Source organism: Haemaphysalis longicornis, unplaced genomic scaffold (assembly GCF_048455015.1).
Source record: "Haemaphysalis longicornis isolate Haplotype H1 unplaced genomic scaffold, Haemaphysalis longicornis Haplotype H1 scaffold_4, whole genome shotgun sequence".
NCBI lineage: Eukaryota > Metazoa > Arthropoda > Arachnida > Ixodida > Ixodidae > Haemaphysalis > Haemaphysalis longicornis.
In genome coordinates this window covers 7,151,876-7,296,054 of record NW_027526361.1, presented here as the reverse complement: position 1 = coordinate 7,296,054, position 144,179 = coordinate 7,151,876, and the positions used below count along the sequence as shown (strand labels likewise).

Here is a 144,179-nt window from a genome sequence, read left to right as displayed (position 1 = left end):
AGATTTGTTGTGTATTCCTCGCACATTCTTTAATGTTACTTATTTTGCCTCTCGTTGCCAAAGATTACACCATTTTGGAGCCATTTCCCAAAGTTCGGTGCCCATCTACTGCGATGTATACGTCGTGGGAGGCGTGGAGTCATGGCAGCCGTTATTGGGTGTTACCTTGTTGAGAATTATCGGATTATACTAGACAAGTCAGGACACCTAAGTTTTTTTGCTGCTAACCGTATGCTGTTTGTATGTTTCTGCCACAGAGCAATGCTTGTTCACCTAAATCGTGTATTGAAGGTTATCGCACCAAGCATTAGGTGTGGTCACCCTCAGGCTTCGTCGACGGTTACTACGGTACTTGTCTTACGTGTTTTGCCAGCCTCTGCGTCGTAACGGAGACATTGACTCGATGGCAGTGCATTGTGGGCTGTTTATTAACTCAAGAATATTCCTTTGCGTGCGTGTCTTTCAGATCCGCTTTCACGGAAAAAATGTACGAGGTCTTCACGCGGATGTTCCTGCAAACACCATCCCCGAAGGGTACGGAGGAACAGCGTCACGCATGGAGGTGGACGTATCGTGGACGAACATTTGCCAGGGACATACGGCGGACAGCAGCTAGTTTTCAAGGCTAGAAAACTGCTGCGCCCGACACTTGCTTCCACCAAAGGATGTTTGCATGGGCATCAGGACACGAAGTTTTACCCGGGAAACGATTTTAGCTGCGAAGAGCAGTTTTTGAGCTCTACGCAGAAGTACACCGGTCAACCTCCTAGAGATAAAACAAGGCATGTTATGAATGGGTGTGACACATCTCAAGCTGGCGGAATAACTTGGTGACGTCTAGGTAGCACGGAGGAAGATTAAGTTTCATCGTCTGAAGTCGTGGCAATTTCTGGTTCTGTAGAGGAGAGAAGGATGTAGAAAAAGTAGGAACATGGAAAGGAAAAGAACAACTAAGAGATAGAAAGAGGGAGGGTAATGGGAACTGAAGCGAAATAAAAAAATGAGATCTTTGGACCCACATGCTTCTGTTTGTAAGAACTCGCCAGTTTCGCGAAATACAGCATGATGCTTGATTGATTTCGTTGAACATGGAGCTGCTTTAGTTGTACCAAGCTCATTTTAAACTTTTGGTCGTGTGCTCTTGGGTACGTGTGCGTGCTTGTCTCCATGAAAGACAAAAAAGATCGCCGCAGGTGTTGTGTGTACAGGGAATCGAGCCTGACCCCACTGTTTTCAAGACGGGCATCTGTGCCGCGATTACGTTAAACAGCAATAAGAATAAAAACTTGTTAGCTATGCACATCGTATCAGCTGCAACGACCACTTTAGTTTAGGAGGCACGACTGCGGGATTCTATATGCAAGTTTGAAGATTGCTAAATAAGTTACGGACAATTACATAGACGCGACGTTATAAATAAGCTTGGGAAAACGTTGAACGTTCCCCCTTTCCCGCCATCAGTAGCCGTAAATTTTCATCCTAATTATCTCATATTACCATTAATTGGGTATCCAGCCAACGCTGTAACAGTTTTCCTCCCTGGTGACCTTGTGTTGCTAACTTGGGGGCATCGTAACTGTACTTACTGCAGGGCGTGCTTTAAAATCAAACCTCGTGCTCGTTGCCCGAGCAAGAGGAATATGCCTGCATTTTCCATAAAGCAGGTCATGATGGGAAAGTCCAGAAGGAGATAATTAATTTATCTTGAATTTTTCGCCACCCTTTAACATGACTTCTCTGTCTATTAGAACAGAAAGTCGGCCGTGTATAGATAGACCTAACGGATACCGGGTGCTGAGAAAAGAAAACTTCTCTAGACAATAAGCATACCTACTAGCAGATACCAACGAGGGGGATTGGCTAAAAATCGATAGAACAGCGCTCCGTGGGCAAAGAATGCAGGCTGTGGAAGGACCTGCATGACTGCGTCCGCAGCAGGAGTTTTTCTGTGACAACTATCTTTATAAAAGACAATTACAGACTGGGTCAAGCCCTTTTCACCACTTTCATTAAAAACAACAACGATTACTAAAATTGATTTTGAACCCATGAAAGGGCTTTTGTCTAAAAAAAAAAAACACATTGACGGGTCAGTTTCAGCGTGTCTATTCAGTGTGGGAGAAAGTTTGAGCGCAGAATAGCGTAAACAATGATTTAGTGAAGACTCCTTTCACAATGACCTACTAAACGCGCTGCTAGGTTCGCGCTCGAGGGGTTTTCGACGCTATCAGCAGTGCCTCTGGCCTGGCCTCGCCCGGCACTTCGCCTGCGTGCGGACTTCTGCGGAGTACCCGTCTGAGCGTATTCCCGGCCATCCAGAACCTCTTTTTTCGGCAGCCCGGACATGGGCCGCTCCAAATAAGTTTGATATCTCTCTCTCTCTCTCTCTCTCTCTCTCTCTCTCTCTCTCTCTCTCTCTCTCGCTCTCTGTCAAAGCTCGGGGAATGAAGCGGCAGTGGGATGCAGCTGCACTTTCGGCCTTGGACCTTTTGGAGCGAAGCCAGTCCGATAAGGGCTTGAAGCGTCGTGCACAATCTGTAAGGGCCTCAACAAAACCCCCAATCGTCTCGTTGCTTTTGTATCTTGCAAGCAAGAGAAAAATAGAAGGCTGGCTCCACGCCATATCTAGCATTGGCTACTCAGCGCATATGTATGGGCAGACACCTGGGGTGCCGTGGAATAGCACATCACAAGCAACGTTGCTACAGGTAAGTATTCTTGTTTATGAGTCCTGTGACGTTCCGGTCGTTGCCACCGTCGTTTGTGTATTATCCAAAGGGAGCACGATCAAAGAAAAAGATGTAGACGCGCCCAGTTTTCCGTTCCTTGTATTACTTTCTCTTACTTTTCTTTTGTATTAGTTTTAGTTCAAGTTCAATGAATTAATTTTGCAGAAAATGCTGGTTTAAAGGATAGGGTGCGCAAGGAGGAAATATGTCTTGAAATATTTAATCTGAGCATTATGTAGGTCATTATCCTGACTGGATAAGTATTAAAAAAAGCGACATCAAGCCCATGAAATTCTGAACAAACGCACTGTTCCTGGCAAAAATCGTGACGCCATGTTCAGAAAATTCTTTATATACATGTGGAACACGCTTACTTGACGTGACTTTAAAAGTTGCCTAAATTTCTGCAACCTTTTAGTGGTAGTATTTCCAGCGATACTTGCTCGGCTTGTAAGAGACAAACTTGTACCTCAGCCACTAGTTTTTACGGCTCTATGTATAGCTTCCGGCGTGTAATTTATACCAGCCTGCAGGAAAATACAGGGTGTCCCAGCTATCATGCACTAATATCTAAAAAAACAAGCACTGACGTTACCCGAACAAAACCTTGGACATATGTTTCCAGTACAGTGGAGTAGCGGCCAGTAATATCTGGGTAAGGAGGTTTAATTAATTACAACTAATTAACTAACTTTAAAATTGCTGCTATAATTATTAAAGTACTAATTAGGCACTTGTAGGTACCCACGAGAGGCATCTAACTGAGGTGTTTTCAGCTATGAGCTAATTGCGTACTTCTTTATTCTGACTGGTGAAAAAAAAAAAAAAAAACATGAATTATGAAAAATACCGCGTGACGGCTCTCCCGCCCGTATCATAAAGCAGTGCCCTCAAACGGGCTCCCTCTGAGTGAGCCAGAATGAAATAGAAAAAAAAAAAAAGAAATCGCGACCGAGTTAGCGCCTTATCTGCCCCACGCGCCCGGCGAAACTTGTTGCTGTTCCCTTTATGCCTGCCATTATCAAGGTGATCCGCTGCCTCTTCGGGCATGTGGCACGCAAAGCAGTTGCTTCCAATCAGCTTATTTGAGGGCGGCGGTGGGGGGGGGGGGGGGGGGCAGCGTCACGTGGTATTTTTCCTAATTCACCAGATTTCTTTATCAGTCAGAATAAATGAGACGCAATTAGTTCGTCGCTGAAAATACCGCAATTATATGCCTCTAGTGGGTACTAACAAGTGCCTCATTGACAATTTAGTAATTAGGAGTCTACTTCTCGAGTTTGCTCATTATTCACATTTAATTAATTGAATCTCATCAACTAAAAAAATTATGGCCGTTACTCCACTGTACTGGAAACATTATGCACTAGGATTTCTTCGAGTAATCCATTGCTCTTCTTCAAAATCTTGGTGCGTGATAGCTGGGACACCCTGTAGATGCCTGCTGCATATATTCTGTGTTCTGCACATGTCGTACATGTCGTGTCGTGCAAGTACCGGTGCATGCTGTAAGTGGGTATTTCATTCTGTTATCTTTATACCATTGTACGCTAATCAGGGTTTTTCGTGGTACAACAAAGAGGAGCTGCCGTTTGCTATGCATTGCTGTGCATATTTCAAGCTTTGTACAATGTAAAGCTGAAGGACAGAGTCACTGTCCCATTCTAGTGCCTTTTGTCTCCGCAACAATGAAAAATAAAATAAGCAGTTCACTTGGGAGCAGTAACGCATCTGAGTATTCCCTCGCAAGCAACGGAAATACCTCACCGTGTTGGTTTCGGAAAGAAAACGCTTATTGAGAGGCAAATAGCTTCGCGTTATTAGCATTACACTCACGAGAACTAGCACAACCCAATGGTTTTTGCAGGTGCCTAATTCTTTAGAAAAATATTTTAAAAAATGAACAAAAATAAAATTCAGAAAAAGAGTAATAGGATCTGATTATATGATCAATGCGGCTATTGCATTTCACTTCATCTATAGGGCGTTCTAAAACTATTCTACTAACAGCGTGTTCGTTGCTCCGAGCTGTTCGTTAAGTCGTTTCCGCGCCATTGACGACCAGTGTTACGGTAGGTGTAGTTGAGAGTGATTGTCGCTAAGGAGGTAGTCTGGAGTCGGAGTCGCCAGATATGACGAAATGTTCGTTCAATTGCTGTGGTTTTGAGGAAGTTGTTTATATTTATTCTGTTGGCCATTGCGACGATTCTAGTAGATGGTAATTTTAGTGAGAAAGCGCTAGTTAACTGTGTTGGTATTAACTATGTTAACTATGGAACAAAAAATATAGCCGCCGATTCTTACACAAAACATGGCCAACGGCAAACAAAAGATGACCGACTGCCCAAAGGCCCGGTGCTGCTTTTTTCTTTTCACATTTTTAAAAGATTATTATTCTTCGTATCCTTCATTACCTTTCCCAATCATTTAAAGGCTGAATTTTTTATGCCTGTCATGAAGACTTGCGAGCATTTCGTTCCCATGTTTCGGTAAAACGTTCATCTTGCAGCACGCCAAGATGTCTCTTGTGAGCGGAGAAAGCCGTGACGCCGATTCAGGCGATGAACTTTCAGACATGTCAAGCATGAACGAGAAAAATGAAGCCCTGTCAAGACTGCGACTCCTCCTTGAAGGCAAACATTTTATTCACTCATTCTCCCCGCTTTTTTACGTTAAGTTACCCTGATTATGATTAAGACAATAAAAACAACCAAAAAGGTTGCTGGTGTTCTATTGCAGTTGTTATTAATATTTGTATGTTCTTGTACGTACTAAAGCTATTATAGTTAAATAAATTCGAATGCAAGTCGACAGGAGAATTCCCTTACTACCGGAGCTCGCAGCGACCTCGTATCATATTGGGCGTTGCACTGAAAATCACAGACTGGCCCTTCTCACATGCTGGTGATCATTTCGTAGTGACAAAGCGTAAAAACAAGAAAAACAAGAACATAGTGCCTTACAATAAAGGTAGGAAAGAAGCAATGCCATTTTTGAATACTGCGAAGGTGTGAGACTACTTTTAAGGGTTCCCTTTGCCAAAAGCATGACAACATGTGTTGCGCAAAATTCTGGAATCAAGTGCGCTCGCCCCACATGCTGGTTCAGAGCGTGATGGCTGGGCATCGTTCCTCACTTTTGCACTTTTACTACAGGGGACAAGAGGCTGCATCCCAGAACTGATGAAGAATTCCTCCTCCGCTTCCTTCATGTGCGCAAGTACGACGTCGAGGCATCAATGAAAACCATTCAGAAATATTACAGGAACCGCGCTAGTTGTCCGGAGGTGTACTCCAATTTTGTTCCGTCAAGTGTAGACTCAGCAGGGAGGAGGCTTCTCATGGTGCTGCCTGCAAAAGACGTGCATGGTCGTCCTGTGCTATATTCTAAACCAGGTGGGTTTGCACTCACTCTCTCACTCACTCACTCACTCACTCACTCACTCACTCACTCACTCACTCACTCACTCACTCACTCACTCACTCACTCACTCACTCACTCACTAATGTCCATAGGTTGGCAGGCTCACTCACGAGTGCACTCATACAAACCCCCCTCCGCACTCATGGGTGAGTGGTGAGTGAGTAGAGTTCCTCTATATAGCTCCCGCAGGAAGCTGCGGGAGCTATATAGAGGAACTCTAGTGAGTGAGTCTCGCCACCGTTTTGGACTGGCGAGTGTGAATGCGAGGGAGTGCAAGCCCCACGCGCAGTGAGCTCCACTCACCACTCGCGAGTGCGAGCGCCACTCGCGGAGAGCCGCACTCACCATTCGCGAGTGCGAGAGCAACTCGCGAGGTACCCCGCTCACCACTCGCAAGTGCGAGTGCCACTCGCCGTGAGTTCCGCTCACCACTAGCGAGTGCACTCACGCTACTCGAGCAATTTGCGGGGCTTACCGCGGTGCGCTTGTACTGTTGCGCTATTGCGCTTCTACTAGCTGTTGACTATTCGTCGTAGGAGCCGCTCGCTGTGATGGTTGTTAATGGAGGGATTGCTTTTAGCTTCGCGAATATGCCGTCACTGAGATCCTGCTATGTGGCACCCTATAATTAATTTTCTGGTGGCGTGTTCATTTAGGATGATTTGAATGGACTTCTGACACTGTACTGTACTGATACTGTTCCGTGTCATGACTCATGGAGGGTCTGCTGCACACACCTGCGTGCACAAGTGAGCGCAAGTGAGTGGTGATGGCGAGGGGTGAGCGGGAGCGAAAGTGAGTGCGAGTAGTGACGGCGAGTGTTGAGCGTGAGCGCGAGTGGGTGCGAGTGGTGAGGGCGCGTAGTGAGCGTGAGTGTGAGCGAGTGGGAGTGGTTAGGGCGACTGGTGAGTATGAGTGTGAGTGAGTACGTGAGGAAAAACATTTTTCTGTGTGAGTGTATGTGAGTCGTGCCCAGCTTTGCCGAGGCGCCCAGTTTTGCCATATACACCACTGATTTCGCCTTATGTATGGCTTGAATTTCCACCCTAACAAGCACGTGTTCACTAGGTTCGCCTGGAGCCAGCGCTCACTGCGCTTCATTCTCCTGCTCTCGCTCCCTTGTCGCGTGAGGGAGACGAGGTGAACAATAAATTGGATAGATTGGTAGCGGTTCATGGTGTTTCAAACACCACCTTCGGACAAAAGACAAGAACAGAAGACAGGAGGCGCACTGACACCCAATTTTCTTCTGGTTCGTCTGGGTGCATGCGTGGAGACAGCCAGGCATTGTGCCGCTTGATTCAGTGCTGGTGCTCAAAGGGGAAGCGAGGTAAAGCTAGTGTTGTAGGCAGGAAGACATACGTGCCCGCCATGCAAGAACTGACACACTTTAAACACCCGAATATCTTTTCCCGTGACACAAGTGCGACACCTGTGCAATAACAATTTCTTCTTTCACAACCAGCACGGGTTCCGCCGGGGTTTTTCATGTGAAATCCAGCTCACTACAGACCTCAACCTCAATCTAGATTCTTCTTTTCAAACAGATATGTCATCTTTATTGACTTTTCCAAAGCTTTCGACCGTGTCCCTCACCAAAAACTCATTAGTAAACTCTCTTGCCTTTGCCTGCACCCGCTGATATTATCGTGGATTAGATGCTTTTTAACAGATCGCTCCCAGTTCCCCATCGTCGCCGGACGTCAGTCGCGCACAACCACGGTAACGTCTGGGGTACCGCAAGGCTCAGTCCTCGGCCCCCTTTTATTTTTAATCTACATTATTGATTTACCGTCAGGCATCTCCTCCTCCATCCGGCTTTTCGCAGACGACTGTGTTCTGTACAGGAAAATTTCTAGTAAAAATGATCAGCTCCTTCTCCAAAACGACCTAATCCACTTAGAAAACTGGTGCTCGCTATGGATGATGCAACTAAACGTTTCGAAGTGTAAATTCATGCACGTCACCCGCAAACACTCTCCCGATCGCTTTACATACTTGGCTACCTCAACTGACTTATCACGGGTGGAGACCTACCGGTACCTCGGTGTCCTTTTAAACAGCAAACTAACCTGGTCTGACCACATCCAAAAACTTGCAGCCGATGCCTCTAAGATCCTCGGGTACATCCGGAGATCGCTATCATGCTCACCTGCTCGAGTCCGCCAATTGGCATACACTACCTTTGTACGGGCAAAGCTTGATTATGCTTCAGCAATTTGGAACCCCCATCAAACTTATTTGATAAATTCTGTTGAGTCTATTCAAAATCGTGCAGCCCGTTTTATTTATTCTACGTACGGCTTTCCTTCGAGCATCTCAGTTATAAAGTCGCCCCTCGGTCTCGCCACACTTGTTTCTCGGCGGAAAATAGCAAGGCTCTGTCTTTTTCATAAACTATATTATATATTTCCCGACATGTACACTTCATTATTGCTACCCCCACTGCGCACCTCACGCCGCCTACATAACTCACTGAGCAAGCAGCACCTGTATGGCTCCACAAATGCGTTCAACAAATCTTTTCTTCTTGCTGAGCACGAGGTCGCGGGTTCGATTCCCGGCTACGGCGGCCGCTTTTCTGATGGATGCGAAAAGCAAAAACGCCCGTGTGTACGAGATTTCGGCGCACGTTAAAGATCCCCAGGTGGTCAAAATTAATCTGGAGCCCTCCACTACGGCGCGCCTCATCGCCTGCGTTGCGTCGGCGCGTTAAACCCTACAATCAATCAAATCTTTTCTTCCTATCACCATAGAAGAGTGGAATAACCTGCCTGAATCTATAGCAACTGAACGCGACCCTAACAAATTCAAGATGTCATTAACAGTACACGTATACAACTAGACCCCATGTCCGAACAGAATGTAGTACGACCACACCCAGATGTTAGTGTATAGTTTCCATGTATGGTGTTCTCCTTGCTCTTTTTTTTCGCTGTTACCACATGTGCTAATCTGATTCTTGTTGACACATCCCCCTCCTATTGGCGCCTCACGTGTCGTGTCCTCCTTATTTCCTCTTGTGACTACATGTGCTCAAACTACTGAAGGGATCACTACAAGCCTGTTGTGCGCCAACTTTGCTTGTGTGCCCTCCATACTTCTGACTCATCCTTTCATGAATGATGTTAAATCTGTAGTATTTTCTCCCTCGTTTATTTTTCTTAAGCCATTGTTACCCCATTGTTACTTCGTTTTATTTTTCTTAAGCCATTGTTACCCCATGCAGTCAAACGGCTGCTGGGATGAGTCCCTTATTGTTTCTCCCCCCAAACGGCTTCCCTGCTTTACATGTTGCCCGATCTTTCTCTTTGGTGTTCCATTTGTTTTTCCTCCTGTCTTGTTTTTTCTTTGTTTTTCCGAATATGTATATGCTTTCATGTTTTTCGCTTCCCCCCATTTGTGCAATCCTCCTGTTATTGCTTTTGTCATGTTTATGTAGTCTTATTGTTCTTGCTGTTGTCGTGTTTACGGGGCTTTGATATTGCCCCTGTGTTTTCCCCTTGTTTTATCATGACCATTGGAAGCTCTCGTTTCGGCCCCCTCTTTTATGTAATGCCCAAGACAGGGCCTTTAAGGGTAATTAAATGATGATGATGATCTCAGGCAAAAAGAGACATGGCTTTCAGCGTGGCCAAAGCAGAAACACCGACCCCATGGTTGCACAAGTTGTTGTTGTTGGTCCAAAAAAAAATGGCTCGTACCCACTCAGGGGGATTGGCCAGGAAATGGGCGCTAACTGAGAGAAGAGAAAAAACTAATTTGGATTAAAAGAAGAAAAGTGAATAATTACAGAAAAAGGTGAGTATGAGCGGGAGTAAACAGATAATAAGTAAACTGCCAGATAATAAGGTGCGGTAGCAGATAGAGCTCACCAACTACAAAATCAGCACAAATGAATAAGGAAAGGATTGGCCGAAGGACATTCGTGGAAATTATGTAAGAAAATTAAAGAAAGAAGATTCGGCAACGAAGGGGAGGCAGAGAGCGGGAAGGCAAAGGATACAGGCGCAGACATGTTTTTAAGAGCAGCCCGCCATCTTGAATTAGCTGCTAGCACGGCAGACGGCGTGATTCAAAGATGAATGAGTGTACAGCGCGGCAAAGATCCCCGCGGCAAAAACCCAGTACTGTCGCCCCGAATGATAATATTAGAGGAAGAGTGAGTGGGTGGGCCAATTGATTAAAAGGGTTTTCCAAATATCTTTTTCGTAGGGAGGCAAACCGTCGGCAGTGGAGGAGAAAATGTTCTATAGTCTCTAATTCATTGCAAAATACACAAAGGGGTGAAGGGGCCAGATCACAGCGGTACAAATAATAATTTAAATTTGGTACGCCACAGCGAAAGTTAGTTAGGCTAACTTCGCATTCGCGTGATTGGCTAATCCGGCACTTCCAGGAGAACCGGAGGTGCTCGAGCTCATAACCTACGCACGCAGTTTCAGCCATGCTTTTTAGGAGGCCTAATCTGCGAAAACGTGCCGAGGTGAGGAACTGTATGTGCGGCATGATTTCCACCACTGGGCCGTCCAGTGCAAGTCCCGCCAACGTATCTGCCGATTCGTTAATCCAGATGCCAGCGTGTCCAGGCACCCACACCAATCGCAGCTCTCGTAGAGATGTAGGCAATAAATAATTGAGGGCTCTACGTAGAGGAGAGCTATTTGGGGACGAAAGAGCAGTGCAAACTGAGAGAGAGTCGGTGATTACTATTACATGTTGTTTAGTAGAATCTAACTTTCGAAGGGCTAAGATAATTGCTAAGTATTCTGCATGAAAAGAGCTAGTGTAATCAGGTAGGCGGAGTGAAAAAGACCAATCTAAACAGGGAGAAACAATCCCTACGCCTGCCTTCTCATTACGGACGGAGGCGTCAGTGCCGATAATGACGTGACCTGGAAAACCTGTAAGGTGATCCTGCAAAATGCCGGATAAGAGATTTGACGGGAGCAATTTAGCATTCCTGGGGAAAATTTCATCGAAAGCTACATCTAAGGATGAGACATGACGATTAGGTGCGGTAACAGATAATAGGGCCACGCGTAACGGGTCTAGTAGGGATTGTGCCAATATCACTTGTGGGCGTTTGAACCTGGGCCATGTGCTGCTGAAAAACAACGACGGCCATGTTACAAAGGCAGTCTGCGGTCTGGATATGGGCGACGCCATTATTCTTAGGAATGCATCAACAGTGAGGGCGTGCAGGCGGGAGACTAGTGTGGGAATTCGAGCTTCCATGTATAAAACGTTTATTGGCACGTAACGTGGGAGACCCAGACATAGTCTGAGAGCTTGCCGTTCTAGCATTACCAGCGGCCGAAGTTTGTAATGTGCGCTTCCTGAGAACAGCACACATCCAAATTCAAGCATTGGTCGTACATACATTCGGTAAATCATTAATAAGGTGTCACGGCGCATACCAAATTTCTTGTGGCTAAGGCTTCTCAATAGCGAAACAGACCGCGCACCCTTAGAAGCAATATATTCAATGTGCGGACGCCAATTTAAAGTGTATTCGTATATTATTCCTAGGTATTTCAGAGAATTGACCTGGGGAATGGTTTGCTGGCGGTAATTAAGAGAAATGGAGACTGGGCCACCCACCGGAAAGACAAGGAGAGCACATTTGTTCACATTTAGGTTCAAGTATAGACCATCTAGCCAAGCCTCTAGAGCGCATAGATAGGTCTGAAGGCATTGGTACAATATGTGAATGTCTTTGGCTGACGCAAAGAAAGCAATGTCATCAGCGTAAACGTACAGCTGAACGTCAGGGTGTATTGGAATGGAGCTCATCAGAACGTTAAAAAGCACTGGAGACAAAACAGAGCCCTGAGGAACACCGCGGGTTTGACTGAATACTGGGGAGGACAGACCTTGCTGTGAACAAAAAAAATTTCTATTGGTCAGAAAACTGATAATCCATGAGATGATGTATTTCGGGAAAGGATGACGCTTAAGCGAATTGGAAAGAATTTGGTACTCAACGCTGTCGTAAGCCTTGGCAACATCCAGGGTGACCAGGACGGCCACTTCTCTTCGTGAGCGGGCCAAATGAATGCGGCTCTCCAAATCAATGTGGGCAGACCAAATTGAACAGCCCGGCCTGAAACCTATCTGTTTGGGGCTTAAGATGTTGTGGGATTCCAGGATATTTTCTATACGAGTGAGTAAAATTCTTTCAATCAGTTTTACTAAGTTCGACGTGAGAGCGATGGGTCTAATATTATCAATTGTAGAACCCAAACCTTGTTTTTTAAGGAGGGGAACAATCTGAGCCACCCGCCACTCAGGTGGAACCCACGAATGCCGTAAAGAGTGGTTAACCACGTGTAGTAGGCAGGCGGGGGATTCACTGAAGAGAAGCTTCAGCATGCGAACTGTGATGTTATCAGGTCCTGGAGCCGCGTCAGGGGCTAGACGCAATGCCTTCTCGAGATCTTCCATAGTGACTTCCTCGAAGTCATCCTGACCACATCCTGTGAGGATTGGTGGCACCACTGATGTAAAACGCGTATGCAATCCTAGAGCGATCCGGTTCAGGAAATCTTGAGTTTCATCCGGGGAATTGATAACGGAATCAGCATTCTGATCGGGAGGAGCCACTTTCCAACTGCGTAATAATTTGAACAGGGTGCTTTTTCTCCGCGGGTCTGATAGAAGAGAAAACCGGTCTAACTTATATTGTTCTTTAGCCTTAGCAATAGTGCGTTTAAAAATTGCGCGAATAAATTTGAAATTGCTCCAATTAGCAGGGCACTGATTGCGAAGCAACCTTTTCCACGCGGCATTTCTGCGCCTGTACTCTCGTGTGCACTCATCATTCCACCAAAAAGTGCAAGGACCATCTCTAACTGACGAGACTGTGAATTTTGATCGCACTGCTGTTTCGGTAATCAAATTTAAGACCTCCGTCGCCACACGGTCTTCGTTAACGTGGGTTAGTGAAGGAAGAGCAGTGCGTAATTCTTTTCCAAACCGTGTCATGTTTACGAAAGATTGTACTCGGCGGTTTGGAGTTCGGTCAGAGCATACAACTTCAAATAAAACGGGGACATGATCACTGTTGGTTGCATCGGGGACCGTATCCCAGTCCGTTACCAGACCCGGCGTAGACAGAGTCAAGTCAACAGCCGAGCGGGACTGACCCCTGACACAGGTTGTCGCTCCAGAGTTGTGGCATGACAGGTTATTGTCCCCAATCCACTCCCATAAACGTCGGCCGCAAGCGTCTGTGCGGGAGCCCCAAGATATGTGGTGGGAGTTAAAGTCACCTGCTAAGACACAGTGGGGTTTGCATGATGCCAAAGCAGCGTCCAATGGTCTAATAGATGTTACACCAGATGGAAAGTATGCGTTAATCACCGAAAAGGGAGCAGCATTCGGGAGAAAAAGGTCGACTCCAAGGATTTCGCACTCACTGGACAATGACGTGAAAGAAACAGATGCCCTGTGGCAGAATGCGGCCGAAATTAATATAAGCAAACCTCCGCCCCTACCTTGGCGATCCAATCGAAATGAGCGGAAGTTACGCACAGCAAATGATTTTGAGGGAGAGAGCCAAGTTTCCTGAAGTAGAATGATATCCGGAGAGAGCTTAGAAATTTGGTAGGAAAGATCGGGAGACGCCGAGAACGCAGAGCGACAATTCCACTGCAGTACTCGGATCCGCCCTATGGTGACTCGAGCTCTGCCGAAGCGATTGCCTGTTTCAAGATGTCTCCTGACTTTAGGGTCCGAGTGATGCCTTTTTTAGATTTCGATTTAGGTCCCTTGACTGTTTTAGCATCAGCGGGAGAAAGTGTCCTTTTGCTTTTGTGTGCGGAAGTGGCGGGGGCAAGATCCATGTCGGAGCAGCTATCGTCGGAGGAAAGTGGAACCTCAGGCACGTGCGCGAGGGCAGAAGATGTACCCGGGTGATTACTGTCGGCCTCAAGAGGCACTCCCGCGTTCAAGGAAGCACTTGCTCTTGATGATTCCATTTCCTGACGACCGTGCACTGAAGGAGAAGTGACTTTAGTGGGAGGAATAACTGAATTCACCTCCGGAATGTGGGTTTTGGGAGAAGCAGGGGAAAGAGGGAAAGTCTGTATAAACTCAGAAAGCTTAGCGGTCAATATCTGCATTTGGGCCAAACACTGAGACAAAGTTAGCACCAGCGGCTCCACATGCTTCGCTACTGCCTTCTCCGCAGCCACGTGTCGTTATTCACGTGCCACTAGCCGCACTACACAAACATCATCGACTATTCGAAACGTTTCCTATGCTAGCCATGACTTAACAGCTAAGTAGGATTAGAAAAAAGGCGGGCAACAAGAATTGGCATTGCCAGAGAGCTCTGTGTGCGGCAGGCCATTAAGGTCTGTGTGACTGCCACTCGCGACCGAGCTCGCGGGTCGGCAGCGTATCCTTCACTGTCAACTTTCCAGTGTGCAATGCAACATTTCCCCGTGTGCACATCAGATGATTACTGCGGGACAAAAGGTAAGGAAAAACAGACAAAAGCGCTTTTCGCTGACCTCGTCTTTATTCCAAAATTTTCGCGTTGAGGTAACTCAAGCACAACTATCGTCCTTAAATAATTGAAAACATTGAAAACAGGAAGTTCACAATTGGACTGTTTTTAGACCCTAAAAAAGCATTTGATTCGATCGACCATAATATTTTGCTAAATATATTGGAGAGATATGACATAGGTGCCGCGGCAGGTAACGTCTTAAAAAGTTATTTGGCTCACAGAAAGCAGTTTGTTCAACTAAACTCTATTGCATCACATATATTAGAGCTAAAACAAGGTGTCCCTCAAGGCTCCAAGTTAGGTCCGTTACTCTTTATAGTTTATGTAAATGACATCATAAATATAGAAGGCCCGCAAGAACTCGTAATGTATGCGGATGACACAAACGTATTCTTCACATCTCATAATATAATTAAACTTCCCTCAATGGTACATGTTTACTTGGAACAATTACCAAATGGGTTATTAGATAACAAATTGAAACTTAACCCTACAAAGACCACTTACATGATATTTAGGCCGTACAATAGAAATGTCGAGAAAGAAATTCCGACTAAATTCAACGAAACGAAGCTCAACCGAGTGACAGAACAGAAGTTCTAAGGTGTGTGGTTTCAAGAACAACTTTCGTGGAATACACATATTGCTCACCTGTCCACCGAACTCTCTAACAGTATAGGTCTCATATAAAGAATCGGCCACTTGATACCACTATGGTTGAAACAAAACTTATACAATGCTCTCATTTATTCTAAACTATGCTACGGGATTTTAGTGTGGGGGACCACAACTAAAACGAATTATAGCAGGCTCATTGTATTGCAAAAATAATTTTGCGCATATATTTATATTATCATGGCTGTTACGCAGATTTGAGGAGAATTCCTTTATTTAATGAATATTCAATGCTTCGAGCTGACCAAATCTATTACATGAAGGTTCTGCACACCATGTATAAGCAAAACCCCCCAATCAAGTTAACAATAAATCTTCTGGCTACCATCTCAGGCATACAATACGGCACACTCCAAAAGTAAGAATGAGCTATGGTGAGCAATCTTTCTTGTACCAGTCAACTGAAATATTAAATAAATTTGGAGAAAAATTAAACTCCGACGCCAGTGAACCCACGTTTAAAAAACAGGTCAAAGAAAGCGTTTAGCAAAACTCTTGCAATACTGATATATAATTAAGTGTTTGAAGTACATGTCGATATTTCCCCTAAAGGTAGAAATTAATACCAATTAGAAACTAAAATGCACTAATACGTAATTGTGACGTAATAGTGTAATGGATGAAAGTTAATGCGTATGAATGACTGCGTTTATGTGTACACTGTGATGCTTCTGTGATTCTAAGACCTATGCTTTGTATAATACATAGGAAATGTAGTAATGACTTTGCTTTGTGCTATTTTTCTATTACGATTATGCTATTATGCTTAAATTTGTGAACAGCCCTGTTATTAAGTACACTGCAAACGGGTGGCTGAGGCCTTCGTCAGGCCACCTCCGCCTTTAGTCTCAGCCTCCGCTTGTTTTGCCAAGAAGTAAAAATGAAATACTCAAATACTCAAAATGAAAGCAACGCCATGCTATTACACCGTCTCCTCCTGCTCCCGCGGTTTGTTGTTGTTCCTTCATCCAGGGCACAAGTCCGTCGCGGCGGATTGGCCAAGAAGCGGAGTTGCATTTTAGGGCTCATGGACCCACTTCATAGCTCTATAAAACTAATCTGCAGAAACTGAAGTGGAGAAATGACCAATCAGTCTTACGAGTTGTCGGGCGCTGCAGCGTGCAGTTAGCTGTTCTCTTCTGATCACCACCACCCTCGAATTAGACTGCCCTCAAAGGTGAACAGCTCGTAGAGCAGTTGAAGCGGTGGTTTCTGGCACTTTAGATTCTAGTAAAACAAGCGCTCTGGCAAAGCGTGTACCTGTTCAGTAACAGCAAAACGACCTAATTCTCGCCTATTCTTCTTCCCACACACACAGGTTTATGGATTCCCAGAGAGGTGTCATACGTTACGCTGCAAAAATCCGTACTTCTGTGTTTGGAACACATGGCAACGGACCCCGCGTCTCAGGCAGCCGGCGTCAGCATCCTATGTGATTCGGCTGGATTCACCCTGGACAAATTGTTTTCGTGCAACATTGGCCTGCTGCGACGTTTCCTGGAATATGTACAGGTATGATTATTTTTCCACGGTACTTTACAGTTCAGCAAAATTACGTAGAAAAGGACTGCTTTGACCATGTTCTTTAGATGTAGAAGGTAGCAATGAAATTGCAGTCCCGCACTGTACATCCGGCGCGAGGTCAGTGATGTATCTTTGCCGGTTAGAGATCTTTGCTCGGACGTAGCGGAAGTGGATGCGGTGAGCATTCAACTGGGCGTGCGCAGGCTTAGCGTTGCATCAGTTTATGTGTCTCCACGAAGACAAATAGATTACACAGTTCTCTTGGAACAGTGCAGTAATCGCTGTCCCGCTTCTAGGATCGTCTGTGGGGACTTCAATGCCCATCATTGTCTGTGGGGCGACAAAAAGACGGATGCAAGAGGCAAACATCTTGCCAACGTCATTGACTGTTTCAACCGGTGTGTTGCGAATGATGGGGCTCCCACACTTTCCCGATCGGTGTGTCGGCAAACACTATTGATCTCTCTCCATACCGGTGATATACAGATTCAGTGTTGCGCAGCGCCCGACCGTATGGGCAGCGACCACTTTCCTATCTACATAACGCCGCTGGCTTCCCCCACAGCTAAGTGGAGATTGCCTGTGTTGCCAACTGGGACCGGTACAGAGAGGAGCTGGGTGTCGTACCAAACGACCTGTTGAAAGATATATCAGAGCCTAAAGAGAAGGCAACAGCAATTTGTAAGCGACCGTGTCACTTCGAAGAGGCACATTTGAAACTGAAGGACCTGTGTAACGCCAGGCGGCGAGCCGACCGGCAGCTTAAGCGAAGAAAGGGGGATCCAAAACTGAAGATCACCTTCAACAGACTAAACTCCGCTATCCGGCGCTATACGATCATATTAGGGCGCTACCAATGGGCTGCGTTTTGCTCTTCATTAAGCGTATTCACACCAGCGCCTCGAATTTGGAGCATCGTAAACTCGTTGTCTGGAAGGTCACGTCCGATAAAGCAGCCTTGACATTACGGAAGGGTGTGATGATCTCCCAATTGGCTGAGGAATTTGCGGGCGCATACACTTCGACAATGTATAGGGAACTCTCTTCACCGTTAGCCTCCTTGCCTTCCTCAGCGTTGGATGCCGCATTCACGCTTTGGGAGTTACAGAGCGCGCTAAGTACCTTACGGTGACGGTGTGCACCAGGCCCTGACGAAATCAACGATCAAATGCCGCTTAATTTGCCGGCAGAACGCAAAAACGATCTCCTTGGTACTTCCCGTATTTGGAAGACGGGTGCCATTCCTTCTTCGTGGATGCTCGCCTGGGTTGTGCCGGTTATTAGGCTTGGAAAGGACCGAACGGCGGTGTCTTCATACCGGCCTGTTTCCCTCACATCCTGTATGACGAAGTTGACGGAGAAATTGGTTTTTGCGAGGGTAACCTGGTGGCTAGATCATTATAAACAACTACCATCTTGCATGACTGGTTTTAGGCGGTGCCTACATGCCCAGAATAGTGTTGTGGACTTTATCAGCCATGTCGAACATAACCGAGCGCAGGGACTCTCAACTATAGCTCTGTTTTAAAGCAAAGCTTTTTACCTCTACCCCCCACGGGTTCTTTCGCGACCGTTGGTGTCAACAGAAAACTCCCGCGAACAAATAAAAGACGTTAGTGGCACCGCCAGGATTCGAATCTGGAACTAATATAGTAATGGAGCGTGAACCCGTTGTCTTACCGATTGAGCTACGAGCCCACGTGAAAACGGAGAAGACAGGTGGTGCACTCACCAAACACATCTGCGGGTTTACCGCCTGCGCTCTCGCTGAATGCCACCTGATAGCGACGCGCAACCTCTCGCGCCGCTGTAAGCTCCGCCTACGGCACGTGTAGCGACCATGTGCGCACCTTCAGCATGCGCCAGGACTTACAAAAATTAAAGGAAGCTCACGCCCACGCATGCAATTTCATTTCCAGTACGCCAGTATGCTGAAGCCTGTGGCCTCCAGTGTTCACCTCAAAAATCACAGCTTCTTGTCGTCCGCCCTCACGCCAAACGACGCACCAAGGAAGACACTCAAATACTTCTTGGTGGTCAGGCCTACATCCCCAGTCCAACACGAAGAGTGACGATTCTAGCAGCGTCTCAAACTGAGCATCAATCAAATCATACACATTATCAGGCGTGCTGTCAGCAGAAAGCGAGGCCTCAAGGAATCCGCTACTCTTCGATTAACGCAAGTTTTCGTCCTCTAGAGTATCGCATACGTCACCCCCTATCTTCTTCTCGGCAAGGATGACATAAAGATGCTTGGTATAATGATTATAAATGCGGTTAAGCGGGCCATTGGTCTTCCCATGAGTGCGTCCATGAAGTTTGTGCTTAGTATGGGGCTCCACGACACGGTGGCAGAGAGGAGAGAGGGTCATCTTTCTATCCAGAAGCTCCGAATGAGCAGAACTGCAGTGGGTCGCCGCATCCTTCACCAGATCGGCTGGGCAGCACAGAATGTCACTCCGCTTGATGTACTCCTGGACTTTTGGCGACAAAAACTAAAGATGTTCCCTTTACTTAGAAATATGAACCCGTCACACAACGAAGGTCGCCGACGAGCACGGGCTCAAGCGCTCAGCACCACCCTCGGCGTGGATCATGCAGTTATCTACACAGACGCCTTCCAACATCGAGGGCAGCAGTACGCCATCATCGTGGCTACTACCAGAACCAACCTACTTGCGTGTGCCTCACACAAGATCCAAGACATGATGGCAGCAGGAGAGGCAGCCATCGCCTTGGCTCTCGCTCAACCATGGGTTCGGAAGGTAGTCACCGATTCCCTAGCATAATTACCAGCCGGGGTGGGTGTCCCACGATGCACTGCGTGTGCTAAAAAAACACTGCCCAACCGGTTCCATTCAGCTCATCTAAACGCTGCTCACGCTTCTATGGAGGGCAACCAGTACGCCCACAACAGGCCTGCGCTTTTACCCCCCCCCCCCTCCTATGGAGCTGCACGAGTACTGGCACCCGCTTGTCACGTCCTGGTACATAACCCAGCATTATCGCCTTCAGAGACAGATCCTACCTTCACAGCACCCTGAACTTTCAACGGAACAACTACCCTATAGCCCATACCAACGGACGCGTCTTCACTCAATGCACCCGAATGGCTACGACACTGAATATAAATTTTTCTCAGAAGTAGAAACTCCGCCACATAATCATGGTGTGCGACTTTATCCCTGAGCACCCTCCTTTCTTTCCGTCAACTACCCAACAAGAGCAATGGGAGAAGCTGCTGTACAGCCCCTCTCTGCCTACCCAGCTTCAGCTGGTGGACAAAACACAGGCGGCGCCGAATGCATGTGGCCTCAATGAAAGAAGGAACCACTCCCCTGGCCCGCCTTTTGGGCCGTTCATAAATCTGAATAAATTATTTCCTTCACCTCCTCCTTCTCTATCTCTCAGATTTTGTCGCCTTGGTCGGCGGCGGCAGAGACGGAAAAGTGAAATCGTCTAACACCGGGTTTGAGCTTCCTGTAATTTTATAAAAATATAGCTTCCACTCATGTGCTTCCCCAACATAACTCACTGTTCATTTATCATGCTTGATTTGACCTTAGCAAAGAATATCTCTTCGAAGTAATAAAGAGTGGGTTGAAGTGCATTTCACTTGTCTCTGGTTTCACTATTTCTAGAGCCACGTCAGTGAATTTAAGTGATGTCGTATACGTAATCGTTGTGGGTTCCGCTTACAGCTTTGCTTTCCAAGCACATTCATCGGGTGGATTGGCGCACATTTTTTTTGACGGCTCGAAGGCTTATGATTGTGTCCTAAGACAAGCAATAGTATACAGAATACACAGACTAGGGTGTCAGAAAACCTTTCTCTTCGTTCACGGCTTTCCCACAGACAGGTATACATGCAAGTACGGTTGGAGAGTGTGCTCAGCGAAAAAAGAAACGTCTCAAGGGGAGTACCTCAGTGTATGGTTTTATACCCTATACTTTTCAATGTGGCCATGGCTGAGTTATCTGGAGCTCTACAAGAAGTTCGACAACGAGCTCACGTATCTGTGCACGCTGACGATGTTTGTATCTGGTTGTTCGGATATCAATATAAGCGACTGGCAGTGACGGCTCAACGGAGTGTTCACACACCACGCACAAATATCTGTCCTCCATTGGACTGACGCTTTCAGCCAAGATGTCCTGTTTTGTTGTTTTCCACGGGAACCGGCGATGGTCCACCCGATTTAATTTAACATTGGGCAGCCTGTCTATCCGTCAAGCCAATCACGTCACCCTGGACAGTAGAATGCATTGGCGTCGGGCAGTGGACATGACTATTTCGGCTCTGCTTCTCCGTGTGAACATTTTGAGGAGGATTGCTAGAGCTAAGTCTGGGAATCACCCGGCGTCCATGATTAAGCGGCACTCAGCACTGATTTTGAGTCGTATTCTTTACCAGTTGCCTCTGATCTCCCCCTCAGAATCCCAGTATGAGCGCCACAAAGCGTTCTACAGGAAGGGGCCGAAGACAGCAAATGGAGTTCCTCGGGAAGCGGCGGACGAAAAGGTCATACGGGAGAGCAAGTCTGCTACACTCCGGTTGATGGCGTCGCAGAGGTTACTGACGCAGATAATGCGTCTAGGGGAAATCAGTGCTGGAAGAACAATAATAAGGCGGCTACGCACAAGGACGGCCTCTCATGCGCACACTGCTCTTAACACTCTGAGAATTTTGTGCCATATCAGTGACCGGGAAAAGCTCGATTTTTGGTGCTTGAACACCTGGAGAACTGTTACTCCAATCGCCTTCAAATTTTCACGGACGGCTCAGTCAATCCGCACAGAGGGGTTAGTGCAGCGGCGTATGTCACTCCTGATGCCAAGGTTTTCTGGGTTGCGCGGATGGATCGTAGTGCCCCCCCCTCACCGAAACCGAATGCATTGCCATCGCGGCTGCTTTAAGGAAACTTAAGATAGGTGGCAAGGCAGTGGAAGTGATAAGCGAATATATCTACTTAGCCCAAGCAGTGACATCCAATACCAACCATGAGGCAGAGATAATTAGAAGGATAAGAATGGGGTTTAGTGCATTCAGCAGGCTGTGGGATATACGTGAGGTTCCTCGGGGCGACTTAGCCAGTCCTGGCGTAAGCCACCACGCTAGCTCCCGGCGTGTCAACCACGCGGGCTCCCATGGCTACGGCAGCCCAGCGAGGTTCGCCGATACGAGAACACAGTAGACAGTAGTGCCGAAGCACAGCCGTTTATTTGGGGAATCCCAAAGCATGCGAGCACAAGGATCGACGGCGTTCACGAATCACGCCGTCCGGGTCGTGACCGCGAACGGGAGGTAGGCACTCACGGCGCGCGACAAACAAAGCTCCCACCTGAGATGCACGTATCCATCACCGCCGCCATGTTCCGCCGATCTCGTCCCAGCCGGGTCTCCGACGAGTCTCCCCTTCTCCCGTGCGCGCACGCTCGCGCCGCCCGCGCCCGCGCGCCTATCCCCGCACACATCGGTGGCGCCATCTCTCGGGGGACGCCGACGAACCAGCGGAGCGCCGGACCGGTTCCAGCGCACAAGCGTCTCTCCCGAAGCGCGCGCTGGCTCGGGATCGCAGGTCGCGGTTCTCCACGATTCCCACACTCCTCCCCCCTAAAACTGGACGCCACTTGAGCTCGAGTGACGCCACGGTGCACCACACTCGTCACGTCTCAAGTCAGCAAAACAGCCACCGAACGCCACTCCACACCAAAGTTCGCCACACGATGCCGCCGTCGCGATGCTCGCCTCACAAACCCGCAAACACATTGCAATGGTTCCAAGTCTCTCGCGGTTGGGCAGCACAGCAGGTTGGCAGGCCCGGGTGTAGCTGCAGCCGCAGCCGACGAACGCCGGGGTCGCGCCATGATGCGACCCCCACTCCCAGCTCGAGGCGGCAACAGGAACGGCCGCGCCCACTGCGGCTGCCCGAAGGCTCGCGCCGCTCGCGTAGGCGCCAGATACCGCCGCCTCCTGGGTTCCGTGGCCGCTTCGGCCGCAGGTCCTCCCGAACGGTTGGCTGCCGCCCGGCAGGCCGGAGCAGTAACTGGAGTAGCAGCTCCACGAACCGCGCTCGGCCCCGCCGGTGGTTCAGCAGGCCATCCTCGCTGTCCGTGGCAGTGGTGACTGGCGTGGCTCCCGGTGGTATCCGTATGCTGCAGGTCTCGCTCTCACCGTCCAGTTTAAACGATTCCCGAACTTGAAGTGGGGGGCAGCGGGACTCCGCAATCTCCTGTGACTGGCCGGAAACCTTATCGACGATCTCGCCAAATAGGGTAACAAAGATGCCCGAGGGGACTCCCCCTTGCACGTTCGCTTGCTCGCGGAATCACGAGTCCGGTAACTGTGCTCCAGCCGCCACCCCCGCCTGGAGGCAGCTCGCCTGACTATTACGGGTTGTCGGCATCGAAACGCCCGTCCGAGCTATTTCGGCCTGGTGCGTTGGTCGGCAAAGCAGCGTCAGCATCAAGCAGGCGGGCTCCTGCAACTCACTCGCAGCAATACAAGCTGCCGTAGAGCCAGCGCCAACCGCAATACCAGCGGCTTACGGGCGCACATCACCGGTATAGGTCGCCTGAGAGTCCGTCTCTTACTAAGACTGGCGATCTCTCGCGACCAACGAGCCCGCTGCCGAGCCGCGCGAAGCTCTTACTGCCTAAACGCAATCTCAAGCGGAGACTTCACGGCATCGAGACGCACGCACTCCGGAAGCGCGGAGACAACGGTCCCATTGCTCCCGCTTCCCCCCGCAGCGAGAGGAGACTGATTCTTCAGCGATCCCCCTCGCTCTTTGTCAGGCGTCAAATCGGCAAACACTCCGCCTCGGACTCGAAGCGCAGTAGCGGCGGGCTCATCGTGCGGCTTGCGAACTCCCAAACACCGCACCCTCGCTCGGTACTGTCCGCCGCGCCTGGGGGAAACTTCAACCGGCGCCGCCGGCGCGACTGCGCGGGGACGGCGCTACGAGGAAGGCGACCCGCCGCCAGGTTGGAACAAGGCCTACGCACCTCCCGTCTCGCAAGCGGGCCGCGACTGCGGTGCTCGGAGGTATCCTACTGACTCACCGCCTGGTGCGTGTAGGAAGGTTTACACATTTGCCGTCACGGCTGTATCGGGCATCATAACTGTCTGCCTGCAACCGACTGGCGCGAGGCGTTTCGTCCGAAGTCTTCCGGACAAAGGGTAGCGGGCTACGACTGCAGCAACGCATTTCTCGGGGAGCTAGCAACCTCGAATTCGTCCGAATACGAGACCCACGTTCGGGCGCCATGTGGGATATATGAGGGGTTCCTCGGGGGCCTTGCCAGCTCTCTGGGGTAGGCCCCCACGCTAGCTCCCGGCGTGTCAACCACGCGGGCTCCCATGGCTACGGCAGCCCAGCGAGGTTCGCCGATACGAGAACACAGAAGACAGTAGTGCCGAAGCACAGCCGTTTATTTGGGGAATCCCAAAGCATGCGAGCACAGGGCTCGACGGCGTTCACGAATCACGCCGTCCGGGTGGTGACCGCGAACGGGAGGTGGGCACTCACGGCGCGCGACAAACAAAGCTCCCAGCTGAGATGCATGGTATCCGCAATCGCCGCGATGTTCCCGCCGATCTCGCCCCGACCGTGTCTCCGACGAGACGTCCTCCTCCCGTGCGCGCACGCTCGCGCCGCCCGCGCCCGCGCGCCTATCCCCGCACACATCGGTGGCGCCATCTCTCGGGGGACGCCGACGAACCAGCGGAGCGCCGGACCGGTTCCAGCGCACAAGCGTCTCTCCCGAAGCGCGCGCTGGCTCGGGATCGCAGGTTGCGGTTCTCCACGATTCCCACAAGGCATTTTCAGATAATGAAAGGCAGCCTACCACTATCCCTGAAGAAGAAAGTGTATGGCAGCTGCATCTTACCGGTACTCACCTATGGAGCAGAAATTAAAGGCTCACTAAAAGGGTTCAACTTAAATTGAGGACAACTCAGCGAGCAATGGAAAGGGAGATTATAGGTGTAAGAGACAAGAAGAGAGAGAGGAGTGGGTCAGGCAACAAACGCGTGTTAAGGACATATTAGTAGAAATTAAGAAGAAGAAATGGGTGTGGGAAGAACATCTAATTACAAGGCAAAATGACCGTTGGTCATTAAAGGTAACAGAATGGATCGCTAGAGAAGGCAAGCGTGGCAGCGACGGCAGAAAGTTACATGGACAGATGAGATCAAGAAGTTTGCGGGGATAATTTGGTCACAGTTAGCATAGGACCGGGATAATTGGAGATCTATGCGAGAGGCTTTTGCCCTACTGTGGGTGTAGAGAGGCTGATGATGAAGTCATACAAGCAACAGGAAGTTTTAATTCTGACTGATTTAAAAGCAGCACTGCAACGTTTGCAGCGTGGGAATCCCACGAAACGGGTCTGTCAGTGCTCCTTAAGGCTTGTGCAAGAACTCAGCAGCAAGGGTTTTAATGTGCGTTTTCAATGGATTCCATCTCATGCTGGCGTCAAGGGCAATGACACCGCTGATCAGATGGCACGGAATGCGCTGTCATTGGTAGCGACTATCGAAGTTTCCGCCGATCACAGGAACGACTTCAGGCGAACAGTCGTCCAACATTTCAAGTCCTTGGGAGACCCCTATCATCAACATTGCGTCATAAAGGGACTTACAGGATCGGAGGCAACTTTGCTGTACCGCATCCGAACAGGATCAGCGAAGACCACAGCATGGCTATTCAAGGTGGGTCTCGTGCGATCGCCTCTGTGTTCGTCATGAGCAGTGATAGGGGATGTACACCACTATACAATATTGCCCAGAACATCATGTCCCGTTGCCCAGAGCATGATGTCGAGCGGACTGCAATGCATTGAGCGATTCGAAAGTTGGCAGCCCCTCGCAACACTCTGGACCACATCGTCTTCCCGAGGGGACATTGGATGACGCGGATAGACGTGTCGTGCCTTCTACTAAGCTTCCTTCAGGAGACGGAACTGGCGGACTCCTGGTGAAAAGACCCTAACATTGACTAATTAGGATGAGCTCGGGCGGAGCAAATGCCAGAATACCCAGCCAGGCTAACACCGCCTGATACTACACAACAACCCCCACCATTACGACCAACACCAGCAACGTATACTTGTCGGACATCCCACTTTAGTAGAAAAAAAAATTACACCATCTTCCCGTGGGGAACCCTGATAAGGATGCGAAGCATTATGGGGGTTCCGTGTGGTTCCATTGTGTTGCCGTTATGTTGAGTGATCTGGTGTTTAGTAGCGCCAGGGGGAATTCGGCGTCCGGGTCCACATCGGTGGCAAAGGCACGCAAGTACTGTTGTGTTACGATGAGTAGGCGGTGGTTCTCGAGGCGCCGAAACTTGTTCATCATGTTCTTGTCGATGTTGTCTTTGTGGTAGAATCGGTAGTCTCCGTCAGCGTTGGTGAGGTAAAGGTTGTTGACGTTGGTGCACCGGCTGAGAACAACGTACACGCCCTCCTCTTCGCAGCTTTGTCTTCTTCTCCTTCTTCTTCTTCAGCGGTTCCCCTACGGGAAGATGACGACGGTGGTTGAACGGGAAGCTATCTCGTGATGGGTTCGTTGGTTGGCCAATCCCTAGGGGCATCCTGCCACAATCATCATCAGAGGCGCTGCGGACGGGGCACGGACGTGGGACATCCCCCCGAGCAAGAGATGCTTCACATCTAAAAAAGAGAAAATGCGCGACTTGTTGAGCCCCACGCGTAGAAAACTGAATCGCACATTGGACATGTCGGCACGCGCAGTGCAGCAATGAGAACATGAAATATTTGTCATCACGCAATGCGAAGAAAGAAAACTCGAGCGCAGGTTAAAGGGGCCATGAAGAAAGAACAAAACTTTTTGTAACCGCACTTAACTACATTTCAGCATCGAAATACATTTTTCAACAAAAACGACATAGGTAACATCTAAAAAAATTAAATTTCGCGCTACGCGACATTAACAGTCACGCAATAGGGGGAGCAGTAAAAACAGAGTTTTCACCATGTCAACTGGTCGTTTGCACTCAAGTGATATAATTAAGAGCGACCAGAGGCATCTCTGCAATCGCGCAGCCATGTTTCTTGGCGGTTGACTTTCGTCAGCGGTCGCCAATCGCACAAACAGTCTCCGTGACGTCACGAAGTGCCAGCGAGAAAGGCAGCCGCCCCTGCTTTACATGTTTTGCTTGAAATTGTTACGTGGTGGCAGAAGTAAGGAGGCGAGCCATGTTTAAGGATGATAAACGATCTATTTACACACGATCTATGTACAAGGTGGCCATGGGTGAGTCCGAGCCAGGCAGCGCGACCCACCCCACTTCGTCGTCATCGCAGATGCTCGTGCGTGACGCTACACGCCGCTGCCGCCTTCCTCGTCTTTGATGGCGTAACATAACCCTCTCCTCGAAGGGGACCGCCCTGGTCGAGGCGACGGTAGCATTATGAGTTCGGTAAAGATCAACGATGTGATGAGAATATACAGTGAAGAAGCTCTTGCCACCGCGGTTGTAAGTGGGGGGTTTGGCGAACACTGGCCCTCAGCAGCGGCGTCCGCCAAATCCCTCACTCCCCAAAGGCGCCAAGAGTGCTGACACCCATTAAATCATCGCCTCATCAATCATGGTTCGTCTCATCGTTATTCTGCCACGTAACAATGTTTAGATCGATATTTCACGCCTGAGTTAGAATTGGTAACGTTGTTATGGGGAAGAAGCAGGCTTTTTAGTAGGTCCCTTCAAATGGATAAATGTGGTAGCATGGCAATCTATATGGCCCCTCCCACCAAAACAGTATCGAAAACAAGCAATGCGACGGTGAGGTGTTCACTACACAACCACTGCACAGTGAACTTCAACTCGTGTGTTTTAGGGGCGAAGCTCCTGAAGTCATGGGTCTGTCCATCCCTTGTGTCTCGTGGTACGTCACCGCCGCATGCTTTCGGAGATGTCGCAAAGTGGGCCGCGTTGCACGCGCAAGAACCGGCTGCAACCGGCAGCGCAAACTCGGCACCGGGAGCGCGAGCTTGTCTGTGTTCGCCAACGGAGACGCGAGCGCACGTGCACTGCGAGGGGGAGATCACGCAAGATATCACGCCACGAACGCAGGCAGTCGTTCTCGCAGATCGAACGAGAAGCAAGGACCTTTGCTCGTTTCCTCTCGTCTTGTTCGGGCACAAGTTCGCCCTAAATAAAAGTTCTTTCTTTACCGTTGTGTCCCATCCTACGTGACAAATTGTGGTGGAGGTGCGGGGTAGTCCTCGATGGCGCGGGGTCTTTCACCAGGTCTGGGCCTGGGAGCGTTGACTCCGAAAATAAAAGTTGATTTGTACAATGTACGCACACAGTCTTACGTCTTTCTTAATGATGTAATGGGCGAACTTTCACGGGACAGTTACGGTTACCGATGATCTCCCCCTCTCGAGCTTCGCCCCACTTATCATCATTCATTCCGTGGATATGGTGTGATTTTTTTCACATCCTTAACGTTGTCACACGATGGCAAACCCGCCACAAACAAATAGTGAGCCTCAAGCCACGCTGCCATAATAATCGACGTTTTTCAGTTAAAGTCGCAGATTTTGAAGAAAAAAAAAGACTCCGGCCTAGTTCCTACTTATGTTTCCACTGATTTTAACAAAAAAAAAAGTCCTAGCCGTATTTGAGTACAGCGGCTGCATCATGCCTTCGTGTGAATAATGAATTGGCCGTCAGTGACCTGTAGTGTCCCTGATCAATGTTTTTTTTTTTTCATTTTCTCTCATGTCCCCGTATTTTGCTGCCCATCGTACTCAGGACTGCATGCCCATGCGGCTAAAGGCTGTGCACATCATTCGCGAGTCAAAGGCCATGGATTTACTCTTTGTGCTGCTCAGGCCGTTCATCAAACGCAAACTCGCTCAGAGGGTAAGTGAAATTTATGGTATCTCAGGCCTTTGCCCGAAACATTTCCATTAATTGCCTCTTGGAGATAAGCATATACTTGAAGGAAGAGCGTGGTTACGAAAAACTAAACACAGCGTGAACTAGCCTAAAAGATACTGTATGAAAGTTCAAATTTTGTTAATCAGAGCGCCTAAGATGGCGCCCTAAAATACATGGACCTCAAAGATGAAAACTTGGTGAAAAAGACACTACTCACTTCGAATTGTCGGTCGATCCGCTTTAGTGCTAGTTAGCTTCGATGATAGAGCGATTACCTAGATAGGCAATGGTCTCTGGTTGGCTAAAAAGTGCTTAATATCCGGGGCATGTGGTGTCACAAGGGTTTGAAAAATTGTTGCGTTGCACAAAAAACGAAAACAGTGCACCCGTTTAGAAGACTCGAAACGTTAGAGGCCTATGGTCGCATAAAATGTCGCATGGATTACGGAAAGTGGCGTCACGTTGGTTTACATTAGGCCACGTTGTCCCCGAGAGAACTTCCGTACCTGGACTGCGCGTGAGGCCTTTTCAGTCATGTTGGGTAGCATGCAGTGTAATCTGCTTTTCTTTCGTGTTATACTCTTTTTTGCTCTCACGTGCAAGTATGAATACGGCTGGGTTTTGTGTAATAAAATCAGTTGCGGGTGTTTGTGTTTTCTCTTCGTCTTAGTGTTCGCCTCCTTTTGCGCTGTTGTCACCATGAACTTCTGCTGAAGCTATAGTTACCGTCTGTTCCGTGAGTGTTCTGCTTTGTGACCACACTTATTTTTATTCAGAACTTTTTTTTCTATTTTTTTTTCATACAAGAAATTGTGTCCTGTTTTTATGTGTGCATTAAACGTACATGAGCTGCTCACTGTTCACTTTCGGCCACGTGCATTGGAGCATGTGTTGCTTCTGTAGGGATGCTAGGTGGCAATACAGGACACACAGGAAGTGACACCCAGCCTGGCATCAGATAATCGCATTTTCCCTTGCTTGTAGCAGGTGTCCTTTACTATCATGCGAGGAGACGTATCATGCAATAATGCATTTATTGTGGTTGTGGTATAAAAAACTGAATTAAACTGTATGAGCATTGTTCTGTGGACATTTCCCTTTTATGCAACGTGCATTCACCAAATTAGCGGGGGAGTTTTTTTAACCTATCATAAGATATGGCAATGAATTTTAAGAATAAATGTAATGTAGCCAGCTAATCGTGCAGGAAAGGTATGGTGCTTTGAACGTCGTCCGCAGTTCTACAAAAAATGTTTCATGCGCAGATAACCATGCCAAGCTTGGTGCTTTGAAAACCGAAACAGAACGCAAACAATATCAGCCAGAGTACATGCTGACAACGCGCAGTGTAAGCCTTGAGCACTGCTAGAAAAGCACCCTTGCTGCTGCCCAATGTTCGTTGTTTTTGCACCACCATAATTTGACATTTAAAAGTGCTGTGTATACTTCGGTTGTCGTAGATCCACTTCCACGGTGCAAGCTACGGGAAGTTATACGAAGATCTCCCGCCGAGTGTGTTGCCGGAAGAGTATGGAGGCGAGACCGAGCCCTATGACTGCGAGAGCTTCTGGAACCAGATGGACTCTGAGGAAGCTGCCTTTGTCAAGAACAACGAATTCGGGTACTTCGGTGCTAAACCGAAACGTCGCTCTTCACGATAACGTACAAAGAAAACGATCGGGTGTGAATATTGGTGCGAGTAACCATGCTGCACAGTTTGGTTTAGTTTAAAAGGGATGGCTACCAACGCGCATGCTGGGATTTACTTGGTTTTGTACTGGCATCTGCGCTGTGTCTTTTCGGAAATAAAAGGGACAATATTCTGGCTGTGTTTTCTCCGCATAATCGCGATCAAATGCGCAACGTTCGTTGGATGTGTTACAAAATGTTATACGCTTACCTAGTCGTACTCGTAGGTGCAGTACTAACCAGTATTGTGCAATGAAATGTTGCGGCTACCTTCCGTCATCGGCAAACTTTTTTCAACACTCGCTCACGTGACAGGATATTTATCATTTTTTGGTGCTATAAGTAATCCCTATGTATTGCTATTTTAGCCAATATATTTAAAATTGTTATTCGTTTCACCTATTTGTATTAAGAGGCCTCTTTTATTGGACACTCTATGTGAGTATTTGACATAATTTACAAGTTGTCAGCCTCTACATCCACTAGCAATAACTATCATATGACTTGGTCAGTAATAATGCTGCACTGTCGTTTCTAAGGCATCTTATTTGGTGCACAATTTGCTTAAGTTTGACATTTAATAAGCTTACAGCGAGTTCTCCCGGAACAGCTATGCCTTTACAGATCAACCACTCTTCGGACCGCAGATAACGCCAGTGAACTCGCTCTCAAATACTACATGTTAGGTCTTCGAAATCGCGAAATGCGGGATAATTGGACGAATGCTGATGTACTGTAACGCTGGCGGACTGTGTTTACCCCCAGATTTCCTAGGGTGCTATCCCGATATTCATGAACACTCTCTCCATCTCGCAGCTACGGTGTCTAGAATGTGACACCATCCACGTAGTAAATAAGTAAATAAGCAAAGCACAGAGCAGAAAGAAAGACGGGGAGCGCTGCTTCTTCATTTACGTTGCTTAATTATATTGAACATACACCAACTAGCCCAGTCGTCTGCGTAGTTACATCTCATTTCCTCGAGCCATAATGGAGCTACGTGACCACCAAAGCAAGCGGACAAGCGCGCAATCACTGGAGGTTTCCAAGGTGTCGTCCAAGGAGGGGTCAATTTAGCCATTTTTGTGGAAAAGGTTCAAATGCGGCAAATAAACATATCAGCTTTTGAGGTGTGCCGTATAATGCTGTATGGATTACGGACTAATTTAAACCACTCGAAGTTCGCAGGCGCGCGGAAATCTCAAACAAAAGGCATATTTTATGTACCGTCTCCGTAATAAATAACCCATCCAAAGCCGGGAACCGAACGCTCGTACCACACGGCCAGCAGCTCAACAACTTCGCCACTGCGTCCCCATGGCGGCTGCAAGTAATCACTACGGGAAACGTTTCTCTTCAATTTGCTACAAGGACGCGACTACGCCAGTACAGCGGAACAATAAATGGTGATATGATCTTGAAACATTAGACGTAAACGTATGCTAAGGCGGCCGGAGCGACAGAGCTGGTTGATCGCAGCCCAGCCTCACCTTCGCTCCTCCTCTCTTGCGCGCCCCGGCGCAAAACAGTGACGACGGCCCCAGCCAACGTCTGTATGCGTGCACCGTGCCGGCGCTAAATTACGGTTATTTTTTTACGCCCGAGTGGAAGTTTGTCGACTGAGAAGGTTGTCTGGGCCCACATTCGTAGCCGTCACAACCGGTTTGGTGAAGGGCCGGGAGCAAACTCGGTTGTCAGCGTTAATCTGTCTGGCGTCCTTTCCTACAATACTACAATTTACTTTAGACGGCTTTTAATGCAGAGTTGATTGCAAAGACAGCTCTTTATTATGTCGGACACTTTTCCTTGTATCCGTGATCTGATCGAACAAGAGGAAGGCAGTGGAAAGCGTGTTTGGCACATCGGAAGGAGGGCTCCTTTTCAGGCTTAAACAGACACCCGGACATTGCCCGGGGAGACGCCCGAAAGAAGGAATCGGTCATTGGATAAGCTTTTGCAGCTCCTGGCAGTTGAGTTGACAAAAGCGGCTGAAACTAGAAGCGCTATGCCCCACAAGCTCCTAATAGTGGGGCTCGCGCCATTAGAATGAACATTTTTAGACGGCAGCGGCATCTGATTTCCTCTTTCGAGAGCCGTTTTCTCTGCCTTGCTTTGTTTGCTTCAAACAATTAATTGTTTTCCTTGCAGCGTAAGCGGCAATACAGCTTTGATAAAGTAGTGTAGAAGTTCTGAGAATTATTACTAATACGTGTGGATTTCATTCGTATTCGTGTTCGTGTTCATTGCAAAACCACACCCCGACCACACCTCGACCACACTTCGACAATGGGCCTAGCCAGGGCAGTGAAGCTTTCTCTATGAACTAGGGTTAACCAAAGCTATACCACAGCAATCTTTTAATAGACAGATTGGGCTATGAGTAGCCAACCTCGGCTACTTTTGAGATATATTTGGCGGCCTGTTGTTTCGTTTGGTAATTTTCTTGTTTTTTGTTCCTCGCCAATAATCTACATCTACGCTATTACAATAGTCAAATGTGTTAGGTTGTCCCGTTATCGGTTTTTATTGCATAGTTGGTGCCTTTCACAATATTTTTCCTGTGTTTGTTTTTCGGTAAATTGATTTCTCTTTTCGTCGTGTGAGCGTGGTGCATGCAGTGGATATTTTTTTATTTCTTTAGTTAACTTTTAGTTTTAGTTTTATTTCTCTTATTTTCTTTGACCAATACCTTCATTTGCACTATTGTAATGATTAAATGTGTTAGCTTTGACAATTATGCATTTCCTGCGCACATAGAAGCGTCACGAGGTGGTGCTGTGGGGTACTCGGCAGAGAATGTTCATGCATTAAAAAGGCCGCCGTCACTTCGTTCTCAGGGATGTTCCGTCGGGGAATTTTCCCTTTTCCGGAGAATTTCCCGCTGTTATTTTTTACCAAAAGGGAAAGTGGGAATCTTTAGTAGATGCAGGGAATTTTAGAAATCTTGGAGTAAAAAGGAAAAAATAATGTTAGTACACCAGACGTCGCATCATTTGTTACTTTGTTTTCTGTTAAAAACGTCCGTTACACTTCGTTAGATTTTTGTTCAAATTTGCGCAGTCGGGCTCGCGTAAGCCACAAGCATCTCAGACCACTTCCAATCCAGTTCATAAATCACGAGTACCCCATGAGAAAGATGTATTCGTGCGCAATACACGGGAGCATATTTCGGGTGCGCCTTAGTCCGCGTGCTGTCATCAAGAGATGGCGTTCGCAGTCCCGGCACTGAGCTAAAATTACGCAACAATCTCTCGTTGCTTTTCATACGGGTAGTTTTAACTTGAAGCTTTAGCATGCAAAGTAAGCATGCTGCTTGGTACAAAGCGCGCAATGCAATGTAAAATGCTGCTAAGCGGCAGAAAAAGTGAAATTTAATTCACGCTGATACCCTAATTCTCTTAACGGCATCTGCGTCCGGAAACACAGGTGGACAATGTAAGCATAGGTGGCGGGGCACTGGCCGGCGCCCAAAACCAAACAGGAATCCACGTACAAAACGAGAATGCAGGGAAATTTCCAGGTGATTCGAGAAATTTGCGGGAGAAAATGCTACAAAAGAGGGAATTTCTGAACCTAGAAATGGGAATGTTTCGTCCAGTACGGAACATCACTGTTCGTTTTTTTTCTGGACTGCTTTCTTTTCTGTCTTGATGCCTGTTGCAGTTGTTGCTGCTGTCTTTGACGACGTAGCAGACAGTTCTAGCCTTGAAATATCATGCAGCAAATCTCTTCCGCAAAGGGGCTGCTCTGTAGTTGATTATTAGGCGTGTCATTGCATCAGTAGTCCGCGAAGTCCCGCCGAGATTTGATCTTGGCTCATTGGCTTTTTATGCACCTCCAGTGGTTTTAATTCAGCGACACCACATCGGGCCGTCAACACGAAAAGGAGAAACCAAAACGCTTTATTTATTTATTTATTTATTTATTTATTTATTTAGGAGTGGATTTTAACACATCAATAAGGTGAACCCGGTGTAAACGAGAAAAAAAGAAAGGAAAATTGGAAGCAAGAATAATCCAGCAACGAAAGATTGACAGAAACAAAAGAGAAAAATGGAACAAGGATAAAAGTACCTATTTGAAATATAATGCTAAATATAGGAAACAGCGGAGCAAAAGAGTGACTCAACGAAGCAGAAATCATAACACAATAACGGCAGTTTTCACAATAACAGAGCAACCGGCTCTACAGAGGCCCAGCACCGAATGTTGGTAGCGTTACATTTCATTCGAAGAGTCGATTAATCAACTGAGGAACGTTGTTTGTTAAGAAAGTTTTGGCCGGCAAGGCATTCCAATCGCGCGTTGTACGGGGAAGAATGAATATTCCTGAGTAACACACCTAGTTCCTAGGAGAAAGCATACAGAAGTTAGAAGCGATGGATGGCGTACTGTGCAATTTCTGCATGCCATGGCCCGCTTACCCTTCGCAAGTGCCAGCGCAGCGCTAACAAGCCAGACATCTGAGCCTTGTTTGTCGTCGGTAAAACCACTTCTCTACCCCTCCGCCTTCTTACTATGTGAATACAGTAAAAACTCGTTAATTTGCACTCGGTTAATTCGAATTTTTGGTTAATTCGAACTTACGCGTCGGTCCCGGCTCAGCCCTGCATATTGCCGCGAACCATGCATTGTGTTTATTTGTGTTTTGCTTTTGCCGCCCGGCTGCGCCGGTCTGTTATCTCTGTGAAGGAGTGAAGGAGAAATGGGATATCTACCGTGGGAAAAAACTAGAAGTGCAGAAAATGGTGCAAGCAAAGATCAAGCAGAAAAGCGAACAATGGATGGCAGAAATACGGAAGAAGGACGAAAGCGCACCCAAGAAGTTTTGGAATCATGTAAAACCAGTAAGCTCAAAAAACGATAACCATAAAAAATTCCTGATTGATGAGGATGGGGAACAGTTAGAAGGACAGCACGCGTTGGCGCATATTCATCGAGTGATTAGTGAGAAGTTTGGGACAACAGTGGTAGGGAAACCTGCACCGATAACATCAGCGCCACAGAAGACTGCGGAAAGGGAAATCAGTTTGAGCAACCTTGATTGGAAAAAACCAGAGCAAAAGGTTGCCCCCCAGACAGCAGTGGGCCCGGACGGAATACCAATGCAATTGATAAACCTGCTTGGACCTAAAAGTAAGGAATCGTTTATGAGGGCAATAGAGAAGGTGATAGAAACCAAACAAATACCAGAGGACTGGTTAGAAAGTAGGATGATTTTAATATATAAAGGAAGAGGAGACAAAGCCAGCATTGATTCATACAGACCACTCACAGTAACGTCAGTGGTGTATAGATTCGTAATGCAGGCGATAAAATCAGAAATTCAAGCATGGATGTAGGAAAATGAAATACTTGGGGAACTGCAGAATGGATTTAGACAAGACAGGCGACTGGATGACAATTTGTTCGTGATAACGCAATTCATTGAAATTGCGAAAGCACAGAATAGACCACTGTGGATTACATTCTTGGACATTAAAGGAGCATATGACAACGTAAACAGACTAAAAGGAGGGGAACAGCGCAAATTTGACAGACACGAGAAGAAGGAGACGACACGCACAGACGACACCCCCAGCGCTGTGCGTGTCGTCTCCTTCTTCTCGTGTCTGTCAAATTTGCGCTGTTCCCCTCCTTTTAGTCATGAACCAACATGCCCAAGCCTCAGTCCTTGCAACGTAAACAGAGAAGGGCTGTGCAGAATGCTGAAACTCCAGGGATTAGATGACGAGTTAGTACAGTTCCGTATAGCAATCTATAAAGACAATAGAGTGCACCTTACTTGGGAAGGACAGAAATGCGCCCAGCACGTCAACATCCATCGGGGACTGAAACAGGGATCCCCTTTGAGCCCAATACTGTTCATGCTTTACATGGCAGGGTTAGAAAAGAAACTGGAAGAAAGTGAAGTAGGGTTTAGCCTAACATATATGCTGCAAGGCGAAGTGGTACAACAGCATATTCCGGGAATGTTATACGCAGACGACATTGTTCTTTTAGCTGATTACCAAACCGATATGCAGCGGCTAATAAATATTAGCGGCCAGGAAGCCACCGACCTCGGGTTAAATTTCAGTGCAGAAAAATCAGGAATAATGGTTTTCAATGACGCTACCACTGACGTAGTGTCTATCCAGCAAGGCGAATTACCTAGAGTGAAGGAATATAAATATTTGGGAGTGTGGATAAACGAAGGGGATAACTACTTAAGAACCCACGAGGAGCAACTTATGGTTAAGGGAAAGCGAAACGCAGGTATAATGAAGCATAGAGCTCGGGGGGGGGGGGGGGGGTATAACAAATATGAAGTAGCAAGAGGAATGTGGGAAGGAATAATGGTTCCGGGTCTCACGTTTGCGAATGCTGTACTCTGCTTAAAATCAGACGTTCTATCAGGCCTTGAAGTAAACCAGAGAACGGTAGGACGTTTGGCCTTAGGCGCGCATGGAAAAACAACTAACGAAGCAGTTCAGGGAGATATGGGCTGGGCGTCGTTTGAAGTTAGACAAGCTCAGAGTAAAATATGCTTTGAGATGAGGTTGAGGGCAATGGATCAACAAAGGTGGGCAGCTAAGGTTTTTAGGTACCTATACTTGAAAAGCGTGGACACGCAGTGGTTAAGAAAGACTACAAGGCTAACGATGAAATACGGAAAGAACAGTGGAGAATCCAAAACAGCCAAGGTAACCCAAAAAGAGGCAAGGCAGACTGAAACGAACAAATGGAGGGCAAAAATGGAAGCTAAAACGTCGTTAGAGATGTACAGGGCTGAGAAATTGAACATCAGAAAGGAAAATTTCTACGATAATTCCCAGGTCTGTGCTTTGCTTTTTGAGGCTAGAGCAGGTTGCCTGCGAACTAAGAGTTTTGTAGGGAAGTATTCACAAAATGATGGGGCATGCTTGGTCTGCGGAAAAGAAACAGAAACTATGCGGCACATAGTGTTAGAATGTGAGGGTATCCATCCAAATCTACATGAAGGGAATATTGGGCTTCCAGAGGCCCTAGGATTTAAGGGTATCACAGAGGAAGTTAACTTCAAGGCTGTCGAGCGGACGAAAAGAAGATTAGAATGCTGGTGGACGAAAAGCATAGAGGGGAATACTGCCTAAGACAGTTACCTGTAACAGAAAAAAAAAGTATTTTGTGCCTAATAAGCTTTTTGTGCCTGCCCTAAGCAGCGCTAGTATTACACCAACAGTGTAAAACGTAGGTATATTAGTCCTTTTTGGTAAGACGACATGTCATCACTCCGATACAAAGGGGAAACCAATAGAAATCATCATCAGAAATCATCATCATGTGCCAAGGGAGGCGCGTGTTCCATTCTTTCTGTGCCGCATGTGTTATCTGTTCTGATAGGGAGAGCATTCCGATCTAACGTTAACAGCCCATAATAATCTTATTGGATCTACAATCTTCTAGATGTGAATCGACGGTTCGAGAACCACGCGCGCCGAAAGATAAAAAGCCTGCAGAGCAGACGCTGGGGTATTCGACTCGCCGTAGCTCGCATGCGTACGTGACTTTGTTGACTGCTGCTTCGCCGCCTCTGTATTCTTTGAGTTGCTAGGGGAGCACAAGTTCGCTCCAATAAACTTATTTTCTTTGAAGACAACTGCGTCGTCTTTGGCTTCGTGACAATATTTCAATGGCGGAAAACTCCCGGTAATTCGAACGCGTCGGCATCCAGAACGGTTAATTCTATGATCCCCTGATTTCCATCGCTCCTGGCAGAAAAAGTCGGCCCAGAGTGATTACAATGTGTTGCAAATTCAAACCAAACGAAATTTACAAGAGATTCAAAACAACAAAACAGAAGAACAACAGCGTGGCGCGCGCGCTACGCTCATGCCACAGCTTATATCGCGTCTACAGAAAGCGCCGCGCCACCAACGCCAGTGTTGCGGCGCATTTCATTATTATTTACGATGCATTGTTTACTAAATAACCTGCCACAAACATGTAGTAGCGCCTAATTCGAGATGACGAGTCCACACGTGGTTTATTTGTGTTCTGCCCGCGCAGTGTGGTGTGATTTCCATTCATTCTGGCTAATTCGAACTCCGTCTAATTAGAAGACTCTTATGGACCCCTTCGAGTTCGAATTAACGAGCTTTTACTGTACAATGTCGCGAGTTCTATCTTTTTACATCTCTTGTGAAATCATTTTGCAGATGGCAAAATTAAAAATATAACAACAACACGTAGAGTTGAAATATAACGTGAAATTCCTGCACGTGTTTTTTGCGACATTCAGATATGCACGATAAACAAGTCTAAAAAAATCAGCTTCAACAAAAAAGAAAGTCAGCATCTTGTTACATCCGTGGTGTCTAAAGATTACACAAAAGAAATTACCGAATATGTGTTACATGTTTTAAAACAAATTTCATACACATAATAAAACAACAAATTAAATTTTTTGTGCAGTGAGTGATCTGCTAATATAATAGGCTTCAATGTAAGCCGTGAAGTGATCTTGCATGTTCGCTATTCAGGACAGCCCGCAGGTTTGCCTCCGTCGACTCGTATCGTGCGGCATCAGATGAATTTGCTATTTTTGGTGATCCGCAACTGCTGGTCGAACCAGTGAAAGGTTCAAGAAATTTGAGAACTACTACGCCGAAAACGTTTTCATGTGGTTTGAGCCTTGTGCGTGCACGTTATGAAGTCACAGTGACATTTAGAAACGTTGCTCACATGCCGCTGGAAAGGCTTTTGCCGGAAGATATAAACGGATAATTTTAAAATGAATTGTAGTAAGACACACCCTTTACCAGTATTTGCGTCATGTGGTTGACCGGAATTTTTATGTACTCTTCAGAAGGGCTACAGTTTGGTCAGCATAAAACCGGAAAGCGAAAATACGAACCTAATGCAAATTCAAAAGTTTGGTACGCGGACGGGACTCGGAAACCAATGATGTCATCCAGTGTAATTTCCAAATGCAAACTGATCTCCTTCGGTTGTTTTATTTAAGCGGTGTTATTTGCTTACAGTTACACAAAGGAACCGAAAAATTTCAACGTTAATGCTTATACGAGTGTGTTTGCGTTTTTAACATTCACTTGATATTGCCTACCACCTGCAATGGAATCGTACTTTATTTGCGACTAAATACGTTGGGTGAAATTCCTCTGGTAAGATTTGTGTGTGTATGTGTGTGAGCGTGTAGCACGATGAATTTGCGTTGGTCTAGCGGTGTCACTGAGCATGACAGCCTTGTTCCACGGGCTTTACTTTGGAACTTGGCTAAAAAACGCATTCTGTGTAAAAAAAGTTCCACCTTTCAAAAAACCCAATAAAAACGAAAATGGCACAGGGCACCAACAAACAATCTCCAACGAAATTTACACCGAAATGATGCAGGCGGCAGAAGATTGACGTCACAAGCTAGGGGACGCGACTCATTCCTGTCGTTCTCGCCACAGCTGTTGGCTTAGCGGTGGCTGATCTATGCACGTGCCACAGAGCCAGTTCGTTGCAAAGAGAACAACAGCTTCACGCATAACTGATAAAGCAGCGCCGTCATTCGGGCCCCACTCCACTATTTCGCTACGCAACATGAGCGGGGTTTATACAAAGAAGAAAGTGGAAGACGAGTTAGACACATCGGAAGGAGCGCTTCCCTTCGATCTTCAACAGGTTGCCGAAGATGAACTCGGAGAAACACCTCAGCGAAGGAAGGAATCCCTCGCTCTCCTGGTGCGCCTATTATCAGGTGAGCTTGCAGGTTAGGAGAAGCTGTGAGAGAAAGCCGCATATACAGAATAGCGACTTTAAAAAAAAAATACGGGATTTAAGCATTCAAAAAGTGAGCGTCGATTGCTAACCATGGAAAGCGTCGTATAGTGGAGTATCTCATAGTTGCTGATCTCCCACTGCAGCGGATCCTCGTTCAGTTTGGTAGTGACAAAATGAAAAGTAATCAATAAAATACAGGAAATATCGAGAGAATAATCAAACAGAATAGCAACAAAGAATCGAAAAGTTCGCCTTGTTTAGTATGTGCATAAACTATCAGTGTGGTTGTTTCAACATGGTGAAAAATTAACCACGCGTTTGGTGTGCTCAAGGGGGCGATGTCCGGATGAGTACCGCGCGAAAAGTTTCCCGCTTTGTAAAGCACACAAAGAAAGAAACCTCCCCGCCCCTTCACCCCCCCCCCCCCCCCCCCCCCTGGTTGTATGCCCCATCATCGGCGCCTGAAACTCGCCGAAATAAACTTTACACTCACTCACTCACTGATTCAAACGAGAAAATGTTAAGAATTGCATTTGTCACTACTTGAATGTTGACCAGCAATGTTGGTCCCGCTCTCTCGGGATCGCAGGCGGACCGCGGGGCTGATGAGGGGTGAGGGGGGGATTCGCGCTGCGTCGTGCTTGGCAGCCATGGAAGATGTCTGCGCGATTCGAAGGTGCTGACGACACTTCTGATACGCCGAAGTGCAGACGTGGGGCGTTGGTGGGTTTTTCTCGTAGCATGTAAGGTCTCCGAGGAAGTCCAGATTCGGGCAGGCATCTCTGCAGTCTCCAAGTTCCCCAAAGATGTTGAACATTTGGACCGTATGGCGGAGAGGTACATACGCAAGGGACGAAGGAACTGTATGCGTGCACACAGTAGGGGACGCGCTTGCGGCGGAAGGTAATCACTGCTGATGGTGTAGTTATCAGGCACCTTGCATCGAGGATCTCGCCTTCTGTTGACATCAGTTCTGCTAGGAGTTCTTCATTCGTTGCGTGCCTCTCCACGCCGTGCCCTATTCCTCAGACTGTAACATGTGGTGGCGGTTTAACGAACGGTTGTAGTTCGACTGTTTTACCCTCAAGGTTAAGCTGTGTTTCGGAGTGTGGTTGAATCACGACGAGCACTTTCTGGGCGCTGACCACGATAAGGATCTGGATGGGTTGCACTTGCACAATAACCTAGTTACGGAAGGTGGCTAAGTCTATAGCGCTGGCATTTTTCAGGGCCCCGATGATGAATCGTTTGGGCCAATCCAAGTGACGTAAGCCGGCATGAAGTCGACACGCGACCTTATGGTCAATCTCAGGGTGATTCGGTCGCGACGGTGGGAGAGGAAAACGGGAGACATCATCAGTCAATGCATGGAACGAGTCGCTTGCTGCTCTTGGGAAAGTCTTCCACGCGCTCGGGGAGTAGATGGTATGTATTCTTGTATAAGAGGTGACGGCCGCAGATGGTTGGTTCTGGTTGGAGGTGTCGGCGTGATCGGCAATGGCTCGCTTACAAGCGCCTTTGTAAATGCTCGTAGCCCATTGCTGAGTAGTAGCCAATGCCGGTACTAAAAAGTGGCGGAGCTTTCCGGCCAATGATACTCGCACCTACATCGGGGATGAAGCGTCTGGCGGGAAAATTGGCTTTGAAGCTATACGTGTAGCATCATTGGTCCTGGGACAATGAGACCCTCTGGCTCTTATTTGGTCGGGCTCCTATAAAAGACAACAGCTCGTTCATTTGGTAAGTAAATGAAGCGAACAGCTATGAATGACTGACAATACTTTATGATAATAATAATAACAACCTTTATTTCACAAGGCCCTGATTACATGGGCGGGCCAGCCCAAGCCAAAAAAGGCTTGTGGGGCCGTGCCCGGCAGTTGCCGCACATCACGGACACAGCGATACAAACATTATGGCGTCTGTAAGGAAAGAAAAAAAAATAAAAAAAGTAAAAAGAATGTACAAAGAGAGTTTTGGGAATTTAAAAAGCACCACAGAATACATTCCACAGCTTATGTCATGCACGCTTCCATATCCCTTCCATCATCCATATCCCTTCCATATCCCTTCCATCATCCGTATCCCTTATGTCATGCACGCACGCACGAAGGCCAGCTCTTTCGCTGTCAAGGATACGGCGTTCATACTCACGGAATCTTCGCCACCAAGATGCATCTCAGCCGCCTCCACAATCTCCCGTGTGCGCTGATCAGGATCGCGAAACACAACCGTACATTCATTAAACAGAGGCGAACACTTGCAGTTCTGGCAATGACTGGCTAGGTTACGTCTGCACGTACCTGAGCTCTGTGGCGCACACCTGTCCCCGGTCCACACATTATCGTTTGTGATTTTAATGCCCACCACCCCTTGTGGGACAGTGCGGCTACTGAGAAGAAAGGAAATGACCTGGTACACTTTATCCACGACGAAAGCTTCGTGGTTATCAACGACGGTTACCCAACCTTTCTTCGTGGGCACTGGTACAGTAGTTGCTTGGACCTTACAATCGTATCAAAGACTCTGTCGCCATCTGCAACTTGTTGCTGTGATGTTGAGTCACATGGGAGTGTTCACATTCCAACCTACGTACAACTGCGCTGGTTCCACACGTCTGATGTCCCTAGGATCCGTTGTACTTATGGCGGAAGTTTACGTTGATGGTTGAGGAGTCATGCGCAATTATTACGTCGGAGTCCGATGTAGAAAGCGTCATATTGTCTGCTATGGAATGCACCACGAAGTACGTTAGCACTCCCAAACATCGAACACCCATTGATGCCGTGTACGAAGAACTCCGTGCCATACGACGCCGCGCAGAGAGGAGGTATGCAAGGACCCAGGCTGCAGCAGATCTAACAGAATTCCGGTGTGTGCAACTGAAAATACGACGCCATTTATAAAAGCTTGGAAGAAAGTGGTGGGGGCGATTTTGCTCTTCATTAGATCCACGCAAGCTCCTTTCAAGAATTTCGCAAGCGGTGTGAAGTCTCCATTACCACCCGAAACAACTGTACCCTCTCCTTCTTTGGCTCTAAGCACAGGAAAAAAGCCAAGTAGAGGTAGCCGAAACATACTGCAAAATGCTTGTTGATGGATCCCACGCCCTGCTTCCCAGTACACAAAGGCGTACACCTCAGACCACAGACGACCACCTCAACGTTCCGTTCTCGATGCAAGAGCTAGATGCCGCTCTTTCAGCCTCCTGCCGTTCATCTGCTCCAGGACCTGATGGTGTACGGTACTGCGTGCTGCGAAACCTTGGCAGGGAAGTTCGGAAAGCTCTGTTATCATGGTTCAATGCAACATGGATCTCTAGCTCTGTCCCCAACCACTGGAAATTCAGTCGAGTTGTTGCTCTATTGTAGCCAGGAAAATCCCCCTTGGAGCTTTCCTCTTACAGACCCATCGCCTTGGCAAGCTGCATCGGAAAGGTTATGGAGAGAATGGTGCTGGCCCGACTCGAATAGTTTCTTGCGAAAATCATTTACCCGGTTGTCATTACAGAATTCTGAAGAGGACGATCCTCTATAGACAGTGTCATCGATCTGGTGTCTTCAGTGGAGCAAGACAGAAACCATCGCCGAATCGCTGGCGCATTGTTTTTTGACATCAAAGGCGCCTATGACAACGTGCTCCACAATGCCATTAAGGATGCTCTAAAGATTGTGGGTGTAGGCGGCCGACTCTAAGCCTGGATTTCGAATTACCTTACTGGTCGCACAATCTTCATGTTCACGTCTGCCAGTGACCCAGGACGCCACCAGGTCAATCGTGGTGTTCCACAAGGAGGGGTACTGAGCCCCACCCTCTTTAATATTGCCCTAATCGGCCGCTTGGACGAAATGCCTGAAGTCGTCTGAGTCACTATTTACGCTGACGATATCTGCATCTGGACTTATGGTGTAACTCGACAGCAGCTGCGAGCCCGTTTACAGCGAGCCGCAACAATGACGTCTCGGTACTTGTGCCGTCAAGGTCTGAGTTTAGCGCCAGCAAAATGCGCCGTTCTTGCATTCACCAGAAAGTCGATGCTCCGACATCCTATCATTATTGAAGGGACACTGATACCTTACGTCACGCACCATAGATTTTTGGGAGTGACTGTAGACCGCGGTCTGTCATGGACGAAACACATCGCCTCACTGAAGACTAAACTCGCAAGCCTTGTGCATGTTCTTTGCTTCGTGGCGAGAATGAGATGAGGTCCATCTGAGACCGCTCTTCTCCAGTTGTGCCAGAGCCTGTTTTTGGGGTATCTTCGTTACAGCCTGCCAGTAATTCCAAACTTGCGAACTTCTTCTCGGCGTACATTGGAGGGTTTGCAATCACAAGCCCTCAGGATATGCTTGAGACTACCACGATGTACCTCTACTGTGGGCACAATTGCCGAGGCATGTGTGTTTCCAATGGACGCACTTCTTTTGTGCGAACCCCTTCGAGTCTACGTTAGATGTTTCACAAGGCATGAACACCATCTATTATTGGCTCTTCCTACTACGTGCTCGAGAAGTAGTTTTGCGGCAGCTATTTTGCGACATCAACATAGAATCCCATCAGGTTTCGCCCCAATGGTGGTTTCACGGAATCCTCTGTGGGTACTATCAAAACCATCAATCCACCTTTCCATCTCGAGAATTGGGAAGAAGTCCTCTTTGCCATCAATAGCCCTCAAACAGTTGACTCTAGCGTTCTTGACAGGCTACTACACCGGAACTGTACATGTATATACTGATGGCTCTGTGACTGCAACCACGTCTACCGCAGCTGTGGTAATTCCAAGCCTATGCGTTACCCGGGGATTCACACTAGACCACAAGACAACATCTACTGCTACTGAGTTGGTTGCGATACGGGAGGCGATTCGTTTAGTCTCCTGTGAATCACCTCAAGCTTGGACCCTGTTTTGTGATTCAAAGCCAGCACTCCAGGTCCTCAACGAAGTTATGGGGCAAGGACCTTATTATGCCCTTGCTGCGGAAGTACTCGAATTATGCTCCTTGGCACTGCAACAAGGACATGTCCTCACCATTCAGTGGGTACCAGGCCATTGCAGGCTATCTGGTAACGACTGGGCTGACGAGGAGGGAAAGAAGGTTTCTGCAAATGCACACGTTGTACGTCTGCCCTTCGCAAGGACGGACACGACCGCCCTTCTTTCTATCATTCTCCGCCTCGCCTCGGCGAGTCACTGGTCCCACCCTGACAATCGTCATAGAAGACTTCACCATCTCGACCCCGACTGCAAGTTTCGGTTACCTCCTGGTCCTCAGCGAAACCACGCCACGCTGTTTCACCGACTACGGCTTGGCGTAGCCTTTACCCGTCGCTACAAGCACCTCATCGGCGTTGCGAGTAACCCAGATTGGGAAACATGCCGTGTACAAGAGACTATTTCGCATGTTCTCTGCCACTGTGCACGCTACGTGCATCGTTGAGAACAATTAGCGAGATCATTGGCCCGTTTGGACTGTCGTGTGGTGTCGGAGAAAGTACTGCTGTGACCTTGGCCAGACGCGCAGTGTTCCCACAAGGCATTTAAAGCTGTTGTTGTTGTTGAACACGTTTATTTTACATTTTGATGCCAATCTAAGGCTGCTGTGAAAAAAAAGAAAAAAAGAGGTAAACGTTTTGTCGCTTTATCACTGGCTTCGGTCGTGAGGGGCTGTAGTTCTGGCAGTGTGTCTGAGCCGGAAACCAGTGACAGGAGCTTCTGCGTCATTGATAAATTGGTTTAGCGACCGCCAAAGTTCGTTGGCGACCGCTGAAGTTGTACACAGGGATGTTGCAGCCCAGCTCTGAAGGTAGTTTGGCCTTATCTCACTCGGGAGTGAGGCCAGGGCCCGAGCTCTGGGAGCCGAGTACAGTGGGCAGAACCACCGGAGGTGTTCCAGGTCAGCCCGGGTTCCACATGGGCTGCACATTCAAGTGTTGGGCTGGTCGAGGGAACGGCTGATTTCCTTGCTTCGGAAGCGCTGCAAAAGGTAGGGAGTAAGGAGGGTGCCAGTCTGTACCAGCCAGAGCGTAACTTGTTGCCAGCGGGTAGCAGCCTTGCGAGGAAATGGAGGGCTATTAAGTGGATTGTACGCGCTGCGTAGAAAGCTGCGTCGTTGCTGCTTGGCAAAAGTTACCGTTATTGCAGGATCTAGCCACTGATTGTGCGTTACCACGTAGTTGGCTAACCGGATGAAAATCGCTCGGGTGGTTTCGACTGCGCGGATAGAAGTAAAGCGCGCGCTAGTCGGTGAGCCCGGTCGTTTCCTGGTATTCCAGAGTGTCCTGGGATCCAGTGTACATGAAAGTCGTGTCCAAGAACACGGATGTAGCTAAGGTGGAGACGAAGTTTCTTAACAACGACGGTAGTAGTGCGAGTGTTTTGGCAGGCACGATAGGATTGCTGCGAATCCGTGTAGACTCGGTAGTGATGGGAGCAATCTTCCCCGGTTTGATGTTGAGCCAAACTGACGTGCTCGGCAAAATCTACAATGGCGCACAGGTCTGCAAGGGAGCTGGCGGTGAAGTGAGGTGGACTCTGTTTCCTCGCGTGTTGCGTCATGGCTTGTTCATACCGTGAACATTGGCTGCTGCTCCGGCTCACCGATTGCTGCGTCTACATAGATGACATGGGTCTTGCGAGTACGGTCGTTGCCATCGATGAGTTGCCTTGCTTCGGTGTCGTGTCATATTGTGAAAGCTTGTCTCCTTGCTGTTTGTTCTTGTCCCATGTTCAGGGGTAGCGGCTTGGAGTTTACGATGTCGATGTGCTCCCAGGGGGGAGGTATTTCTGGGAGCGGTGATAATTTGGAGAGGTCAGAAGCAACTTTTCCAGAGTGAATATGCCTGCTTTGGTGGACTTTAATGGCGCAATATGCGTGAGTTCATGAGTAGACATTAGGTCCGCTATGCCGATCAACGCGCGGCAGCTTTTGAGAGCCGGAAGGGGCGCATATTTCGGGAGGCTCCTTTCCTGAAGGGTTACCAGTGCCGTGCATTTTTCGCCAATAGGGCGAGCGCTGATGATTTCGCACTTTCGACAGTGTAGGTTCGCCTTAAGCTCGGTAGCTGTCATTCCGCGCGTGTTTTGGATGATACCCCGTATCTGGTTTCTCGTTATGGCTTTGTAAGCTTGAAACGGTGTGTTTTCCATTGATAGGAAGTTGCGTTATGGTTAGGAGGGTGTCTCGCACTCCACAGTCGTCCGTATCCACGGCTATTTGGTTGCTTCTGTCGAGATACCGGATCAGAATGCGCGGATCGCCTTTTCTTTCTGGCGTTGTTCAGGGAATCTTCACGTGCTTCGAAATTGCCGCGTCGAGTAGAATGAACTTCTCGTCCATAATTCTGCACGGCTCTTGAGGTTTTAGAATAACAGTACACCAGCCAGTCGCGCGGCGTTCTTCGATTAGGCCAGGTTGACTTCGCGCCTGTTTACGGCGCTGGTAAGTGCCTGTCTGCCACCAATTCTTCGTTTTGGTCTAGTGGATTTGCTGGTTCTGAATCCGAATCGTACGAGTTGTAGTCAACTGTCTCGTCATGACAACTAGGGCCACGGCGGACCACGTTAGGTTGTTGTCCACGCCCAATTCGGGCGCCGCCGTGCCGAATGAAAGGTTGAGGCCTAGCCGCGGGCCCCACGTTCAGTGAGGAAAGCGTCCCCCGGGAGCGTTTCTGGCCGTGCGCTGCAATTGGTACAATGCGTACGTTAGAAGTGAGTGAAACATCGCACTTGCCTTAGCTGTCTTGCGGGGGCTTAGTAGCGGAGAGAGGAGCGAAAGGGTTCTCGTGCATGCGCAGTGGTGTGCGCATGACAGCGACTGAATCTGCCGCTGCAACGACCACGACCAGTGCCAAGCTTAAAGGAGCCATGAAGAGAAAACAAAAGTTTGTTTTATTCGAAAGATTAGGTGTTTCATAGTACCCCAAGCGCTTTCCCGGAAGCAAATGATGCTTTATTCACTGAGAAATAAGGCAATTTAAGCCAAAATTTTAAATCTCCCGTTAAAATTGCACATTTTGTCACGTGAACAATGGCGTCGTACGAGCCGGTCCATGAAACAGATACTTAGTATGTCGACTCCATATAGCACCCACACGCGGGAGTCGACCGAGACGGCGGCCATTTTAAAAATACTAGTAAACCTAGTGCACCCGCAGCCCTAGTCATGGAATCGCCTGATCCGGAGAACAAAACACTCGCCGAGGAGCTCGGGCTTGCATTTAACAACCTCACACCACTTGAACGCTCAATGTTTCTAAGTGCACGAGCGGCAAGAGTTGTGTGATACGCGGTGGACGGGAAAGCGACCATTCCGCAATAGCCACAACAGACGAACGCCCAGCCGTCGGCACCGCTGCCTCGTCAGCCCCGTCGCGACGGCCGAATACAGACTGGTACGTATGTGCCGTATTTTCAATTTCAGTAGCAGTATCGCTTATGCCAGTTGGCCGGTGTCGTGTATGGGAAGCCGTTCGCTCGAGCTCTCTGCTCCGACCAGAAAGATTCGAGCGTCAATGCGCGGTGTGTACGGCAATTTTTTTCCCCAAGGTCAGAGCGCTTTGATTGCGATTTGACGAAGTCGGCGACGAGCGCCAGCATGTCCGGGTCCCTGCCGTAATCACTTCCTCGGAAATGAAGCGAGCACACTCGTACTTCCTTTAGCTCTCTTTCTCCTCCGTTTGCAAAGTTCACAAAACGTAGCCACTAGCTTCGCCGAGGTTCGTCGTTGGGCAGCACATGAAAGGAGATCTCACCGGCGGGGATGTCGCACTCCCTCGACGATTTGCCCGTACTATATGGGCATTTCAAAACACAGCAAAGAAATTTCATTCTAAAGTACTCGAACAAACTGGAGTTTTCAGTAGTTGTAAACTGTAAACGAGCTCGTAACGACAGCAGCAAGCCAACACGACCTCCATACCGAAACCTGTGCGACGAGTGGCACTATCTCGTTGCTGCTCTGTGTACCTTACTCCCCTTGTTTCTATTTTTACCTTTGCTGGTTGGCGATATGACGGCCAACCTCCTGTGAAGGGATTACGATACCAAGCAAGGTCGCGGCTGTGCGTGCTGGGACGGTTCGTTGGCCCCGAAGAGCCTAGAACCCGAAAATTCGTCTGCGCGACGGTGGCGACGGCGAGATGTCGAGTTCGGCTGGCGGTAGTTTCGTACGCATTGGCATACACGCTTGCGTGTTCGTTCGGAACTTCAACCGTTTACTCCACCGTTCTTTGTCATAAAAAGAATGTGCAGTATGTTTCACGGGCATTTACCTCGCTATGCAAACTGTAAGCCCTGCCTAACATGCGTTTGCTTTTGCCGGCCTCCGCCAATCGCAGAGCATTCTCGAGTGACATCATAGGTTCTGTTGCGGAAAATGAGCTGGTGGGTCGCATGGTCATTTCCTTTTTTTCTAATTATGTAGCTTATTTGAGCGAAGTTTGCGTTATAAGTGGTGTCGTTATGGTTCTACCGAGGCAATCTTTCGAATGAACCAAACTTGTGTTTTCTCTTCATGGCTCCTTTAACGGCAGGCCTAGCATGGCGTTTTCGTCGGTCAAGGTACTGGCAGTACTGGGAGGCTGCACATCCATGTCCTCCGAGGTTGGGGCGTTGTAACAACTTCGCCAGGATCCGTGGTTGAAGGAGGTTTGACGGATACCGGGCATGCGGGCCCGGGGCCCACAAGTCAGGTTAAATTGGCCGTAGCCGACGGAGCTTGGGTAGGATGCGTCGGCTTCGCTCGGCCACCTAGTGGCGAGTCTATTTATTTAGCGCTGTGCTGACATTTCTGCGCAGCAGCGGCCTCTCAGCGATATTGTAGTTGAGGCCCGTCCGGCTGAACTTTAACACATGCACAGTGTACATAGCCATTTATTCATTTCTCTGCCATCTTCATCTCTCTCGTCCTGTATCCACGCTCTTTTCCCCCTTTTCCATTCCCACACACAGAATAGCTGGCCAGATATAGTACCATCAGGCCGACCTTTCTGTGTTTTTTCATTTCAACAAAATTCCTCTCTCTACATCGAGCCCAAGCTAATTCCCGCTCGACAATGGCAGATAGCACATCGGACATCCAACCTTTCTTTGTATAATATAAAATGATTGATTTGATTGATTGATCTGATTATAAGGTTTAACGCTCCGACGCTACACAGGCGATTAGGCGCCCCGTAGTGGAGTGCTCCGTATTAATTTTGACCACCCGGGGATCTTTACCGTGCGCCAAAATCTCGAACACACGGGCGTTTTCGCTTTTCGCCTCCATCAGAAAATCGACCGCCGCGTCCGGGAATCGAACCCGCGTCCTTGGGCTCAGCAGCACAACGCCTTAGCCACTGAGCCACCACGGCGAGTTAATATAAACTGATTTTTTCGACGAATTCTGAATGAACTTAAATGCCTCTACAACCCGGTTGTACAGTTCACCAACTGGGGATGTAGTCAGGAGGGAATTCCAATCGTAGGGCAGTTGCAAGTTGGGCGAGTTGGTACGTGTTCATACTTAATCACAGCGCGAGGGACGGTACAGACAGAAGAATAACCACATGACAGGATAGCGCCTGTCCTGTGGTTATTATTCTGTCTGTCCCGTCCTTCGCGCCGTGATTAAGTAATTCCAATCGTGATGCTCAACTGCCAAGTCAAATTGCTTTCTGTCAATCATTTCCGCTGTATCGGAGTGGAAATGACTGCCTTGCCACGTAGCCACGATAAGAGAGAAAACACGACAGCCAGTAAAAAAATGATCCGAAATTGTTTGTTCGGCAACAAATGCTGCGTAGACCCTCTGATCCAGCCGGACGTTAACGTGGTCAAGGCAGGAAGAAACAAGTTCGTCGCACAAAAATTCAATGCGAGTAGGAAGATTAATCGCAGCTTCGACACCGACGTCCGTCAGAGTGTTTAGACAATGTTTTTTGGCCTTTAAAAGGTCGATGTTTCGGTCACCGCAGCAGGCCAATGGAATTGTTTCAAATCTTTAATGAAATGGCAGGCATTTAGAATAGGCCGACGATAGAATGCGAGTAGCGTAATATCAAAGAGTGGGTTCTGAAGCCCAACAGCTAAGGATTCTGCTCTAGAAAAGGAAGTAATTACGGCAGAAGATAGCCACTTCTGCTTGACAAAAGCGGCAATGGCCCCACCCAAGCCGTTAGCACGAGTAAAATAATGGCTGTCGTAGCCTGCGATCGAAAACTGTTGGGTTAAGCATTCAGGAATGTTTATTTCGGTCAAAACAGTGGCGTCGAAGGATTCTTTTAGTTTATAGGTAATACAGCATAGTTCGTCCCAGTGTTTCCGAATGTTACGAATGTTTACATGAATGAAAGTGAAAGAGCCATCCGTGGTTGCAAAAAGCGAGTCTTCAAGAGCATCAAAATCTCTGAATACAAGTGTTTCAGCTGCCATGAAATCGCGAAGCGAAGAAGAAAACGGGCCGACTAATTCAGCCGTTCAAGGTCTGAGAGCTGATGAATTCGAATGGCCGGATCACCTTCCTTCTTACAGAGGTAGATGCGGCCGTTCTTTAGCCACACAAATTGGATGTTGCGTTCTTTAGCCACTGCACGCGAAGCAAAAAAAAAGCTCCCTGTTTGATCTGGTAAGGTTCTCCGAGAAATAGAGAAGGGGGTGATCGTTGCTGTGGGTCAAAGCACACAGCTTAGAGCGAGCAGCCAACCAGCGGTCACGAACTTCTTTGGATGTGAGCCTGACCAGCACTGTCGCAGGCCTGCTCCTCCGCTTGGGAAGCCTATGGATAGCGGATACCTGATTTGGCGAAAATGAAGGAATCTGGAGTTTTTGGCTCAGGTCTGACAGGAATACGCCGAGGTTTTCGTCAGGTGAGGTGGGAAGGCCGTGTATTTCAAGGTTTGCCGACCTGCTGTACTGCTCTGTGACATTGAGGTCCGATTGCAGCCTTAGTATGATTGAAGCCTGTAATGACATGCAGCTTTCAACTGAAGCAACCCGCTCTGTCAGTGCACCAACGGCGGCGTCACACGCCTTCGCGTCGGGCACTAAAAGAGTCGTATTTTTTGGACAACGCATCCAAGGACAAATGAAACCCACCAAAGACTTCTTTCAGGTTCTTTACTTCTGGCTTCAACGTGAGAAGCTCGTCCAGCTAATTTCGAGTGATGAGATGGATTGAAATTGATTTTTAATGGTTCCAAGCATAGGCAGCTTCTAAGCAATGTCAGGCTGGGACGAAGGAGGTGTACAACAAAGCTTAGAGCGCCACTTGTCTCGTCTGACTCCCATAGAAGCAAAAGTGGATTCTGCCACTCCTGAGCATCCCTGGACTAAATGCAACTTGCAGGAACAATCTGAACATCTAAAAAAAAGTTAGCGCCAATCCACTCTGTGAATGTGGTTGGAAAGCAAAGCTGTAAATGCAACCACAACGATTACCTATGCGACGTCACTTAAATTTACTCACGTCGCTCTACTAATAGCGTAAGCAGAGATAAGTGAAATGCACTTGGCCACACCCTCTATTACTTCAAAGAAATATTCTTGCTAAGGTTAAATTAATGCATGGAGCATGAACGGTGGCTGGTTGAGTTGTATTGGTGTAGCACATGAGTGGAAACGTTTTTTTTTATAAAATAAAGCTCACACCCGCTGTCAGACGATCTCACTTCTCCGTCTCTGCCGTCGTGGACGGAGGCGACGAGATCGGCGGCAGAGACGGAGCGAGCGGGAGCAGGAGGAGGAGGAGGAAGAGGAGCAGGAAGAGGAAATACGTCTATTCAGATTTCTAAACGGCCCAGATTGCGGCCCAGAGGAGCGGTTTCTTCCTCACTGTAGCCCATATTCAGTGCGCGCCGCCTGTGCTCTGTCCACCAGCTGAAGCTGGGTAGGCAGAGAGGGTCTGGACAGCAGCATGTCCGGTTGCTTTTGCTCAGTAGTTGACGGAAAGAGAGGAGGGTTCTCAGTGCTGAAGTTTTATTGATTGTGGGGGTTTAACGCACCGACGCAATGCAGGCGATGATGCACGCCGTAGTGGAGGGCTCCGGAATAATTTCGACCGCCTGAGGATCTTTAACGTGCACCGAAATCTCGTACACATGGGCGTTCTTGCTTTTCGCTTCCGTCAGAAAAGCGGCCGCCGCGGCCGTGAATCGAACCCGCGGCCTCGTGCTCCGCAGCCCAACGCCTTAGCCACTGAGCCACCGCGGTGGGTTTAGGGCTAAAGTCGCACACCCCGATTAAGTGGCAGAGTGTTCTTACTTCTGAGCAAAATTTACATTCAGCGTATTCGGGTGCATTAATGGAAGACCCGTCGGGTGTGGGAAGGAGTCCGATTGTATCAGCCGTAGGGTAGATTGTTGTTCTATAGAAAGGTCAAGGTAAGGAAAAGGTAGGGTCGTTCTCAGAAGGGGATAATGCTGGGTTATGTCCCTGAATGAGACAAGCGGGTGACCGTCCTCGTGTAGCTCCATAGCACGGGGGGTAAAAGTGCAGGCTTGGTGGGCGTATTCGCTGACCTCCATGGAAGCGTGAGCGGGTGTTTAGATGAGCTGAATAGAACCATTTTGGGAGTGGTTTTTTAGCACACGCAGTGCAGGTCGGGACACCAAACCCGACAGGTGATTCCGGTAGGCTTGTTGGGAATCGGTGACTACCTTCTGAACCCCTGGTTTAGTGAAAGCCAAGGCGATGTCTCCCTCTGCTGCTTCCATCATGTCTTGAGTCTTGAGTGAGGCACAAGCAAAAAGGTCGGTTCTGGAGGCAGCCACGATGATGGCGTACTGCTGCCCTCGGTGTTGGGAGGCGTCTGCGTAGATAACTGCATGCTCCCCACCGAGGGTGCTGTTGTGCGCTTGAGCCCGTGCTTTTCGGCGACCCTCGTCGTCTGAGGGATAGGGAGCATCTTTATTTCTTTTCGCCAAAAGTACAAGAGTACATCAAGCGGAGTGGAATTCGGTGCTGCTCAGTCAATCTGTTGAAAGATGCGGTGACTTGCCCCAGTTCTGCTCATTCGGAGCTTCTGGATAGAAAGATGGCCCTCTATCAGCTCTGCCACCGTGTTGTAGAACCCTGTGCTAAGCAGCCTCTCTGTGGACGCACTCATGAGAAGGCGAATGGCTTGCTGAACCACCTTTCTAAACATTATATAAAGCATCTTTATGACCTCCTTGCCGAAAAGGAGACAGTGGGTTGACGTAAGTGATTCTCGAGAGGGCGAAAGCTTTAACTGATTCTCGAGAGAGCAAAAGCTCTATCTAATGGAATGGTATCGGATTCCTTGACGCCTCGCTTCTTGCTGGCAACTCGCCTGATCATGCGTATGATTTATTGATGCTGTGTTTGAGGCGCTGCAAGGATACGTCACTCTTGGTGTTGGCCTGAAGATGTAGGCCCAGGATCTTGACGCTGGGGCTTGGAGTGATGGCCTGGTCATCAAGGAGTATTTGAATGTGTTCCTTGAGGTATCGTCTGGCGTGAGGGCGAACGACGAGGAGCTGAGATTTTTTACGTGAACACTGGAAGCTACAGGCCCATTGGCATACTAGAAGTGAGATGCCATGGGTGAGGTGAGCTTCCTTTAATCGCTATCGCCTGGCATTTAGCGAGAATGCAGGGGTTAAACCCGTAGATGTGCTTGGTGAGTGCACCACTTGTCTTCCCCGTCTCCACGTCAGCTCGTAGATAAATCGGGAAGACAACGGGCTCTTGCTTTGTTTCTCTGTTAGTTCCAGGTTCGATTCCTGGTGGTGCAATAAATTTTATTATTTGTTCGCGGGAGTTTCCTGGTGACACCAAGGGTCGCGAAAGAACCCTTGGGGGGTAGAGGTAAAAAGCTTTGCTTTAAAACCGAGTGTCCCCATCAATCCGCTCAGAGTTAACATTGCACACATCATCCATGGTTATACAAAGCAACAGGAAGTATGCGGTCGGCGGCAATATCAATACATCTTACAATCTAACACGAGGACGCTCACCTGCAATGACAGAAAGGACGAGTTCAGCGCAGGTACGAAATGCGCCGCCACATGCGAGCATGTATACCCCCCCCCCCCCCCCCTTACTTGTGAAATTTATGGACGTGCAACCTAGCCTTGAGTGTTGCAGCGCTTTCTTTTCTTTCGGTTTTATTACATTTAGAAATATGCCGCAATTATACTATTGCCTACAACACTGGCCGCCGCTTAGGTGCAGCATGGGATCGTCAGCAACTTTTGCCATAACGGGCACGTGCCATGTTTCTTGAGCGAGAGAGGCTCGGACACGCGCACTAAAATTACTTGACGCTCCAGTTCGAGTCGTCGATGTCATAGAAAAGAGACAAAGAAATTTCGCCGAGCTCAGTTTCCCCAGCGTAGACTATCGCTCTAGAACTCGTACACAGTTGTGCCCGCACAGAAAATTTGCATGGCCAACCTTTCACTCCTTGCTTTACGCAGAGGACAAGGAACTGAACGGAAGAAAGGACGCCGAGTTTCTACAGCGCTTTCTGCGCGTGCGCAAGTATAATGTGGAAGCGGCCCTGCGCACCGTGCAGAACTACTACCGTATTCGCATCACCAGTGGTCCCGTCTTCCAGGAGTTCCTGCCATCCACTGTGTCCTCGGTCACAAGAAATCTCATGATGGTTCTGCCCGGAAAGGACGTGCACGGACGTCGCGTTTTTCTTTTCAAGATCGGTGGGTGACCAAAGCGCGAAAATATTTCGGTGACGTCACATCACGCACTTTAAAAGAGCGTATTTGGACCTTGGGTGGTGGTTGAGCGGAGCATCAACGAAAATGAGCATGCGCAGAACAAAGATTGATTGATTGTAGGGTTTAACGCGCCGACGCAACGCAGGCGATGAGGCGCGCCGTAGTGGAGGGCTCCGGATTAATTTTGACCACCTGGGGATCTTTAACGTGCGCCGAAATCTCGTGCACACGGGCGTTTTTGCTTTTCGCCTCCATCAGAAAAGCGGCCGCCGCGGCCGGGAATCGAACCCGCGACCTCGTGCTCAGCAGCGCAACGCCTTAGCCACTGAGCCACCGCGGCGGGTGCGCAGAACAAAGAGCATGTTATTGCTGATAAATTGCGTCTCCGATCAGCAACGCGAGGCACAACTTCTCCGATGAGACATCTTCAGCTCTGTCGTTAACAAAAACCTATCATCAACGGTGAAGTGGAGAAGGGAAAACGCTAGGCAAAGAAGTGCGAGGGGAAATGGCGAGGAGGTATTGAGAGTGCGCGCCTGAAGAAGAAAATGGGGTTAGGGAGGTCCCGGGCATCGAACCCGAAACCTCTACGCCGTGAAGCCGGCAACCTAACCATTGGGCCAACCAAAAAGCCCGAGGGGTACGGGGTTAGCAGCGGCAGGGAACAATAACATGTGTAGCCAATTGGAAAGAAAACTAAGTTGTGTTCACATGCAGTGCGCAACACCTACATGGAAAAAAGGCCAGAAGAGAATTTACCCAATTATTAAAGGAGTAGTGACATGAAATTTCAAAGCTGAGATAACTATGTAAAATGCTTCCTTTTTATCAGGAGGTATCTCCCAGCAAGTTTCAACAGCAAGCGTTCGGCGTAACATATTTTAAATTCGTCTTAGTCTTCGCCCGCACGAGAAAGCCCAGAGCGGGCCGACATCACATCATCTGCTACTTGCCCCAAACTGCCGACGTAGGGGCTCCCGTGACGAAGCCCTCGCGCTGGCTGTGGTTGGCGCGCGCTGCTCGGGCGTGTGTACACGTCATGGTTTTGGGACTGACGTCATGCTGCCCGGGCGCGTGCGGATGGTGAAGACTACAGCAAAAATTGGGCCCATCTCCCCGCGAGGGGGACGCGAGTAAATGCGTCGCATAGGGGGTGAATGTATTGCGTTAACGTTTAGTGTTTGGGGAGTTGGTGGTAGTGAATGCGTTGTATCAGCAGCTTCTTGACGTAGTTTGAATGAGTCAAGGATATAAGGCGCGTTCGTAGCCTCCCATTCTGTGTCGGCTTTGTGGCGCAGTGGGTAGAGCACCATGTACATTGCGTTCCGCCCGCAGGGTCGAGGGATCGAAACCAGGCGCCGGATAGTATTTTTTTTATATAGTGTAGGGGGAGGGGTGCGGACTACGACTACGGACGTCAACGCGGGTGACATCGTGAGTTACTGAAATGCTCTGCATTTAATACAGTCGCTGGTAGTGAACACCTCGGCCTGTCTGGGCGCGCGCGTCCAGAGTGGCAGCGGTACAGCAAGAATGGTGACATCACGTGAAACCTCCTGTCATGGCGGCGGCAGGGCGTTCGTTTTGTCGAAACCGAAACTGACACGAATAAACGACGCCGTAAATGATTGTTTACGCTGCGCTCGACCGTCTAATGTGTCATTCTATGATTAGTGGGCTGGTAGGCACGCATAGCAGCGGAAAAAACGTAACACAAAAATTTCGTGTCAGTACTCCTTTAAAGCTAAGTTGGCCAATATTACAGCCGAAAAAAATTAATAAACCTTCCAACGAATTTAGGTGCCCATAGCGTGCAAAAGCCGTTTCATCTCGCCTCCTCTGGCCGCCTGATTACAAGACGGGACGGCAAATGCATACATGAGTTTGGAAATTGGAAAGAAATATTAAAAGAGCGAAGAAAGTGATAACCTAACCCCCAAAATAAGCACAAAAGAAAATAATTAAAAGACTGCAGCCGCATGAAAGAAAGTACGACGAATCAGGGGAAAAAACGCTTCCCGTGGTCAGGATCTAACCGGGGTCCCTCGCGTTATGGAACCGCCGTCTGCGCGCTTGCGCTATGATTCTTTTTCCCTGTTACCTTTATGTCACTAATGAACATGTGTCGACCTCGGATTAAAAGCCACCGCCTATACCTTGGTTGGCTGAACGATTTAAAATCAACATCGAATGTTCACAACTCTTCCAGTACACATAACCATTCCACGTCAGGTTCCTGCCAATGATGCAGAAGACTGGTCACACTTAGCGAGAAATATTTGCTCACAGTTGTGGCATTAACATCAGAGTGCCGCGCGACCATACGGGATCACCAAATTGCGTGCAGTCCTACGATCATTATCATGTCGTGCGGTGCGTAATGCCTTTATACTGCCAAGAAATGTATCCCATGAGGCGTTACAGGAAGATCCTTCTTTATCGTTCTCTGTAAAACACCCCCCCAAAAAAGATGGCGTGCCAGCACTCTATGAACACGGGCTCAATGTTTTCGGGTTTTTGCACAAAGTACGTGTTTAGGACCAGCCAAGGAAAAGTAATTTTTCCTCCATCCATGTACCAACAGAAAGTGTGCCGGTGTGCAACTTAAAGAAAAATGTTTTCACTAAGGTGGGCACTACTAACGTTTTACCAGTGACAGAACATAGTGGCCAGCCCCTGCACCATACAATGAATAATACAGAGGTACTGGAAACAGCATTTGGTTCAAGGTTTACGTCACTGTTTTTCTCGATACATTCGACAAATACTCCAAGGTAAATCTAACGGACGCAAATTTGAAGGATTGCACCACATCTTTCCAAAATCCCTTAACGACACGTATTTTATGGCATGTTGACACAATACTGCGCTATCATTGCATTCGGGGCGCACAGCATTTCCTTTGAGTTCGTCACGCGGCCATTGGCTTTGGACTTTGTCTAAGCTTTGGTTTCGGAGTTTGGCAGTTTGGATTTCGAAACTTAGGAGGGTGGATTGTGGACTTTGCTTTAACCCAGTTTGTATGAAGAAAGCTTCGCTTTTTAAACATCTTTCGCTAAAAGAAAGGGACACTCAAGTGGTTCGTAAACTCTGCCGGATTACGTGCCCAAATTGAAGTCTGGAGCATCTAGGGCCATGTTTAGACCAATCTCGCTACGTTTACGCGACTTTATTCAGTAGAAAACTCAATTCGAATGTGCTGTCCTTCTCCTTGCATTCTCGTTGCCGATTTCTTATGACGTTTCGCAGACGTCAAAACGAGATGGCTTGTCCTGACTGCGCTACTGCACGGCTAGCCGACCCTCCGACACAATCAGTCGCCCGAGCGCTTAGTCGGCCGGAGGCCGGCTGGTCGTCGCAATTCGTTCGCTCAGTTGAAACTAAGCCATGACACGTTTGTGCCTGGAACAATGTGCCTTTAGCTTGTTAGTTTGTCGACGGTATCAAGCTCTAAATTCAAGTCGCTCCACACAAGCGCATATGCGGCGCTTCGCTGACTGGTACACTGGTAGAAAAATCTAGGGCCAATTGAAGGCGTGAGAAGAGAGAGCGAAGTTAATCTAAGTAGTAAGGAATTAAAATCAACCCAAACTTTTATGGTACAGCGTAAAACCAGGGAGCGGGAACGAAGCACATTTTGCGCTGTGTGAACTAGCACAGCGGCCAGCAGCACGACCACACATCTGCGAACGCTTTTCTGATATTGCACTGGCAATTTATGATATTGCACGTGCAATCGACAAGACATAGTTTTCTAAGCTGCTTGGAGTACTAAAACTGAATAGAATGTAAACAGGCTACACGATATATATTTTATATTTCAATTCCTGAAGCCACTGGCTTATGACCGAGTGCTCGGAAGCTTTCGGTTTGTTGTTTTGCAATTCGCGAGTCCAAATCCCCCATGGAGCATGTTTTCGTTTTTCAAATTGATTTGTTTCTTTTGGGTCACGTTTTCTAAACTGAATTCACCATTTTTGCGCTGTAACGTCCATTGCTCGACGAGCGAGGTCGCAGAACGCGTGCAGACTGACACTGATGCGCTGGCGAGTTTTCGTTGGCGTGGTGTTGCCATAAGCACCGTCGGCCTGCGGGCAAAGTCCCGAATCAGCCGACCCTTAGTCTGGGGCGAATACGCCTCTTACGATACGGGCAGGAGCAAGGCAAGCTCCAAAGGTGGGGGAAAAGCGCGTCTCATTTATGCACCTCCGGTGACGCGGAGGGCGCTCATTCACTGCGTACGCCTCGGCTAGTGATCGATACGATTTCAACCCGTGCTGGCAGGCTTATCTTGCGCATTTTACACCCGACAACATGGCAAAAGCGCGGTATGCCGATTACTGAGATATCGAGAATTCCCAGGCAATGATAACGTCGGATGCCGAACATGTTGTTTCGCAGAACCGAAACCGAAACTTGTTTGAATTCTAGCCTTGGACATCGTCCAGTCACAGTAGCACCTCGCTTAGACGTCACTGCTTTAGTTGGTGCGGCCGCCGCTGACCGCGCATGGTAGTTGTTCGTCTTTCAGGCGTAAAAAGCTATTATTGCCTTATCGACCGGAAAAATGATGAAGAGTGTGTTTATTTGAGCCTGTCTGCGCAATGCAAGCAAAAACAGAAGCTTGACAAATTCACTTCAGTGTCCATTTAAGAAAAGCACAGACATAAGAAAAGCCAAGTTAAAGCTATAGCGAAGACCACCCCGCCCCACTATTTCCTGCCTTCGCATATTTATTGCGAAGGTAGACGAATTTTTTCTGCACGTAACCGCACTACTGAGATGGTTTCAGGCGTCACATGACTGTCGCTGTAGCTGTGTCGGCTTATGGGGCTCGCCTAGTACTCACGGGAAGCTACACATCTCGTGTAGCCTTGGCAGTGGAATTAGGGCTCCTGTCGCGGAACTCAAGGCAAGTTCATAAGTGCGGCATATGGTAAACTTTCCTGGTTGGAGCTGACAGGCTCACTGAGCGGGTGCTTTTTTTTACACAACCAAGTTTTGGGCGCGAGTTGTATAGGGATTGTGAAGCTAAATTTAACAAGAGACCAGCTGAGTGCACCACCTATGCGGGCACAAATTATTTGTTGGCACATGCTCTGAAGCTTCTCTAGCTTGCCTGTATTTCGCGACACAAAGGCAGTCTGACGAGGAGCAAACAATCAAACGTCACGTATGCGCCGCTAACACAGGAACAGTACCATTTAGTGTGATTCGTTCTGTAGTGTTATGACGACACATTGGCCCGTGCACAGGAGTGCACGGGCCGACGTGATGTCACTGGTGATGGTGCGTGAAATCGAATGTCTTATAAGCACGGGGCTTCTTGGGTACGGGCTACATCGGAGTGGCGTCACTCTTTCGCGCTCATCACCGCTCGTTCCTCTGCGGGATCGGATGTGTCAGAAGTGTGATCGGTCTTTTCTTCCTAGACTGAGAGTGGCACTGGGGCCCGCCGGCGCAAGAATTATTCCAGTCTCTGAAAGGATCGATCACCTCGGCGCCATGCGTCGCCGAATTCAACCCTAAGCTGCGCAATACTTTGTCCGCCGATGCATTTTAAGTAGTTCTCATCTGTGTTCTCATGCAAGTGCCATCGGACGCGGAAGGCGGCCAGCTGCGTATCTCTCTTGGTCATTAACACGGACGGAGCAACGGTACGCGCAAATAAAAAAGCGCTGACCCTGGAGCGTGCGCCAGTAAAGCTAGAATGTCTTCAAGGCGCAGCTTTCTTAGTCTCCTTGATGGCTGTGTCGTAACCAAAACGTACTGCAGGAAAGCTTTTATTCATTGCGAGGCAAGCTACTTCCCTCAGCCGTCATGCTTTGAGTTTCGTATTGGAGAAACATTGATGCGCAGGTAGCGAAGTCAATACCCTGCGATGGTGAACGTCCTAGATTCTGCAAGCAATATACCTGGTAGGAAGCAACGAAATTTCCTTCATTAGAAGCGGCAGAACGAACAAGATGCACTGAGGTGGTTAAGAAACCCACCCGAGCTTCCAATCTGCCGTTCTCCTAGCGCGGCTGTTGCTATCGGTAAAGCGTGCCCGCACCCTGTTCGAACCTTATCACCCGTGAAAGGTACAGTACTTACTGCGGCTAGTTAGCTGACCGATACGAGCTTGTGCTTTATCGTTTGCCGCAAGCCGCTATTGATAATCCGTAAAGCGTGCGTCGCTCTGCCCTTGCTGTTTTGGCCAGGGGGAGCGCGGGCAACGACTAGACTAACTCGACGTGGATGCCGTGATGAGAGTGTTTATATAACGGTAGGATCGCGCTAGAGAAGGTAATATGAGATGGCTGTGATCCCCAGACGAGGTGAGGTAAAGGCGCCCGTCTGAAACGCGCTAGCCGGGACGCCGCTCTTGATAATCGAAACGGCGCTTACCGCTTCAGAAGAAGCTTCGCTCGCAGCAGGCTCAATGGGGTCTGGGTGGACGGTATAGGCGGGCAAGCCGGCCGCTTGAGCATTCCAAGCATTTCTCATTCCGTCAGTGAAAAAGCATACAAGCCACCCTTCTAGCCAGAGAAACACGGCCGGGTCGCGACGTAAAAGCTACCGTTGCCACCGTGAGAGCGCCTATAGGCGCTGTGCAGTGATCAGAGGGCGACACTGAGCCGCGACACCCAGCGCCGCCATCGGGGAATAAGAAAAACACTGGGTCGGCCACCGCTCGCCAGCGTGCTCGGGTTTCGGTTGCGCTCCTGCTTGGCGGCACCGGATCAAATGTAGTATACGCAATTTTTAAGTTTTATATTAATTAAAACATACTACTGTAATTCTACCGCACCGGGGTAGGAATAGACTGAAGGACGGAACTGTTGACGACGCGTACGGAGGAGGAAAGCAAGCGATATTGACTTTGCAATGCATAGCCAGAATGCAGGTGGAGCCTTTCGTGCGCACGTTTTCACGTTTCCACATAGTTTTTTCAGTGAATTTGTGTTTCCACTAGAAAACACAAATTAATTAGCTGCTCACCGCATTGGAAAGAAGCCGTTTTGTTCGCATACTTGAAATCGGACCGCCGTGGTTTCGCGAGTACGGTGCCCGTCTCACAGGATCAATTGTTTGGGTGTAGTGCGGTGTGTACGCTGCGCTACGTGCTAGTAGCATTGACTTCAAAGCAAGTAAAATTACCTTAAATACGCGGGCTCCAGTGTGGATCATACGGGTGGGAAGCATCGAGAACTGCGCACCAACTGGGGGAGATTTTCGATTGATTGTGCGGTTCAACTCGCCGACGCCAGACAGGCGATGAGGCGCGCCGTGGTGGAGGGATCGGGATTAATTTTGACCACCCGTGGCCTCCGCGATTTGCTGCCGGCGGCGCGCCGTGGCGCGCCGCCGGTAGCCGATCGCGGAGGCCACGGACCACCTGGGGATCTTTCACGTGGCCAGAATCTCGAACACGAGGGCGTTGTCGCTTTTCGCATCTATCGGAAATGCGGCCGCTGCGGCCGGGAAACGAACCTGACGACGATTTTCAATCTCACGGCTTGACGTATCGCCAAACATTCCCAGAATGCGCCTTGCTCCTCGCCCCTGACAGTTCGTTCCGGCTCGTGCCAGTTCGTCCCACCCCGAGAACACGGAGCGAGCAAGCTTTCTTACTCCGTGCACCAAGTCAACTATCGCCTCAGGAGCGAAAGACTACAACCTCTGTGCCTTCTGTCTCCTTTTCCGTGAATACATTCACAACGGTACACGGGTTTCGCTGCAAGACTACCTCTTCCTTTTTACGGGGTAAGCAGAGCCTCCAAATATTAGCGTAATCATAAACTCCGTTTATTTTTTATTGTTCTCTGAAGTTGCTGTTGTGAGCCCCGTTAAAACGGCAGCTGAGTGTTACGTGCCGCATGAATTTTCATTATAAACGCCGCGGAAGACACATGCACAAAGCAGAAAAACCAACCTTCGTGCAAATACTGCCAATGCGCGCGGTATTCGCTAGGAGGGGAAATTTATTTTAAGCTCACGAGTATTAACAGCTGGCAAACCGATATACTTTACTTTGACAGCAGCATGTAATCTGATTGGTAGTCATCGCCGTTGTATTTTCTAAAAATTTCACGGAATTGTGCCGCCTGTGAGGCTGTGACCAGCGACCAGCCTTCCCAACTCGGACGATTCAGGGCAGCGAAGGCGGTAGCTTTCCTTCTGCGCTTTGTTTCTTTTTAAAGCCTCTCGGTCGATAACACTCCATCCTGTCGCCGTTGCAGCGTATTCCGCAAACTTGAGCCGCTTAAGCGCACCTAACCACTTGATAGAAGCCTTTGCAAGGGCGCGTGCACAGTGCCTAAAGCAGGCGGCCGACCAGGACGGTGCGGCTCGGCCTAGCGAGTGTTGCGCGGAGGCGCGGTAGATGGCGCTACGCCCGCTCGGCAAACTTGACTGCACGGAGCCTATACGCCTCGAGCGCGGCCTGTAGGCACTGACCTCTACTAGACCTCTACTACTGTAGGCACTGACCCCTAGTGGAGGTCAGTGCCTGTAGGTAGGGGCGCCACTGAAATCCCCCTAGCGGCCCGTTCCGAAAGCAGGCGCGGGAGTCCCCGGCCCGCTCCCCCCTGTCGCCGTTGCTTTTGGGGCTCGTTCAAGACAACGATTTACCGTTTGTCCGCGTTCGAAATACCGAATAACGTGGAGCAGGCACTCTGTTTGCAAGCGTGGTGTGTTCACGAGAGTATAAACGTTTATGACGCGATCTTAGTAAGATCTATATGAGCGCCGGGCGTGTCACAGGCCGGCTTCCCAAAGCCAGAATTTACACGCAGCTGATTGCAATTCCGCTGCCCTGAAATTTAGTGGCAGTGTCTCCCTAAGCAGTGTTTGCTCCGATGGTCATGTTGTGGCCATACACACTGTGATGTAAATCGACTTCGTTCGCTTACAAAACCTAGCGGAGCACTCATTCATACCTGACAGCACGCAAATTACGCATGCCAATATCACATATCAGATATTGATCAGTACTCTGAACAAGCCAATGCGGCAGAAATTTGACAAACATTGTACCAAAGAAGTACGATGAATAATGCAAAATTACACTCCGGAGTCAGCACACGATGACCAATTTAATGCTGGGTCGTCTTGTCCCGAGGTGAGCGCTCGCAAAGATTCATCTGTTACATTTATCCTCCACGAGAAGCGCGGAGATGGGCTTATAGAGTAATCTGCGTCCGCGACCAAACTCTTCTTCGAAACATCGTCGTATTATACATGGAGACTGCGGAATCTAGCATAAACCGAAATCAGAGACCCTTATCAGATACGACACTCTTCAAACGAGCCCGTGTGTACGAGATTTCGGCGCATGTTAAGGACCTCCAGGTGGTCAAAATTCATCCGGAGCCCTCCACTACGGCGCGCCTCATCGCCTCCGTTGCGTCGGCGCGTTTAACCCTGCAATTAATCAATCAACTCCTCCAACGACACCTCGTGTCGCTTGTGAACTGCCTACCCTGTATTCTTCAAAAAATGCGTCCGCCGAGTGATCAGCCGTTCGTTGAAGGCGAAAAACAAACGAAAAATGAGCACGCAGCTTGTGTGTGCGAGTACTAAAACGTTCATTCGTTGATTTCGCTCCGCATTTGTAAACAACGATAGTTGAGCGTCCTCCTCCTCAACCCCCACCCACCCATGTCTAGCGAAATATCAGTGCATTTCGCATCTTGTTGGTCTGGTGAATACTACCTTGCTCAAACAAACGTCTTAGTATTTCAGAAGCTGCACTCGGTTTTTTTCATTCCCGTACGACTATTCTATTTATTCCTCACTTGCAGACCATTCATTTTCCCGTGGGTTCATTGAAGGAACACTGATGTGATTTGTAAACATTGCGGGATTACTAGCGCAAATTGTAGTTCGGAGTCCGTAGGCATTGTTTCGACCACTCTGGCCGCGTTTACGCGAATTTATTTAGTAGAAAAATCAATTCGAAAATGCTGTCCTCCTCTCTTTACGCTCGCCCATTTTCTGTGGCGTTTTCGTGTGACGTCAGCAGGAGATGAGCTGGAAAATGGCTGCGCTACTGCACGGTTCGCCGACCAGCCGACCTACCGATCGAGTCAGTCGGCCCAGCGTTTCGTCCGCCGGCCGCCGACAGGTCGTCGCTATTCGCTCGCTCAATTGAAACTAAGCCACAACACCTTTGTGAATGAAAGAATGTGCCTTTCCTTTATTTGTTTGTTTGTACACTGTGTCAAAATCAGAGTCCGGGTCGCTCCACACAAGCGCTGCACAAGTGCACATGCGACGCTTCGCTGACTTTACGCTAGTAGGAAAATCTAAGGCCAATTGAAGGCGGGAGAAGAGTCAGCGAAGTCAATATAGGTACTAAGAAAATAAAATCACCTGAAACTTTTACCGTACAGCGCAAAACTAGGGAGCAGGAAGCACTTTTTGCGCTGGGTAAACAAGCACAGCGGTCAGCAGCACGACCGCACATCTGCGAACGCTTTTCCGTCAAAGAAATGCAATTGCTAGACGTGAGATATTGTGGAAGTTTGGGGGACACTTACTGCAGGAGTGATATACAACAAATAGTCACCAATCACGGTGCCCCCCCCCCCTCCTGACGTCACAGCCTTTAGTTGGTGCGGCCGCCGCAAACCGCGCATAGTAGTTTTTCTTCTTTCGCGCTTTGTAAAATAATTACCGATTTGTCAACCGGATAAACGATGAATAGTGTGTTAATTTGAGCCAGTCTACACAGTGCAAGCAAAAACGGGAGCTTGACAAATTCACTTCAGTGTCCCTTTAACTCATACCTTGGTTCTTACTATAAGGCATGAGTGGGCACATATCTGACAATGCACAGCCTTTGAGTGTACTTAACATTTTCGGGTGGCTTATATTCCCAAAAGGCACAAGTTTTTGTCAGCTATTGGGTTATCACATCCCCGAAACATATTTTTCCACGACGTACATATTCGAAGCAAAGCCGCATTTGTTGTCTGCGCTGCAAAACAAACCAACCTCTTACAGTGCCAATATCAGGTCTAAACGAGGCGACAATAAATAGAATTCACTTGTGCTGACGTGTTCGAAGGTGACAGCGGTGATATTCTGCTGCCGTCGCCGACGCCCGCAAGAGCGGCCAAGAAGTGCGCAGAACCGCCTCCCCGGGTAGCTCTTGTTGGCGTTCGAGCGCTCTACCAAGACGCACCTGTTTTTTTTTAGTGCCCTAAACGTGCGATTTGCTTACAGACGTCACCATAAAAAGTGGTTTAGTGAGCGGAAAAGCAAAGAGAAGCGAAAGAGAACCAAAACACTGCATAACCACCTATTAGCCACGCAGCGCTAATCCCGCAAACGCCGCGGAGAAGCGGCGGCAGGCGGCGCAGCGATCGCGAATCTCGAGGCGTATACTCCAACTTTGTGACGCAATGACTACGTTGCAAAAAAGAAAAAAGAAAGGGAAATGGGAGAGAGAAGTATCTACTTTATTCACTTATGTCTCAGCAAATAACACATCGTTGCTCGTTGAACAAAAGCCAAGAGGGCTACAAAACGTATTATCTTCCAGTTAAAACAAAACTCCATTCAGCCGTCAGTGTCCCTTTAAATGGTTGTTGAAACTGTGCGATGCTGCACGCTCAAACAACCGCTAACTAGATGAAGGGATAATTGAAGATTTCGTGGGTAAATAGTGGATTCTTGCAGCGCATATATGGGACGGTTTGGAGCAATGGGAGAGGCCTTCGTGTTACAGCAGGCGTAAATAGGTTGATGATGGTTATGATGATGAGGGTGAGTTCCGTTAGCTGGATGGCCCCTGCACGATGAATAAATAATAGTTTGTCCAAGTCAGGTTTAGCCAGAGGCAGAGGGCAGTGTGGTCCCCTCCCGCTAGAACGTCGCGTTCCCGAAAGCGGCTTATGATTGCGCACATTCGGTACTTGAGCGAAGCGCGAGTACTTTTCCCATGTAGCGGGACGCCAGGCAAGGTGTCGGTCAAACCCGAACTGTTCTTAGGGTCGACCGCTTTATTCGGGGCTTATAGCGTAGGGCGAAGGTAAAATGTAGGGCGCCTGTTCCCTGTACACTCTTAAAGGGACACTATAGTGTAAAACCACATCGGTATTCCTATATCGGTAGATTAGAGCGTTGAGAATACCAACATACCACTCGCAGCGGCAGCAGTTGCTTAATAAGACAGAAAATGCCAAAAACACAAAAGCAAGTGTCAACGCCCCATACACTTTCGCGCACTACACTTTGTGACATGACAAACCGACAATGTGTGGTGAAACAGGAACAAACCACAGCAAGCATACACCATAAAATATGATGCCGCATCCCAGGCGGTAAGGTGCGTTCCAGCTTCAATTTCACAGAACAGCTTCGTATTGCGTGCAAGCGCAGTCGGCGCAGTCAAAAGATGCGTGCGTGCGGGTGAACGCGAGAGCCTACCGAACCTACTGACCATAGCGCATGCATACTTGACACAGTGAGCGACAAAAGCAGGTGCGATTACCTAATTTACCAGAAACAAGACGGCCGTGAAATTATTTGATCAATTTCAAACGTATTTTCAACACATGCCACCAGACGGAGGCACGTCCTGGGCACATTACCAGGAACGCTGCACCGAGGTCCTTCCTCGCCGCCAATCCAGGGCACGGCCACTGGATGGAGCTTATCCAGCGGCCGTAGTGGTGGCTTAACGGCCGAATTAACTGTACGCCGCCACATCAAGATGGCATCAGATAAACCCTTCCTGATTGGTACGACGAAATTGAAAGCCAACAACGACATGCTTTCAGGAAGATGGCGACGATCGAGTAACACCTGGCCCAGCTCGCTCTGGTCGATTTGTGACATGCTCGCTGGAACGTCACGAAAAAATGGAAGCGAAACGGGAGAGAAGAATGCCAGCGCTAATTTTTTTTTCTCAGAAAAGAAGGCATCGTTGGCTGTCGAACAAAAGCTGGGAGGGGTACGGAACACGCGATCTTTCAGTCGAACAAAAAGTTACTCAGCCTTTACCGTCGCTTTAAGCCGAACTGGCACAAATAATTTAGGCGTACGTCATACATGTGTGCACATGCTTACACTAGATCGCCAATTTTTTAAATACAACAAACGTAGTAAACACGCGCTCCACTGACACCTGGAACATACCCCGCTTTCGTACAAACTACCAGCTACAATCTCTGCAGCACAACCTTCCTGATATTCTTAATAGATTTAAAGCAGTACTTTTCATTCACGAAAACCGTGCTGGGGGAGACCACCAGGCAGGCCAGGCTGCACTACGCCGCATCATTCGCCATGGCCGAAATGGTGGGCGTAAGCCTTTGCCTGGACCTGCTACTGGAGCTGGAGCCGCCACCCAAGCGCTTCGCCCTTCTCTGCGATTCCCGAGTGGCGCTACTGCGGATCTGGGAGGGCGCCCCGCGCTCCCTCCTTTTGCGGGCCGTGCGGGACAAGGGGCCACGGCTGGCTGAACGGGAAGCTCTCATGCCGCTGCAGTGGGTTCCAGGCCACATTAGGCTGGAGGGCAACGAGCGGGCAGACCAGCTAGCCGCCGACGACCACGAACTGCCTCCTTCGCCCACGGCGGCCCAGGTAGCTGCGGCTGACGCCCGCCTGCTGACACAGCGGTATGTACGGGCCCAGCACCCTGACCCGAGGTTGGCCGCTGGAGAGGCCCCAACGCCCGTGCGGGCCACACGGATGGCCCGACAGAAACGCACGGCTGTCCTGCGCCTCCGTGTGGGGTGCGTGTGGACGGCCGAGCGAAAACACCGCCTAGAGCTTTTCGACGACCCGTCGTGCCACCACTGCCGGGCGGAGGTCCAGATCCTGCCGCATCTGGTCCTCGAGTGCCCCCAGTTTGCGGCAGGGAAGGCGGCCTTCAGTGAAAGGACTCGGCTTCTCGAAGAGCTTCCGTGCCAGTGCCAGAGAGCGGGACGGAATCTATGAGGCCCTGGGGTCCTACCTGGACGCCTCAGGACTCCTCCCGGCTCTCCGCGTTCTCCCCAGTTCGACTGAACTGTGGGCGTGTTTTTTTTTCTCCCTTTGTGTGTGTGTGTGTGTGTGGGGGGGGGGGGGGGCTTTTTCTTTTTTCCTTAGTGTTCCTAGCGTTTAGTCTTGTATATATTGTGCATATATGTCCTTATTAGTCCTGTATATATGTATATATGTTTCCTCCCTTTCCCTCTCTCCTTCCTTTCCAGTCTGCCTGTGTTCCCCATTCCCCACACCCCCCACACCAGCAGGCATTCTGGTGTCCACCCTTAGGTGAGACAAACTACGCTGCTGGTGGTCTTTCCTTTCCATTTTGAGAATAAATTCATTCATTCATTCATGATTTGCAGATTTGATACTAATTGATGAAACTTGAATTATTTCTGGTGTTCTTGCCTGTTTCAGTTCTTTTGGCAGTGTCTGAGTTACTATTTTTAGTTGTTATTTGTTATGTCGGAGATAAAACTCGCTATCTCTTTTGTATTGCCTCCGTTTATACCGTTATTTATTCAACCAACTTTCCGTCACTGCTGCACTGTGCTACGTTACGTACATTTTTCTTTTGCTCACAAACATGTTGTTTGCTAATGTGTTTAATTTAGTATCCTTCTTGCTTTATATTACGTTTTGTGGTATCTACTGCAATTTAAATCGTTGTTGTCGTTTACATACTAAACAGGTTCGGAAACATTGTATTTGTTCCTAATATTTTTTTTTTTTTTGCTGTATGCAATGCCATGTGCGCCGCGCATGAATCGCCTGGGCCCTAGTCAAGTTGTTTTCAAAAACTTTTATCCCAGGAATCCATGTATATCCATCTAGATCTTTTTTAGTGAATAAACTTAACTGAACTGATCTGAATAACAGAACGAATTTTTAAGAGCATAAAGGCTACTCCAAATAAGCCCAGACTGAAAAGCACATGTTAAAAATTTAAATTTTGAGCGTTTAACGCGCCTAAAGTATACTTACACCTGGACTATGCCACGCGCCGTAGTGGATGGATCCGGATTAGTTTTGACCACCTGGGGATCTTTAACGTGCACCGAAATCTGAGACACAGAGGCAGGCAAGATGGTCGCCCTCGCTCCAAGTCTCGCGGCCGTCGCCAAGAGCGTCGAGCTCCGGAACTTCCACCGACCGACGTGAAAATCATTCTCCGCCCCTAAGAATAATCTCGACTTACAACGATGCAGCCACGCCGTGCTCCACGACAGCATCCGCAACGCAGCCGGCGTGAATCTGGAAGAAGCGCTAGCCGACACCTTACGCATAAACAACCTCCGCAACGTCATCGTCGTCAGCACACCTAGCTTGACCAGAGCAACTCTCTATGGGCGCATCGACTCGCTTCGTCTCGGGGACCGAACTCATGCAGTGAGCGCCTACACGGCCCCACCCGAACCTACGGCGAAGGGCGTCATACACAATATTCCGGATACTGATGACGCCGACGCCATCACCCGCAGTCTCGTCGACAGCCGCAACCCTACCACCCTGCAAGCCCGACGCCTCGGCACGTCCCACTCAGTGATTATCGCTTTCGAGGGTGGCACCGTTCCCTACTACGTATGTTGCCGTGGGACTGAATACAAATGCTATCTGCATAAGAAAAAGTACGAAGTTTGTGAGCGATGCGCAGCATATGGACACCGTATCGACGTCTGCCCCAAACCAGACAATTATACTCTCGAAGTCTGCCCGGTATGTGGTCTTCGCGATCCAACTGCTGTCCATCCTTGCACCCCACGTTGCGCCATCTGTGGCCTAGACCACAAGACGGGCGACAAAACGTGCAAACAGCGGTATCGCACCCCCTACCTATTGCAACGACGCCGCTGGGATCAAGAACGACACCGAAGGCACACTCCCGGACGGAGGTCGAACGGTCCCGGACGACCCACGGGACCGTTCGACCTCCGTCCCGCGTCTCGCAGGCCCCGCCGCACCCCAAGTGGTTCAGCACCGCTCCCGCTCTAAGCGAAGATCTACAAATAAGGGGGGCCTCGTCACGCTCGGACGCTCTCCGACGCCTAAACCTAGTGTACGCCAGCACAGCCCTCCTCCAGAACAGCGCCAGAGCTTGTCTACCGCTCGCCATCCCACCTCGTCTCCCACTCGCCAGCGGAGCTGCTCCGGCCGACGCCAGATCCGGTTTCCAGCATCAGGCGCTACAAGCTCCGCTGCGCCCCCCAAGGTGAGCTGGGCAGAATTGGCCTCCCAGTCCACACAGCACGTACATAAGGTAGACCCGGTACAGCAAGAATTAGTTAAGCTCAGGCAAATGATTGAACTCCTAGTGGAAGAGAACACTCAGTTACCTACACAACTCGCCCTACAGGTGGCAGGACAGCTCTCGTCCCAGGAGAACATGGACACCACTACTACACTTCCTTCCGAGTCAGCCCGGCACACCCCATCTGAAATTGCACGCAGTGAGCTCCCCAGCGACATACCCACACCCGCCGACTCGGAGCCCGAAATCGCCTCTATACAGTCTTCCAAACGTCGTAAGGGACTTGATGCTAAACCCAAGGATGCTCAGCATACAACTGAGCAAGTCGTGGACTCTAAATTACAGCAATTCGAACAGAAAACCGAACGCGCAATGAACGACTGCCTGGAGGAGCTCAAGGGCATGATCACGGATCTCACCAATACTATCGCAAAAGAATTCTCAGCCATGAAAGCCCGAATCTCGGTTCTAGAAAACACGCAGAGCCAGCCGGTCTCCGGGGGCGGCGGCCCAATTAAGCACAAGCCGTACACGCGTCCCACCCCTGAGCCCAACACAAGCACATTCCTAGAGCATATTGCATTACCTAAGAATACTCTCGGGGATTAACATGGGACAAGATAACCGACGACCCTATAGCAGCATAATTATCTGGCAATGGAACTGCAGAAGCTACCGAAAGAAGCGCGACGTCCTTCAACAGCACCTAAATGCAGTGGGGAACGACGCTGTACCAGATGTTATTGCATTACAAGAGACATATAGCACCTCCAAACTCGCAGGCTACCGTGCCTTTGCCCCGTTATATACTGTCCCTGCCAGCCGCCCCCACCACCTGGTCACCACGCTGGTCTGTCGCAATATCCCAGTTATACAACATGCCATGGGAGTCGAGGGGGCCGATGGCGTGCTGGTGGAACTGGTTTTCACCACGGGCCAGCGCAAGAGCAGCGTCTTTATACTTAATACGTACAGCAGCCCCGGCAGGCTCACCGTTTTTCTAAACTTTTTCGACGTGCGGCCGATCTGGCAGGCCATCATTCTCCGCTCCTTGTCCTGGGCGACTTCAATGCCCCACACACAGCATGGGGCTACGGACGGAACACAGCGAAGGGCACCCGCTTATGGCTTGATGCACAACAAGAGCGTCTTACGCTCTTGACCGATCCGATGCAACCCACAAGGCGGGGTACGAGTACCACACAGGACACCACCCCCACCTCACCTTTATTCGAAATCATCACGGTTCCGTTACTTGGACCAACACTAGGGTCGACCTGGGTAGTGATCACTACATCCTGAGCAATCACTTAGAGACGCCGCTATGCAGACGTCGTGCTGGCGTTAATCAGCAACTCGCTGACTGGCCGGAGTTCCGCAAGGCGCGACTGCAGGGCACCGAACTCGCTGAGCCCATAGAGAATATCTCGGAATGGGTGGCCCAGCTACGGCAGGACGTTCTACACCACACCCGCACAATACCACAGGAAGCTCAGATCCAACAGGCGGACTCCCGTCTGCTACGGTTGTGGGAAGCCAAATCTAGCCTCCAGCGACGGTACCGTGCCCGACCGGGTGGCAGGGCGCTCCGCCGTAGAATTGTACAACTTCAATGCGAGATAGAGAAACACGCCGCTCACGTAACGGCACAGCAATGGTACTCATTCTGCCAACATCTGGGAACTAATATGAGTGCCTCACGCACTTGGCGTATACTCCGTCATCTCATTGACGACACCAAGAGCAGAACATCCCAACGACAGGAACTTCTCAAACTCCTGCACCAATATCCAGACGAGCCCCAGCAACTCCTTTCAGCGCTCCGAGCCCGCTACATTACTCAAGCGCCCCCGTCGGTTGCACGCACATATCACGGCACAGCCGATCCGACGCTTGATGCACCGTACACAGAGTCTGACACCCGCAGAGCCATGGCCCAACTACGTACGCAATCGGCACCTGGACCCGACGGGATCACCAATAAGACACTTCGGAACTTGGACGACGCCTCTGTCACGGCACTCACAGCCTACTTCAACAAATGCTGGACAGACGGGGTGGTCCTGGATGACTGGAAAAGTGCGATCACCGTATTCATCCCAAAACCAGGAAAGCCCCTGAAAATCGAGAACCTTCGTCCCATCTCGCTAACATCATGCTTAGGGAAGTTGTTCGAGCACATGGTTCTCCACCGTCTTACTGAATATGTGGAAACACACCAATTACTCCCCGAAACCATGTACGGCTTCCGCCAGGGACGCTCCACGCAGGACGTATTGATACAGCTACACCATGACATCATACTGGGCACCGGAACCTCGCCACGGGACACGCGGGCCGTCCTTAGTTTGGATCTCAAGAGTGCCTTTGATAATGTAGCCCATGGCGCCATCCTACGCGGCCTCACGGACATGAACGTTGGCCCAAGAGCCTACACCTACGTACAGGATTTTCTATCTCACCGTACGGCACGCCTTGCAATCGGGGACCTCAAAACCGATTCCATCCTGCTGGGCGATGTGGGGACTCCCCAAGGATCAGTGCTCTCGCCCTTCCTATTTAACGTGGCGATGCGGGATCTCCCGCCAGCCCCAGATACCTAATCTCCGACACAGCTTATACGCGGACGATATTACTCTATGGATAGCCGGGGGCAGAGACGGCGACATCCAGGACGCCCTTCAAGCCGGCATTCGGACAGTGGAATGCTACGCCAACAACAAGGGGCTACAGTGCTCTCCACAAAAATCTGAATTGTTAGTTATCTACCCAGGCCGTCACACCCCTCCACCCCACCAGAGCATTCAGTTATACTCTAGCAGGGGAACGCCCATACCTCAGGTTCCCGTTATTCGGATATTGGGGATGCACATTCAAGCAAACGGTCTCAACTCAGAAACCATCCGCCGCCTCGATGTTCATGCCACCCAGGTCGGGCGCATGCTCACTCGGGTAGCTAATCGGCGGCAGGGAATTTCCGAACACACTCTATTTCGTCTCGTGCAAGCCTTCATACTCTCCAAGATAACTTATGCCACCCCCTATCTCCTGCTGACTCGACTTGAAACAGAAAAGCTCAATATAATTCTACGCCGTACCTACAAGCAGGTGCTAGGAATTCCCGGAACGGCCCCTACCCACCGCCTTCTGGAGCTTGGCATCCATAATACAGCTGATGAGCTCATCGAGGCTCAGCGCACTTCTCACATGCACCGCCTCGCACTCACGCCTACGGGCAGAAAAATCCTACAACGGCTAGGACGCACGGTCCCATTTGAACACCCTTCTGCGCAACCCGTGGCTGCCTTTTTACAAGCGGTGATAGAAGCGCCCCCTCTTCCCAAGAACATGCAAGCGGGCTCGCAGGACGGTCGGCGCCGGGCACGAACCAGGTACCTCATCCGCCTCCTCAAGACCCATTCACATCTGTGGTATACGGACGCCTCCCCATATAAAGGACGCCCCGCCCTTTGCGCTGCCACATCTAACTTTCCCAATAACCAGGAAGTCGCATTCACCTTGCCCCATGGCGACATCACAGACGCAGAAGAGGCAGCCATCGCCCTTGCGGTTGTACAAATCGCTCGCAGTGCCTCTCCTGGAATCATCGTGACTGACTCTCAGACAGCCCTGCGAAACATTACGAATGGCAAGTGCAGTCTCCCAGCTGCTCGCATACTACGCACCATCCCCGAGACCCCGCACTTACCTCCCATACGTCTCCTTTGGACCCCCACCCACTCGGGCCTGGAGGGGAATGAGGTGGCTCATGAGCTGGCCTGCGAGCTCACCAACCAGGCGTCAGATCATCCGGCCACTACTCTGCTCTCAGCACCCCTCCTTAGCTTTCAAGATGGCCTAGCTTACTACAAGGACGCTAGACGCATTTACCCACACCCGCACGCCTCACTCACTCGATACGAAGCGACCACAGTATACGTCAAATCCAGACGAACACCCTTCCTTCCCCAGCACTGCACAGCAGAATACACCCTAGCTTATACAGCCCGTTCTGTCCATCCTGCGGAGTCTGGGCCAACATGCAACACATGTTATGGCAGTGCCCCACTATGCAGACCGACAATTTTATTCACAACGAATCAGACTGGGAGGCCGCGCTGCTCAGCCCCAATAAGGACATCCAGAAGGCGCTTGTCGCTCTAGCGATCCGTGCGGGACTTCCAGTGCTTCAGCGAGATCCGCCACAGCAACCAACTCCATGAACGGCCCGGCCACAGGGGGCCACCGTCGGGTCCAAGCTGGGCTCAACCGCTGACCCTCTGAACACTATCGGGCCACTAAATAAAGTCTCTCTCTCTCTCTCTCTCTCTCTCTCTCTCTCTCTCTCTCTCTCTCTCTCTCTCTCTCTCTCTCTCTCTCTCTCTCTCTCTCTCTCTCTCTCTCTCTCTCTCTCTCTCTCTCAACAAATTCGTTATAAGGTGCCCGGTTATCCTTTCGTTTTTTGTTTTTTTTACAACCCAGAGGAGCCTAAAACTGTTGGGCCCATTGACGTTCGGGCAAAAGCGAGAGCGTTTCCTCTCGTTCTTCCCTTTTCCTTCTAGGGCACTGGGCTGTGGAAGAGAGTTCTTTCCTCGAGATGCACCGCGGCGTCATGCTCTGCATGGAGCACCTCGCGAAGGACCCGACCACGCAGGTTCTGGGCATGGCAATCCTGCTGGACTTCCGAGGCTTCACCCCAGAGAAGATCCTCGCTATGAATTTCGGCCTAATTAGGCGGGGACTGGAATACTTGCAGGTGTGTGGATTTCACTTCCTTTGGGCTCTTCATCTGTCCGGATGCAGAGGACCGAAAGAATGATTCTTTAAAAAAAAAGTTATTTAAAAAAAAAAGGGGGTAGAACGATGCTATATCCCTAGCCGATCGGGCACGTTAAACAGACCATACTGGTCTGTGGCGTTGCCACTAGAAAATGCGAAGCAAGATTTCAGCGCAAAAAAAAAATGCTTAGGGAAGAAGTTTTTCGAAAACTTCAGAATTAGGTCTCATACCATTTGAAAAAATGCGACAAGTTAATATAACGTCCATCCTGACGCGGCCCCGCAGATTACCAGTGCCGACATGGCGACGAAGACGCGAGCGCAGGCGCGGCATTCCCTGCTTTACGTGTCTATCGGGTGCGGACTGTGGGTTCCGACGTCACTCAGTTCTTTGTGGTGCTCCAGGAGCCGGCCGTTTACGCAGGGGCTTGCTAGGCCGATATTAAGTGCCACAGGACACGGGCACGCAAATATCTGCAGCCCTGCACTGGTGGCCTTGGTAACATGCTTCTGCATGTATCAGGGTGGCAGGAACTGGGAGGAGCAACTTTTTCCCTTCCCGCAAAACATTTTCTTTTGGTGGCTGATACCCTATCCCCTCTCCCTGGTTATGGGCCGGCGACAGATATCTTTCTTGAGAGGCTATCGAGAGATGAACTGGGTGGAGGGGTGTTAACGAGTTTTTGACTCTTTTGTTGACACCATGGCAGAGGGCGAAGTCGGTGACTGCTTGTCCAAACCTGGCCACCAGTATGTTTTTCAAAACGCAGAGAGACGTTGGACAATACCACAATACATTCTGCTCGTGAAACCGTCGTGTGCTACTGTTGGATTATTTCTGATTCCGTTGTGTGTGTGTGTGTGTGGGGAGGGGTGGGGGGGCACTTTGCATGGTGCTGTACTCTCAGTGGCTGGTAACGTCTACAACTTCACTGCAGTGATGACAAGTAAATGAAACTCGTAGTAATGATACATTCGTCTTAGCGGCCAACTGTCATATAATTTTTGTTGGAAAAGTTTCGATAAAGCAAGAGTTATACAGACGTTTCCTGCAACCATACTCCTTCCCTTAGTAGGCCATGCAGTGACAGCTGGCATGGATTGTGTAGCGTTTACAAGTTCACTGCGGACTAATTGTGACAAATAAATGAAACTCGAAGTAATGACAGAGTCGTTTTAGCGGCCAACTGTCATATAATTTTTGTTGGAGAAGTTTCGATAAAGCAAGAGTTATACAAACGTTTCCTGCAACCATACTCCTTCCCTTCGTAGGCCATGCAGTGACAGCTGGCATGGATTGTGTAACGTTTACAAGTTCACTGCGGACTAATGGTCTCAAGTAAATGAAACTCGAAGTAATGACAGAGTCGCCTTAGGTCCAATTGTTATACAATTTTTCTTTGGAAATTTTTGATAAAGCTATAGTCACAGCCGTTTCTGTTGAGAATTTTTAAACAAGTCGGCTTTGCCACAAGGCGTTTTTCTCTCCCCAGATGTGTTGATGGACACAAAAATAGTTACGAACCGTAGCCATTAACAGCTTCGCTGCAAAAAAAGCCACAAAATGCGACCTTGGTGATAAGTTCTGCACCGATCAAGACAACCGCTCCCCACAATATTTTTAAGGGGGCTTACATGTTGTTGCGTCCTTCTGTATTTGTCAGGTTAGGGACACAACTGACACCTCTAAGCAAAATAAGCACGTGGAGCTCGCCGTTTAGAGGTTATGGCACTGGCCGCTTTTCGAACGACATCACTACGGGGTACCCCAGAAGAGTCGCTGCGAGAGCTGTGATGGGGTTTCTTTGCAGGACTGCATGCCGATGCGGTTGAAGGCTGTGCCCACCGTCAACCAGGGAACCGCCTTCGACATCTTTTTCACTCTCATCAAGCCATTTATGAAAACGAAACTCGTTGAAAGGGTAAGCAGCTCATAACCTCAAGTTGCTTGCCTAATTTATGCATCTGCCATTTTCTTGCACGGAGCCAAGATAACAATGGCACGTATCCACCTTGGGGGATTGGCGACGTAGGAGCGAGAGCTCACGGTGGAAGAAGGTTAAGAATAATTGTGCTTTGAAACCTTCATTATCCTGGAACCTACAAAAATATTTAGGGAAGAACACACAGCGTGGCTGCGAATTTCAGTCAACTGAAGAATTGAAGGTGTTGGTTGATTGAAACTTTTTCATTCGTGCAGTGTCGATGGCACGTGTGCGCGCTGAGTGCGTGCCGCTAAAGCAGAAGAACGCCGTCGGGTAGCGCAGTGATTGATGGCGGCTGCTGATTCATTGGTCTGTAAACTTCAGCTGGTGACCACACGTCATTCCGCCAGCGACCCGCGGCCGCGCTCAATTAAGGCAACTTACAGATTTATCCAGTTAGGAGTCGCAGGGGTATTGTGGCGGCTCATTTTAGAGTAGATTTTTTCTTATGCAGCTGCTTGCCTTTTGCGTATCGCAAATATCAAGGTTAGCTCACAGCTTTCATAATATTTAGTTGCTTCTTGGGGACTGCAGAAGTGATGGTGTGGTGCATAGCCTCTAAAAAAAAAAAACTACGGACATGAGATTTTAGGGCAAGCAGTAAAACGCTGCAAGATTGCGCAACTGTGCCACTAAGCGAGAAGGACGAAAGAAAGCAAAGTGCGACAATAAAGGTACGAAATTTTATCAGATTTAGGGGTGTCCAATTGGATTCCCTACTGATGGAAAATGTAAAAGGATAATTGCAGAAAAGAAAGGGTACCATTATAACAAAATAAAATAACGGCAATGACAGAATGTTCTGGGCACGCACACAGAAAAAAAAGTTAGAGGAGATCCAGTCGAGGTTTGCTGAGCTGGTGGCAAGCGTAATGTAAATCAATCGCATGAATACAAGCACCTGCAGCGATAGATCCCTGCAGGTGCATGTATTCACGTCTGTCCGCGTCTCTGGATCGCTAGTGCCGTGACAAGATGAGTTTATTTCTACGTGCATCACTTTACGTCAATGCGCACTTGGCTCAAACGAATGAAGACGCACGAGAAGCAAAGCGTACACTGAAGCAGAGGAACGACAATGGCTATGCAAAAACACCGTACTGTGCGCACTCACCAGAAGCAGCAGAGGTTTGGAGGACATATCTTGGTGTAGACGTTTTTTTTTACTGCATACGCTCATACAGGGACTGCATACCCATGCAGCGCTGATTGTGTAGGCCGTGGCAGCCACACGGCAGTTTCTCTTCTCCTTTTTTGTTTTCTCAGTTAAACACAGGCCGGCGGAGTTGACTGGACACCCGTTGAAACCACCCGATGGCCTCTTTCAGGGGCCAAGCCCCTTGTGGCTGGGGCTAGTGGCGTCTCCTGTCGTCGTCATTGTCGTAATCATCGTTCGGCTCATGTAGTCACGGCACTAATACACCGGGAAACTCGTTTACGCCTCGCGCTTGACCGTAACGCGTACTAAAAAAAAACAAAAAACACCGGGACACTCGTTTACGCCTCGCGCTAGAGAGCTTCGTGCTTCAAAGACAAGAGACTTTTACAGTAGACCTGCATACCTCTACCCCAAAACGGTCTCATCTCCGTTGGCAAAAACGCTAAGGCGCCCAGAATACACTTGAACTCTGCATGCTTCGCCCCTCCCCTGGTTTCACGTTAGTGAAGATGGCCCGAGATTTTTCATTAATGTTTTTTAGCCATTGTGGTTATGTTTTCTGCTTTTCGACGCCATTTCTACCGCTTTTCCCCCGGTTAGTTTTTACTAAAACCCAATCCGACGTATATAATAATAAAATAACGCTGGTATTGTCAGCTGTGCATTTGTTTTGCCTCAAAGATGCCATGGCTTCTTTTGCGCTAAACAACGCTGGCATGAACGAGCTATGTCCCCAGATACGTTGGGAAGGACTTGCGTGTACCTTCATCGTGCTCATGGTTTTTTGTTACGGAATGTATGCTTTTTACAGCGGCATACGGAAGACGGAAACGACTTAAAAAAAGATTACAAATATTCAACTTCAAGAAACTTGCCGGTGTTCCCCAGGATAAGCTTCGAGTATACGGAACATTTATAAATTTCCCTAAGTACACCATATTTTTCAATGAACTCCTCGTCAGTGCAGAATTACCAGCAGCAGAGCAGGAAATGCTACAGACGTCAAGCGTACGGCCTTGAGATGACAGAAAATCTGCGCCTGCCCATCAAGAGCGCGGCACCTGCTGAAGTCGACTGTTTAGCTTTGCAAAGTTTCCTGGACAGGCACGAAATGAGGATATCTTGCGGCAAGTGGTTTATTGCTGACGACCATTGTTGTCAGTACATATGCGACGCTCATTGCCTGCCCCCTCGACGCCCGCTCTTCCTATTGGCCGATTCCGCCTTAGCTGTCCCAAAGTTGCACGAAGTGCGTCAACAAGGGCAGAAGTTGTGTTGTTGTTGTTGGTAAACTTTATTGACACACAAAAAACAAAGAAAAAGACCCCCAAAGTCCGGGGTTCTGAAAGGAACAAAATTATCTATACAGACGGGAGAACCTGACGAACGTGAGCCACCAAAGCTCGCCACCAGGCCACTCGGTCTGTTCCCTCCGGTGGCGCGAGCCAGTCTTGGAGAGAAGAGGGAGGAGGTGTAAGGGATTTAAGATGAATTGCGAGTGATGGTTGCGAACCAGAACAGTCCCAAAGAACATGCGGCGTATTGGGAAAGCCAGAGCACTTGGAGCACCGCGCAGGGCTGCGATGGCCTTGTAGTCGATGCAGTATGTGCGGAGTTGGAAGGCTGTCCGTTTGCGCTTGCCGGATAAGACAAGCATCTGCCCGGGGTAACAGGTGAGAGGGAGACGGAAGAGTCTGCCTATCCCTGATTAACTGTTGCACAGTCTAGTGTCGATGGAGACGGGCTTGTCGCGCTTGCGTGGGTGGGTGGAAAGGATTTGGCCAGGGCGTCTCCGAGTTGTGTTCTCAAGCGGAACGGTATTTACGTAACGCGCGTTGTCTTTGCAATGGTCGGTTTTTTTGTTTTTATTAATTGCTACAACTGTACCGATGTGCAGTTCCACCTCTATGGACAGAAGTTTGACGAGCTACACAAAGAGATACCGGCCAGCCTGCTGCCAGAAGAATATGGAGGGGAGGCGCCGTCGGCCGATTTTGAGGGCTTCTGGAGCCACCTGGAGACCAAAGCGGACGAGTACCGGGAGGACAGCGCCTACGGCTACGTCAGAGAGCATGTGAGGGGTTTCGCCACAGACGCCGAAATTGAGGAGGAACTCACTTTTCTGTAAAAAAAAATAGAGTGGTTGAAATAAAAGGCAATACACGTATTTTAATGGGAAACTTTCTCAGGGGGGTGATGGTAGGGGCTTGACCTAGCAGAAAGCTGAACAAGTGCTTGACAGTTGTAAAAGAACGCTATTGGTTTCGCGTAGTTAGTTTTGCGTCATGTACCTCTTTATGATTCAGTGAGCGAGACGTCCGCGATGCCACGGAGGATGAGGAGGAAGAGCAGGGGGAGGAGGCAAAAGCTTTATTGAGCAATAGAAAAGTGGGTAACGTCATCACTTCGGGGGTTATTTCTTTTTCCGACATAATAGTGGTTGCTGTGCAAGACAATGTAGGTGATGATGTCCACAACAGCTATCTACAGCTATGTGCATATACGGATGGGGTGAATGCATGATGACACAAACATTTAACATAATGAGCAATTATCTACACAGGTGCATTTTGAACTGGCGGCCACACTTAACATCTAATAAGCAGGGTACACCAGTTTGTGTGGCAGTCAGTTGGGTGGTAGTCAGGATGTGTTCATTACTTCGGTCTAACCAACACGGCTTAATACCCGCAACGTCGGTAGAATCAAATCTTGCATTTTAACGACATCGGCCCTCCAGTGCTCCTGCGTCAACAGGTAGATACAGTATATTTCGACTGTAGCGAGGCCTTCGACGCTGTTAATCAGGATTTACTACTTTTCAAATCCGCAAATGGTCTATCCAATGACTTCTGTCAGTGGTTCGGCACTTATTTAAAGGGCAGGTCCAATGGCATAAAGTTGTCCCCTCCCAGCCTATCGTTATTATATCAGCGGTACCTCAAGGCTCGATGCTCGGCCCTCTTCTCTTTAATATTTTTGTTAATGACATCCACCCCGTTATTAGGCACGGTTCGCTCTCAGTACAGCGATGATATGAAGCTCTATCACGCGGTTTCTTTCCCGGACGATCGCGTCCTGCTGAAAAATGACATCAAAGCAGTATCGGCATGGTGCGACAGCAACTATTTAAAACTTCATCTCCCCAAAACTACCGTGATATCATATATTCGTAACACTGCCCCGCTAATTGTTTCGTACTCTCTGCTTGGTGAACCCGTAAAACGCGTCACTGTAGTGCGTGATTTGGGTGTAATGATGGATGCAAAACTAAACTACTTTTGAACTCACGTATGAACTACCTGACCAACTCCTGTCTCCGTACGCTTGGCGTGACTTCCCGGGCCACCAGTGAATTCACCGACCGATCATGCTTCGTCTCACTCTAGCGCGCCCTAATTTTACCGAAGCTCGACTTTGCCAGTGCAATTTAGACTTGTTTTAGCCCTTCGTCGCCCCTTCAAAAAAAAAAAAAAAATTCAGAAGGGCTTCACTATAACCGTATTTTGTCGTTACTCCCCAGTGAGCCATCACGGGCGCGGTGTGCTCCTCAAGCTTTTGAATCTTGACGAGCTGTGTATTAGGCGCTCCAGGCGTCGCCTGATTTTTCTGTTTAAGTGTATTCATTCCAAAGTTCGACTGCCCTTGCCTTGTAAGCTCTGCTCACCTGCGAGTGCCAAGAACACCACTGCGGCCGCACGGCTGCTGTCATGTTGACAGAACACTGAGCTTGGCACCAGCTAGCCGATGCCAACATGCATTTAACAGTATGCCTTATATCTTGTATAGATATTTTGTTTTGCAATGACATGATGCTTTTTAAACGCTTGTTGAAAATTTAGATATTTTGAGTTCCCATGTTATGGAGAGGTTGCACCTGCACTTTGCCCTCTGCTTTTGTGTTTCGGCACCAAAAGCCCCACCTTGCTTATGCTTGTTATGTGTTCATCAGTGCATACTCTATACATGACTTCCGAGCTCTTGCTGTTCATAAAATGTTTTTGCTTTCGTTGACCACTCTCCTCTTCTGTATCTATCTACATAATAATTTTTACTCATTTTTCATTGACTGCCCTTTTTAATGTATGTGTGTGTATTAGTATGTATGTATGTACGTATGTATGTATGTATGTATGTATGTATGTATGTATGTATGTATGTATGTATGTATGTATGTATGTATGTATGTATGTATGTATGTATGTATGTATGTATGTATGTATGTATGTATGTATGTATGTATGTATGTGTCTTAATGCATGTGTATTAGTTGTGTAATCAGTTGTGTGTTTTTTGTGCTGTAAAATTACTTTGAAATTATGCATCTACAAGTTGTTGTGTAACCAGTTATATTATTATTGTTGCACTGCAACCACACTTTTCGAATTCTATATTGCTCTGTGTTCTTGGTCGGCACGTGCGTTTGTGTATGCTTTTTTTGGCCACCCCCCCTTTTATGTAATCCAGGTCAGGGGCCCTTAAGGGTAAATAAATGATGATGATATCATATGCAGTCTTTTTGTATGCCTTATATTCATCACCCGATAAGGCCCCGCGCTGTTGGTGAGCAGTCCTTCAAATAAATAAATAAATAAATAAATAAATAAATAAATAAATAAATAAATAAATAAATAAATAAATATTAGAAATCTTTAAGCCAAATGTTCATTTGACAAAAGTGTGATCGGCAAGAAACTGTCGGCTCAGTGTGTCTATCCAGCATACACGTTTTCAAAAAGACATGCTAGGTAACGAGAAAAAACAAATCTGCAGCATATCATCGTCCCGTGGTCATAAAAGATAGCCTGACACTATGGGGTTTAAAGCCAAAATCCTACGCAAGATTTGTTTGGAGGACATCCCTAAACAGTGTGACACCCGTACAATTCATGAAGCAGTGTTGTATTGTTTTAGGTACATCGTACATGCGATAGGTTATCAAAGACACGAAACGTTACCTTTTGTGCACCCGTGTCCTAATAGTCAAAGTTTCGGTGTGAAGTTTGAAGGAAGTTTTTGTCGATGTTGCAAACGGCAATTTGCGGAAACGCAGTAGCACATCTTGTGCAGGCAGTCCGTCGTTGGTAAAAGCATGGATATTAAGTAAAGCTTAACGCACGACTCGTTAAACATATAATGAGGGGGAAACGAACTAACAAAAACCGCATTCAGGTGCTCACGCCTTGCATAAACACCCACAAACACGGTCGCGGGGGGAAATAATGTCGGCACAACAGGATTAAGCAAGAGGCCTGCGACGTTGGCTTGCAAAAAGGCGTGAATAGCATGGTGAGTGGAGTAGAGAAAAAACAAGAAACACGCAACTACATCTCGTAGAAGGAGTAGGTTATGCTCAGTCCGCCAGCGCATAGCGGTTCAAATAGCTTATGCCGCCTAATTGTCTTCCTTGTGGATGGCCACTGCTGTCAATCATCGCTAAGAAGTTCACTTATTCAGGTGAATTCAAAGTATCGTGCCGGTGAGGAAAGCCAGGGGAAAATGTTGCCAGTTCTTCGAAAACAGCTAGCTTTTTCACCTTCTTTTCATTCACCGGCGTGGCATATATGCTCCTAATCCGGCAGGAAGCATCTTACGCATCGCTTTCTACAACCAGACTTGTTTGGATAGTAAACAGGCCTGCAACCTTTTATTGTCGCAGCATTTTTACCTTATGTTTACGAGTGCCGCGTGGAGGCTTTTGTTTTTGTATTTTCCCCGTCGTGATTATACGGCGCTATACAGGTCACTCACCGAGACGAGCTGGGAGCCAGACGAAACTTTTACTAGTACAGACGCAGCGGCGCAGCAGCTCACAGAATTTGTCGAGAACGCAGGTAAATAGCACACAACGAAAATATCAAGATACTCTCGTAAATACGTCCTTATGATTCACCAAAAAACTGCCCCGTACGTACGTACAAAGCGCCAGCTCGAGTTAGTGAGTTAACATTGCGTGTGCCGGCAAGAAGTTCAATGAAGGACGAGTTTTAGTAAACGTACTCTCGGTTGTGGTACCCCATCGTGTCCTGTGTAAAAAAGAACGCTACATCGAGCAAGCGCAGGCAGCCATAGGCATTGTCTATCCAACTGTCTCCGTAATTTTCGGTAGCTCCCATTTTACCCGAGCCATGCAAGGCCATTTGTGGAGCATTGCCATTTTGTTACATGTTGAGGAGGATCGCAGTGCATAAATAAAATGTGAGAATATGTACAGAGATAACTATCGTAAATACAGCTTGCACTGACATCTCCGTGAGCGCTGAGAAAGCTGAGAGCGCCAGTGAGAGCGGTAATGTCGCCGTGTGGAAGCCGCATGCGTTTCATGACAAGTACTTCAAGAGGCTAAAACGAGGCCCATTAAAGTGTGTCTACCTGTGCGCTCACCGGCACGCGCACGTGCAGGGGATCGCCCTGACAGCTTTCCCCTTGAAACCGGTCGGCCAGGGGCCACAACAGGAAAGCCTCCCAGCTGCATTATTCTCAGACGTCACATCTCTTGGGCAGCTGCGGCTGTTTTCGCACATAAGGCCCTTTTCTCGGCGCCACACCGCCGCCTCTTGGATCGAGCTCTCTGAAGCGTCTCAGGCGGCGCCCCGCCGATCTCCAGCATGTCGGGCGTGTACACGAAGAAATGCGTGGACGACGTTTTCGACACGTCCGAAGGAGCGCTGCCTTTCAAGTTGCAGCGCATTGCGGAGGAAGAGCTTGGGGAGACTCCGGCCAAGAAGCGCGAAGCCGTCGAGGAGCTCACGCAACTGCTGCTGGGTGAGACGCCTACGTGTGACTCCTCTATGTAGGTCACCCCCAACACGCTCGTTCGTAGATTTTGCGGGGCTTGCAGATGTACGCATGCCGGAAACTTGATACGAAAAAAAAAAATATCTTGCGCGTTGCACTAATTTACCATGTTCCATTGCTTTACACCCATTGCAGATTCGTTCTAAGTGTGGAAGCACGCCTCGTTTGGTTCGTCTGCATGGATTTACACGGTCCCATATGAATGAATCTTGCTTGTTCTCCTCAAGGGTGTGCTTCAGATCCAGCCTAAATTTCGCCCATTCGGCCTATTTTGATGTTGTTTAGCGCTCTGTCGCAGAGCGACGCCCAGGACGACTTTCCCTGCGCAGGCTCGCCTACTCCTATTTATTGACGGAATTGAATCATCGAGTTTAATAGTCGTGTAATGAAGGGTTGTCAGTACCCTTGTGCGGGTATGTAGAGCAGACAGTGAGCTAAGCTGGAAAGTGCGCACCCAGATTTGTCCTGTCCGGCCGTTTGAGTGTTGTGCGCTCTAATATCGTCACGGACTCCTAAATCCTGCACACGAGGCTGCTTACGAACGCCGTAAAAGCACCGCTTGTGGAAGACGCGCTCAGTGGCAAAATTTATGCTATGATAAAATACACTTACAACGAGCACCTGCAAAAGTAGCTCACCAGATCTGCACGGAAAACAGAATCAGCACTGCATGGCGTTTTTCGCTGTAGCGGCTCGCGCAATATAAGAAGCTAGCGCACCTCTGTACCCTTGCTGTATGTTACTGGTTGCAGCCGCACCGTGAAAAACAAAATCTGGCGGCTACAGTGATCAGATTATCGTCTCGGCTAATGTTCCTTTTCGTACACCCCATTACTGCCGGCACAGCCGAGCCCGGCCTCGACGCGAACACAGACGTGGCATTCCTTCTGCGCTTCCTTCGGGTCCGCAAGTACAACGTGGACCTCGCCCTGCAGACCCTCCGCAAGTACTACAGCAACCGTGCCGCCTGCCCTTCTATCTACCGCGAGTTCCTACCGTCAAAGGCGCCGGCAGCAGCCCGGAAGCTGCTTATGGTGTTGCCAGACAAAGACGTCCATGGCCGGCCCATCTTTCTCTGCAAGACAGGTAAGTATAACAATGACGACACGCAATAAGCAATCATGATGACCCCGGTCAATACTCTGCTACACGCGACTTGTTGGGGAAAGGAAAGCCGCGGAAATTATTATTTCGCATTTAGTCGAACCACGTCGGAAGTGTTTTATTGGTAAAGCAAAAGTTATGGGCGCACCTAAGCACATCTTATGATGTGCATGCGAGGACATTGCCTTTTTGCTAAGTGTGTCGCCGAGTTACGTCGCTGTGTTTAATGTTGCGATGTGGTGGATGAAAGTTTGTTCGCTCAGCAGAACAGCTGCATCTGCCACCGCCGTTGCCGGTGACCGATTTTCCCACGTGGCTCTGTGCACGCCCGGGAATTGCCCAGCAGTATGCTCTCCTTTTCTACGTGGTTCGTTTCCGATGCACGTGGCACAAAGCTTGTAGCAGGTATTTGGGAGAATTTCTGTGCCGCTCTTCTGCCACTGCTGTTCTGCACTGGCACCGCTCTCTTGAGAGCGGTGTTTTCACACATGGAGCCGAGTAGCACACTCTCGATGAACGCATCCGAATTCGGGCGGGAAACTCCCACGTTTTCCCCGTCCAACTGCACTCTGAATTCTTCCCCAACTCGAGCCTCCAGTGGAGGAGATCCTTGAAAGCGATTTTCGCATGTAAAGAAATTGCGGTATCATACACTTAGCTGAGTCGAAGCGACACATAGAGTGGAGGACAGACTCCGAATATGGCCATTTGTGTCCCATCAGGCTCTGATGTCGTGACTTTTGTCTGAAATTACGCGAGCCATGGATCAGGAGATCACGCTTCTGGTCGTTGGGCCAGAGTTCTGACTTATATCAAGGACGTTGCCCATCGGGGCTGGCGCGTTCTCTGGATAAGCTGGCTCACACTGTTTTTCTGAGGTCGTGGATGTCCGCAGACACTGCGATTCACGCTGATATTTCGTTGCGTTGCTTTATTTCCTCTCCTTGTCATATTCCGTACTTTCTTTTGTGTTGCCCATAAATTTCCCACAACCCTTTTTCCCGCAATTACATTCCGAGTATAGAAATTAAATTCATTTATTGTTACAATCCACAAATTTTAACACTCCCGGAATTAACTGGTCCTCCCTTACCGCTTCCGGGCGTGAAGCAAATATTTGCAATGCGCTGATAGACACAACGTTGTCATTTGGGCTATCCCAGATATTGTTCGGAAACACACGAATAAACGCTATACTAGACTTGGTATTTCTAAGCTCAAATCTTAACGAAAAAGGCTTCCACTGTGAAGTTATCGATGGAATCTCCGATCACAAGGCAGTACTTGTTTCTCTACCATGCGCAGTAAAAAAACCGCACTTTGCTATCACTTCCTTCTTGGATTTCAACCAAGCCGACGATAACTCTATTATCGACATGTTAGCCGAAGCCTTTGAATCCTTTTCGGCCCTAAGCATGAATAGTAATATTGATCTGTTGGTCAGCACATTCGAGAGCCTGGTTAAAACTAGCATCAAACGTTTCGTTCCTACTAAATCAAAAAAGAAAAATGTTGACGTTCCCTGGATGAATCGAGAAATTCTTCACTTATCGCGTCGCGTTCGCCGACTAAGGCGTTCCAAATCTACTAGTAGCCCGCAGAGCATAGCCAAATTCGATAAGGCAAAGAAAGAACTCGGGAGTAAAATGAAGTGCGCCAAGGATTTCTTTTTCGGAGTAGAGTTACAACGCCTGCTAACAACTAATCCCCGCAAATTTTGGTCATCAATATTGCCTAAAAGCACAATGTCAAACTCGTTTAAAATAAACAACGACATTATCAATGATCCCGTTATGATCTCTAGTGCCTTCAGTACTTTCTTTCATTCCGTGTTTAGCCGCGACAACGGCCAATGTCCAGAGTTCGCGAGCCGTAACCCTTCCACATCCTTGGATGATGTCACAGTTAGCGAGGAAGGCGTCCTAAATCTTATCCTGAACCTCAAAACAAAGAAATGCAGTGGACCAGATGGAATTCCGAATATGTTTCTTGTTCGGTACGCTTTATGGACATGCCGCTACCTAACTGTCATATTTAATAAATCACTTGAAACAAGTACAGTCCCGAGTTCATGGAAAATAGCAAAAGTGTTGGCATTATACAAATCCGGTGACAAGCAACTATTCAGTAATTACAGACCGATATCCCTTTCACCTTATTCAAGCAAATTGCTCGAGCATATAATTTACAAGCACATAATAGAATATTTGGAAAGGAATAACATACTGTCCAACGTTCAACACGGGTTCCGTCGAGGCTTCAGTACCATCACCCAGCTAACCGAATTTGCGCACGACATTGCTAACAATCTGAACAACGGAAAGCAAACAGACGCTATATTCATTGATTTTTCGAAAGCTTTCGATATAGTGCCTCACACAAAACTCATCTGCAAATTAAAAGCCATTTTAAATAACACAAAGATCGTCAATTGGATTTCGCATTTTCTCAGCAACCGATCGCAATATGTAGACTATAACGGATCCGAATCCCCAGTTTCCAGTGTGCCTTCCGGTGTTTGCCAGGGTTCTGTACTTGGTCCATTGTTATTCATACTCTACATAAACGACCTGCCTTATAATATCAACTCGAAGATTCGCTTTTACGCAGATGATTGCGTCTTATACGACACTATCACAACAAAACAAGATCACCACCGTCTTAACGAATCATTCTCAGCATTTTGTGCATGGTGCGAGTCATGGCAGATGACTATCAATTTCAATAAAACCGTAGTCATGTCGTTTACCCATAGCGCATCACCGTCCGATTTCACGTACTTTTCCAAGGGGGTGCAATTAGAAAAGGTCCCACACTACAAATATCTAGGCGTATACTTTACCAGTAATTTGTCCTGGTCCAAACATATCGATTTCATTTCTAACAAAGCACAAAGAAAACTTGGCTACCTGAAACGTACACTGTCTCAGGCCCCTCAACACACAAAGTTATTAATGTATAACACAATAATACGTCCGGTATTAGAATATGCATCTAACGTATGGAATCCACATAAACAGTGTGACATTAACCGCATTGAGGCAGTGCAAAAGAAAGCCGTCCGATTTATCTGCCGCAGATACGACCGCAACTTTTCCCCAACTGCTGCCCTACCATCGCTTAGCCTAAAAACCCTGTCAGCCCGCCGTCGCATCGATTCACTAAATTTTTTTCACCGCGTTGTTCATTCTACGCATCGTTTATCCACTTCCGAATATATCACCCTGGCCAAGCCTTCGACAACAAGAAGCAATAACCCCCTGAACATTTCCCCTTATCACCCACGCATCAACACGTTTAAGTTTAGTTTCTTTCCCCGAACCATAGAAGCATGGAATTCATTGCCAGGCAGCGTCCGTTCTCTTCAATCACAGAAATTTTTGGAAGCACTTGAAAATGACTAATCGATCCCTTGTTAATAATTTTTGTGTTTTGCAAACTTTGTGTATCAGTGCATAGGTGTATAAACGTGTTATTTGTAGGGCATATTGATGAGCGCACGGTATACTTGTGTTTCGTATGTTATGCATCCTCTATCAATATGTACTCATGTGACTTTGCCCATTATACGTTTTCTTGACTGTCGCGTTCATACCGCATCCTGCACTGCTAGTGTGGCAAATAGTCTGTATATTTTATTCATGTATGGCTGTACCCTGGTTCTCCCAAATCGATATTTTGTACCTACCCCCAGTCCTGCAATAGCCCCAAAGGGGCTGCAGTATGTTTAAATAAAATAAAATAAATAAAAAATAGGAAAACAAAAATGTTGAATTACTTCTGGGCTGAGTGATTAGCTTTCACATTCACAGCTGCATCATATTTCTCTACCCGCACTAATGGGTCCCTTATCCTTTATAGAGTGAATAAACGCCACCAATAACAACAATCCCTACGGTAGAACTTTTCGCTATAATACGTTTTTTCTCTTCCCTCCCGCCTATTCGCATTTCCAGGAGCTTGGGTGCCCGCCGAAGTTTCGTACGAGGACGTACAGCGAGCAGTTCTGCTCTGCCTGGAGCACTTGGCGTGCGACCCCGCGGCGCAAACCCTAGGAGTGGTGATCATCGTGGATTATGCCGGGCTCAGTGCTGACAAATTGCTCTACTTCAACATCGGTCTCATCAGGAGGATTCTGGAGTACATTCAGGTTACTGGCGCGGAATTTTTAGTCAGAGAAGCCTGGTTATGGACAGACAGACAGACAGACAGACAGACAGACAGACAGACAGACAGACAGACAGACAGACAGACAGACAGACAGACAGACAGACAGAACAGAACAGAACAGAACAGTGCAGAACAGAACAGAACAGTGCAGAACAGAACAGAACAGTACAGAACAGTACAGAACAGAACAGTACAGAACAGACAGACAGACAGACAGACAGACAGACAGACAGACAGACAGACAGACAGACAGACAGACAGACAAACAGACAGACAGACAGACAGACAGACAGACAGACAGACAGACAGACAGACAGACAGACAGACAGACAGACAGACCTACCCTTACTTTGGCACCACACCATGTCCGTTGCCTTAGGTCCGTTGCCAAATGGATTTATTACAGCCCGAGCCCGGTTTGAATTTCGTCACAAGAGGTATACACATGTACGCACGGCTAGGAACCGAATTGAGTAAGATGCCTGCGGCGTCCCTTCATGCTTGCCATTTAGGCATTGAGGTGCTTACTTAGCAAGGTTCTACTACACGCGCTGCCCGCTTAGTAACGCACACAGCACGTCGAGTGCTTCCATATTTTCGATTCTTGTCAAAATCAGCCTTTGCCACGTGGTGGGCTGGTTGATGGGCCAGTGCCTTGTGTTTGTAATCGACGTAGATGCATTCATTTGTTTAGCGATCCGTGCCGTGATGATATCCGTACATATATACAAGTATGTATAGAGACGATGATCACTTCTCTTGCGAGTGGTTAAGCAGAATATCTTCAGCGGACAGAAATGGGGGAGAGATCGTTACTTATACTTCAGAAGCCGTAATTTGGAGGCCTCCCTTGCAAAGATAGGGCGTATGTAGTGTTCTATAAATAGAGGGTTTTACACCTGGAAGCAATAGAATGTAATTTTTAAATGCATGTCATCCACAAGGCAGTACCTGGACAGCAGCTTCTCAGCCGCGGTTCCGTGCATACATTGAAAATGGCGTGCACAACTCGACTGGCGGGCGTTCACAGAGTTCGTTGGCAACAAAAAGACACCGCATTCCTATGGCGTTCTCTCCCCCTGACTAACATCTCCTACCGAGCTCACACGTACACTCCTGTAGCGAAATTCTCCGTTTTGCCCGTTTCGTGTCCGTTTCAAACTGTCCCTTTCGAGCGAACCCTGATTGTTTAAACTTTGGACGATCCAAAGCAAGCACGCCGGAGCTAGAGCGCTGAAACGCGGCTTCTCGGAGCATACGATTTGTAGCAGACGAGTTCGGCCGTTGCAGCACGGCCGTTCCAGTATTGACAAATAAATAAAAAAAATATACCGCTAATCGACCGGTTGTTGGATCGTCGGCGCTACAGGAGGGCAATAAAATTGTTGAGCTGTTCGAAGTGCCGGCAGAAATATCCTGCGAGCATTTCCGCTCTGCTGGGTTGAATATCTTGTTCTGGTCAGCCGAGAATTGTCGCCCGTACCTTCGTTAGGCCATCCCTCGAGAGCACTGAATTGAATAATCGTCTGCGAGCTAGCTAACGCTCCGCAGGTGCAGCGACATAAACGATCGTCTGCGAGCTTGATAGCTGTTGAGAAGACGACCGAAATTACCTAAGCACTGGGCATGACATTTATAAGCTTTTATTGGAATTTTACGAATACACATACCAGCTTAACGTTCGTAGACTTAACGTGCCACAGACACGTAGTTGGGGTCCAAGAGCGAAAAAAACTCAGCAGCCGTAGCCATTGTTGATGCTTCACTGCGACAGAAAACAGCTGGCTGCAGCTGCCATCTTCAATTTTGTCATGGAGAAATATTGTAGCGTTTACGTTTTCAAAATACGTTCAAATGATCACATAAAAGACAGTTCGAAATAGGTTTACATGCTTAAAATTTCTTTGCAACAACAGCGCTCCAAAATCAGGTTTTGGAATGCCTCCTGTTTACGGTCTTTTAAGTTTACTGTAAGCTTTTAAATTTAGTTTACTGTTTCCCCGATGGAAAATGACAAAAGTACTTATTGAGTTGTTGGTCACAAATGAAGGCGTACGGCAACTTTATGCTAAAATGATGTAGGGGATCCGTCCAAATCAGATGGGAACGCAAGCACCGTAAGTTTGCGGGCTCACTGTTTGCATACTGTGTGTAGTTTCTCTAACGATACTTTGACGAATTCGCCCAACCTCCTCGCTCACTTGAAGGTAGAGTGCCGAAAAAGAACATAATCAGTATTTTTGCCTCAACTGAATCTCAACCGTTATTTTATTAGCAGACTGAACCCCTACCGGAACTTCACGTTAACTTTCACTTCACTTTCACTTTCACTGAACTTTAAGAGAGAGAGAGAGAGAGAGAGAGAGAGAGAATTTTTTTCATTCATCGAGCAGAGGCTGATGTATGGGCCTCGCCCCGTGAAAGGCATCCCTAGTTAGGGATTCAGTGATTTCGACTGGCTGTCCCTGCCCGGGTCACCAGGTTGAGCTGGGCATGTAGGTCTGTGCTGGCCAGGGCCGCCCACCACTGCTCGAAGGTGGGGTTGGGAAGTGGGGGCAAGTATGGAGCGCGTTGGCACGCCCATACTGTATGGTATGGGTGCCAGGCATGGGATAATTAAGCACAGGGGGTAGGTTGTTGGTGGGGGAAGATGAGGCGGGATGAGAGGCGCCAGTGGCGGTGGGCGGCTGCGGAGAGTTTACCTCTGATGGGCGAGAATTTCTGTGTGGGCACTCAGATCTTTGGGAGGGGGGTTAGAAAGTAGCCACCGTCGGCAAGGGCTCGGGGTATCAAATCGCGAGCGTCGGCGTGAGCCGCTTCATTACTGGAGATGGCGGCGTGTCCAGGAGCCCAGACGGTGTGGGTGTCAGGGGTCGTCGATAATTTTTTTGAGGGTGAGTACGGCTGATAGAGAGATGCGGCCCATCTGGTAGAAATAACTCATCCAACCCAAGGTGGTTCAATAGACCCCCCCCCCCCCCCCCGGGGGGGGGGATGGTGGACATGTGACGTCACGGCCAAGCGCACGTGCTCGGTGCGGCCGGGCGGGTGGTTGGCAAAACATCCGGACCGGCATACGGCGCGTATGCAGAGGGGCTGCTTTGAACGCACGCAAAGTGCGAGTTTTTACTCGTGTGTTGGCTTTTCGGATGCCCTGGGGGGGGGGGGTTGCGCTTTCGGCTACGCAAATCATCCGAGCAAAACCAGCCGCATCAGACTCTTTCGCGTCCCCAAAAAGTTAAACTCTGCGGTTATTACAGATGGGCGCAATGCGTTGAAGAGGCTGGCAGCCGAAGCAGCGACATGGTCTGCTCCTATTCATAGCGACATTTCCCATTTTCGAAGTTCTGCATGCTGTTGCTCAAAGCGCTGTCACACCGCCTACATTGGCAGTCCACGCCGATTAGAGGCATGAAACGATGCTGTTCGTCAATCGTCTGCAATCGTGCAGCACCCGCAGAAATTCTGTTCAGTGAAATAGTTCTAGGGGGGGGGGGGGGGGGCGCTGCCTAGTTTTGACGAAGTAGAGTACAGTATTAAAGCTGCCTATCCGACGCGCAATGAACGTTTCGACGAGCGATTCGCGGTAGCCGCCTACCGCTAGATCGACAAGTTTGGTCGCATGTGGATCTGTTCAAGACAAGCGCGTGCTTGTAAGTGCGATAAATTGATTGCATGAGCAATAATATTACCCTTTGAAGCTGCAGTGAAACAGACTCTTGCCGTACCCGCATTTAGCACCATGCCTTTCCCGCGAGATGGGCCGCTTACGCGTCTGTGTTACTGCACACGGAACTCAAAAAATGAGTTTCCTCTAAGCGACCGGACTCAGTGAATGTATATTTTGTTGCGGTCTGCCGACACTGAGGTATCCAGCGGGGGGTATACACGAGGCTACTAACTTTGGCTATCAGGAAGTAATGACTACCAATAACTATTTTGTACCACTGTCACAAGCTGTGCGCGAACATTATGTGGCTGATATGTGTACTGTCACAATGGCGATTAACCGTTTAGCGATTTCACTGGCTAAAAAGCAAAAAAAAAAAAAACCCGGGAACTTATGTAGAGCACGACACCATCCGATATTGTTAGTGAAATATTTTTGGCTTAATTTTATTTTTGTTTTATTGCTATTTATTATACTTTGTCCTCCTTTCATGCTTTCCTTTTGCCCCTCGACATGAAATTTTACATACGCTACTGTCTCCGGGAACGCCAGGAGACCGAGAACAACAGTGTGCGCTTATTCGTGACAACACGGTACTTATATACAGGGAGAGGTCCGTACCCTGCTTGCTTGTGGGTTTCCGCACCTCGCGAAAGCGAGGCTTCAGCTGCTTTCTCGCCAGACGTTTCGAAAATTCCATTTACCCACCGACAAGAGCGAATACAATCGCTTAATCGGTAATACATTTAGGACTTGGTGTGGCTGATGCTGAGCTCTATTTCTTTTACAGGACTGTATGCCGATGCGAATGAAAGCCTTTCACACCGTGAGGCAGTCTTACGCGTTTGACTTGTTTTTTGCACTCGTCAAACCGTTCATCAAAGCCAAAATGGCCGAAAGGGTAAGCGGCATGTCCTCGCCCATTTTTATTGAAAAATTGGAAAAATTTATTCTCTGCATATTTTGTACGCGTCATCGATGAATGAGAAGCTTGACTGGAAACATTGCTTTGCGAATAACCAGAGAGTGCAGAAAAAGCAACTCCTCTTCCCTCCCGCCTCCCCCCCCCCCCCCCCCAAAAAAAAAAAAATGAAAAAATGGGCTTTAGGTGCGCTGTAATGAAGGGTCCTGTATTAATTTTTACCCGCTGGGGATCTTTGCACACCGAGATAACGACACGGAGGTGTTATTGTTTTTGGCCTCCATCTGAAATTCACGCCGCAGGAATGACGCACTGTGATACCCTCATAGAGTTTCATACTAATATATTTAGTATGAAACTCTATGGATACCCTGACAGCGACAATGACTAATTGCACCGGAAATGATGTTTGATGTGTCTAGACATCTGGTTGGTAGTAAACGAAATTTCCAACATTGGACTGAGTGACTGATATTGCAACAACCTCAGTAGAAGTATACAAGTGAAGTTAGCGTTTAATTTTTTTCCTCTGACTGCTCTTTTGTGTCTCAAAGTTTCGCTTCTACGGAGAAAACTTCGAGAAGCTCCACGAAGAGATACCGCCAAAGGCTTTGCCGGCGGAATACGGCGGCGAGGCACCACCTCTGGACTTCGACGCGTACTGGAGCCAAGTGGACGCCGAGGAGCAGAGCTTCGAGGAGACCAGACGCTTCGGCTACGCGGCAGCCGACGACCAACCGGAGCACCTCGAGCAGCCTCCGCACGAACTGACCAGCCTGTGACACGAGGAGTGCCCGCGAGATGGACAACACTGAGTGCTGTTTGTGTATGGAAATGTGGTCTCCGCGTCACGCCTCATTAAATAAAAGCTGACATCCTACGGTAGGATGTCAGCAACATGAATCGTAGAAGCTTCGAGTGCTGCAGGACACCTAGTTAAAATCAAACCAAAGCGGGCAAAGTAAAAAAAGAAGATGCAAGAATGTTATCTATCCCCAGTAGGCACTTCACGGAACTATGATGAAGAGCCGCGGTTTGTTATATTAAATACCGTCCGAAATGCAGAGATGCATTCACAATACATTTACAACAGAATAATAATGGAGCGTTTCTAAAAAAAAATTACCTAAGCATGCAGCTCGTTTGTTCGAGCTCGAACCTGTCATCAACGTCGAAATTTGTGGTCTATTTCGTTTAACCCCAAGAACGTCTACCACAGTTACGTGCTTTAGGAATTATAGATCCAGTAAGAAATTAAACCCAGCCGCTGAGAGAGACAGAGAAAAAAACTTTTGAGCATCATTTGGGCCAACGACAAGTGGTGATCAACGCCTGCATGGAGGGTGCCACTGACCTGGAGGGCGAGTGCTTGCTGGACCTGAGGATCCGGCCTGCCTAGCGCCGCCTCCCAGTGCTCCACAGAAGAGATGAGAGGGAAGGATTTGTCAGTGCATTGCCAGATCTGCTGAACAGCGGAGCTCGTGTGTCGGCTCGGACGTCAATGGGCGCGGGCCCGAGAACGGCACCGCCGTCGCCGCGCAAATTCTACTCTTCGCGCAAAGGAATGGGCAGCTAAACGTCGGCGGAGTGAGGCACCCTCCCCTCTCCGTCGCATAACGGGAGGGGGAGGAACCCACCCCTGCGGAACCACTCCGCACTCTATCAGTGGGTCTGGGAACCTGCCCTACGCGTGCGTGACGCATGACCTACAACAGACTGGTGAAAGGGCTCGACCTACACCAGCCCTGCTGTTAAATCCCCTAATCCGCCTAAGCACTTCTCATCAGTTGTGAATGTGCAAGCTATAATGCCCCAATGAATGCCGCTGAGTGCCCATATGAACACCGCAGGGCGCTCTGCTCAGTGCAGAGCGCCCTGGATTCCTGGTGACTGCTGCGCCGCTGGGCGAGAGGAGCAGACACGGCTACAGAGTGTCGACTCGGTGCCGCTGCATCGCCTCTCTTTTTAGTTATCACCTAGCCCTGCGCTCTCCAGTCGCTCCTTAACAGCGCGATTCCTTTCGTTGTGTTTCATTTCTGATGCACGCGGCATGCTCATTCCCTTTGCGCACGTGCTATGAAGCACATTGCAGCCAATGGAAATTTAGCAGCTGCAATTTCCGCGCCGGGTTTCTGGCATGGCAATGATCCACTTAATTCTGGCAATGGTCCGCTTAACTCCCTGACATTAAAATAAGCTTCGTCTATGGGAGAGCCGGCGGACATCTTGGAAACCCCGTTATAGCTGTCACTCTCACCTTGTCCAGTCGTTTTGTAAGCCAGCTGTGGTGACAGGATGAAAATAACGGGGCGTCTGCGCGATACTTTTTGCCGCGATTGTCGAGGTTTCGAGAGATGGGTTTTGGTCTTGGCGACACTCTACAGATAAGTGGTCGTACTCCAGAAGAGCGACAAATTTAACTGCAGGTTGTTTTTCTTGATTATGTAACATTGCCAACTGACATGTGCTGTGGCCACGGATGTGAACAAAAAAATTACTCGAATCAATACGTGACAGCACCGTCGTCGAGTATCCTGCTAGCGGAGCTGTCGGAGACGTCAGACAAAGGTTAAAGTACTTCTTAGACAACAGGTTCTTGTTGTCAGCCTAAAAATGGGCTGGCGATTACGATACCCCCTAATGCGATATTTGGGCGCAGCAGCAGTGCGCTGAGGCAGCACTCACTCGTGGGTTCTCTAGACGGCAGCGATGATGAGCTTCTGCGTCGGCGGCGCTAAGGGCGTCTCAGGAAGGGAACGTGACCCGTGTCTTAGGCACGGTAAATGAATACGCAGTTTGCGCTGCTGAGCACGAGGTCGCGGGTTCGATTCCGGGCCGCGGCGGCAGCTTTTCTGATGGAGGCGAAAAACAAAAACGCCCGTGTGTACGAGATTTCGGCGCACGTTAAAGATCCCCAGGTGGTCAAAATTAATCCGGAGCCCTCCACTACGGAGCGCCTCATCGCCTGCGTTGCGTCGGCGCGTTAAACCCTACAATCAATCAACAAATGAATACGCAGTGTTGTTGTTGGTGGTGGTAGAAACTTTTATTGTGCCTGGTTCTGTTTTCCTTTTCTTTTTTTTTTTTCCTTTTTTGCGGCCAACCTTCGACCCGGAGTGGCCTGGGCTTCCTATAAGCCTTGCGAGAGCTCCGGCGCTAAACAGCCACCTCTGACGCGGTGACGGCCCCGGTACACCGGCTGCGCATACTACGTCACCCGGGAGGGGTGCTGCCTCCGACCATCGCATCGGCGACATGGAGGTCGTCGAAGTCAATGGCGAGTCAATTTCACCTGAAGAATTCGAAAGGGACGCAGGATGCATGTCCAGCCACCGCCAACGCAACAGACGAGCGATCAGCAAGCTATGCCTAACGGCAGAACAAGCACGCGACGCCAGAAGGTCATCGAATTTCGACACCCGCCACAAAACACTCCACGAAGCACCCACGCAACTCGCAACTACCACGGGCCCCGCATTCGTATACTGCTGGTGCAACGTTTGAAAACACTACAGAAAACGTTCTTTGTGAGTATTTTAAGCTTTAGGGTACTTTGAGCTGGTTTGGCTAGGAATTCTAAAGAAGTCGCGCCGCCATGACAGCGACTTTATGTTTTGTCAACAGTGATTACTGAGTTTTCAGTCGTATTTGCGTCTTTCTGTCTGAAACCGACTACATTATTTATGCCCATCTCCATCAATCTTTTCCTGCTTCTCCTCTTCTGTGCCTCTCTTCCAATGTGCTGTGTTTTTCCTCCCCGTCTCAGTTATCTGATGGTTGTAGAAATTTCTGCTTCTAAGCGGAAAAAACATGAGCATTCACGGAACAGTGGCTTGCACAGCAGGGCTGCTTAAAACACCGGGGTGGCCAAGGTTATGTAAGTATGCCTGGACTTCCCCTTACAGACAAGGTTTCTGAGCACCCAATAAAAACAACTTAAGGAGCACGAGGTCACGGGTTCGATTCCCAGCCGCGGCGGCCGCTTTCCTGATAGAGGCGAAAAGCAAAAACGCTCGTGTGTTCGAGATTTCGGCGCACGTTAAAGATCCCCAGGTGCTCAAAATTAATCCGGAGCCCGGCACTAAGGCGCGCCTCATCGCCTGCATTGAGTCGGCGCGTTAAACCCCACAATCAGTCAATCAAAACGACTTAAGCCATGAACGATGTAAGTATTTCTGAGCGAATTTTCAAAAATGTGGTTGATCCCGCTTTCATAGGAATCGGTAAAACACCAAAGTGAAATGTGCCTTCACAGGATCAGTTGAATGTTTACTCTGCATCGCTATGAACTTGCACATCGCTATTTACATTTCGTCGCTATGACAGTGTCAGACCAACGCCGCCTGTATAAACAGTGCCTAACGCGTGAGCGAAAAATGGCCAAACAGCCACTCTCCTGTTGCTCTCTCCTACCCTTCCCCGCTCCGTAGCCTTCCAGCGTGCTTTCGTGTCCGCCAGCCAGCGCCGCTTCTCGGAAACTATGCAAAATAGTGGAAAATTTGTTTAGCGTTCCCGAGGCGGCGCTCCTACGCCTTCTTGTTTTTCACCATGCCTGTCTGTCTTGGTCTGTCACTGATAAAACTTCCTTTGTCACGAAGCAAAATCCCTTGAGCTGCCGCAGGCTGATGCCGGCTTTGCGCGCTTATCTACTCGGATCACAGGCCCTAATATTTTCTGAGTGGGGCATCCCCCCTATATCCCCTCCGCATTTAGGTATTGTTTTGACACCCCTGTTCGCACTCCGCATCGGTACGCACTTCTAAAATTGAGGACTGTACTGTACCCCTTACAAAAATGCTTTTTTACATTCTGTAGACGTTCTGTTGACATCCTACCAACTTTATTGCTATCCTACATACTCTTACATTCTATTGACAGTCGTCTGTAAAAAGTCTACTGAATGTATGTTGACACCCGTCTGTTGACTGTTGTATGTAGAAAGTCTACTTAATTCACGTTGACATTTGTCTGTTGACGGTTGTATATAGAAAGTCTACCTCATTTTTGTTGACATTTGTCTGTTGACGAGCTTCTGTAGGATGACCACTAAAAGTGTTTTGACACGCTTTGTCTCAAGTTGAATTTAACGCAAACATCTTTTTCCTTCGTCCTGGAGTCCGATTTCAATTAATTCATATTGGTTTTTGCTAAATACCAGGACAGGTTCACAATATTTGGGGACAAACTATTTACTTGACTTTAACCAAATTACGTTACTTTGTTTGAATCAGGTTTTAAACACACACACACACACACACACACACACACACACACGCGCGCGCCCGAGCGCCTGCACGCACGCACGTACGCACACAGACACACATACTCTCTCTCTCACACACACACACACACACACACACACACACACACACACACACACACACACACACACACACACACACACACACACACACACACACACACACACACGTATCTTTCTCTCTCCCTCTCTCTCTGCATGTATCTTCACACTTGTGCAGCCCGAAAAAAAAAAGTAGCAAAAGGGAGCAACTTTCACTGTTCGTACCTCGAGCCGCGCAGTTTCTCCCTCGGAACAACCAGTTCGTCCCTCAGCCGCACGGGTTGGTACTTCACGACCCGCTCGCTTTCACTCTTCACGGTGATCAACATGACTATTCAGCGGTTCCGAACAAGCGCCAGCCAGCGGCATCAACCACGCGCAACCGCTCGTCACTGTGTTTTGATTTGCGCAAGCTAAGTGCCATGCATGGTTGAAAGGAACGAATTATGCCAGTAAATATTTCGCGACAGACTACTGGACGTGTCTCCAACAACGGCGATAATCTAAAATATCCTGCTATGCCCACCTAATACGGCCGGCGCAGATGTTTTGGTCGCTCTCAGCCAACCGCCAGCGGCGCCGCTCCCTCTTTGCGTACCTCCGGGAGAAACGTGTCAATCACCGGAGGCAGCCGAAACGCGGCGCGCAACCCATTCCAGATTTCCGTTTTGTTTAGTTACAGCTTGCAACAATAAAGTAAACATGAAGATATGTGCAATTGCTTACGTTCCAGTGTTTCGCGGTATTATATTTTGGAAATAATAACGCGTAGTTTTGTAAACATGCAATGAGAGGCGCGCCTCACCGCGGCATCGGCATCCCGCGGCTGGCGGGTATATATACATGAAGTGCACTGCTAGCATTTGTGCGGTGTCGGTGTCCTGCTTTCAAGCGCTTGTGGTTTTTCGGATGTAGTACGTTTGTGAGCTGGGGTTGTGTGTTTGTTGTGTTGTGTATCAGGAAGTGCGCGTGTGGATGTGTGGCTCCGCAAAACGTGAACCCTCGCAGACGAGGTTCCCGAGGCCTAATCTGTTTCTGCTTTCTTTTTTCCATTTTTGCTCCCACTAAACGATCTTTTAAAGGGCAATAATGACGACGTTCTATTAAGCTCTATTGACACCACGGTCTAGGAATGGCCGGCTTTTCTCACTGCATCACGTTTCGAATATCCTGTCAGAAACGCTTCGGTTAGCAACAGCGATTGAGTATAAAGTCTACAAAAAACTTTCTGTAGAAAGTCTACAGAAACGTTTCAGTTCAAACACGGTGGCCAATGGTTGACAAAAAGTTGGTAGGCTGTTGCTAGGAAGTCTATAGACAGTAAGTAGACAGTCTACTCAATGTTGGTAGCTTTTGTCGACTTTTGTCAACAAACATTGAACTCAATGTTGGTAAAAATTTTTATGAGGGGTAGAAGCGCCCGGACAGCGTGGCGGGATCGCAGCTGCTTATCCTTTTGTTTCCGATAATTTTCTGAAGTTTACAAGCACGTGATATTATTGGAAAGTAATCGTAGAAGTGAGCGCCTGAACAAAAAACGTGCACGCAATTTTTTCTTCTCTAAATACTCCAGAAAAAAAATACCAGTAAAATAATGGCTGTCCCATCCGAAAATATCGTTTTCTGTTAGCTATATGTCTACCCGACAATCAGTATGTTCTTAGACTATTTCAGTCCGCCTCCGTCTTTATCTTTGGAAAAATGCAGCAAGTATGAAGCGAGCGACACGTTGAACGAGATCCCCAGTGCGCCACAGAACTAGCGCCCCGTCACGGCTAAGATGTAAGCGAAACAGCCCTTGAAGCCCAACAGGCAAGCTGACAGACACACGTCGTAGAAGTGGGTGCAGCGTTCGCGACTCGCGAGCAGTGACGTAAGGCGAGATGTCCGCCAGCACGAGCCACATAGCGGATCAGTACCTGAACTAAGCGTCCCTACCCTTCCCATTGAAAAGCGCGCGACGCGTCAGGCAATGTTAATACAGGCGGCGTTGGTCAGACGCATCAACATTAAACACTGGATTGCACGCGCCGGAGCACTGCGTAAACCCGAATGAAACCACTCCCACTCACGAACCATTCGAACGAAACCGAACGGGTTACCAGCGAACCGTTTGGTGAACCCGCGGTCCGCTGCAGCGAAAGAGCATGATTTGCGGGGATGTCTTGTGGGCGCGCTTGGAGAGCGTTGACCTGCTGGCGCGTTGATTTGGCAAATGTGCGACCACCGCGTTCTTGCTCCGTGGAGTTTACGGCAGGCGCTTGCGTTGCGACGAGCTCAGCTGGCGCCGACTGTCGGCGCTCATTATCACCGTGATTCACTACTTCGCTTCGCCTCTCTCAGGCGACACCACCATCAAAATGGAGGAGGTTATAGGAAGGGTATATGGCGCGTTCATACAGCCGTCTGTGCTTCAGCTCATAACGCAGTGGGTAAAGCGTCTGGCACCATAGAGTTCCTTAGTAAGTATAGAAGAAACTGCGCCTGGTAATCCATGTAGTCGTGGGGGGTTTATGGGAAGAACACCCCCCCCCCCCCCCTTTTGGCTTTGGCTTCGCATGACACCTGAATTGTTAAGCGAGTCTGGGGATTTGCTTTCTTCACTATGCATTAACACGTCTACGAGCTATTAGGAAGCAGAACTCTTCCCTGTTCTGTGGTGTTAACCTCCTTGGGGTGAAACAGTACGCAGTGCGTGATCGTACCTGACGTTGGTCATGCCGGAGTCAAGAAGCGTATTAGCGGGTAATATGCCGCAGCAAAATTTGTAGCTAATGAAAAAAAAAAGAAAGAAAACGTACTTCGACGAAGATAAGATACGACAGATACGGGCGCCTGTACCCGTCCTATCTTGTAATCGTCCACGACTGTTTAACTCCACGTTTTCTTGTTTATTCAAGTATAAACCAACTTGTTCAGGAGCAAGTTTAGTTAAATTTGCACTGCTCATCACGAAGGCGACACGTTTTCATAGGCACGCTCAAAAAACTTTCGAACACTCCAAACAACTTATTAATTGAAATAATGGTAAAGTTAATAAAATAAGAGTCTCTGATGAGTTTCCTCCCCAAATATTAACATTGTTCGTAACTACTACCCTTGCCTGCAGAATAGCAGGCACAACCGTTTCGGCAAAAATACGCTTTAGGGATCCAGGGCCCTATTCTCTACTGTCCCAGGGAAACTGGGAATTTGGCGGAAATCTTTTCTGATTGGCTTTCAGTTTTTGTCGCGTGCTTCCGGTTGACGAAGCGGTTGTGAGTGCCTTCGTCATTTTGACGTTTTATAACGTTTACGGGTACCAGTTCTAAAGTTTGCCTCATTTCTCTTTACTGAAAGCGCACAATTCTTGGCCGGCAATGAAAAACTAGACTAAATGCGCCGGACATAACAACGCAGGCCCGTCTTTGCTATTCAACAACAATACTGCTTGTAATACACGCCCTCTCTGTGATTGGCTGAGAAGGCGTGACGTAATTTAAACAGTTGACGGGAACGATTACGTCACACACTGGCAACTTCAGCCTGCGCAAAAGTGACGTAATGTTACGTAACAGCTATAAAACGGCGGCTGCTTTTGCCGCGAAATAAAGCGAAAAAATTCCCCGACCTTCGGCGCCGCGAAATGTCGGTGAATTTGCAGCAGGCGAAGTTTCGCATGACGCGCGGTTTAAAGAATGTTTTCTACCTCAAGAAATAATGGTTTCAACTGTTTCCAAGCCAGCCATCACGGAGCATACAAATAATGTGCAGTATTTTGCTTTTCAATTTGGCAATAAAATAAAAATTATTTGTTTCGCGTAACCGCAACTTAAGAGGGCAGTACAAGCCTCTCCATGACAAAGAGAACCCAATGCATGGCATTTGTCCACACTCGTCCTAGGAAGCTGCTGGGTCACATAATCGAACTCAAGAATAAAATAACGATCAAGAGCGACCCTTTTGTTAATTACAGGGCTGATTGAAGGTGAGCTTGACGAATGAGTGAATCGGCGACATCGGTACGCTCCGCGGTTATCAGGCGTAGCGCTTCCCTGCTCTTATGTGTCATACAAGCGATGGTCGCGGCCGTCTTTTCATGTGAACACGCCATAAACTTGTAGCATAGCAGCAGGCAATGACGTGACGGCGGTGGCAGCAGGAAAGGTGATAACGCAACAAAGCTTGCATTGAAGCAGAGAGCTCAACTATGTTACTAAAGGCAATTGAAAGGAATAAATAGATACGGTAAAAAAGATTGTGTAATGTTCTTTAGCTTAACCTCCGCCTTTCGATCCCTTTTGGATCAACGTCACTCGATCGCCTTGTTGGTGTTGACTCCAATTTTGACCTGCAGAAATGTGTTTCCCTTACCAACCTCAGCTACGGTCTAAATGTTTATAATACATGCCAAGGGGTTTTATATCCTTTATGGGCAATATGTTGTACCTTAGTTGTGATCTTTATGAGTGAAGCGTAAAATTACACTGTATGTCGTCAGAGCTATACGTGCATTACGTCACTAATTGCTTACGTAGTGCTTACGCAAAAAACATGGCGAATTGCCTGAGATTTTGTGCAGTCGAGAATAGGGCCCCATGACGACACAGACGGCCTAGATGCGAGCCGTATAAACGCTACCGCCAGATTCCTCTCTAGTGTATATTGTAAGAAACTCTATGTCTGCTATCTCTCGTTGCGGCGACAAAGATCCCGGCTCGAATCATGGCGCAGCCGCGTCAATGGAACCTTTCTGGTGATGTCATTTTCGTGACGGATATGACGTTAGTCATATCTTGGTGGATCCCGGCATAAAACACTTTTGTGTCAAAAAAATAACAAATTCGGCGCGCGGCCGCAGATCGCTATCTATGAAGCCGGTCATGGTCTAGACCGGCGGAAATGGTAAAGAATTTCAGTGTACCGGTCTTTTTCTTTTTCACAAAAGTGTGTGTGCCTGCTGGTATGATTGTCCTGATCTGGCATTGCAGACTCTGAGATAAGAACAACAATGAACAGACCCGCTGCGAACAGTCCTCGGCAGCTTGGACCGACAAGAAAAAGGCAGGCGAGAGAGCGACGCTCCGCGGACTATATATTAAAGGCGATAATCTTTCTTGGGCTACTTAAACCCAGAAATTTTAGTTTCTCTGTATGTCTGTCTGTATGTCTGCCTGTCTGTCTGTCTGTCTGTCTGTCTGTCTGTCTGTCTGTCTGTCTGTGACTCGATTCAGCCACCCGGCCAAAGTAAACCAAGGCCAAAGGCCAAAGGCCAAGGCCAAAGTAAACCAAGTAAAACCAGCTAAATCTACCCGTCTATGTCCGGAGTAATGTTCATAGTTGTGAGCATTGCTGAAGAAGAGCAAGACATTACGCAAATATAAGACAACAAATTATTACAGGAATGATACTTGCAGTGTTCCTTTATAAAAAAACTCCCCCCACCTCCCCGAAGGGGATCGTGCGGAAATGCGAATGCATTGGGTGCACCGATGAGTGCGCTGCGAGTAATTATTATTAATGGCGTAATTAATGAAGAGAGACCAGAGTACACTTCTAGCTGTCGGTGCCGTTGCCGCGAGGGATTCGACTTCACCGACTTCCATCGCCATCAAGGCGCCAGTCGGCAAGCAGTCACGGAGAGAGGCGCGCGCTTCACAGCATTTATATATATTTTTCCGAACGCAGCGAGCGGAGAGAGGGTACGCGGAGAGGAGAGAGAGACCCGCGCAACACGCCCGCCCCGCGCGCGAGCTCTCTCAGCCGAGCTCCGCGATGCGAGCGTCCTCACACGACCAAGCGCGCTTCTCCTCTCCACTCACTCTCCGCTACTCCGCCCGAGCTCCGCGATGCGAGCGACCTCACACGCCCGCGCGCGCTCCTCCTCTCCCCTTGCCCTGCGCTCTCCGCCACCTGCTCCGGTTGCTAGGCGCGCCACAGCAACACCACCTAGACTAGCCACAGCTGTTGCTAGGGGCGAGGAGGAGCGCGGAGAGATAACACCTGCGTGCGGACGCCTGCACAGACCGCACGACAACCCCCGACTAAGAAATGCATTCGCATTTAAAAAAAACATACATGCTTGATTTTTGCGAAATTGAATAATTCATCAACTGCACAAAAAAATTTCACTCCGCCATCGCCTGCTGTCGCCCGCGCCACTATAGCTTCTTGCGGCATTTTAAGGAATCAACCGGCAACAGTTACGAAAGGTTCCACTAGATATGTTCCACCACGGCCTCCGCGATCGGCTTCCGGCGGCGCGCCGTTGCTCCGCCGGCTGCCGATCGCGGAGGCCATGGTTCCACGTTCTGCTTGCAACGCACGTGGAGTAGGGAAACGCGGTTCTATAAACGTTGAAGTAGGGCGCCTCGATTCACGCGCGTCTTCGCCGTATGGCAGCGTTGGCATCGAGACACCCGGTTTGGAGCAGTGGAACGCGGGAAATTTAAAATGATTTAAGCAAACCTTTGTCGTCTTTACCTTGGGAGGAGCGCAACGCAAGAGTGACAACATGAGAGCTGAGCGGCAAAGCGAACGGAGGCATTTACTTGGCAAAAGTCGATAGAGACTATCGTCTTTTGTCAACATTTGCAACGAAAGGAGCAGATACGCGGCCAATTTTTTTCAAATGGTGTTGCCGAATACGCTTACTATAACACGTGCTCCAAGGGAAAACTGTGCTCCGAGAGTGTACTTTGCATTGATAACGACGAATGATCGCGATAGTGCGGTGCTGACGCCATCGCCTTCGTGTTTTGAATTCGTCAAACAGCAAGGCTCGTTGCTCCAAACCAGATGAGACTGCACGAACCCCCGCACTCACCGCGAGAACAGAGTCAAGGCGGACAGCTGTAACGTGCACTCTCGTAGAATGCGTTAGCAAATCACGCAAGGAGACGGAAATGATACTGATGCAAATTGCAAATGACGCAAACGACAATGCCAGCTCTTCTGCCTCGCCGTAACAGACGCTCGGGGATGGTGACACAGTTTGCATGAGCCTTCAGAGAGCCATCAACTATGTTTAATAAGGTATATTTCGGCCATCGTCTCGTCGTTTCAGCGTACGCTGTCCGTGACTACACAAGTCCCCATTTCCTAAGCTTTGAGGCTAAACGGCCGGAAAATACGGTATTGCCACCGAAATGAGACAGGCGACACAAATGCGGGCTCGGAACGTTCATGAGAAGTCACGCAATAAAACACAACGCACCAGCATATACGAGGACTCAGTCACAATTCTCGCCCATCGGGGCTTTGTAGACTAGTTCTTGCCTGAGTCAAGGTTGTAGCATATTTGAGTACTTTCCACGTCTTCCTTGGAATGACAGTTACGAAGAAAAAACACAAGGGAAGAGGGAAAGCAGACTTGTGGACGTCGTTCGATTCCAACATCCAGCATGTGATCTGGGTATTTTACAGCTTTGTGAATCCGCTTGCAGAAAATAACTAACTAACTAACTAACTAACTAAATAAATAAATAAATAAATAAATAAATAAATAAATAAATAAATAAATAAATAAATAAATAAATAAATAAATAAATATGGTGCATACAATTTGCTGCTGCGAATGTAATATTTAAAGAAAGCACTTGCGTGTATCAAACGCGAATTCGAACATAAAACTCCGGCCGGTTTTGTTCCTACATTAGCTTCAAAAACCTCTAACCATATGGAGAATTTCTTCATATATCTGCTTTCTTAATAACAGGTAGACAAGCTCAAACTACATTTTTTTTCGAGTGTGTGTTTTGCCATCAACCACTGGCTTCAATTATTGCCTTTATTTAAAACTAAACCGTGCTGTACCCACACCATATGATAAAGGAAAAATACGACGGTCATCTGCCTGGCGGCGTCCTGATTATGTTTCTTGACGACCCATACATTACGTCCGCCATAAAGCTGCATTTTAAAGTTTGTTTTTATATGAACGAAGAACCGATAAATATAAGAAGAAGAGACGTATCCTAACCGTACAGCCATTAAAACCGGGAAACGACGATTACGAGACCGCGAACATCAGACTGTAAAATACCAGACGTGCTTTGAATGAAGCCTCGATGCCGACTGAAGACACCCAGTTGGCCTTGTGAGCCGAGAGAGAAAGTGACAAATCACTGACAAAGGACGGAAAAAACACCGAGCTTTAGAAGTATCTCCGTGAATGCGATTGCCAGCATTACCGTAATGACCGTGAAGAGCGCTGTACAACCGGTCTTCTGAGCCACGTGGAAAGCGGACACGGACACGTGGAAAGCGTTTCGCTTTCAAGGTTCCTTTATTGTTGAACGTCACCGGTCGCCGCTGGTCGGCCTCAGTGTGATTCTGGCGTGGTGGCTGTGCACTGCTGCGTTCCGTTGCTGGCAACACGCTCAAGGGTGGTGCTGCAAATTAAGCTCCGTCGGCAATTAACAAAAACTCCACCTTTTCTACTGTGTCTACGCACGGGGTTCTCCGTTTTCGAAAAATTTGCTGGCCGTGCGCTTTCGCTTGCGAAGGAAGCGCGTCGACCCGTCAAAAGTGTGCTGCTCCACTTCTGCCCGTCCGCACCGATGTCGGGTGTTTACGTCAAAAAATGTGTCGACGACGTGTTCGACGCTTCCGAAGGAGCGCTGCCGTTCAAATTGCAGCGGATTGCGGAAGACGAGCTGGGGGAGACGCCGGCGATGAGGCAAGAAGCCGTGGAGAAGCTTAAGCAACTTCTGTCGGGTAAGCCACGTAAACCATGGCCGGATCAGCGAGTGTGCTCACGGTTTTTGGGTGAAGTTGTGGGCGCTAATGTACAATGGCCGGCCCATTTGGCACTGTACACCGAAACCGTGCATGGCTCATTTTTGTGCATTTTTGCTCTACGTGCACCCAAACTTGGATCCGAATTTCACGCAAAATCTTCTGTGCAAAACATTGTACGTCTCATATTCGTATTTCCACGATTCTACCGGGCAACTTTTTTCGCTAAAAGATTTCTTCAAATTTGTGTGCGCTTTAGAATCGGGCTTAAGAGTGAAATCGACTGCCAAGTAGACAACATCGTCGCCATAGACACCAACTCTTTCCAAAATCCAGTTCAGTCCAGTCTAGAACATGTTGCCGACATCCCTTCATCCGGGTGTGTCACAGGTGGCTCCTATTAGCCCCTAGTTTCAGCCATTATGGCTCCGGAAAGTGGTACTTTGAAGCGCAATTCAAGCACGAGGTTAATACTATATGTGTCACAGTCGAGGGGAACCGTATCACGCACAGTGGGCGTCCCGGAGACGCGCATGCGATTGGTGTAAACAAGGGAGCACCAAATGTTTTATGCAATGCTTGCAGCAAAGTATTCACTGGCTGCAAGGACGGACGCTTTCTAGAACCGGACTCTTTCTCGGACGGACGCTTTCTAGACTCTCTGGTGGAGTTCACAAAGGAGCGACGAACGAAGCAACGGCCCGTAATGTGTGGAATTATGAAGGTCAAGATGCTTCAAATAGCCGACGCTTTCAGCGTCTCCACTCCACTGTTTGGGCCAGAAGGAGATTGATAAGCAAGTTTATGAAGCACAGGGGTTTTTTGCTGCCACAGTTGAGTGTGTCAAACAAAATGTCTTCTGCAAGGTTGCGGTGTCATGCCATTATCATCTGCGTGGTAGAATCGGAGTCAAAACCTTTTTTTTTTCATTTTTACGAGTTAAATTAGCTGCCCGTTACAATTGGTGGCGCATTGAATCGTGCAAATACGTTACCTGGATATGAATTTTGAGTAGGTTAGCCATCAACAGGTACTATGTTGAAGATCAGCATCTTCTAGCTCTTACAGAGAGCTAGCTCAGCCAGTCTGCTCAAGGTTTTCAGGGTGCCGTGGCGGGTCTGAGTGGGTGGTGATTGTTTCGCAAGATTTTTTTGCATAGCTTGCACCCAGAAGAAATTCGCCCCAGTTGGGTGAGCTGCTTTGCCCTCTCATCTCTTAACTCTATTGCAGATCCTCCACCAAATATTCGCAACGCTTCCGGCGCATATAACATTGCATCACCCAAGTTAACTGTACGAGACAAACACGCAAGCCAGAGGGCAAATTTGGGCCAGTTTATGGATATCTTTCCAGCCACTCAACGTGAAGAACTAGAGATTTTGCAGCTCGTGGTACATATAAGCATTCCGGACTTACAAAAGCAAGGAAAAGTGGCTCTTAAAACGGGGCGAACGGCACTTAACGACTGTGGGCCACTGTTGGCGATGCTTCTGATTAAATTTTTATCTCTTCCAAATATGCTACACTGTAGCCAGACACTAGCATCATTAAATCCCACTGTAAGCATTTTTTCTAGACTAGATTACTTGAAACTGTCTGTAATAAGCAAAAGCTGGTCAATACTGTACACAACAAAATTTCCTGCAACAAAGTGAAAGGACTGCACAGCACAGCACTCGTCCTGTGCAGTTCTCTTATTTGTCTCGTTATTTTGCGCTGTTTATAAACATAAGACAGGACCTAAACTTTAAAGTGGCGGCAATATTTAAGGAGTCTTCCGTCCTTGTTCATTTCGTTCGATCGTCCTCCTTGATGAAAATACGCGCTGGGGAACGAGATTTCTTATTTTCCTTCATTCTACTGCAACTTATTAGTATGAAGATAACCGGACGAAGGACATACAAATAGACGGAGCTTTAATTTTTGTCCTTTGCGTCTTTTGTGCGCACTTCGTCTCCGTGGAGCTCTTCACAATGATTCGCCAACTCGTCCAAGATACCACGCTTATGAAGCTTATCCTTCCTTGTGTTCCAAAGTTGTTTACACATCTTCTGTCGCCGAACAGCTTAGCCAGAATGTGCCACCGATAGATATTCCTGGTGCGCTCCTCGCAGTGTGGTTGCGCGTTCATTTTCGAACAATGTCAGTCAAGCAGCTCTTGACCTCCTGAAGTAGGGCTGGAAGAAACGTATAGAATGGACAGCCGTAGGTTAAAAGCTGCAGAAAAGACGCCTTCCGAACGGACGGGTGCAACTCCCTCAAGAATAAGAAAATAAAGCGTAAGAACTAATAAAGTAAAAGGCTGCCGAAAATAACAAATCCTGGGGGCTCCTGACTTCGCGTGGATACGTTAGCGTTAAACTGGGCATAGTTGAAACACTTATGCATAAATTTAGTCGGCAAAAAAAAAAAGAAAAAACACTGAAAATAGCCTAATACAAGTTACATATAATCATCAGGATCAAAGAAATCAAGAGAAATGGGCTTTTGAGCGGCCCAATGTAGACAACCATAGTAAGGAAAATAAGAGGCACAAGGCCCTAGCTCCCGAGGGTACGTCCGAAGGCGGAACGGCCACGACGTATACCTTAACATACGGAATTTGTTTTCAGAACAGCGCAGCGCTTAGAAGGCAAGAGATGAAAGCCGACAAAATAATGTTTCCCGAGAATACCTCTCAATTCGAACGCATAACCCTTGAAAATTTGTTACCATTGTAGCTCAGGATGGCTGACAACTGGCGGTCTTAGAGTCACTATTCTGATGTGTAGCTACGTGATGGCGAACATGTAGTCATTATAAGGACTTGTTTCTTTTTCTTTGCGATTAGCAACATGCGTCTGTATAAAGTGGGCGCCATCCTTGAGCTGCCAGTTCAAGTGATCGTAAATCATCCTTGGTCGTGGCCTTTTCCTTCCACACTTCCTTGATTACTCCTTGAACGCTTTGCAGCGGAGGCTGACCTTAAGGCAAACGACGACGTCAAATTCCTCCTGCGCTTCCTGAGGGTCCGCAAGTACAACGTGGACCTTGCCCTGCAGACCATCCGGAACTACTACAGGAACCGGGCATCCTGTGTGTCCATCTATCGCGAGTTCCTGCCGTCCAAGGCACCGCAGCACGTTCGGGATCTGCTCATGGTGCTCCCAGAGACGGACGTGCACGGACGCCCCGTGTTTCTCTGCAAACCGGGCAAGTGATCAGCGTGGAATACGCCCCCTTTTAGAGTTGCAGCAGGGCAGGAAGGCGACATTAAGTACAGAGCACAGAATGCCTTAGGCATGCAGTGCAAATTTCCATGCTTTCTTTATCTTGAAGAGCTATTTGAACACACTGCCGTCTTTTCGCCCACACAGAGAGGGGTCATCCGGCATTAAGACTCGACGCCTCGAACTCTGCAGCAGAACATCGAAACCCGCGCGGAATCACGACGACCCTAGGTTATTAAAAAGCAAACAATGGAAGCGCAAAGCACCGTGAACTGGACAGGCATGTAATAAGGTGCGCATTGATGAGGCTGTGAAATAAGCAGTGCCACGGCGTCCGCAAACGGGGCCACTGTGCATGTGTGCATCACTTATTACATTGCCCATGTTCACTGCACACGGCACCTTTGCAAAACAAAGGGAAGGTTAACTTCATTTCAGTCATCCAGGCAAGCAGAATCGAGGCTCACATTGATTGGGGCTCTCACCCAATTACTTTGCGGTCCTTTCATAATTGGTGCATGATGCGCAACTTGCTGTTAATTGTATAGAATAAACATTATTTAAGCCGGCAGAACGACTCTTTTACGCGCGCCGAGGCGGGCCTGCAATGCATGGGGCCGAGAGAGGTCGTCTTTACTCCTATTTCCGAGGTAGTTTAATAGCGTTTTCCATTGGGTGAACAGGAGCACTTCTAACTGCACCCAAAGTGCTCTCGTGAGTTCTGGCGTCTTCCAGTGGTCGGGCAGGAGCAGGGGCGTTGTGTTTCATTGGTCGAGGAGGAGCACTTTTTTGGCGCCGAGAGCAGCCGAGAGCAGTTATCGGTGCTCCGTCGCCAGCGGCGGAGTAACAGGGAACGCCGAGGAAGTGGCATGACCTCTTTTACGTCATTTCTGGTTTTAACCCCGGGGGGCGGAGGAAAAATGGCGGAATCCAGCAGCCGCGATAGTCGCTCAGTGCGTACGGCAGCAGCTAAGCGCGGCCGTCTGGACGATGCTGCTACTTTTAGATGATTTTCGCACCACAGATTCAAGCGCTAGTACCTACCCTAATGGTCAACACAAAGTAGCCGCAGTCACCACAAAGGGCGCCCTCATTACCTGTGCATCAATCAAGACATCATCAACCTGGGTTGCCGAGGAGCTAGCTATAGCCTTAGCCCTCATACACACGAAGTACCCAATCATTATCACGGATTCCCAAGCTGCCTGCCGAAGCTTCTTAGCCGGGAGGGTGGCCCCTTCTACTTTAAAGCTACTTTTACCACACCAACCCCGCCGGAAAGTTAATATCATCTGGACTCCTGGCCATTCCTCCCTGACGGGCAACAACTTTGCTCATCAGCAAGCCTGCTCCCTTTCTCTCCAGGCTTCCAAGGAGACCACATCGTCAATCCCGCTCGTAACGTATCAAGACATCACGTAATATTACCGGTCCGGCAGACAACACTTCCCTCCCCCTCACCCTGCACTATCCAAGGAAGAAGAATCGCTGCTCCGCAGACTACAAACCCATACCTATCCTCACCATGTTCGCCTGCATCGTATGTTTCCAACTCAATACTCTGCTGTATGCCAGTTTTGTTCACAACCCGGAACTCTAGCTCATATTATAATACAGTGTGTGTGCAATCCCAAACTTCCACCTCTCCGATCCCCTCTTCCCACCCCTGAGCTGTGGGAGAACCTGGTGACCAGCGCGACCGTCTGGACGCCCAGCAGCTCCTGGCATCCAGAGCGAAGGCTCTCTGCTGACTTGATGGATTCCCGGACTAGGGAACCACTCCCACTTTAGAAAGCTCAAATAAACGTTCTCTCTCTCTCTCTCTCTCTCTCTCTCTCTCTCTCTCTCTCTCTCTCTCTCTCTCTCTCTCTCTCAAGCGCAAACTTATTATCGGACAGCAGCAGCAGCAGCGACGACGACGACGATTTAACATTGCATGAGTTTACGTTCGAGCACCTGTTCACCCCGCCGGAGCAGCGGCCGAAGGTAGTGTCATATCTGGAAAAGACGGCGGATGCTGTTATCGTTCGCAGCTAATTTTAGGGAGATACGATGGTGACCCTATCATGGACATGAACATCCGCTCGGCTTCTTCATTCGTCGCCATGCGGAAGGCAGACACAAAACCACCGACACGTATCTGGCAAAACTGGCGAGGAACAGCGTGCGGAAAACACGAGCGCGCGATATGCTCCGGGAAGCGAGAGCGGGAAAAGTTTGGTCACATGACTCTTGACATCACGCCCTCCCCCTCTTTTCACTGCTCCCGGAGCAGCGCGAATGTTTCATTCGCGGAACGCAAGCACACGTCCCCGTTACTCCCGTGTGCTGCTCTGGTTGCTCGCTCGACTTGCTCCTGTTCTCCCAATGGAATTCGCCATAAGTTGCATGATGTGATAGAACTGAATAAAATGTAACAATTGGTTCAAAATTGCAGGAAAATCATCGGAACTATCATATCACTGTTGTGGGGTTTTGTCGTCGTTAAGACCAAACGTACCAGAATATTTTCGAAAATGCTTTGTACAAAAACTTCCTGTAGTCATCTAAACAAAATAATCCGTTGTCAAACGGGATGTTGAAACGACAATGCATTTAATAAATTTGCTGGCACATAGGTTCGTGTAACGAGGTGTTGCGGATGAAATCATTCCCGTTGCACACCAGGACCAGCTCACGGACCAGTTGGCTTTGGTGAACCTGGCCCGGGACATTCTCGACGCTTAATGTTGCGTTCGAATAAAGTTTTTCCTCCCCCTTCCTCCTCCTTCCCGTTGCCGTTCAAGGCACTTGCTAAACAAACAATAGATGCCTTACCAGTGGCATCAAAGTGTTGTGATGGCAAGATCGCAAGATGTCGACGGCATTTAACCACCTTCTGGGGCAATACGCCCGGCAAATGGCTAAACACATTCCGGGGGTATCCCACTTTTTCTTATGAATTGAGAGAATGGGTGTTGAAAATCCATCAGAAACGATGTTTTCAGCGTTGACACAATAAGTATGAGAATAAAGCTCGCGGCCTGAAGTTCACGAACATTTGATCTCACGGGCCCGAGCAGCAGCGAGAGCTCACGCTTTTCTGGAGGGAAAAAAGCCCACTCACCTTTCCGTTTCTTTTCTTTTTTCATTTTTTTTACTCAGCTCCATTAGACGTTTGACTCACCCACTCACCCACTCACGCCGAACATTAGCGTTTGTTTTCCTATGGCTTCTTCGTCGACGAATAGACGAGAGTAATGGCTGCCCAACAACAGAAGATAATTCGCGAGGAGGATACGTTTCGAATGAACAATTCGTGAAAGGCAAGTCTTGGCAAACTCATTTCATCGAGAGGTAAAAAGGGAGCCAAAAATGTGCAGAAACTCAGAGAATCCTCTAGGTAGGTGAGGTTAGGTTAGTAATGCGCAGAATTCTGAGGCCGTTTATCTTCATTGAGATTTTTTATTGCCAGATTTGGTTATGAATAGCCAAATATGTTCGATTGCCTGATTGTTTTCGAGTTTCCCTTCGTTTCTTTTGCCCCGTGACATAACGTTGCGCTATTATAGTGATCAAATGTGTTATTTCAGACAATTTTGCATTTCTGTGCGTATGGCGGAAGTTACGCGGTTGACCCTTTATTGCTTATTTTTTATTCGTGTTTCCAATGTTTTTTTTCCGGGCTTTTTTATTCTAGCCTTCGTTTTTCGCAGGAGGTGTATAAGATACATATTTTAGATGTCGTTAATTTTTTTGTAAAATTTTCATTATTTCCACTTTGTATTTTTTGGTTTTTCAACATTCCGTTCCACCAATCATCTCCATTGACAATATAAACTCGATTACTTGTGTAACTTCCGCCACTTCTCCATTTCTTTGCAATTGCAGGGTCGCTACACGGCCTCGGCTGTGGGGGTACTTGGCAAGGAGTGTTGCGCATTAAAGGCTGCAGTTCGTAATACGTATGAATGGTCGAGAAGAGACTCATGAGTCCGGTTTTCTTCGTTCAGGTGCGTGGAATCCCGCCGAGGTTAACTTCGCGGAGCTGCAGCGAGGCTCCCTCCTCTGCTTGGAGCACATGGCTGGAAACCCAGCTTCACAGACCCTGGGAATCGTGCTGCTGGTTGACTACGCCGAATTCACGGCCGACAAAGTCTTATACTGCAACATCGGCCTCATCAGGAGAGCTCTGGAGTATATCCAGGTAGACAACCACAGTTCTCTGGTTTGGGGTTCTCGTGAAAATCACGATTGCTCAGATAGAAAACAACAATTGCCTTGTTTGAAAACCTCGTGAAAATTGTTCGACGTGCACACTCCTTGATGTTAGAGTTTCAGTTGCAGCTACAAAAAAAAAAAAAAAAAACGTGGCGGCGGTTCTGTTTAGAGCCTCTGATTCTAATATAAATGACACCAATCTTTCAAAGCAAGTTTTCGTTTCGTTTCCGGCGTATTGGTCAGATGGCTAATTTCGTTAATACGTTTTCACTCTATAACTTCTTACCTGACTTTCTGACGTCGCTGTAGCTTGTACCTTGCTTTTATGATTGACTCACACGTTGAATACGAAGGCTGGAAAATCAAAACAGCCGAATAAAGTGGTTTTAGTAGATAAATCAACTTCATCTGATGAGTAAAATGTGGGCATAAGTGGCCCAACGTTTTTGGAGCGGTGCAGCTTATGAAACTAAAATAAGCATGTGAATTTTCAAAACTCTGAGCATCCTCAGACCGGATTATGTAGTGCTGTTCCAATAGTTAGGCCGCATGGAGTAATCACCTCCGTATCTACGAACAGCGAGCAGCTTCCGAAGCTGCATGGACACAATTTTATTTATAACATGATTTCAAAGGATCACTCGTTGCCATGTGGCTGCTTAATGCAGCTTTGGGAGCTGAACTGACAATTTATACCGCGATTCGTTCACCCGATATGTCGCCCGGGGCAAGGACGTTGCTATCAACGTGACCTAGCATTACATAAGTAAGCACCCATTTTTCGCACATCCAAGTTTGTTGGAACCTTGTCTTCTGGACAGTTTATGTGAGAAAGACAAGTTGATTTGTGGCCTGAACACAAGTATTTTGGCAGCTTGCTATTGACAAATTCCTTATATTTATCGGAGTACGCCGATTTAAGTGGGATGAAGAGTGGATAAAATAAATGAAACCACCTTCCCGCGAGGGAACCCTGAGTAGATGCGAAGCATCTCGGAGTTCCGTTATTTTCCGTTATTTTGATACACAATCTCGTGAACGTTTCGGAACCTCCGAGATGCTTCGCATCAACTCAGGATTCCCTCGTGGGAAGGTGGTGTCATTTATTATATAGAGCAGGCGGAGTGGAGAGGAGGAGATGAGAGAGGAAACGCGCATGCACGCTTATCGCGCTGCTGCGGTGATGAGTAGCGCGCGCGCTATCGCACAGCTGGCGTGGAGAGGGTAAGGGGAAGAGCAGCGTGCGCGCTATTGCACAGCTGGCGTGGAGAGAGGGAGAGGAGGAGAAGCGCACGCGCTATCGCACAGCTGGTGGGGAGAGGGGGAGAGGTGCGGACGGACGACGGGCGGACGACGGACAACAGAGCCGAGAGCGAGAGATTCTTTGCATCTAAAAATTACTGATGCAATCAACAATACACAATATGTTAGTCAATAATTTCCAAGGGCTAGTTTTGATCTAGTCTTCATGATTTTTTGAGTATCTGTCTGGCTGTCTGTCTGCGACCCGAATCGCTCTGTATTTTAAATGCAGAGCATTTCTTTAACTCACGATGTCACCCAGCGTTGTCGGCGTTGGCGTGCCTCGGAGTCCGCAACAGCCGTTCCAGGTGCGCCCTCTCCCCCACTCCTCCTCCCCTGCATCACGCTACCCTTCTCGCTCTCAACAACAGGTCCGCACCCCTCCCCCTACACTATATAAAAAAATAACACTTACCGGCGCCAGGTTTCGATCCCACGACCCTGCGGGCGGAACGCAAGGTACATGGTGCTGTACCAACTGCGCCACAAAGCCGACACAGAATGGAAGGCTACGAACGCGCCTTATATCCTTGACTCATTCAAACTACGTCAAGAAGCTGCTGATACAACGCATTCACTACCACCAACTCCCCAAACACTAAACGTTAACGCAATACACCCACCCCCTATGCGACGCATTTACTCGAGTCCCCCTCGCGGGGAGATGGGCCCTTTCTTTTTTTTACTAGTACACTTGTTAGTGAATTGTTTATTTGAGGGATAATTCCATGATCGCGATTCGACCTCAGTTAAAGCGATGATGATCACAACACGCGCCCATAGGATGACAGGATCCCAGTAGGTGGCACCTGCATTAGGGTGACGCTGATGATACTGGTTGATGCAGGTGGTGATGGGAACGGCCAGGGCAGGAATTAATATGAAGCGGTGCTCACAATATATATATTCGCTGATAGTATGTAGATACGGTAAACCCTCGACCTCATGGCTGAGTTTGCCCCCATAGACAAGATATTTAACCGAAATCGAAACTGGAACAGAGCTTACAGCCTGTGGCAGTGAGGCAGCCTGATCTAGAATATTTTGGCTGACATTTCGGCCGCTGTAAGAACATGAGCTACTCGGATGTTGCCATATATATTTTATTGATGTTCACATGCTCACATCTCGCGTTTATTTCTCACGGAAAACAACTGAACAACTCAGTCAAGGTACGCTTCCACTTTCACGATTTGTAACGCCTCAAATCGAGGTGCGCAGAAGTGCGTAGGACGGCGATACTCATGTTCAGCTCTTTAGCGTTTCCTGCGTTAATTAACAACTGCTGTTGCAGTGCGTGGTGTATTTGTATTCACGATGCTAGATTCTCTCGATATTTTTTCCCATCTGTAAAGCTCCTCTCATATGCCGCGTGGCGAAAATAGAGAGACAAAAACACACCTATCGATATAGGCCAACTCGCTTTTGCACTTCATTCTCCTCGGCTTCACTGCGTCAGCGGGAAGGAGAAGCCAGCGCCGCGGAGGAATGGACTTCCTTTTCTTCTTCACGCCTCGTGGAACGACATTCGCCGAGCAGTAACACGATGGCGGCAGGCCACGGGGTTGGGGTAAAAACCCTGTTCTGATGAAGGGTAAAACGAGTATGGGGAAAGGACGAGCAGGTCGGTATGCTCAAAGAGCATTGTGCGGTTAGAACTCGTGCATCAAACGAACTGTGCGCCTCTTGCAGGACTGCATGCCCATGCGTATGAAGGCGGTGCACTTCGTGAAGCAGTCGTACGCCTTCGACATCTTCTTCGCTCTCATCAGGCCCTTCATCAAAGCCAAGCTGGCCGGAAGGGTAAGTCCACTAAGGGGGCCTACTGCTCTCAAACCACGGCTGCGATTGTGTGCTTAGGAGTGAGAGGCCACCCATACTCTCTGCCGGAATCGAAGACGTCGTAAATGCGACCGAACAGTGAGCAAGCGGCCCGGATAGTACACGAGTTGAAAACGGAAAAAGCAGCAATGGACGGGACACCATGTGTGAAGGGAAGGGACTAATGGCTGCTTGTGGCCTTGTAGTCGACGCTCGATCGCAAATTCTCGATTCTCAAGCTTTACTCAGTAGCCACGAGCACCTGCTGTGCGTCAGTTAATTCTTCCCGCAGGCATGGTTTGCAGCCTTTTCACGCGGCCATCACGCTAGCAACCTCACTCACCCTTGGCTCGGTTCGTGACACGTCGTTAGCGGCTCTTCTCTGCCGCGATATCTGTAATAAAGACAGTAAAGAATTCTTTCTATCTCAATTTCTATCTCAACGGACTCTATTTAAACGACGATTCCCGGTCTGACGCGAACAGTGTGCTTAGCAACGAAATTTGCGCCCTTTCTTTCTCACTGAGAAATTTCTCTTTCTCACTCGCTCTGGCGCGAGACAACTTTTGTTAATCGTACCGGCGGTTGATTTTGCACTGAGAGCTGCTGTGCGACACGTACATTTTGGCGTGTGCATATAAAAATATCAGGCATGCTGGTGTGATATACTGGTGTAGGGCAACATTCAAATGTTTATTATCGAGTTCATGATCGGTCAGTCGGCGTCTAGACACTTTAATGGTGAATGGAATAAAGGCTGCCACATTAGTAAACTGCCTAGCAAAACCAAAATATCGCTTCCGAACCGCGCTTCCTGGATTTTAAGGCACCTCGAAACTACATACATAGTTTCGAGGTGCCTTATATCTAAAATGTTGTATCCTTACAGTTTTATATCTAAAAGAGCAAACCTTTGTTACCGCACTCAACCTATTCGGCCTCGAACGACACACACACACGCACAAACACAAGCGCACACACGCATGCGCGCACATACAGACAGCTATAATTACCCAGCTAAAATTTCTCGCCGGTATACATGGCTTGCACATGACGTCATGGTGTCACTGCCGCCCATCCGGGTGCCCTGCTCTCAGATTTCTCAGCGCTGCTCGGGATAAGAGCGACAGATAAGTTCGCAGCCTCTCCCCGTGCACGTATGGGCTCCAGCGTGTCAGCTACAGTGACGTCACTGCAAGCTATGTATAGAACGAAAGGAATGGCGTCATGTGGGATGCACCAAAAACAAATAATCAGCGTGTTAACTGCACAGTAGCCTCAAAGCGGTGCGATCGAAGGGAAGGAAAGACACTGCTAGAACGGGACAATTTTGTTTATTGGCGGGAGGTTTTGACGGCGGCCGCCAACAGTACCAACTAGTTTGTTGAACATCAAAAGGCAAGCGCGGTAAAGAGTCTTGTGAGACCCCACTCTTTCTCTTGTTCCCCTTATCTCACTTAGTGTAGTTTGCAGCTTGCGTTGAAGTGGGAATGTCTGTTGTTTTGCCATGTCAATCTCTGGAATGAACAAAACTTGCGTTTTACCTGTACGGTCTCTTTAGGAAGCGGACTTAAAACTCTCGGTGCGCCGGATTTTGTTGTATACACTCATGATGACAACGGAAAAACCACACGCGTGGAGACATGTCATTTAAAGCAGCCATGTTCCTTCAAACACGGTTTGACTAATGTCATGTTTCTTTCCCCGAAGTTCCAGTTCCACGGGACCAACTTCGAGAAACTTCACGAGGAGATCTCTCCCAAGGTGCTGCCCGAAGAGTACGGCGGACAGGGGCCCCCGCTGGACTTCGAGGCGTTCTGGAGGAGGCTGGGAGAGCAAGAACAAGAATTCGCTGCCGGCTCTCGCTTCGGCTACGCCATGGGGGACCACGACGACCTGCCCGAAGAAGCCGAGACGACCAAGCCCGAAGAAGACCAAGACGAACGTACCGCCCTGTGATAACGCGATTGCACACACGGTATGGAGGCGCAACGCAGGGAACCGAGAGTGCGCGTAGTCATTGCCTCACTCAAACTCCACCCAACCTACGAGCGATGGGCAAGCCAGCCGACCAGCTCCGACCCTGCACCCCAGCGCCGGATGGTGGTGAGGACCGCAACGGCCAGTGAAGCCCAGGCCTGCCTCCGCGAGGAGGCCCTTCACCGGGCGGGCGCCCCAACATCAGCGCTTGCTCGAAATAAAAGTCTATGCTTTCATTCTCTCTCTCGAATACGAGTGGTCAGCGTATCTGCGCTGCCCTGTCCTTGTGGCAATTTTGTGTGGTTTCGCTGCTTTTAAAATTGGCTAATTTCCAAATAGCTCGTCGTTCTATTGACCTCGAGGGCATGCTGTGCCGCCACCTACGTGTGACGCCACTCATAGGATGACGGGCTCTGTTGTCTGCTAGATCACATTTCCTGTGCTTATGCGACCATGTGTTCCTTATTTTTGTGGCCACTATGTGCTCTCAGGGTAGTGGTATTGATGCAAATTTCAGCAAAAGTGGTCTGCTGACCTAATAATCCGGGCAAGCAAACAACGACTCGCTTGTCCCCGAATACACCGACGCGTAAGGGTAGTGCTACCATTGCGACACACAGCTCGCACAGTATAGAGGGCGGTGCAACTGATGCCGAGAAAGCTACGCCGTTAATTCATTATGAAATACTTGAGACGTGACATGTAGTGTGCTGTGTGTGCAACGAAAACAAGAGAACTTGCAACAGCGACGTAAACGTGCCGCTCAGTAGTAATCTCACCGCGCGTATGGCCCGCATTGCCGGCATGGTGCACGGATTGCTTCGCCGCAAATGCTTGAATGTGCTGGTGGATCTGCAATTTGGATCAAAGAAACAGACAACCGATTTTTGTGGAGTGCATGTCTTATGGTAGCCAGATCATATGAAAGCCAGCGTTTTATATACGGGGTTGTTAGTTTTCAGGTTTCATATTTATTTAAAATCGGAGGGGGTAAATGGGTGCTATTTTTCAAAATGATAATCGTGAAGAAATTGTTTTTTTTTGTAAAATAATTCTGAAATTCGTTTTCGTTTTTCAGGTTAAATCTACGGATGTACTAAGCAAAATATCCGGTTTATTTTATCAGTATTTGTCATGACCTTTTTAACTGTAACGCGTTAAAATCGGTGTTCGTTTCAAGGCGGTAATCGGGGAGATATCAAAGTTTTGTAGCAAGTAATCCCCTAAATTGGGCGTTTGTTTTGAAATGGATCAGTAATGATGACAGTAAAGAGCATTGGTAATTTAAAAAAAATGAGACACTTTATTCACAAAGACGTGGTCATCGTTTATTACACATCCTTGTTTACGTACATTATCTACCTCATATTATTATACAGTGTGAGCGCAATCCCAAACTTTCGCCTTTCCGATCTCCTCTTCTCACCCCTGAGCTGCGGGATAACCTGGTGACCAGCGGCCGTCTGGACGTCGAGCAACTCCTGGCAAAGGTCCATTCGAGGAGAAATCGGGTTTAACCCGATTCTTCTGAGACATGTTCGGGCATAAAAATCGGGTAAAATCTGGTTGTACCCGTAAACGAACAACCATATTCATATACTAGGGTAACTTCAAGGCATTCCTAGATAAACAGGCGAAAATAATTTTAATTTTCCACTACAATTTCTGAAGTCTAAAAGGTGGTGATATGTAGTGTCTAAACAGGACACTACCTTATGTATCCAAACAATTCTGTCGATTTTAACCCGACTTACAAACCACGCGAAGTAGTAGGAAAGGTGGGACATCATTGTTGTTTTATCCGGGGAGAAGTTTTTAAATACCTCTTTTATTCTCACGCGCAGTTGAAAAAAGGTATGCTGCAGCACGGCCCACTGTCGTGGTTTGGCGGGACACGTATAGCTGGTAGATCTAAACATTGCGATTTCAAATGTTCTAGGGCGATATCAGAAAAATAGTTTCGGGTTAAAATGGTTTAAGTGATACCTTTCCATTTGAAATAAAGACAATACATTCGACAAAATTCGGTTGTCTGTCCCTTAAAGCAGCACCTATTCCCCCTCAATGCTTTATTTAGTTATGCCCTGATTTGATTAACGAACACCGTCGTACGATGTACGGCTGATATGCTTACTTTTCGGGACAACTTCTGCGCAATGTATGAACGCCAAGTTGCAATGCCTCCAGGGCGGGTTTAGGCATGCCTATGTATAGGCTTCATCAGGGCCTCGCCATGGGAGATAACATTTGCAACGTGGGCATTTCTTCTTCTGTTTGTTTACAGTGAGCCAGCCTTTCTCTAGCATAATGAAGTTCAACGACCAACAGTTCAATAACTCACTACTGCTCACAGAAGGCGAGGCTGTGCACGAGGCGAAGCACATCGGAGTGTAATCATTCAGGGTAACAGGAAGCTTTGAGATAGCAGAAGCCAGCTTTAAGGTCTCCTAACAAGTTAGGGGAACGCAACATGCTCGGGTGCCACGAGTTTTAGAAGATGGTCTTCCCAAACAGTTTGTAGCCAGTTTAAGTTGCTCTTATGTTGGTAACTTTAGGCTTAGCATAACAGTAGATATTTGATCATCGCTTTTACTACGGTTGCGAATGACAATCCCTACTACAGGTGTTCACAACACTGTCATCCCCTTTCTCGCATGTGGAACTTTGTTTTAGCCGTGATTGCCATTTTATCAATCGTGACAAGATACCTGCCCCCGCTGTGTTAAGTCTTGAGCGTAACTAGCGCCATCCTTGGACCGTGCGCCGCACCGCGCATGAACGTGCAAGTGCTGGTACCACTGGACCGGCGGGGCTGGGTCGCTAACCAGCTTACATTCCTCCGCGGCCGGTCGGTGTTGAGGAATGTAAGCTTAGCATAGCGGCAGATATTTGAGCTCTGCTTTCAAAATCACCGCGGATGACAATCCCTGGCACATTTTTTCACCACACTAGCATCCAGTTTCGTGCATGTGGAACTTCTTTTTTGCTATCAGTGGGATTTTGATGACCGACGACCAGGGGCGGATTAAGGTGGGGCTACGGGGGCGTCAGGCCCGCCCCCCAGCTGTCCATATGAAAAAAAAGTTCTTAAAGAAGCCATGAAGACATAACACAAGTTTGGTTTATACAAAAGACGCCCTCGTTAGAATCATACTGACACCAGTTTTAACGTAAACTTCGCTTAAATAAGCTATATAATTAGGAAAAAAGGTAATGGCTCCATGTGGAATGGCCATGCGACCCACTCGCACATTTCCCACAACAGAACCTCTGATGTCATACCAGAATGCTCTGCGATTGGCGGGGGCAGGCAAAAGCAAACGAAAATTAGGCTGAGCCTATAAGCTGGCAGAATCAGCTATTAGTCCTTAAATTTAGGGCGAATTCTTTTTAGAGCAATGATAATGGGGGAAAAACGGTGAAAGTTACGAAAGCCCATGTACACATGAAAGTACTGATGCGTTCTGCTGCTGGTACTGCGAGTATTATGTTTGGTTTAGCTGCAAAGCACTGCGGGGCTTTGGGGTTGTCTCAGACGACACTAGCCGATTGACGCAAGCAAAGGTGTCTTACGTGACCATATTTGTCGAGCGAGGGCTATGTTTCACGAAACGATTATTTTCTCCCAGGCCCAAAACAAGCCAGGTTTAAATGCGGTCAGAATCAAACGGGCAGCGATGGTATGGGGGTGCCATCTAGGTTCAGTTACGTAAACAAACACGCGAGTACCTCGATTACGGCGCCGCCGTATAGGGTGGCGACACCCTTTGAATGGTCCCGTGCCGCCGCAATTGGGTCAACGTGCTCAACGCGTTATTCTTTTCGTTTCGCACGAGACCCGGCCAGCAACGCGAAACAGGTAAGATGATTTAAACTCCGTCAGTAAACCGCATTGCGGCGATAATTTTAGCGCCATTTTGATACAATGCCTTGCTTCGGCGGCGAGCGAGTGACCCAAAATGGCGGCGCCAGCGTATTTCTGTCCACTACTGCGGACGCGTGAATCAAGGCACCCTAGGCTGCAGAGCAGTCGGTTCCTGTGATGTCATTGCAGACCACGAAAACACACGGTTTAGCGGGAAAATAAAAATTTTAACGTAAATTGATTAATTTCTCAGTGAAAAACACCTCGTTTGTATCCGGACAGGTGCTGGGGGCACTATAAAACACGTAATCTTTCGAATAAAACAAACTTGTATTTGGTCTTCATTGCTCCTTTAAGTGGGCTTGCTGCCCGCGTCAAAAGTTGAAGGTAGGAGCCTCACCCTCACCTTCACAACGAAGTTGGCTAACTCGTTGCAGGCGGGGAGGAGCGGGGAGCCCCGTACCTTGTGGTTGACAACCTTCGAGTCCATTTCAATTTATTTAGTTATTTGTCCTCCTTCTCCTTGTTTTCCCAAGGTTTCTGAGGAGACGTTTTGGACCAAAAGTTGTGGGTGCACAGGCTTGCGGGGCTCAATAAGCCACATAAAAAAGGCCCCGAGCTCCGCTCCGGTCGTTTCCAGCACAGGTCGCTTCCGTAGTCTTTTCGGTAAACAAACCTTTAAGTACGCGGACGTTTAAACGCGCGTGCGTTTCAGCACAAGAAAGGGTCCGGTATGCGAAAATGAACTAATTTCTGAAGAACAATTTGAACTGTTTAAACCTGAGGGACGTTTAATGTAATTATTGACAACTTAAGCACTACCCTATGGGCTGAGATATCTGCGTGCACAGTTTGTGCCAGAAATTTCAGTGTATTGCGCTTGAAAAGGAAGTTCATTGCGATGACGACCCGTTCCATAAAGCTAGTGGATTATTTCAATTGCATAAGGGTGATATCGACTGGATATTTCTCGCTGAAGTGGTTCAGTTTCTTTGCACTAACTGGAGCGTTGCAATTTTAGATGATAATGCAAAAAATATTGTTTCCATTGCTGTTAGCTTAAAATTAACTCTTGCTGTTACAAATTTCCAGACTGAACACTGAGTGAGTGAGTGAGTGAGTGAGTGAGTGAGTGAGTGAGTGAGTGAGTGAGTGAGTGAGTGAGTGAGTGAGTGAGTGAGTGAGTGAGTGAGTGAGTGAGTGAGTGAGTGAGTGAGTGAGTGAGTGAGTGAGTGAGTGAGTGAGTGAGTGAGTGAGTGAGTGATGGGTCTTCACGCACTTGGAGCTGGAGTCTAACTGCAGTTTTGATGCTTTTCTTTTATTAGTCATGTATTCAGCATTGTTACGTATATTTCCGTACAAATCCTTTAATCCCCTTCATCATATCAACAACATCTAGTGTTTGTCACTCCGGCTACAATCTCCGAAAATTTCAACCCCATCTCCATGATGAACCCCCTGCCAAATCAGCAAGAGCAGGGCGATTGGGTTCCTGATCGACGCCGCACTTAAGGGGGAAAACTTTACCGGTTAGAACTATCGAGAATACATACGTCCTGTTGATTTTTATGCGTTTAAAACTAAAACCTTAAAGGCTTAATAAAAAGTGCTTCTTGTAAGAAAACACTCTTCTTTACTATCTGCGTGTGCAGGTGGACGCGGCGCTTCGATTATTTGTGAATTTGGGATGAACCGGTAATCAAACGATACTAACCTTTACGCATGATAAAAAATTGGCTCCAATCCACTCTGTGAAGGTGGTCGGAAAGCAAAGATTTAAACGACACCCGCAACAATTGCCCATGCGACGAAACTTGAATTCACACAGGTGGCTCTACAAAGAGTGAAACCAGAGATTCTGCCAGCCGTTACCTGGAATTCGTGGGGGCGGCGTCCCGGATGCAGCAGCGTCGGCACGGCCGTGCTAGAGCGGCGGACACCGCCGCTGTAGCCCGACCGTGAGTCGGAAGTGAGAGAAAACGGGCAGGAGCGTCTTTGGAAGGGTGAGACAGCACAACCTAGCCATCTTGATGTGCTAGCTTGGAGCTACAGCACCGCGCGACACAAACGCAGACACCTAAACAATTTGGCATGTGAATTTAGTGATTCCCATTTATACCGTTTAAAACCACTAGTTATTTTAGTAAGTTTGAGAATTACGAGACAGTTGAGGGAACTTTTATAATCGCTATTTATCAGATCCAGCTACTGCTTTCGCATTTTGTAATACCTCTTAAAGGGGCACTGACACAAAATTTTGAAGGCGAGATAACGTCGGAGATATATTGGTGGGAACACATATACATCATCTGCAAAATATCAGCGGCGAATACAGCCTAGAACATATTTAAAATCAATTTTGAAGTGTGCGAAACGCAACCGAGCAGCCAGCAGAGGACCACGAGCAATTGTAAATAAACAACATCCAAACACGTCACGAGTTTGTGTTTGCCGCTTCCGCACTACCGGCGTTTTACGCGGGCTCGCCCGGCTCGCCGCTCCAATCGGAGGGCCGGAGGGCGGAGCTTCTGCTCTCGAGAACGAACGACCCGATCGTTGGCGGCGGAGGCGCCGTGATTTCGTAAGCTCATCGGGCAGCTCGCCGCGACCAAAGTTCTACAGCGATTCCAGGCACTGTTTCTATTACTGTTTATTACCATTGGATGCGAAAACGCGCCGGAGGCACGAAAAGCTCACTGAGCTAGCCGCACGGTCGCTGTGCAGGCGGCGGCCACGGCCGCGAAGTGGCCCAGGCCGGCGCAGGTAGCTCGAGTGATAGCTTGTTACCGCTGCACGAAATTGTCCCCAAGTCCCGACCATAGTGGCTTACATGAGAAAGGAGTTAATGATGCGATGGCGGGTTGCATTAAAAATTGTCATCTGCACCGCTTACGAGAGCGGCACTCGAATATCCGCCGCAGTGCTGAGCCGAACACATCTGTAGGCGGACCTGTAGGCAGACCGGCCGGCTGCTCCCAGCGCGCGTCTTGCCACCCACCGTCTCGAGCGTCGCGCGTCGTCTTTAGCCGCGGCAGCACTTGCACTCGCAGCGCCTGCGTCACATCCACGGTCGCTTTTTAATTAAGCGCCTCACGAGATCAGTACGTGGGGGCATTCGCAGAAACTGCCGTCGATGCGGATTCGACAGTGCTACGGCGGCTCTGCTCTGTGATATCCCTCCGACGGTCACGTGGTCAGCTTTGTTCACACAAAATCCACAAAATCCACGTTTCGCGGCACTCGCTGAAACCGAAACTGCGACTGGCCGCATTTAAAATCCCTCTAATTAAACAACCGTCGCACGCTGAAGCAAATGAGGTTTCTACAGGTTATAAGTAGGTCACTAGCTACTTATCGCAACGAAAAAAACAAGATGCTAAATTTTTGTGTCAGTGCCCCTTTAATACACAACCGATTTTTTTTTAATTGCGATAATATGCCCTTTGGCATAAGGTCCTACAGGTACAAGTTGGCACCCGTTTCCCGGAGGAAGTCCAGAAGACAGAGGTGGTGGGGCCCCCACAGCCATCGCTGAAGATCGGGGGGTCTCCCAGGGTGCAGGCCTGTGTCGCGAAGGTGTCGGGATCTCGCTGCACTCAGGGAAGGGCACGTCCATAGCAGGTGGTTGGTGCCGGCGTGTTCGGCAGGAGCGGTACAGAAGGGGCAGTTCGTGGCAAACGGGGCATGGTATCGTGGTGGCCACGCCCAGGTTACCGCAAGAGAGAGGGCCACCCCAACTCGAAGTCTACGCAGCAGCACCTCCTCGCAGCGAGCGAGCCCACTGGGAAGGTCTGTTCCACACGGTGGGATGTGAGCGCGTGTGGCGCGACACAGATCTTCCTTTAGTTGGAGAAATTGGTCATGTGGGTCTGTTGTCAGCAAGGGTAGGGGCCGTGGAACCGACGTAAGGTGACAGGAACTATCCGCCGCTATATGAGCGGTGATGGTATTACCCCGGATCCACGACAGTACGAGAGGGCAGGGGTATGTGTCCAGTAGGTTATAAATGTCTCTTGCGACAGACGAGTTGGAGACTACACGTCGCAAATCCCGTAAGACCGCCGTTGAGTCCGTGCAAATTTGTGCCGTAAAACTTTCGGGAGCTTTAAGTGCGGTAGTAGCGCTTGCAGTCCGTCCCGGATTGCTGTAAGCTGCGCCAGCATGGAAGGCCAGGTGCGGAGCGTTTCATAAGCACAGTTTTGGTTCGCTTCTTAATGAGAGGGGCCTTAGATCGCCGTAGTTAAAACGCCGTCTTGGGCCCCAGTGTCCACAAATGCCTCTACATCCTGGGGCTGCTTCACAGTCGCTAGTAATGGTACGCCCGCGGATTGCGCGTCTGCGTTTCCCGTCGACCGACTGTGGAGTCGAATGAGCGGATGGTTGTCGGTCACTTGATGGTACAGCCAGGGCGGCCTAGCTACGGGGCGAGCTGGTAAGGCAGGTAGAGAACGGCCCATGTAGATCGCCAACGCCGCTGCCTCCGGGACAAAATTAAGTTTGTGCTGGGGTGCGGAGCGGCGTTGATGTACAAGCTCATCCAGGGTCAACGCGTAAATGTGGGCTAGTTGGTTCGAACTGTGAAACATGGTTAAGTAGCGCGGTAAGGACGGGACAAAAGTAGAGACCACACAGGACTAGCGCTAGTCTTGTGTGGTCTCTACTTTTGTCCCGTCCTTACCGCGCTGCTTAATCATGTTTCATGCAGGGTGTTAAGTTGAGTTTCAGCCTGAAGAGAAGGTATAGGCGTTATTTGACGGAGGCAGGTAATCGTCCGCATTGCAGCTCTATTAATTGCTGCTAGTCGGGCCCTCTCCGATTGGGTCATATGCTGAAATTGAGCCTGATAGACAAATCGGGGCTGAAGTATTGACCGCACCAAGAGTCGGGCCATGCTGAAGCAGGAGCCTCCAGACTATTGTGAAATGCGTCGGATAAGGTGTAGCATTTGACCTGCTTGTTGGCGGGAAGATCGAAGCCCCAAGGCAGCTGACCCTAACGATGAAATCTCCAATCCCAGCACGCGAAGATAGGTGGCAGTGCGCACAGGCTGGCGGGAGAGTTGTAGCGAGATCAGTGACATCTCCAGTCTACGACGGCCCCAAGCATTGGCCACGGACAGATTGGCTGTCTTTGTGTTATGGTTAAGATGATCGCCCCTTCTTCCGCTTCCTGGATGGAGCCGGTCTTGATTGCGATACTGGTGAGTCGTTGATCCTTTGACGTGGTCACTGAAACAGGTGCTCCTCGGTAACACTGGTATGGCGCGGCATCAGTGTACACTGATGTGGAGTCTTTGCAATACCGTTTGTCGAGTGCCGCTGCTCTGGCTTTTCTCCACCCCTCATGATGGGCTGGGTACGTATGTTTTGGGATGTTTAGGGTGTAGACATTCGTTATGATTTCTGGTGGAAGCGTCTGTGGTTACTGTCGCCTCTGAGCGTGCCATTTGTGTTGCCAACAGTAGTTGCCCCAAAGGAAACAAGCCTAATCACAGTTTGTGGCTTGTGAGGTGGGCCTCAATAAGTTCTTCGGCCATGTTGTGAAGGCCGAGACTGAGCAGGCGGGCCGTTGAGGTACCCATGCGTAATCCCAAAGCTTGGTAGTAGGCCTTTCGGATGACTACGTTTACTTTTTCAAGTTCTGCCTTGGATAGGACAGTGTAAGGGGTCGCATATGTTATCCGGGAGATGACGATAATGCTTGCGCCAGTCGTATTGTGTCCTGCTCCTTCATGCCGCGCTGTCTATTGGAGATTCGGCGAATCACCCGCGTTACTTTTTCTGCTGAGTGTTTCAGGTTGTTCACCGGGATAGTGTTCTTGGTCTCCACTTGGATGATAAGCCAGAGAATTTTGAGGTGTTTTCAAGGGTGGATAGTGTGGCTGTCCAGTATAATCTGAATGTCACTGGAGTCCTTGCCGGTGCCTTTTTTTCTTGACTAGTAGTAGCTCTGTAGTTAGGGGAGCAGAAAAGTTCACTGTCTTGGGCATATTGATTAACTATATCATCTCCCTTTTGAAGGCTGTCTTGAAGGCCACCCTGTGAATCAAAGCCAGTCCAAATTGTGATGTCATCTGCGTACAAGCCTAGTTTTATATTGAGAACCTTGTTGAGTCGCCTTGGAAGATCGAGTAGTGCTAGGTTGAAGAGGGGGATAACACTGACCCCTGGGGGGTCTCCGTGTCTCTAAGGTGGATAGGAGTTGAGGAGACGTCTCCAACTAGGAGCACTGCCATGCGTTTGTAGAGAAAGTGCGCGATGTAGTTCGTAGGTTCATTGTCCACATCCGGTTCCGGCTATGCGCTGTAGGGCTGCACTATGTGCCACGTTGTCGAATGCCGCTTTGAGGTCCAGGGCAAGGATGGCTCTTGTGGAGTGGCGGGGGGCTGGAACTTGGATGTCTTCCTTACGCTGGATCAGCACGTATTGGGTTCCAAGGTGCTTGCGGAATCCGTACATGGTGTTTGACATCTGGCCTGTGTGGTCTAGGTGTTGTTGAAGCCTCACGAGTATGATGCGTTCTAAAATTTTTCCCACACACGAAGTGAGAGATATCGGCTTGAGGTTGTCGATGTGAGATTTGCCCGGCTTAGGGATCATCCGGAATTCCGCTGTTTTCCAGGCGATAGGGAGATTGCCAGAGTGCCAACAGGAGTTAAAATGGTCTGTGAGGCTTTGCATGGCTCTGTCGTCGAGGTATGACAGGAGTTTATACGTGATTTTATCTTGGCCAGGTGGGGTGGCTCGCTTGCTTTCGGCGATGGCCGCTCGAACCTCGTGTAGCTGGATGTTCGAGTCGAGCAACGGTTGGGGGTCCCAGCGTATGGTAAAGATCTTTTCCCGGCCTTGAGGTATTTGGTTGTAAGATCTCGAATGAGGTCTTCCCTCGTGCCTAGGTAGGAATGAAGAGTTTTAGTTAAGGTGTGGCTGCTTTCACCCTTGCTTTTGAGCGGGTTAATTAGGTATCGAAGCAACCGCCATGTCTTCCGGGTGGACAGTGTTCCTCGAAGACCGTCACACATTGTCAACCAGTTTTCGTAGCATAGCGAATTTGTGCATTCTGCCGCTTCCTTGTTAAGTTGTGCTATACGAGCTTGAGATTTCTGTTACGTCCCCGTTTTTTCCACCTCCACGTAAGGCTGTGTCGTGCTACCCAAATACGTAACAATTTTGAGTCGACGTACGGGATCTGGTAAGAAGTGTTTATAGCCCTTGTGGAGATATTCATGTCTTGAATCAAAATACAGGTTAAGGGTATGGAATAAAATGCCCGTATTTGTTCCGCGCAAATAACTGATCGGGACAGATCCCGCCAAATCCGGAGGGAGCGCGAGATTCTATCACCGGACCTCTCTTATGACCAGTGGGCCGATGAACTCCCAAGAGGAGAGTCCCCACAAGAGAACCATCCCTATTGCCACTTCTCTGTAAAAGCCCGTTGCACGTGCACCATGTTAGCTCAGCTGTTGTTGCGAGCCATGGGGCCAGGTGCAAGGAGCCTACGTTTTGGAGAGCCGCCTGGAGGAAACCGCCACGACGATCGCGGAAGAACATAAATCGCTGCACTGTCAGCTTGAGCTGCACGTTAACTAGCCCAACACCATTCGCTTCCGGGCTCCAGAAAATGTCATTGCAGCGCATCTCATTGGTTCGTGGGTGGATCGCCAGAGAAATGCCGCGAACTTACTCTGACACTTGGCAACCGAGCCTGCGTCAATGGCCGATGATCGGGCCACGTGCGAGATGTCCGGGTATACCACGGCATTGTAAACATGTGCCGTTGAGAAAAAAATCTAAAAAATTCGGCGAATTGTCTACTAATGCGTAGCATTCTTACGCCGCTTGTCTTGAGTGCGATTTTCTTACAGCCAATATTTTTGGTTTTTCTAAATTTTGTCCAACCAAGTATCTCCATTCACGCTATTGGAGCGATTACTGGTGTTACTTGCGCCAAATCTGCATTTTTTTGTAAATGAAGGGCGTTACACGGTTCGCCACTTCCGCATTTATTGCATTTTTCTTGTTTTTATTAGTTTTGCAAAATTGTTTGACATATTCCCTCAATTTACGTTGATATAACAATTACAGGTGGAACTTCCGCGAAGTCTGCATTATTGTGGAAATGTAGGGCGTTACAGGGTTCGCCATTTTCCGTAATTTTTTGTTATATTTTCCTTATTTTCTAGTTGTTCAAAATTTCATTCGGCCAACTATCTGTATTTCTGCTATTATAACGATTACAACTGGAACTTCCATGAAATGTGCATTATCGTGGTAATGCACGGCATTACACGGTTCGCCATTTCCCGAATTTTTGTTTATTTTTCTTATTTTTTTGTTTTTGTTATTTTTGTGGTGGGTTAAGGAACTACCAGAGAAAGCGAGAAAAAGTCGTCGTCAGCACATGTGCACGTGCGACAGGGCCTGGCGAAAATGTAGTGCGGTTGCGAAATGTTTTCGCTGAATCACTTCCTAGCGGGCTCCTATTCAAACATTGACGGATGGCGTTGACAAACCGCAGAGACTTTGTACCAATGACCAACTCTCGTGTAAGCTCGGAGCGCTTTTTAGACGGGACGCAGACGGAGCAAAATCCATTTATTACACCCAAAGTTCTGACAAGGGTGACAAAACGAGACCCCTTAAAAGTTAGAAGTGACCTTATCCATTACAATATGGCATCATCATCGCTTTTGGTTCCTTGTAATCAATTTAAATTAACGCACATTGTTTGGTCATTACAGCCGGTTGGCATTCAACAATCCCCCGTTCTTTCAATCTAACCTTGATAAATCATGCGTTTTGTTTGCTTTCTTTTTTCAGGCTAACGCATTACACTGCCAAAAAAAATTAGCAGTGGCTTAGCTGGGCTATGCCAGGATATACGTAGCGTGAGCTAAGTAAGGTTCAGCTGGTTATTCTTAGGTTTCCGGGTTGTCCAGGATTAGCTGATTATCATGCTTACTGCAGCTGCTAAAACGATTTCCAATCCAATCCAATCCAGTCCTGTCCAGTTCAGTCTAGTCCAGTCCAGTCACTGCTCCTCGCGCATGCGCAGCACGGCTCTCCAGGAGCCCCGCGAAACCGCTATCAAGCTTCTCCGGCGCAACTTCAGACTTGGCTACTGCGCAACGGAGGCGCACAGCTGGGCACGGACCGGCGTCAGTGCGTCTGCCACGGCCATGGCATCACTCCTCTGTAACGCGTAGACTGGCGAATGTGAAGGCCCAATTCTCTACACACCCGTACTACAATTGGATTTGATTTCCAATCCAATCCAATACAATACAATTTAATCCAATCCAATCGAACCCAATCAAATCAAAAGGCAATCCAATTCAATTCAATCCAGTGCTCCTCGCGCTTGCGCAGCACGTCCCTTCAAGTTCCACGCGAAACTGCTCAACTTCGGCCAGTGTAGCTTACGCTACAATATGCAAGGAGGACTTTCTGCATAATACACTGCTGGTTGATAGCAGGATAAGCAGGAAGCCCAATGTAGAAACGCAGCTTGAGATATGCGAAGTTTTTATTTGGAAAATAGCGCAACCTGGACACAAAGCGGTTCAAGGAAGAGTTTCTCGTCATTTTGCGTGGTCACAGAATCTATACTACTACAATTTCAAAGCAGCCATTGTTGATCGCGTAAAGCATTCATGGTGCATGCATAGGGTGCACAAAGATCGGCTCCGAGCGACAGTGCGCATACGCTTGTCGGAATAGTTTGAATGGTTGTGCGATCGTGTTATCTTTCTGCCCAGCCAATTCCTACTCGGAAGCAACCATCATAAGTCTAGTTAAGAGGCATCATATTGTGATTTCAAGAGCGTGTCAATCGCCTCGTAGAAAGTCCACAGCGAGCGCGGGTCAGCGAGACCAACACGCTGTGCACGCTCCGCATTCAACGTCTGCGCTTGCGTAGGCTCGACTAATCGATGAACAGCACGAGCAAGATGGCGTATTTACTCCCCGATGCGTATTTACTCCCCGATATCGTATTTACTCCCCGATATCGATATTTATGTCGGCAGGCCCCGTGCCGGTAGCGTCTCGGAACTGCGGAGTGCCACCGGCACCACCACCCCTGCTATTGCGGCTCACAACAGCAGGGGTCGGCATCTCCCACCTTAGCGGCGAATGAAGACCTAAAATCCACCGTTGTGGTCTTCCGCAGGTGATGAAAATAGAGCACTCAAGCACTGGAGCCGCTAACTTAACGCCAAGCCATGGACCACGGTCCATTGGGCAACGCACGCACACCGAACAGAGAACGCAGCACTTAACATCGCAGCATGGTGGTTGCGGCGTTCGCTTCCCAGACAGCGCTGGCGTCTGGTCGGAACAAAGTGGTGGCCCCCACGTCCTGAATGGATTATGGTGTATGAAAACGGGTTGTTTTTTGACGCCGTCCTGTAATGGCGGCCCCCAGGCAAAGATTGTCTATCGGAGGGGCCTGATGACGCTTGTTCCAATGGTGGGCTGCCGACTGGAGGCAGGCGTGGAAAAGGCAAGCACTGTTGCCCGACGCAGTTGTCGGCCGTCTCAGTCGAAGCCGATTGCTCTGACAATGTCTGATTTTGCCACCGGCTGTTGCATATATACGCGCTAGTGGTAACTCAGGATCTCTTCACCTTGGCGCATGCACCTTACCACTGCCCTTGTATGCAACGCGCAACAGTTCAACGAAATCGGAACTGAAACTGCTGCTTCGGCTGCAGCATCCTTTTTTGTAGTGCTTACTGAGAATAGTGTCTCTCAAAAAGGAAATGGCAAACAAAAGCTCCGCCAAATGTTTTTTAAGTGCGAATGCACTTTATAAGCGACCCTGAATTCCGGTGACCGCCGTCCGTCCACATAGCAACAGCTGCGGGTGCGCGCGCTCCTCGTCTTCCTTGGCAACGGGGGGAGATGGGTGCGCGCTGCCTGGCCGCTGACATGGCACATACCCACGTGGGGGATTGGCCAGGAATCGGGCGTGAGAAGGGCTAATGCACCCGCTTAAAGGAGTACTGACACGAAATTTCAAAGCAGAGATCCGCTCTAGCAATCAAGTACAACGACAACACAAATAGGTGTCTGTGAATAAATGCATCTTTCTTTCTTTGTAGTTGTGTGTGTGTGTGTGATCTCTCTTTCGCGAACATTACCGAGCCGCGCAAATTCAACTCCTGCATTCGCACTTTCACATTCTTCCCCTAGGGGAAATGCGGGGACATTTTTTTTTTTACGTTTGCATGTTCCCGCTGCCCTAGTTTTTGTTTTAGAAACATGCTTAGACTATACAGTTCCTTCAACTGCACGTTGCCCCGTTTTAGATTCGTGATGTAGCAAAATGTAGATCGGGTATGGGGCGACGAAATCGGTTTTCAAGCTTATAGCGTTTACAGCGTTGATAAGGTAGCGAATTTGGCGAGTTGGACAACGTTTATGATGGTCAGCGCAGGCGAAAACAGGACAAGAATTGGGTATGGACTCTTCTCAAGAGCGCTCGTGTCGTCCATACCCTTGTCCTGTTTTCGTCTGCGCTGGCCGTCATCAGCGTTAATAAGCAACTATACTGCTGCTACTAGAGGTAAACTGTATTCGCGACGTTCTTGCATTCACAGCGTTCTTGTGTGCGCGGCGCTCTTTTCTCGGATATACTGCAACATGCTTTTGCGTTTTAGCGTCTTTTCATGGAAAGCGCTGACGTGTATAGAACGCGAATTCGGCCATAAATTAACCTTGATTAATGCCAGACATATGGCGACTTTATTAATAGTTCCTTTTTCAATTACGCTGCATAGTACACGTGTCTTTTTTTTTTTTTCAGAAGGCATTGCCATGATAATACGCTTCGGGTTTTGTCTTTATTACGAGCTGCAGGCAGGCATGCCTCTGAAGGCTTCCGGATCCTCATGCTGGGCGATCCATAAGTTATACGCTACTGATCACGAACGTTGATTCTGATGTTTTAACGTTTATTTTTGTACAAACAAGTGGCTGATGCATCTAACAAGAAGAACGCACCATTATTCATGAACGATTACCAGGGTGCAACCACTACCAGGAAACCAAGCCGTCAAGAAAACCGCGAAACTCGTAAATACTTGAAAACATGCTTTCAACATGCTTTCAACAAAGCCCTAATACATGCACAACGACACCCTCAACCTACTCCGTGCGCCGCCAGATACTAAAAGAAACCTCTCGCAGAGCAAGAAGAACTGTTTCGCAATTTGAAATAGGATCATTGTTGCGAAAGTAATTTCCGGCAATAAAAGAGCAGACGACCGTGAGGATTGTCGCGTAACCGCACCGCTTAGCCACGCGCGGCTGTTCACGGAGAGCCGGAAAGTGTGTCGCCTTCCTGCTTCCCTTGCTGGCTGTCGAACGCCCCCAGTCGCAACCGGTTTCCCTCAGGGTGATCTGGCGCGGCGCCCGTGCGCGATTGCCTCGTATTACCGAAAAGACGCGGGAGGGGATAACGCAGATTAAGGCTTCGTCTGTCATTTGCCGAAAGTAGAACTCGTATAGTGCTACTGGCCACGGCCATCTCCGTTCTCAAGAAACCTACGCTTGAGAAGCAAACGCATCTACCCGCCAGAAGTGCGCTTCATTGCCACACCGATGTCGGGCGTTTACACCAGGAAATGCGCCGACGACGTATTCGACGCTTCCGAAGGAGCGCTCCCATTCAAACTACAGCGGATTGCGGAAGACGAGCTGGGGGAGACGCCGGCCGTGAGGCACGAAGCCGTAGGAAAGCTCAAGCAACTTCTGTCGGGTAAGCCGCTTACACAAGTTCAGGACAGTGGCTAGTTCCGTCAGCTTGCTCGGCGTTTTCAGGACGCAGTTTAGGGTCGGTTGGTGGTGATTGTTGGGGGTGATTGGTGAAGATATTTTTACTGCCAGCGCCCGGCAAAACCCGGCAGATCACTCACATAGGCAAATATTTTGCCCATGTGAGTGATCTGCTGCGCCCTTTCACTTCTGCATTGCAGAACACCCTTAGCACGTAGAACACCTCCGGCGCATCTAGTATTGCACGGACGAATATACAAGGTTTCTTTCAACCAGGTTAACCGCAGGAGATGGTCTAATACGCAGGGGGCTAACCTATATACACGGGCGCCGGCAATATCGGAGGAGCCTGACGGCCTTGTTCCTGGCGTTCTACCTCCCTGGTGGACGAAAAGCGCGGTCGCGGCTCTTTTTATATTTCTCTTCATTCTATCTAAACTTATCAGTACGACGATAAGAGGACGAGGGGCAAACAAAATAGATTAGCCACGGCGCTTTCTTTGTCCCTTGTGTCCACTTTGTGCGTCACTAGTCTCTGCTTATTTTCACAATGCTTGACCAACTATAGTCCAGGATACCACGTTTATGCAGTTTGGGAGCTGCGTGGTTTCTTGTTTTCGGGCGGGAATGTGTCCACCTGAAGTGGGTAAGGGTGAAATACTTGGTTTGGTTTGCAACGGTCTTATTCGATTCAAGGAGTTAAGTCACTCGCATAAAACAGTGGAAATAGATTGGTGCAAAATATACGTTATCAAGTGGCACAAGCTCATGATATTGATTCCGTAAGCACCCGCAGAGGGCTAATTGAATGAATGCGCTAACAGAAAAATAATTTAAACATTTCCAAGGAGCCTAGTGCAAATAAACAGCAGTAGTAGTATAGTCGTAGTACCTTTAAGCTGGAGCAGGGGGACCCGTGTTCCAAGTAGGGGGAATGGGTGATTAGGAACGGGGGTGAGGATTAATACAGGGAAAATAGTATAAGTTGCAACGGCGAAAATTCTCCATGGGCGCTGGGAATTAGTCTTTTCTCACTCACGGTTCGTTCTCGTAGGTCGTAGCGAACGATACAATACACGTACCCAGCATTCACAATACCCGTGCTAAGGCGTTTTTGAGGAAATAAGCGGCTATTTCATGGAGCGTGACCGGATCCAGTTGGGGGGGTATTCGGGAATGGTTTCCATTGTCGATGGAGGGTGTGGTAAATTTCGATAAGCGACGAAAGTAGGACAAGTGCAGGTGATACAGCAGAAAACGCCAAGGCAGTGGCCTGCTCAAGTTTCTCCTATACCAGAACACTAAATACATAAACATAAACAGACACAATTCATTTTTAAATGGACTCGTTGCTTAGTAGGTAAGAATAGCTACAAGCCAACAAAATAATGGATGCCTTTCATGCCTCAATCGGACTTCATAACATTGAGAAGTTATGATCATCGTATCCCAGTATTTATTTTATTTATATGTGTGGCAACTGACGGTTTTACTGTCCCCATTCTGATGTGTACCTCCATACTGGATAACATGCAGCCATTGAAAGGTCCTTCTCTTAACGAACAGCAGCATACGCCGTTATAACTTCTGGGCCGGCCTTGAGCAGCTCAATTGAGCGCAGATTATCGTTAGTCGTGGCGTTTTCCTCCCGCACTTCCTTGTTTACTCCTTTGACTGTTCGCAGCGGAGGCTGACCTTAAGGCAAACGACGACGTCACATTCCTCCTGCGCTTCCTGAGGGTTCGAAAGTACAACGTGGACCTCGCCCTGCAGACCATCCGGAACTACTACAGGAACCGGGCCGCCTGCGAGTCCATCTACCGCGAGTTCCTCCCTTCCAAGGCACTGCCGCACACCCGGAGGCTGCTCATGGTGCTCCCAGAGACGGACGTCCACGGACGCCCCGTGTTTCTCTGCAAACCGGGCAAGTGACGAGCATAGAGTTGCACTACAGAATACTGAAAAGCGATATTAGGAACAAAGCACAGAATGCCTTAGGCATGCCGGGAAAGTTTCTCTGCTTTAGTTGTCCAGGAGAACTATTTGAGCCTCCTTTTTCGTTCAGACCGAAAGGGTTCGACGCGTCAGCAGAGCACCGCCACCCGTTGGAGCCACGGCTGCCTTGGGTTCTGAAGTGGGCAAAAATTGAGGCTGCAGTGAGAAAGCTCGGGAAGGCGGAAGGAGGCGAGGACGCGGTCCCGGAAGTTGCTCACGGGCAAGTTGGCTGATGCCCAGCAGCCGGGGCCGATCGACGGGGCCGTAGCATCTGGGGGCGCGGGGCGCACTGGGCCCAATCACCGCTTAAAGAGCAACGCGGTGGCCTTCAATGCCTGCTGTGTATTTGCTGCGAGGTGGGTTTGTTCTTCCTGTTTTACTTCCTTTGTTATTATTATTTTTTTATTTTTCTCTGGTGGTGAAGAGTATCTGTTCCTGGGCGCTTCAAGCTTACGGAGGAGGTGTCCGCTCCAGTGTGGACGCGTTTGACACGGTGACCAATAATATCGGTATAGATGCTGATTAAAATGTGTGCCGTAGGCGCAGGGTGTCGAACCGGAACCAGAACCGAACCGGAAACCGGAACGTACCCTGAATTTTTGCCCCGAACTGGAACCTAACCTACCCGTATTTTTCCCGCCAATTTGGAACTGAACCCGAACCGGAACGAACTGCTGAGAATTTTTTTCTACTCCCTAAATTGCAAGGGGTCCCATTAGAGTGCTAAACTCTCGAACCCCTTTTGTGTAATATTTTTCACACATTGTATATTTTGTGACGAATAATAAACTGAAACTGGTCTGAACTGAACTGAATGAAAGGAACCGTTCTGAGCCGGTTCCGGGAATGGTTAAAGTGAAAGAAAAAATATCGAGTTAGTCGAACCAGCCTCAATATTTTTTGGGGTTCTTGGCATCCGCAAATTTTGCTCCCCCTCAACCAATCAGAAAATTTACTTGCAAACCAAAAAGCCAGAAACTTTACAGGTGTAAACATGCTAAATGATATAAAATGTCCTTCTTTATCTACGTATTGCGATGTTATGCTGTTTCTAGCGTAAGATTAACATCTCGCACTGAATTTAGTGAATAGTAGTTGCCTTATGCATATTTTGTGTTCATCCAAGGGTTTTCGAAACAAGTATTTACTTGGAGTAAGACTGTAAAAAGCAAATAAATAAACTGAACAAAAGAGCGACCAACTGGTTTGGTGCAGAGGAAATGCTTTAGCGTTCTTCAACACCTTCTCTTTCTTTGCGCTACCGCTCTGCAGCCTGGGAGTACCAGCGGTCACTATACCGCGGCTTGTGAACTCACTAAGCTACTATCTTTACTAGAAACCAATCGCTGCCACCTATCGCCGGTGTTTCCCTTTAGACGGCGAGTCATTATAGCCTCTCCCTTCTCCTGGCCTGTCTGTTAGCAGGTTGACATGTGGGGAGTTCAGGCGGGGAGAATAAAATCTCTCTAAACGCTACCTGCCCCGTCTGACAGGTGAAGGCTGACGCCGATGCTGAACAGTTTTCGACTTCTAGCACTGCTAATGCTCCCGCGTTACTGCTAATGCTCCCGAGTTAAAGATAATTTAGGCCTTGAAACTTAAGGTACATGAAAAGCGCTACATACCAACCAATTTTCTTTTTACTGCGAAAGCATTACCTGCCTCATTCACCGAGAATACGTGCGCGAATGTAGCGTGCGTGTGTGCGTGTGCGTTTGTGCGTGGGTGCGCATGTTAGCGACCATTCCTGTGTGTGTGTGTGTGTGTGTGTGTTTGTGTGTGTGTGTGTGTGCGCGTGCGTGCGTGCGTGCGTGCGTGTGTGTGTGTGTGCGTGCGTGCGTGCGTGCGTGCGTGCGCATGTGTCTGTACGTGTGCGCGTGCGTGTGTGCGTGTAGCGAAATTTGATGGTAGCAAAAATGATGGCGGACGGGGAGGCTCTGTGCTGTCATGAAAAGTGTCCTGCCCTCCAAAGAGGCTGCCCAGGGATGCATTATTTGGAGACGAGGTGCAGCCCATCAGTGGTCGGCAACGGGAGTGGAGCATAAGGCTGCATACCGCGGCTACGTAGAGCCGTTGTTGTTATTTTCTCAAGAAAGCAACTGCGGTCTAGGAAACTGCAGGTTTATGAGCCAAAAACTGAAATAAACCTGTTGTATTATTGAGCTAAAATAGATTAATAAATATGAACTTGCGGCCATAAAGAGTAATGGTTTCACACTCACACATGTAAGCAGCCTAAGTGTCCCTGCGAACCTTTTATTTCGCATCAGTTAGGGTTGTAATCGTTGGCGCCGCTTG

The 144,179-nt window shown here is 48.6% G+C and overlaps 5 protein-coding genes across 11 annotated transcripts in view; all 5 read left to right on the top strand.

The window, feature by feature from the left end:
• LOC144178188 (alpha-tocopherol transfer protein-like) overlaps positions 1–807 on the top strand; it is a 16,694-nt gene extending 15,887 nt beyond the window's left edge. Inside the window, exon 5 of the mRNA XM_077705827.1 lies at positions 467–807. Within this exon, the coding sequence (XP_077561953.1) occupies positions 467–616 (150 nt within the window). The 3' untranslated portion in view covers positions 617–807. The remainder of the gene's footprint in view (positions 1–466) is intronic.
• Positions 1–30,610, top strand: part of LOC144178197 (alpha-tocopherol transfer protein-like) — a 365,130-nt gene extending 334,520 nt beyond the window's left edge. The window contains exons 1-7 of one of the 6 annotated variants that reach the window (XM_077705846.1): positions 2,533–2,708; positions 5,239–5,362; positions 5,885–6,124; positions 16,664–16,857; positions 28,659–28,769; positions 29,458–29,523; positions 30,248–30,385. In XM_077705846.1, coding sequence (XP_077561972.1) covers positions 2,649–2,708; positions 5,239–5,362; positions 5,885–6,124; positions 16,664–16,857; positions 28,659–28,769; positions 29,458–29,490 — 762 coding nt within the window. In that variant the 5' untranslated portion in view covers positions 2,533–2,648 and the 3' untranslated portion in view covers positions 29,491–29,523; positions 30,248–30,385. Of the gene's footprint in view, positions 1–2,532; positions 2,709–5,238; positions 5,363–5,884; positions 6,125–16,663; positions 16,858–28,658; positions 28,770–29,457; positions 29,524–30,247 lie in introns of those variants that run through there. The other 5 variants (XM_077705849.1, XM_077705845.1, XM_077705850.1 and 2 more) reach the window with 5 other exon arrangements.
• Positions 30,611–39,939: 9,329 nt separating this feature from the next.
• LOC144178187 (retinaldehyde-binding protein 1-like) lies at positions 39,940–84,521 on the top strand. Its single transcript, XM_077705825.1, has 5 exons — positions 39,940–40,203; positions 55,647–55,886; positions 76,683–76,876; positions 78,711–78,821; positions 81,941–84,521. Exons 1-5 carry the CDS (start codon positions 40,047–40,049, stop codon positions 82,169–82,171), a joined length of 933 nt encoding a protein of 310 aa, XP_077561951.1. The 5' UTR covers positions 39,940–40,046; the 3' UTR covers positions 82,172–84,521.
• A 1,997-nt stretch (positions 84,522–86,518) lies between these two features.
• LOC144179270 (uncharacterized) lies at positions 86,519–123,475 on the top strand. The gene is made up of 10 exons (XM_077707561.1): positions 86,519–86,808; positions 87,688–87,927; positions 91,902–92,095; positions 96,576–96,686; positions 97,262–97,485; positions 110,291–110,706; positions 113,680–113,919; positions 117,929–118,122; positions 121,131–121,241; positions 122,970–123,475. Exons 1-10 carry the CDS (start codon positions 86,652–86,654, stop codon positions 123,216–123,218), a joined length of 2,136 nt encoding a protein of 711 aa, XP_077563687.1. The 5' UTR covers positions 86,519–86,651; the 3' UTR covers positions 123,219–123,475.
• A 15,918-nt stretch (positions 123,476–139,393) lies between these two features.
• LOC144178186 (alpha-tocopherol transfer protein-like) overlaps positions 139,394–144,179 on the top strand; it is a 17,762-nt gene continuing 12,976 nt past the window's right edge. Inside the window, exons 1-2 of one of the 2 annotated variants that reach the window (XM_077705824.1) lie at positions 139,394–139,869; positions 141,571–141,810. In XM_077705824.1, the coding sequence (XP_077561950.1) occupies positions 139,713–139,869; positions 141,571–141,810 (397 nt within the window). In that variant the 5' untranslated portion in view covers positions 139,394–139,712. The remainder of the gene's footprint in view (positions 139,870–141,570; positions 141,811–144,179) is intronic. The other variant, XM_077705823.1, reaches the window with a different exon arrangement.

Excerpts from the sequence above, each read along its gene's own strand:
- LOC144179270 (XM_077707561.1), top strand. The coding sequence starts at position 86,652 with ATGTCGGGCGTGTACACGAAGAAATGCGTGGACGACGTTTTCGACACG. Across the intron at positions 97,486-110,290 it reads CCGCACGAACTGACCAGCCT|ACCGGTCGCCGCTGGTCGGC; the intron begins GTGACACGAGGA and ends TTGTTGAACGTC. Across the intron at positions 118,123-121,130 it reads GAGCTCTGGAGTATATCCAG|GACTGCATGCCCATGCGTAT; the intron begins GTAGACAACCAC and ends CGCCTCTTGCAG.
- LOC144178187 (XM_077705825.1), top strand. The coding sequence starts at position 40,047 with ATGAGCGGGGTTTATACAAAGAAGAAAGTGGAAGACGAGTTAGACACA. Across the intron at positions 40,204-55,646 it reads CCTGGTGCGCCTATTATCAG|AGGACAAGGAACTGAACGGA; the intron begins GTGAGCTTGCAG and ends TGCTTTACGCAG. Across the intron at positions 55,887-76,682 it reads CGTTTTTCTTTTCAAGATCG|GGCACTGGGCTGTGGAAGAG; the intron begins GTGGGTGACCAA and ends TTTTCCTTCTAG.